This window comes from Ochlerotatus camptorhynchus, unplaced genomic scaffold, assembly GCF_037179485.1.
Source record: "Ochlerotatus camptorhynchus isolate MF236.1 unplaced genomic scaffold, CSIRO-AGI_Acam_v1.1 ptg000151l, whole genome shotgun sequence".
In the NCBI taxonomy this organism is placed as follows: Eukaryota; Metazoa; Arthropoda; class Insecta; order Diptera; family Culicidae; genus Ochlerotatus; species Ochlerotatus camptorhynchus.
Window position 1 is genome coordinate 653,666 of NW_027040641.1, and position 119,807 is coordinate 773,472.

The 119,807-nt window shown below is 40.7% G+C and overlaps 1 protein-coding gene and 11 non-coding genes across 12 annotated transcripts; 7 read left to right on the forward strand and 5 right to left on the reverse strand.

Annotated features, from left to right (window-relative positions):
- The first annotated feature begins 21,877 nt into the window (after nucleotides 1–21,877).
- On the forward strand, nucleotides 21,878–21,960 carry TRNAL-CAG (transfer RNA leucine (anticodon CAG)). Its single transcript has one exon. It is a non-coding gene; the product is annotated as a tRNA-Leu (tRNA).
- A 215-nt stretch (nucleotides 21,961–22,175) lies between these two features.
- TRNAR-ACG (transfer RNA arginine (anticodon ACG)) lies at nucleotides 22,176–22,248 on the reverse strand. Its single transcript has one exon. It is a non-coding gene; the product is annotated as a tRNA-Arg (tRNA).
- A 443-nt stretch (nucleotides 22,249–22,691) lies between these two features.
- Nucleotides 22,692–22,762, forward strand: TRNAG-GCC (transfer RNA glycine (anticodon GCC)). The gene has a single exon. It is a non-coding gene; the product is annotated as a tRNA-Gly (tRNA).
- A 1,657-nt stretch (nucleotides 22,763–24,419) lies between these two features.
- Nucleotides 24,420–24,502, forward strand: TRNAL-CAG (transfer RNA leucine (anticodon CAG)). The gene has a single exon. It is a non-coding gene; the product is annotated as a tRNA-Leu (tRNA).
- A 104-nt stretch (nucleotides 24,503–24,606) lies between these two features.
- On the reverse strand, nucleotides 24,607–24,679 carry TRNAR-ACG (transfer RNA arginine (anticodon ACG)). Its single transcript has one exon. It is a non-coding gene; the product is annotated as a tRNA-Arg (tRNA).
- A 3,412-nt stretch (nucleotides 24,680–28,091) lies between these two features.
- On the forward strand, nucleotides 28,092–28,162 carry TRNAG-GCC (transfer RNA glycine (anticodon GCC)). The gene has a single exon. It is a non-coding gene; the product is annotated as a tRNA-Gly (tRNA).
- A 16,663-nt stretch (nucleotides 28,163–44,825) lies between these two features.
- Nucleotides 44,826–44,898, forward strand: TRNAR-ACG (transfer RNA arginine (anticodon ACG)). The gene has a single exon. It is a non-coding gene; the product is annotated as a tRNA-Arg (tRNA).
- Nucleotides 44,899–45,001: 103 nt separating this feature from the next.
- TRNAL-CAG (transfer RNA leucine (anticodon CAG)) lies at nucleotides 45,002–45,084 on the reverse strand. Its single transcript has one exon. It is a non-coding gene; the product is annotated as a tRNA-Leu (tRNA).
- Nucleotides 45,085–46,871: 1,787 nt separating this feature from the next.
- TRNAR-ACG (transfer RNA arginine (anticodon ACG)) lies at nucleotides 46,872–46,944 on the reverse strand. Its single transcript has one exon. It is a non-coding gene; the product is annotated as a tRNA-Arg (tRNA).
- A 6,557-nt stretch (nucleotides 46,945–53,501) lies between these two features.
- LOC135701220 (uncharacterized) lies at nucleotides 53,502–55,654 on the forward strand. Its single transcript, XM_065221997.1, has 4 exons — nucleotides 53,502–53,796; nucleotides 53,848–54,267; nucleotides 54,730–55,043; nucleotides 55,127–55,654. The coding sequence occupies exons 1-4, from the start codon at nucleotides 53,517–53,519 to the stop codon at nucleotides 55,652–55,654; spliced, it is 1,542 nt and encodes a 513-aa protein (XP_065078069.1). The 5' UTR covers nucleotides 53,502–53,516.
- A 22,476-nt stretch (nucleotides 55,655–78,130) lies between these two features.
- Nucleotides 78,131–78,202, forward strand: TRNAP-CGG (transfer RNA proline (anticodon CGG)). The gene has a single exon. It is a non-coding gene; the product is annotated as a tRNA-Pro (tRNA).
- A 24,106-nt stretch (nucleotides 78,203–102,308) lies between these two features.
- Nucleotides 102,309–102,391, reverse strand: TRNAL-CAG (transfer RNA leucine (anticodon CAG)). Its single transcript has one exon. It is a non-coding gene; the product is annotated as a tRNA-Leu (tRNA).
- Nucleotides 102,392–119,807: the final 17,416 nt, after the last annotated feature.

The following is a 119,807-nucleotide window of genomic DNA, read 5'->3' on the forward strand; positions in this document are numbered from 1 at the left end:
CAGAGACCGCTTAAGTTTTTCTCCCTGCTGTTTATACCTCGGGCAGTCAGTCAGGGTATGCAGGCTTTCCTTGGAGTACACGCATTTTGGAGGAGCACCGCAAGGGCCCTCTTGATGTTGCTCGCCACACTGATCGCAGCGTGGTTTGTTCGAGCAGTAGTCCGATGTATGACCAAGTTGTTTACATTTCGAGCAATTCATTACCCGAGGTACAAACAGACGTACAGGCAGCCGAACCTTGCCAATAGCGACGTAGTGAGGTAACGCTGAACCCGAAAAGGTCACACGAAACGAGTTTGACAAGGAATAAGTTTTTTTGGAGCCTACTACGGATACTGACTGCATTTGAAGGCAGTCCAATATCTTCACCTTCGGCAGAGCACGGTTTTTAAAGATTCCGAAGGAATCGGGACCCAAGAAATCATCACTAGTCAAACTCCTTCAATTTCTACCTCACTACTGGGTATGTAGACTCGGTATTCCAATGAAAAAAGCTCGCACGCAACAATTTGGTTAGCCTGCTTCCGGTCATCAACGGTAACGCGCAGTTTTATTGGTGTTACCTTGAAAATATCGGTAACGGCCGAAAAATGTGTTGTTAGATCCTTAGAGATCCTCGGAATGTTCAAAGGTTTTTGTTAGGGCCGGAAAAAAACAACCCATGGGCCTTTCGAGGCTTCTGGGTAAGCCTTTAGGCGGGGGAGCGCAGAGGTTTTTGGAGGCAATGGTGTGGGGGGTGCAGGTGGACGAGGAGGAGATGGTGGGGGAGAGGGTTGTGGGCGATACCTTTTCTTGGGATATGCTCCAGTATTTTTGCTGGAGAGCGAGTCAACTGGAACGTCAAGGGTTTCCATTTCCACAACTTCCTCGAGACTTTCGTGTGAGGTGGAATTACGAGTTTCGTCGTCTGCGATGGAAAGCGACCATCCCCCGCCTTTATCATTTTCATCCATTGCGGTTAAATATCGCCGCAATGGTGTTTTTGGTAAATATTTTACAAATAATTACAGTAATTTCAAATAATATCAAAAATAGAAAAAAAACAAAATGCAAAAAAAAATAAAAGAAAATTGGTATAGTTTTACTCTACTAAAGAGTAATACGAAAGAAAGAAGAAGAAAAAAACCAAGAAAAAAAAAATAAGAAAAAATATATATATATATACTGAAAAAAAAATTGGATCACCCTAACTATACTCTACATAAAAATAGTACAAGAAAAAAGTTGGAAGGGTTGTATACTAGATACGACCGCAGGGTTGGCGTTGGATAACGTCTGTTATGTGTTGTACTTAATTGTGTATATTATATTTTAGGAATATTCCTTAATAACTCTTTTGCGAAAGTTTGGTGGCCCTGAAAAGGGCCGTTTTGTTGGGCTGATGTTGTTGACAATGATGGAACGGGCGACCTTGTTGGACGCTTATATAGTAGAACAGAAAATATCAGAGGTGTCAGATACTCGCATACGTACGTTAAACTCTTTCTTGATAATGTTGTGGCCCTGAAAAGGGCCATTTTTCCAACGCGCTTCGGAGCAGACGGTGAATACGACCGACTGAGAACTGCAGCAGCTGGGCATTCCATGACGGCGGCCCAGTATACCGGAGCACTGGCACCAACGCACTCGGCGTAGTTGCCCTTTCGCCTCCAGGCTCTGCTGCCGCTGCTCTGCTGCCGCTGCTCTGGTACTGCTGCTCTGCTGCTCTGCTGCTGGGTCGACGATCGGATAGACAATGATGGAACGAGTGACCTTGTTGGACGCTTATATAGTAGAACAGAAAATATCAGAGGTGTCAGATACTCGCATCTGATGTCTCGGTTGGAGAAAGTATAAGAATATAAATAAAATCAATCGATTTTCACCATCTTTAGATAATGGTTTACTTTTAACCATTTTTCAATAGTTTACAGAATGAAATCAATAGTTTTGAAACATTCAGCAAATTGCTAGAAATATTTCCAATCGATTGATGCCATTATCTCGTAAATCTATCGAGAGACGGTTGAGTTATTATCGTTCAAAATCTTTTGATTTTTCGTAACGCATCCAAAATGACTGTTTTCAATTTTGTAACCCCATATGTTGCCGAAAGACGTTATCTAACGTCAAAAAAATCAAGAAAAAAAATTATTGATATATACTATTTACAAGATTTTGGATCACCCTAATTTTGACCCAACCTAATCTAATACTGGACCATGCGGGGAGATGCGATACTGGTGAAAACAAAGCGACACGGTATACCTATTGCACTGAGGCGGCAGATGACTGGTGCGATGCTATTGTTTGCCCCAACGGCTGTTGGGTCGATAACCTTGCAGTTGGTATGCCTCGGTCGCCTCGGTAGGCAATTTAACGTGCTTTCGTTGTTGCTATCAATGGGCCGATAGTGGTGATGATTTTACAGATGTTGATGTTAAAGCTGCACCGTAATCAAAGCGCTCGGCGTATGATTAACGGCTTCCTCACTCGCGCACTAGTTGTCTTAACACTATGCCAACTAACTTTGGCGAGAAAAAACCCTCGCGTGGGGAAAAACTCAAAAACTCAAATACTAGTGTCGTACAACGAGACCGATGCGACTTGACAGGCGTCTGATTGAAAAACTGTATGCTGCAAAGTTTAAGGAAATGGATTGGGCTTTTCGTTAAAAATATTTTCAAGGTTAAACACTCACGAACAACATCTCAAAAGGGTGAAAATTTCTCAAATTATGCGATAAGTGAATTTTAACCTACGAGTATCTCGAAAATAACAACTTTGGGCAATTTAAGCATTAAGAGCTTTTTTGTTGTAAATTAAATGTGTTTTAATAATAACACAATTTAAAAGATATTCTATAAATGGAGGTAGTATTTTGGAAAATGGTACTTTTTTCAATAATTCATAACTTTTTTGTTTATGAGTTGCCCAGCAAACGCACATTGTCAATAAGTAGCACTTTATCTAAACTGCTATATGTATGTATGTAAGGTAGCCACCATCCCTTCAAGACTTGTCTTGTATGCAGCTCCACTTAATAGCAAGATCAATTTGAGCTACCGATCTGAATTCACAATATCGCTGTATGAAGGGCCAAAAACGGAAGGGCGGACCTGTAAGCAGAGACACTTACGCGAAATCCACGGGAATTTAAGAATCTCCTTCCAACGATACGCTCCAACAAATCGAATAACACAATTCGCAATACTTACTAAGCTTTCTACTGGATAGTTTGTTAAGAAGGGCGCTTCAATCGCCCTGAAACTGTTGGAGTAGAATTCACACCACCCTAATCGAATCGGTAGGATAAACAAAATGATAGTGTTTATTCCCTCCTAGACTCCGGCTGTCAATCATACCATCGTCCAGTTTCAGTTTGAATGATACCCTGATGCTCTCTTCCAACCCAGTATTTATTTGTATAATGAAAATATATGCAATGAAGAAATGAAATGTATCAGAACATTAAAATATGACATAATGAAATACATTTACATATAATGGATAATATAGTTGCTACTGCAAGAAGAAGTATTTTACATAAAATAAGATGCAGCTCTATACCTCCTCAGCTCACAAGGGCAGGTGGTAAATGCATTGTTATCAAGAAACATTTAGATAAATCAAACATGACAGGTTGTAAAACAATATAACGAAGTATGTAGTAATATTCACGATCCATATATAAGGCGACTCATGAATCTGTATGTTCATGTGCAGGATTCACCTTAAGTTGGCGATGCAACCAAAAGTATGTATTGTTTATTTGTTGTTTATTTAATCTCTCGATAGCCGACTATCGAAAGAACATATTCATTTTGTTTAGTGATAATGAATTTTAAGAGTCATGACGGAGAGCTTGGGATTAAACCCATGATTTTCTGCTCAGTAAGCAAAAACGATCCCTCCAGGGTCATCGAGCATCTCATAATCATAATCAAAGAATGCTGAAAAAAGTTGAAAAAAGGCTGAAAAACACATATAAAGATCAGTGTTTGGAAAAACTCGAAACCTCAAATCTCGTGCGTGAGTTTCCCTAATAAAATGTGTATGGTTATTTTGCTTAACGACGTGTTCAGGGTATCATCCAAACCATTTGTAGAATAGTTCTACCATTTGGGTTAAAGTTCGAGTATGGTATTTTTTTATCAGGGTTATTCGCCTATGAATTTTGCCTCGCAAAATTCAGCTGCGCAAAAATCACCCTGATGAGTTTTCTGGTTCAAAAATTCATTGCTTTTTTATTTTTTGCATCAGCGCATGGAAAACTAACACTACATGCAATCAATTGACGTTTGAGAGGAGCAATACAATAGTTGGGTAAAGATGAATTGCATTATAACACACCATCGACTGGAATGCTTTTGGCAACGCGGGGCTGCAGGTAGTGATGAAACGTCGCTAGAACTATTCCACAGCCGCAGACAGTATATGAGCTTTTTTTCCTGTAGATTTGAAGAAATACTATTCAAATCGACGCACCCGTCCCTCTAAATAATCACCTCAATCGACGATTAAATCTTAAATCTCCCCTACTAGCTGATGCCGCCAGCTCCCGTAAGTGAGCCAGTAGTTGCCACAATTCGTCGATTGAAGCGACCGTCCACAAGATCAGACACGTCGACTGAAACAGTCACGATGGAGTGATGGAAAAATTCCGGAAAATTCACTATGACTCGCGAACTTTTCCCTTGGTGAACTTCGTGAAATATCGCGAACCCAACGCGTCAAAACACAACACGAACAGCTCTGTCGCTTTGCTGAACGCTTTACACCTCTTCGGATCGCTTTCACTATGGCTGGTTTGGGCGATTCCCATAGAACGCTCATAGAGGGTGCTTTCACGCAAGCGCTCCGCTTATTGCCAACGAATCGAATCGCTTCGAATCGCTTCTATGTACTATGTTGTCGGCCTAAGTCCTCTTCTTATTTCACTTGAGTGATTTATCGTTTCGAAGGCATTCTATTGGAATTTGTTCTCGAGTTAAATTACCAACCAACACACTGACAGCACTTCCAACGCTTTTATTTTTCCACAACACAACATTAGCCTCAAAGTAGCCATGATCGCGACCGCACACTACCGTATTGCTGTACTACCCAACGGAACTAGAGCATTTTCTGTACGATATCTCCCCTCTTCGCTTCTAAAGCCACACACTTACACACTTCCACGCCAGCTCGCATATACACAGAAACGGTCCGCATATACACAGATACATAGAACAACTGAAGCCCATACACACAACCAGAGGCAGCAAACGCCACATTCTGCATGTCGCCATTTTCATATAAATCGACACGATTCGAATTTCACGAAATTCCGGGGAAAGAAACACTGATGACTTTCTCAAAGTATAAATATGGCTCTAGATTCCTTCTGTAGCCATTTGTATTAACTGTGATGATAATATTCGCAACGGATTATTGCACACAATGGAAACAAGACTGGGAGCTAAATCAGCGCACTTCTATACACGACGGAATATAAAGCCGAACTGATGCCTTTATCTAAACTGCTATATATTTATAAAAAAAAAAATGAAAAAAAAATGCAATTTGAGTAGTTTTATTTTTTTTTTAATTTTTATTTTTTTTCGTAAATAATAAAATAATTTTTTACAGTGTATATTTTTTCTTGAGAGGCACAATACTTGTCCGCAATATCAAACGAAATTCCAAAATTACTGGTCACACTAGTAAATTGGACTCCTTTACGTCATTCTCCTTCGTTCCACCTCGCGCACTTGACTTCAGAAAATTGTGTGTGAAAACAGCAACATGTTTGTGAAAATAAGTTAAATGACTGGAAGTCAACGCAGGAGTGCAGAATCATCCACGAAATCCGGCAGTTTCTGCACTCCTACATCGACTTCCAGATGTTCCATTGCATTGCGGTCAAGAATTTCATTTGTGTGTAGCAGTGCTCCAGACTTAGGCACGCAATCTGGCACTCCAAGAAAGCAGGCTGAACCACGAGGAAATATTGAGCGCTTAAGCTGGACTATAGCTCAAGATAAGTTTAAACAGCATCATTGCTATTAAGCCTCTAAACAAAATAAACCTGAGTCCGCTAATAAAAATCTTAAAAAATCCGAAATAATTTATTTACTATTCATTGATATGTATTCATCAAAATACTGAAAAACTCAGCAAAAATAATGTAAATAATAAATAAATTACTGAAAAAGTCAGCAATTCTTTAACTGACTAAAACGGTAAATTTTACCATTCAGGGATTTTTCCATTTACCGAGTTTTCAGTTAAACTAAAAACTACTGAATTTGATTGCTGAAAACTCAGCTGTTTAAAAACCCAGTAAAATTTTATCGGCTTCGGAAATCTAAACTCTGTGTGTGTATATGGGATATATAGGACCATAAAGGGTGTCCACGATGAAATTGCCACACAATGAAATTGCTCTAACTTTTTAACCGTTGGGTAGAATTTAATGAAAATTTGGGTGGATTTAGTTCATAGTGCATTATTTACATCCTGCAAGTTTTAAAGTCCTGTGATCAAAACTCGCGGAAATGGAGTCGAAAGAACAGCTCGTGCGTGATAAAATCTTGCGCATTCATCACGAGAACAAGGATCTCTCGCATCGTTCCATCGCTAAAACGTTGGGAATCGCGAATTCCACGGTGTTGCGAGTGATTAAGCGGTTCGAGAAACGGTTGACCACCGATCGGAAGCCCAGAAGTGAAGGAAAAAGTATTCCGTACAACACCAAAAATCACAACCGTGTAGTTGGGGCCTTCAACCGAAATCCGAACGCCTCCGTTAGGGATGTGGCTAAGAAGCTGCACCTAAGCCGAAGTTTTGTCCAGAAGGCCAAAACTAAGGCTGGGCTTCGAACGTTCAAGGTACAAAAGGCCCCTAATCGCGACGAGAAGCAGAACAAGTCCGCCAAAACCCGTGCCAGGAAGTTGTACCTCAACATGCTGACGAAAGTTGAATGCTGCATCATGGACGACGAAACATATGTGAAGGCCGACTTCAAACAGATCCCCGGCAACCTGTTTTTCACGGCCAAGGATAAGTTCAGCGTTCCGGAGCATGTCCGCACTCAGAAGATGTCCAAATTTGCGAAGAAATTCCTGGTTTGGCAAGCCATCTGCACGTGCGGGAAGCGGAGTGCACCTTTCGTGACCCAGGACACGATGAACGGACAGGTGTACATAAAAGAGTGCCTCCAGAAGCGGCTGCTTCCTCTCCTGAAGGCCCACAACGTCCCAACAATCTTCTGGCCGGATTTGGCCTCATGCCACTACTCCAAGGACGTGCTGAAGTGGTATGCGGACAATAAGGTCAATTTCGTGCCGAAAATGTTCAACCCTCCCAACACTCCGGAGCTCCGCCCCATCGAGAAGTACTGGGCGATTATGAAGCAGCACCTTCTTAAACGACCTAAGGTAGTGAAGACAGTCGAGGAACTGAAGAAAGTATGGGTTTACATGCAAAAAACGGTTGATTCACAGGTTGTGCAGAATCTTATGGCCGGGGTTAAGGCCAAGGTGCGGGCATTTGCGTATGGACTGTAAATAAAATACGAGTAAAATGGTAAAATGAAGTTTAATAGTTATTTCTCAATCCCTGAAAATTTGATGGCAATCGGATGAAAACTCGAATTTTGCGAATCAATTTTGTGTGTGGCAATTTCATCGTGGACACCCTTTAGTAAAATTTTCAAATTCTTGGCTACTGCGAAAACGATTTTGTATGGGATTCTTATACTACAACTCGATATTTCTATAACTTGATGGTAAGAGGCGAATTTTCAGGTGCTGAAAGTCTCTATATGGTATGGTATGATGTTTGTCGTTAGGGATGTTTGTTATGTAGGTAGTGAGGAGTACATTACAGGTACGAGTGTTTGTATTGAGGTACGTAATTTGTCGTATGAGCTGGATTTTTTTACGTCGATCTTGTTTTCCGTTCTGAGCAGCAATGCTACCGACCAGCTCCCACACCTGGACCACCTATCGACCCATCAACTCATGAACCGGGGACCAACGGCTTTACTTCCGTGATCAGAGATGTTATGACAATGGATGCAGATGATGCAATGGAATAAGAACGTCGACACTTATTAACTCCATACATGCACATACGGCATTACCTCTGGACAAAGAGCTTTTGGCTGCTGCACGTATACAATTTTCTCGTCCACCAAGCACAGACAATGGACTAAAATTCATTAACTTCGAAAAAGGGGAAACTATTCACCCTTATCGCGCCGAAAGGCCAACCGGGCATGAACACCCTCTAATCCTGGACCCAATGCGTCCGCCTATAGTCAGACTCACGGAACAGTCTGCAATTGGCGACCGACGCTTTTTGAAGGCACGGCTGCGGGACCCCAAAATTATGGACATTGTGCGGACTTATCTTTCATACTTGCACGACCAGCCACCTTCAGTATGCATTCGCGGAATCACTAAAACTAGTGCAACTTTAATGCTGGCAGCAGAAGGACTACCAACGGAAACAGCCCTTTTACGCGAAATTTTCCTGGACGTTCACGAAGAACTCGGAATTCCACGCACCGACGCTTTGGCAGACCTACTTAGTGAACGCACACAACCTACTTAGTGAACGCACACAACCTACTTAGTGAACGCACACAACGACTGCAGCAAACTAGGGAGGCCGCTCGCAAATTTTACAGTCCTCCAAATTTTCAACGGCACTGACGCACTCTACTAAAGGAAGTAACGACGACTATTCCCATGCAAGGGAATTATTATTATCGAATGACGACACTCTACCTGAGGTAGACCCTGCTAATGTAAGTAATACTGACCCTCCAAAAATCTCTTCACTTCCTCAACAGAATGCGACTGAAATTTTGGTGTATTGCCAAAATTTCAATCGCATGAAAAGCCCAGCTAAAATGAAAGAAATCCACCAGAACATTCTATCTTCTTCTTTTCAAATAATTCTTGGAACTGAAACAAGCTGGGACGAAAGCGTCAGAAGCGAAGAAATTTTTGGAAACAATTTTAATGTATTCCGGCACGACAGGAATTTTCAACTCTGTAATAAAAAGTCTGGTGGTGGAGTGCTCATTGCCATCAATGCTGACTTTACTTCTGAAGAAATCATAACAAATAAGCACAAGGAATTCGAAAATGTCTGGGTCAAAGCACTTATTGCCGGTGAAATACACATTTTTTCTTCTGTGTATTTTCCACCTAAACATGCCCACAAGCAGTCTTTTGAACTATTTTTTCAAATTGTTGAAACTATAATGTCAAATATGGAACCAGAAGTAAAACTGCATATTTATGGCGACTTCAATCAACGAAACGCAGACTTTATTACAGACATTGAAAATGAATCATTTTTACTCCCGGTCGTAGGTGAAGACGAAACATTACAATTATTATTCGACAAAATATCTTATTTTGTTCTTAATCAAATAAACCATGTAAAAAATCAACAAAACTCATATTTAGACCTTTTATTTACAAATTGTACTGAAGACTTCTGTGTGGATACATCATTAGCACCTTTATGGAAAAATGAAGTGTTTCACACAGCAATTAAATACTCAATCTTCGTACAAAATTCTTCTTCCTCCAGCGACTGGGAATACGAGGAAGTGCCGGAATACCATAAAGTAAATTACAAAGAAGCCAAACGTAGACTATGTACAATAAATTGGCAAAATTTAATAAGTATTGAAGGAAATGTCGATACTGAAGTAGAAAAATTTCACTCAATTCTTCAAAGCCTAATTTTAGAAACTGTACCATCAAAAAAAAAGAAGACGAACACAAAACAATAAACTACCCGCATGGTTCAATCCACAACTGAAAAATTTAAAGAATAAAAAACAGAAAGCTCATAAACTATACAAAAAAGAAAAAACTGAAACCAATTTGCGAAACTATCACAACTTATGCAACCAATTAAATACAGCCATCAACTCTGCATATGAGGACTATAACCGCAAAGTCGAAAATGAAGTCAAATCATGTCCTAAGAACTTTTTTAATTATGTAAACACGAAATTAAAAAGCAGCAATTTTCCTTCGCGAATGAATTTGGATGCAAATGTAGGTGAGAATTCTTCTGAAATTTGCAATCTCTTTGCAAATTTCTTCCAAGAAGTATACACCACATTTTCCGAAGAAGATCGTGACCGCGATTTCTTTGCATTCATTCCTGAAATTTCTAAAAACATCTCTGTCAACCAACTTTCTCAACATGAAGTCCTCAATGCACTAAAAAACTTAAACGCGTCGAAAGGGTCTGGACCTGACAGCCTCGCACCCATATTTTTGAAAAAAGCAGGTGAAAAATCTAATTACAAGTAAACAGCACGGCTTTTTTAAAGGTCGCTCAACTACCTCTAATCTTCTAGAATATGTATCTTTCATTATTAAAGCGTTGGACAGTGGCAAGCACGTTGAAGCGCTATATTTACACCGACTTCAGTAAAGCATTTGACCGCATCGACATACCATTATTAATCCTCAAATTGCAGAAAATAGGAATGGAGCCTGGACTTTTGAATTGGCTTCAATCATACCTAACACATCTTAAACAAATAGTTCGCTTTCAAAATAAACTTTCAGAACCAATTTCAGTCACCTCTGGGGTACCCCAGGGTTCTCATTTAGGCCCACTTCTTTTTATTTTGTACATAAACGACATTTCCTACATACTTAAAAAAATAAAATTGCTTGTATATGCAGACGACATGATGCTCTTTATGGAAATAAGTAATTCTAGCGATGCAGAAGAATTCCAGAATGAAATCAATATATTCCACACCTGGTCTAGTAAAAGTCTACTTCAACTGAACGTAAAAAAATGTACTGCAATAGCATTTAGCAGAAAAATTGAAACACCGCATATTGAAATATCATTAGGCAACCAAATAGTAGAAAAAAGCAAAATTGTAAGAGATCTAGGTGTAATCCTAGACTCCAAACTAACTTTTATAGAACATTATAATACTATCATTAGTAAAGCAAACAGAATGCTAGGCTTCATCAAAAGGTTCAGTCATAATTTCGAAGACCCATACACTATTAAGCTATTATATACCACATATGTAAGGCCAATTCTGGAATACTGCCACCTAGTATGGAATCCATTCATTTCCATACACGAAGAACGCATAGAATCTGTCCAAAAACATTTCCTTTTATATGCTTTACGTTAATTGAATTGGACTGCATTTCCATTACCATCTTATGAAGCGCGCTGCATGCTCATCAATATACAAACACTTAAGGAGCGCCGCCAATTTGCAATGCTTTTCTTCATCAACGAAATTATTTCAATGCGGATAGATTCGGCAGAAATTCTCGCACAATTAAATTTTTACACACCTTGTCGATATCTTAGAACACGGAATTTATTTTCAGAAACATCGTACAGAACAAACTATGCAAAAAATAGCCCAATCAATCGAATGATGCGCCTATATAATTTGCATTGCGGAACTATTGACATCACTATGTCCAAGCAGCAAATAAAAACTAAGCTAAAACAGAATAGAATTAATGCATAGTATGTAAGTAAACATTGTAATAATCATTGTATGTAGTCTACACTGGCTTGACGAAATGGAAATAAAATTCTATTCCAACTCTGAACATCCCGGCGGCGCCGACTGGAATCAAACCCAGGCTTGCTGGGGTGAGAGGTAATCACGCTTACCACTATACCACCGGCGCCACTATATGAGCTGGTTGTCTCCGTGTTGCAGGTAATATTTCACATAATTCAGAAGCTCTGTCTGAATTATGAAGTTATAGGAGTCGAGTTTCGAACGCCTTTGTATACGGTTGTGTTTTAAGTTTGTTCTCTGTTTTGTGCGTGCATTCGCTTTCATAGTTTTAGGCTGCATTTGCCGGATTAGCGCTGGCACTCTGCCTCCCGGACGGTTATACGTGTGTGTAGTGGTTTTCTCGCTTTGCGAGAAGTCTTAGAATCGAGAAAGAAAACATGGTTCATCATGTTTGCAAGCAACAGAAGATTTGACGCTATCTGCGTTCCCGGTCCAGAAATTTGTAACATCGCGAGTGATAATTTTAATTTTAGTTTATTTACGCGGTGATGATGTTCGTTAACTCGCAACTATTTTTGAAAAAAAAAAAAAATTAAGTGTTTTCGAACGAAAGTGTACCAAAAGTGCTTATGAACGTGTTTCGCAGTTGGGTGTGGTGAAATTCGTGCATTCCCTTCCCGGTTGATTTTGGAAATCCGTATCACAAAATTGCCCACCGATTTCTATTTTTTTGCCGTTCGACGACGACGGGTGTGCTTTCGCGAGAGTGACGTTTATTTTATCCGTTTCTTTGCACGGGTGTGTTTTTTTTTTTGTAACTAGCGTAAGTGTGCCTGCGATTTGCATTGAGTGTCGGAGATTGTAATCTGAAGGATGCCTCGCTGGATACGCCCAAGACTGGACGGGCAGTAGCTGGTGGCCGTGAACGGTTCCTGGGGAAAGCACTAGATGCGACCCTCCTCCCAGATGACCATAGCAATACAGGAAGTATTGGTATTGGAAGGTAATTGCTATTAGATATTTTGCAAACAGTGACAGATAGCGGACATGAAGAACCAGTGGGCAATGGTGTTTATCCTAGACAAATGGTAAGTTACAAATACGCTGTTATCGTTGTCGTAGGCGCCCTCGTAGTCGCTGTCGTAGTCGTAGGCAGTACCGTTGGTATATTTAAAATTACCCATCAACCGCTGAAAATATGAATTATCGCGTATTTCTGTTGTTCATTACATGCCAAGTGAAATTCGAGAACGTAATTTCATTTGAATAGCTTCTTTAACCAGGTCTTAAACAATCGTCACGTCGGTCATAGCTAGTTATGATTGCCTGAACCATGCGTAAAGAGAAAATCGAAACATTGAACGTCGCGTGAAAGTGCCCAACAAACATTGCAGGCAGAATAAGAGCTTATTCAGGGCAGATTATGCTTCTTCAGCTAAAAACTAGCTTATTCAGACTTTAACCAGCACAAATTGTTTGTTGGGTGGATCTTAATGAAGGCCTAGGTACTCTTTCGTAGCTTTAAGTTTTAGGATTTCAAAGATCGTCGGTTGCAGTGGCTTGCTTACTGAGCAGAAAAACGCGGTCCCAGGTTTTTTCATATTAAAAATGTATGGTAAGATCGCTTGTTTATCGTGTATAAGTAAAAAAATTCGTTGTCGTCGGTGCCGGGTTTGAATAGTTATAAAAACTTGAGTAACGCTATAATGTGATATGAGGGGCTCGGTGGCCTTAGAGCAACCGTTTTTGCTTACTGAGCAGAACATCATGAGTCTAATCTCAAGCCCATCCACATTCAAGATTCGTCAATGATTAAAAAGGAGCTCGTCAGCCTAGTGGCAAATGTTTTTGTTTACTGAGCAGAAGACCGTGGATTCAATCCCAAGCTCCTTCGTGTTATATGATGGTTAGAACATCAATTCAGCTTATCGTTTACCAAAACGAACCCTGCTGCAATCCCAACCCTATTACCCAATATCCCAGTGATTCCTCGTGGAAGTGCAGAGGTGTTCTCGGCTTCCATCAAAGCGAGTGTCACGTCAACACATTCCTACTCCTTCCTTTCTTGACCTGTGTTCGGGCGCGGCCGGCGCTGGTATTGCCTAGTTTGAGATCACCAGTTTTTACACATTGAGGATGATTGCTAGTCCCAGCTAGTTGGTTCTCTGTGTAATTACAGCTGGTCTGGCAATAACAGAGTAGCAACCGTGGGCGGTCAATCATGCTCATGCTCATGCTCATGCTCAAAGGCACAACACTTGTCCGCAACTTCGCGCAAGACACCATCTCGATCAAACAAATCGTTCGCAAGATATATGTTTTTCTATTGATGCGTATCATTTTTGCATAAGCCCTTTTCAAGTGTTAGTCGTGTACAAAACTAGGGAACCAAATATGTAACAATGACATTTTGGACAGTAATAAACAATTGTGTAAAATAACAAGGAATTCTATAAACATCGATCCGAAACGATTTGCGAATCTGTGTGGAACTACTCTGTTGTAAAAAATATCAAAGCTGCCAACACTTGCTGCGGAGCTAAATGTGCCTGATTTGTGTTTGACTTTATCGTTGTCTACGCTTATGTTTGCTTAAGTTGTTTAAATTCTCAGTGAACTGATGGTGAACTACTTTTGTCAAAATCGATTGGCTCAAGACGGCTGCTTCCGCGAATCTCTATAGGATTACAAGTTACTTCCACCTTCACTCAAGTACATCGTTTGGATTCTGGCAAAGTTTCCAATCTTTTTGATATGATGTCTTCGGTCTTAGACCAATTGTGATTTTTTTGGTATGTCGGAGATAAAACTTAAGCTTCGAGCTTACTTGCACACTGAAAAGTGAGTTTGCTACAAGAAATTCGAATTTCCGACAACAATTCCCCTGCCTGAGGGTGTTATTGGTTTGCATATGTGGGAGCTTTTATTCGCGGTAAATCAACGGTTAAAACTATTGTGTATAAGCTTTTTAAATCAGCTGAACAGTTTTGGAAACTATAGCATAAATCCTGATCGATTGGCTGCTTCCACTTATTTCCACTCAGTTTTTCCATGAACTGCTAACGATCTTTTTGTGTCGGTTTCCTAAGCGCTGTATCCGCACCATTCGTGTTCTCGCCGTCGCCACAAGTCAGAAAGCGTTCAAGTGTGGGGATCGATTTGCATAAAATGAAACATCGTTCCTCCCCTGGATCGACCCTCCAACCGCAAATGCTGTGCTGCCCCAGACATTCATTTCATTCTTCCTTAGCTTGGAGCTGGTGGTTGTTACACGATACGAGTCCAAAACCCTCCCGATGAAGCAGAACAAATCCTAACCTCACTCGCTTGCTGGTTGCCTGTTGCCACATTCTTACTTAAACCTAGCAAGCGCGTCCTTCAGCTGCTTTATGGGGAGTTCAAATCGTGAGAGAACGTCGGTCGGTCGGTCGTCGTCGTCAATATGGGGCTTGTTCCGTCTGTTTGCTGCCACGCTCGCTCGCCCCCCGAGTCGATGGTTTATCTCCTTTGCTTGTTGGAATTAAAATTTAAAATTGAATTGAAATTGAATATTTTAGAGAGCTTTGCGGGGTTCGCTCCGAATTTTATCTGATTTCTTACGCGGCGGGCGCGAAGCAGGATTTCACCGGCAAGGGCTAGAGAAGCTCATAAATCTCCCGATGGCAAATAGAACCAGACCAGAGGAGGTGAGCATGGCCAACGGAGGCTTCTCGAGGGGGTGATGGAACCGGTTAGTCGTCGATTCTAAGACAGGCGACGGCGGTGACGGTGTGGATTAAAGGTAGCTCCCTGAGGGTGTAACTTGAGTTGAGTTTTTTTTCTTCTCCATCTCTATCTCTGGTGGTGATCCCCACGCGACTTGGGGAATGGATATTTATGGCTTATTGAAAAGGTTGTGTAACAGTGAATGAATTTAATTTGTGATGAGTACAGTCGGATATATGCTGGATGAATCATTTGATTAAACAATTTGCAATCTCAGTTGAAGTTCTGGATAAGCTAGTAGATATGGGAGTTGCAAAGCCCAAAACTTCTATAAAAAGTGATTAATTCTCCAGGACTATTCAACGAATCTGACCAGTTCCAGGTCAACTAGTATAAAAACACATACATTTTGACTCGACTTTCTCCGATTTGCATGAAACTTTGCATAATTGTGTGTTATGGGCAATCATTCACATTTTTGCAAAAGTTCGTCCATTTTCGATCTTGTTTTTTTTTTTTTCAAAATGGCGTCATTGACATTTTTTTAATAAATTGTAGCACGAAAAAGTAGTTTTTGATCGAAATAACGTCTGAGACAAAGTTGTATAGAAATTAAACGTCTTTCTGGGAAAATAACGCGGTAGTTACTTATAGAAATTTTGATAAAAATTCCAATAAAAGTGATGAAATCTGAAATATCTCTAAAATAATATATAATATTTATAATTTATGTTTTAAATAAATCTCATAAAAATGCTAACTTTTTGAATATGTGAGCGACGGGGTACCCGGGTGCCCATTGTGTTGTTGAATTTGAAATAAAATCTCTGACATTTTGTAAATGTAGCTTACAGTTAGGTGATGCTATACTGCCGCTATTCGCATGTCCGTCCCATAGCAAAAATCAGCAAGCCAAGAAAATCGCGATTCAAGTTTGCTTCGTACCATTTCTTCTCAGAACACAGTTGTTGAGTTCATCCAGTATTATGAAAATATGGGTAATTAGCTACCATTTGCATTGAAAAAAACTCAGTTTTGACAAAAACGACTGTGGGATCGACATACGAAGAGCGGCAGTGTAGCATTTCCTTCTTTAAGTCTTAACGTAGTGCTCAAACCTTGCAGGAAGAGGAACCGCTCGCCCTGAAGAAGTGGTTGCCACAGGAATTCGACTTCCTGGCGCTGCTCGAAGTGTTGACTCTTGACTCGACCCTGGAATGGATGTTCGTTGTCCTGGATGCCCATTCGGTTGACCTTCAGGTGGCTGATCTTCGATCTTAGTTGCCGAAGTAATCATCCTGACTGGGGTGTATCCGACTGAATCCTCCAAAACAGCAAGAAAATCTTCCTCCATTAGAACCGAAGCAATGACAAAGTCTTCTTCCGGTTTCACCGCCGAATTGATGAGCCTTGAGAGAACATCAGGATATCCAAACGTTGTGGTGCTGACAATTATTCGACTTTGAAATAATAACACATGGTCAATGGAACAGGTTCCGGAAGCCCTGGTCAAGTTACCAATCTTTGATTTGAAAATGATCATGATTGACCGCCCACGGTTGCTACTCTGTTATTGCCAGATCAGCTATAAATAGACAGAGAACCAATAGACGATACTTGGGACCAGCAATCATCCTCAATGTGCGAACATTAGTGATCTCAAACTAGACAATACCAGCGCCGGCCGCGCCCGTACACAGCAGGGTTCGTTTTGGTAAACGATAAACTGAATTGATGTCCTAACGATCATATAATGCGAAGGAGCTGGGGGTTAAACTCACGGTCTTCTGCTCAGTAAGCAAAAAAGTTTGCCCTAGGCCAACGAGCTCCGTTTTAATAATCGAGTTGCTATTATTTACCATGTAGTCATATTAACAAATAAAACTATTGACAAATCTTGAATGCTAGCGGCGCCGGTGGTGTAGTGATAAGCGTGATTAGCTCTCACCCCAGCTGGCCTGAGATCAATCCCAGTCGGCGCCGCCGGGATGTTCTGAGGCATAACATCTCTGATCGCGCCTTCCTTGGAAAGGAAGTAAAGCCGTTGGTTTCCGGTTCATGAGTTGATAGGTAGGGTTCAAGTGTAGGAGCTGCCTCCCTGGCGTCGGTAGCATTGGTACTCAGCACGGAAAACAAGATCGACGGAAAACAAATCGAGGAAAAAAAATCTTGAATGTGCATGGGTCTGAGATTAGACTCACGATGTTCTGCTCAGTAAACAAAAACGGTCACTCTAAGGTCACCGAGCCCTTTATATCACATCATATCGCTATTCGAGTTGTTATAATCATTCAAACCCGACACCAACGACGACGACAAGTTTTGTAAAATGCACGATAAACAATCGATTTGACCATAAATCACTTTAACATTACTGTTCCTGGGACCACGTGCAAGCCACTGCAAGTGACGATCTTTCAAATCCGAAAAAGCACTTAGGCCTCCATGAAGTTCCAAGGAGGTCAAATGGCCAATCTCTGATTTCAACATAAACTGGTCATGCGGCGTATCCAAATTTTCAGAAATTTGTGTGCATGTCATTCCATGCGAATTCAACAAAGTGACAATGGCCACTCAATGACTCTGCAACAGGTTGCAGAAGCCCCGGAGGAAGCGACCAATCTCTGATTTCTACAAAAGCTAACAATGCAACATTTTCAGAAATTTGTAGACAATTTATTGGACACCCTACCAAACAAGTAGAGTGACAATGGCAAAGCTATGTCCCTGGAATCGGTTCCGGAAGCCCAGGAGGAAGTGGCCAATCTTCGATTCATACAAAAGCTGATCATGCGGCTTATCAAAATTTTCAAGGGACATGTCATAAATTAGCTTACATGTCGATTGAACAGAATGACAATGATTACCCAATGACTTTGGAACAGGATTTGGATACCCCAAAGGTAGTGGCCAATCTCCGACTTCTAACATGCGACACATTAAAATTTTAAGAAAGTTGTTGACAATTTATTAGACTACCAAATAAGCAGAGCAACAATAGCCACTCAATGTCTCTGGAATAGGTTTCGGTCATCAGAGACCATGCTAATTGTTCCTGAAATATGTTCCGGAAATCCCAAAAGTGGTGTCCAATCTCGGAGACTTCAACAAAATTACACACTTAGAAAAAATCATATAAATTTAGGTCCTCTGAGACTGACGAGCGTCAATTTTGACATATAATTGAGTCATAATAGACGTGAAATTCAGCTCAATCAAACGTATTTTTCGTCGAGTAACAAACTTTTCAGTCTCGGAGCACTTAATCTTACATGACATGTTTGTTTACGTCTCATCCTTTGTGTCAAAGATGGATTCCGCGACGTATAAAATTAGGTTTTTCTAAGTGTGTATTCATTGAACGTATCAAAATTTTCAGAAATTTGTAGATAACTCATTAGTCACCGACAGATAATACACACTAATCCAGGCCTCCATCGTTCGGTAAATTTTGATTTACAGAACTGTTCGGTAAAAGTTTAAAAATCAGTGAAAAATCCAATTATTAGAAAATTAATTCTGAACTTGTACAGAATTTCTTCGGTTTACCCCATTTATTGATGTAAAATAAAATTTGTAAATTTTCTTGATTTCTCACGTGTAACGGTCATTTGAAAATTTTACCGACTTGTTCTGCTGTTCAAAAACCCGGTAAATTCCTACCGACTTCGGTGATCTGAATTAAGTGTGTACATTGAGCCGCGAGACAATGGCCACCCTACGTCCCTGGAATAGGTTCCGGATGCCCTGGAGGAAATAACCAATCTATTGTTTTAACAAAAAACTTGTCATTAGAATTGTATGAACATGTCTTTAGTGACCATACCAATCGAGCAGAGGTACAATGGCTACTAAACTGATGTGAAATTTGAGCTCTCCGCTATAGAACTTTTCATCGGAGCAATATAGAAAAGGCTTACCAATTGAGTTTAAATTTTGGAAGATTAGCCTTCCCAATTTGGAACCGTTTGAGTAAATTTAAAATTTTGTATCGATCCAATGGCCACCCTATGTACCTAGAAGCTCCGGCGGAGGTGGCTAATGTCTGACTTCAACAAAAACTTGTCATGCAGCATACCAACAGTTTCAGAAAGTTGTACACCATTCGGACTTCTGAACCTTGTTCCAGCGATATTAGGTGGAAATTTACGCTCTGTTCGATTGGTAGGGTGTCTGATGAATTGTCTACAAATTTCTATGGCTAGTGTTTGTAGAAATCAGAGATTGGCCACTTACTGCAGGGGTGGTCATTATTGTTATTCTCATGTAGCATGGTGACACTAATAACATGTTCATACATTTCTATAAAAATTGATATGTAACATGACTAATTTTTGTTGAATTTAAAGATTGGCCACATCCTCTGGGACTTCCGGAACCAGTTTCAGGGACATTGGGTGGCCATTGTCACTCTTATCAATTGGCATGGTCACTAAATACATGTTCATACAATTCTGAAAGTTTTGCTATAATGCATGTCTAGTTTTTGATTAACTTTTAGATTGACCACTTCCTCCGGGGCCTACGGAATCTTTTCCAACGACATTGGTTGGCAATTGTCACTATTTTTATCTGGTAGGGTGTCAAATGAATTGTTTATGCATATCTTATCATTTTTATATGCCACATGACTAGTTTTTGTTGAATTTATAGATTGGCCACTTCCACCGGGTTTGTGATCCTGGGACAATGGATGGTCGATTCTGAATTTTTGTATACGCCATATTTCAGTTCTTTCCTAAACCTACAACTTTGCTGAACATTGTTTGGTTCTATCTTATTGTTTGAGATTCGTAATAAGCATAGTTACTAGGGTACCCCGTCACGCCCCTAGCAGCACACATGTCACTGAACAATTGATTGATTGATTTATCTTTATTAGGGAGGCTTTCAGCCTGGGGCTGGTTCGCCTCCATCACTGAACAATTGTGGTTACTTGTGTGCCACTTATTCCAGTCACAATCAAGTTGCAGCAGCTTATTTCGATCGAAGTGAGCTGCTTGGGCCTTTTACGATGGACACAATCATCTCGCACGGCGTTAAACCACAGACAAACAGACATAACTCTAAAAAGAAAATTCTTCAAAAAATATCGTCAAGCGTATTTTGCATGCGCACTAGCACCATCTATCATGTACATTCCCAAGCATTGATGTGCAACCAGAGCATCCCTCGTTCATGCCATTTTTTCACCAGTTGCTTTTCCCTCGTTCTGTCAACGCGTCAGCTGTGTTGAATAAAAACAAAACAGATGGAAGTCACACGGCGAATGAGAACGACCCAAATTTGAGTTTAGTTCACTCATAATCGCCAAAAGTGCCGGAACTCATATATGAGTAAAATTTGTCTCACGTTTTCCCAGGTTTTTCCAGGATTTTTCAGGGAAAAATTCCCGAATTTGAGAAAAGTAAAGATTGGATTCACTCAGTCTATTGGTACTACTCCGAGACTGATTAAAATTTTCGTCAATTTCCTCATTTTCCGGCAGATTTTTTAGGTTTTCCACAGAAAACCATGAGACAAATTTACTCATCGCTGAGATCCTGCACTTTTAGCGATTATGAGTGAACTAAACTCAAATTTGGGTCATTCTCATTCGCCGTGCAGTGATGTTGGTTCTACGAAATTTTCCGTAGATCTATAGACTTGATTGAATTCTTCAGAAATACTGATCCGTAGGCTAAGACTTTTTTAGGGATTTGTTTTGTTTGTTTAGTGTGCTTTTTCTTTTGCTGGAAACCAGTTTTTAAACGAGGTAATGCATCACTAATTAGTGCCCCTTCAACCACCGCTCATCAGTTTAATGTGTGTACAGCAAAAACATATAGTATGTATCAATCAACGAAATTCATGGTGATGTATTGAACATCAATAACTGGTAAAAGGGGTAAAAAGTGATAGAATATTACTGTCATCAACATGATTTGTTCTCGAATTCTGTGTTAATCGTACAGCGTAATACCAAAGAGGTAACTCTAAGACTAGAAGGTTCCGAAATAACGTGCTCAACTTTTTGGCTCAGCTCTGGTACTATCTTCGGTCCCAAGCTAATCGATTCACCCCTCGAAACATAGGAAAATCCACTAGCCCCTCATTTTATCTGTCAAACTTTCATAACGAATCAAAACAAACATTGTGTAGTACTAGAATTTTGACTAGAAAGGGACACGTTAATCGTTTGCTTGGGACCAATAGGCTAGTCAAGTAGTGAGCCAATTTAAAAACGTTAGTTTCGTATTGATTGTTGGTAATACTAGGAACGGAATGACTAATGTGCAGCATTTTTGATGTGATATTCAACAACATTTTTTTGTAATCGTCAGATGTGGTATGTGTCTCCAGTGGGATGCCTTGACCACTAATCATTTTCAAGAGCTGACATCTACTAACTACACGTGAAAAAAAAAAACTGGCATCACTGATAAGTTCGAAATGTGGTGGCTTGCTCAATGCTTCAGTGGTACCACCATGACAAATGCAAGCACATTCCCAACTAAAACATTAATTGCGATGAATGTGATTGTGAGTGTTATGTCTGTTTGGCTGTTGAACCATGGATACTTCAAAATTTACAAAAATCGAAGGCCATCGACATTTGGTCATATTTTCAAACTTCTTGCTTACACAAGGTTCATAAACAAACTGTGTTCTTCGACTGTCAGGATGGCCGAGCGGTCTAAGGCGCTACGTTCAGGTCGTAGTCTTCTCTGAAGGCGTGGGTTCGAATCCCACTTCTGACACATAAGAGTCTTTTTGATTGATAGCGTAAAGTTAGCGACCTCAAATTACCCAACAAACAATTTTAGCTGTAGCTTAGCTTATACAGGCAAAAATTAGCTGCATAAGGCAAATTTTAGCTGTATAAGCTAATCTGCAGCTAAAATTGTTTGTTGGGTAGGTATCGGTATTAGGGTTAGGGGGTTCATTTGCCGTTAAAAAGTTCTTAAAAATAATTCGATCCTGCCAGGAGTCGAACCTGGAATCTTCTGATCCGTAGTCAGACGCGTTATCCATTGCGCCACAGGACCTTAATGCATCGGTTAAGAAGTTGGAAATAGTTTGTTGGTTCCCATCTGATTTATCCATGCAGCACTAATATCGATAAAGAAGTTTGTTCTGGTTGGTTTTAAGTGGACGTTCGTCATAAACTTCCGATGTTACTTAATCATTGTTTGAAAAAAAAATCGTTTCATTATCGACTTTTTTTCGGAAAATCACCACGAACGAAATATTTACCCTCCGGAACGTGATTGACCGGCTCCAATATAATTAGTGTAGTCATTTTTGATATCTACATTTTAACTATGGAAATTCCGTTCACGATTTCATTAATCACCAACCCCTGCCATAACAAACATTTTCAAAAACAACAATCATTGCAAGGTACAAGGTTCCATTAATCTTGATTGGGCACGAAAACATATTCGGTATAAAAAAATCCAGCATGGTTTAATTCACTCGATTGTCATAAGCATCGGTGGTTCAGTGGTAGAATGCTCGCCTGCCACGCGGGCGGCCCGGGTTCGATTCCCGGCCGATGCAAAGATCTGTTTTGATCCATTGTGGTTGGTAAGGAAGGTTTTTCAAGAAAATGGAAAATACTCGCATAACATTTGAAAAGGGCCTATCAACGTTTGAAAAACAAATGTATACCAAGAGATCATTATCGAGAAAGGGAGATTTCTCCTACCCGATGGTGTGTTGTTGGTTTGAGTGGGTGTACTTTGGTTCACACGAAAAGGGCCTGATAATTTTTGATTACAAATGTTGATAAGTCCTTTTCAAATAATCCTCACGTTATTTTATTATAATGACTGAACATGATTTTAAATTTGTGCCATGCAGTTTTCAATCATTTTGAAAACCCGATGTGACATGATCGACGATTTTCACTTTAGTCGCGTAGTTGCATGGGTTATACTCAGTGGATGAGTAAAAATATTCCACGATTTTTCATAAAAATTGACTCGAATATCAGGAGCAATGACGATTTTCTTGATATGCATCAGTCTTCATGGATTTTCCTGGATTTTTATGGAAAGTCGAAGAAATTTTTTCGCATCCACTGAGTATCCCCAATTTTTGCAGTTTTGAGTGGAATTCGACTCAATTTTGAGTTACTGTTATCGGCCATGTAAAGTGCCTTGCTCACTGATGTGCTGGAAGTTTGGCCTGACATCTACCTAATGAATTTCTGTCTGTCTATCTGTCTGTCTGACCCTTATAGACTCGGAAACTACTGAACCGATCGGCGTGAAAATTTGTATGCAGGGGTTTTTGGGGCAGGGAAAGGTTCTTACGATGGTTCGAGACCCCTCCCTCTGTAAAGGGGGGCTCCCATACAAATGAAACAGAAATTTCTGCCTAACTCGTGAACTATGGAGGTCATAGGGGGTAGCCCCTTAGATAAGATGGAGGGGGGCTACGTACAAAAGAGCATGCTTTTTTTTTATTAATTGACGCATAAGCTTAAGCTAATATTGAATCCCGCAAGGCGGGGCACACTCAGCTAGTGATAATATAAATAAAGTAATTTCCATTTAATTCCACTACCTTAATTGTTTATCTTAAGACCTTAAGAGGAGACAATAGGGGGACTTTTATGAACCAATTTTCTGTCAAACGAAAACCAGCGCCTGATTGGTCGGGCGAACGTATAGAAACGTTGGAATTATTGCAACAGGGAATCTATTTTCTTATATTTTGATAGTCGACTGCGTCGCCCATAATGAAATAGTTTTTGCACGGTCGTTTCCGCGAGAGAACAAGAACTCGTGACAGACCAAAAGAAAGCCAATTGTCTCCACTTACTCTTAGATTTCATCTAATATGTTTAGACTTCTACAGTGCCTACCTTCTTAGCGAAAATGTATACTCTATTTATTTCAATTCTACTCAGTGACTCAGTGACACAATTTAATTTTAAAACAGTCACCAAGTTCCTCTTTCTCATGGAAGCATTGGGACTTGTTACATTCAGAGATCGATATTCTCGAACATCTGCAAGATAAGCGACGCACCAAGTTGCTTTTCGCAGAGATGAGAATCGACAGTATTTTCATCTCTCATTCTGCAACGAACATTGACTGTAACATTGATCAATTTAAAATTTATTTTTCAAGAAACAATCCTTTTCTCTTTTATAAATTTCAGATCATACAATGGAACCAACGATATTGAAAGTCTACTATCTTTAACTGTCAGGATGGCCGAGCGGTCTAAGGCGCTACGTTCAGGTCGTAGTCTTCTCTGAAGGCGTGGGTTCGAATCCCACTTCTGACAAAATGAGTCTTTTTATGGTGACACTGTTTTAACGTAACTCTTAATTGCATAGTGCTTTGGTATGGCATCGTGAAATTAGCCAACAAAAAGTTCTTAAAATAGATCGATCCTGCCAGGAGTCGAACCTGGAATCTTCTGATCCGTAGTCAGACGCGTTATCCATTGCGCCACAGGACCTGTCGGAGGGTCGGCTAAGAAGTTGGAAATAATTCGTTGTTTACCATCTGGCTCAAATTGATAAATAAACCTTTTCAAACAAGGTGGTTCCTTGTAGCGTTCCTTTTCGTACTACGCCTCGCCATTTCACATGTTAACATATTGATGATGATGATGATGATGGTCTCACCGCTTAACAATGGTTTGAGCTGGACGATTTATCTTTAAGATAACCAACAATCAATACGAAACTATCGATTTAAAATTGGTTCACTACTTGACTAGCCTATTGGTCCCAAGCAAACGATTAACGTATCCCATTCTTGTCGGAATTCTAGTACTACACTATGTTTGTTATAATTCTCTACACGGTAACCCCAAAATACCCAATAATGACTACAAGTTAAACATTAACGAGGGAAACTGGGACTACCCATTAAATGAGTAAAATTTTGCTCATTTATGAGTAATTACAACTACAAAAACGAGTAGTAATTATTAATTTTCGAGCAACAAATACTCATAAATGGGTAAAATTTGTAAATGGGTAGTCCCAGTCTCCCTCGAAAATGCTTACTTTGTAGTCAATATCGAGTATTTTATAGTCATAATTGGGTATTTTGCGGCTACCGTGTATGAAAGTTTGACAGATAAAATGAGGGGTTCGTGGATTTTCCCATGTTTCGAGGGGTGCATCGATTAGCTTGGGATCGATGATAGTACCAGAGCTGAGCCAAAAGCTTGAGCACGTTTCTTCGGGACCTACTAGTCTTAGAGTTACCTCTATGGTTACACTGCCGTTAATAATTTAACCGAATATTAAAAGTAATCAAAAGAAAAACAAATCAGAATCTTTTATATTGCACTAGATAATAATCAAATATGTGTTATAGGTTGTAACCTGCCACCCTTTAAGCGAGAAAAGGTTGCTCCGGCCTCGGTTCCGGCTGTTCGAATTTCAAACCTCGTCACCGTCTTCCATTGCCAAACCATCCTGATATTTGATGGAATTCCACTGGTTCCACGGCTACCCTGTAAAATTAGTTGAAACGCAGTACTAGACATTCACTCGCCAGTCTCCACTAATCGAAGCTAACGGCAAACTCCTGAACTTTCATTCCGCTAACCTGAACTGGGACTGAGAACGGAACACATCCCACTTCTAGCTTGACTTCTAGCTCTTACCTCGTGAAAATCACCTCGGTTTGCTGTTTTTCGTCATGCTGCTGCAATAATGAGACTTCTGTCCGGCGCACTATTTTCACCGGCCAGATGGAATCTGGTAGCACTATCAAACTTCCGTTCGAGTTTCCTTGGCGTATCCTCGTGAACAGTGATTTTTTCGACATGTCTCCAAAATGCAAAATAATAATAATTTGTTTACCCATTTATATTGCAAGAAGACATTTTTTAAAGTGAATAAAAAGTAACCATTCTTCATTTTTTGAAAATACCCACTTTTTGAAAACTTAGTGTGGATTCGAAAAAAGAGTTAAAGATACTCATTAAATGAGTACTTTCTTGTTAGCGTGTAGTGTTGGGAATCGAAAATCTTTGACAGTGGTTTGTTTACACTTCCAAAGAGAACGACAGGTGCAAGTTTGATCAAAGTAGTCGATCGCGTTCAGAAAATCCGAAGTGGTCCGGTTCCAAGCTGGCTAAAGTGGTGAAGATGTCGAAAACAACAGTGTGTTGAGTGCTCAAAACCTACAAAGAAACCCTTGCCAGGGAAGGATACAAGTCGTACAAATCAAGTAAACATCCGAACCAGCACATGAAGCAGAATTCCGTGGCCAAAAAGCATGCAAGGCTCTTGTACGACCGTGTTTTGACGAAACACAAGGGCTGTACTTTGAAGGATGACGAAACATACGTCAAACTCGATTTTTAGCAGCTTCCCGGTCAAAAGTTTGACATCGCGGCTGGACGTGGGGATGTGCCGGGAAGATTCAAGTTCGTGTTTGCCAACAAGTTGGCGAAGAAGGCCATGATGTGGCAAGCGATTTGCAGTTGTCGATGATGACATCCCAAGTTTACATCGAAGAATGCCTGAAAAAGCGTGTATTGCCGTTCATCCGCAAGCATAGGGGCAAAGTAATCTTTTGGACCGATTTGGCCAGCTGCCACTACTCCAAGGTGGTTCTGGAGTGCTATGCTGCCAGCATGATTGATTTTGTCCCCAAGCTAATGAATCCTCCAAATGGCCAGGAATTTCGACCAATCGAAAAATACTGAGCAATTTCAAAGCAGCGACTTCGACTAAGCGGCGGGGTAGTCAAGGACATCCATGATTCCGTGTCCGTTTCCACTGTGCGGGCGCTGATGGGCTCCACCAAGAGGAAGGTTCGAGATTTCGTTCGAACTCGAGAGATGTAACCATCGAATGCTATAACTTTGAAGTTTTAATAAAAGTACTATAAAGCAACCATTAATGGACTTTTTAAACTCATTGAATCACGAATTGCAGGTCTTTTTGTGTATACCAATTTACTTTTAGTCAGCCGTTATTGGACGGAATTACCATGAACGGCACTATAAACCTCGTAAATCTTGAGATTTGTACTCTTGAAGTTGCAAAGTCTGAAGAGAAAAAGGAAAAAGTTCCATAAACTAATACAATAACCATATGTTTTAAAGAAAATAAGTATTCAAAGTTCCTTAAGGGGGGAAATACTCGACGATTTTCGGATTTTTTTTGTGAGCAAATGAAACAACGCAAACGTTTGAAGTTTTTTGCATTAAATTGCTTAAATCCTCCTCTACATTTGAGATTTTTTTCATTGGTGTGTGACCTCTGTGGCTCCTTGGGCTAATTGGCGGGCGTTCTAGAGACCTGAAAAATGGACAAAACTTACTTTTATCAATTGGACCTTATTCAGAAAAGGTTTTTGTTCTATGTAAACCTCTAAAACCCAAAAAAAAAACGATTTAAAAATTTAGAAAAAAATATCTAAAAAAAATAATTTGATTTTTCACTGTTTTTTTCCACTTTAGGCAGACCTGGTTCACATAGAGTAAAAATCTATTTCCTTTAAGATGCGCCAGGTTTCAACTCATTTGGATGAGAACTTTTTGAGTTATCTTTCCCGCCAATTTGGAAAACACCGTTTCGAGAAAAACGGTTCCCCCCTTAAGTAGACGAAATCTATACACTTACAAAGTTTCATTGACATCTGAGAGGGTGCTGCCAACCATTTGTCGAGTTAGCGTGAAATTCGTCCATACCATTACAAAATCGTTTAAAATTCACCCACTAGTCGTATACTCAATGATTACAGAAACATAAAAATTGTTCATTACGAAAAATAAAAAAAATGCTTTATCAGACGTATGGCTGATCTACTCACCCTGGTTTTTATTTATTTGATTGATTGATTAAAATATAAAATAGCATGTTATAAATGTTATAAACTAGCTCCTCAGTTTTATGCAAGCATCGGTGGTTCAGTGGTAGAATGCTCGCCTGCCACGCGGGCGGCCCGGGTTCGATTCCCAGCCGATGCAATGATCTCTTTTGTGTCCTGTGTCAAGAAGATAAAGAGAGGTATTTTAAGCTACGCCAAAATAAGCTGAAGAATTTCAAGGCAAGCGGGATCCGGAAGAAACATATGAATTTCATAAGCGTTATGAATGATTTTCGTCTAACATGTGGGAGCTCTTATACGCCTTCAACCATTTCATTATATCAAGCGTTGAAAGACGAGTGGTCATCACCCGGCCCCCGTTGAGTCCAAGGTTCGGTTTCAGTCTGCTCCATTTTATTAGCAAAATGTCAACATTATTTTTCATAAGGCAAATCAATGAATTTCATACCGATTTCTTGTGGCTAAAATTCATAAGTGGTTCTTAGGGAATTCTTACGTTCTTTTGCCTCAGTGTATATATAATAATTAATAAAATGCTCCAACACCGTTAGTATTAGTGAGCAGTTTCACTAACACAAGCGTTGTACTGGTTGAAAATAAAAAACAAACCGCTGTCAAGTCGAACACTTTGACAGCTTATTTCGTGGTTGAAAATAAAAAAAAAACAAATCGATTTTACACGGCTACACTAGCAACGTTGTATTGATGAATCTACGTTACGGTCGGCCAGCAGATGGAAATGATGTGAAAATGATAATGACGATTTGTTAGCTGTCAAATCGTATTGAATATTTTTTAGTACATCATCACTTTTGTGGTTTTGGATTTCAAACCTAGGTGTCGCATGCACTGGTGCAGTTTCGCGTAGATTCATCAATTAATTATATGATTTGAGTAGTAGCTATATTGAAGATCCGAGAGATGTCACCCCTTAAGGGCATCTTTAGCGGCTGTCCAATTGGCTGATTTGGTTTAAAATTTTGGAACAGATCTAGACCGAGCCCTTGCACCGGTGGTCTACATTTTGTTTTAGACTAGTTCTAAAATGTAGATTTTTTAAACCAGTAAGATCTTAGTAAGTAAGAGTAAGAGTTGATCTATTTTGAACTGAATTTGGATCAAGGCAAGCACTGTGCCAAACCAGTTTGACAGCTGTTCTACTCGAGGTTATGTTTTGTTTTCTTTTGGTACTGGGATTTTTTCTGCAAAACAAACCGATGTTTTCCTAGATTTTCTCCGAAACAAAAGCGGTTCCATCAAAGTGGTCATATCTAGCGATAAACAATTGACTGCTGTTGACACTGGCGGAGTTCCAGCTCTATCGCACTACCGATGCTGCTGTTGCTATCGGCACCGTCATCGTCACAAATGCAACAGCATCGCAAGGGAAGGATCAGGTAGGGAACATCCGGATTTTCTGATGGAAATTTCAACGGACACTTCTGTTCTGCAGGATTTGTTCTGTTGTTTTACCCTTCTTCTTGTGGCCCCATTTGACGCTATTTAATTCTTTTTAATGACAATTCAAAAAACTAAGATCAATGGTAGTGAAATAAAGTACCCCGGATCACCTTGGTTACTTCAGGGCATGTTCTGGGAGCCCCTAGGGAAGTGGTAAGTTTTTGAATTAGTCTAAAACCCTTCGAGCGACACCTCAAATCACATGAGAATTCAAAAACAAGATCAATGGTTATCAAATAAAGTACCCAGGACCACCTTGGCCACTTCAGGGCATATTCCGGGAACCTCCAGGGAAGTGGCCAGTTTCTGACATAGTCCACAACCCATCACGCGACACATCAAATCACATATGAATTCAAAAAAAAAAAATCAATGATAGTCAAAAATAGTGCCCAGGACCATGTTGGCCCCTTCCGGGTATGTTCCGGTTCCTCCAGGGGAATGGCCAGTTTCTGATTTGATCCAAAACCCATCATGCGACACAGCAAATCACACTTGATTTCAAAAACAAGATCAATGGAAGTCAAATATAGTGCCAAGGACCACTTCATCCACTTTCGGGTATTTTCCAGGTGCCCCCAGGGAAGTGGCCAGTTTCTGACTTGGGCCAAAACGCAACATACGGCATCCTGCGAGAAAAATTTCACATTTTTTTTTTATATATATATATTTGTAAGAAAGGTCAGATCTCACCATAGGTGGATAAATACAGGTTTTTATTATTATTTTACCGGGAAGCACTTTTAAAAATGACAAGCAGTTGAAGGCTTTTTGTTAAAGCTACATATCTTACCCGGAAACGGCCATCAGAGGTCAATTTCGCGGTAAAAATGGTTGACTACGAAATCAGGGAGTGAGTTAGTTTTTACTCTGGTTTTGACGTTTGAAATAGAACGGCCAAAACTAGACCAACCGGTGCGTACGCACGCAGTTTGATCTATTTTAGCTTGATATATTTCATTTTAGCTGTTTCAAATGTGACATAAATTTGGATCTAGATCAGACCACCGCTAAAGATGCCCTCAGTGGTAGGAAAATCATTTTTGCAGTATGGAGAATATCAGAAAATCCACGATTTGTGACTAAACATGCTTTCACAGAAGAAAACAAATAAACCTTATCACCATAGTAATGTACTCGTGCAATTTTTGTGCATCTAAAACTGCCCATAAAGACGATAATGAATAAAAACTGAAAATTTTCATGCACTTCCAAATGGTTTCCTACCATTCCCATACATTCAAAGTGACTGGCTCTCTGGATGTGGATGATGTCAAAAACAACAAAACATGATTAATTGGGTTCTTTAATTTTGAAAAATGTATCGATTTTTATACATCATCTGAAAGAGCTTCGTTTTCGGAGCACAGCGATATTTTTTTTGAACCCACACACTTTCATCTCGATTTTTAAATCAAGATTTAAAGCAAAATAATAACTTCACTGTTTGACACTAAACTAACAAACTGACAGCTCGCTCCCACAAAGTGACACCGAGGGGCGCTAATAAGGTGATTTTTGCAAATGTAATCGTACTTATTTAAAATAGTTCCAGTGTACCAAAATTGATGAAATTTTGGGTTTGGGTTCCATTTATAATGCAGATTACGAATATGCATTTACCTCAATACCCTTAAAGAACCCAATTGGTGAAATCTTGCGGCAAGAAGTCAACATGAGAGATCGAAATTTTCGCCTACTTGAGAAGAGAAACGTCATTTTTCACCTGCTGGGAGAAAAAGATGAGAATGTGAGAAGCGAGAGAATATTATACGCTCACAGCAGTTTTCGTGAGAAAAGCAGCAGCGATTTATTTTTTTCGGAGAGCATGAGCGGCAGATACCTACATCGTTTCTTTTTCAGTAAATTCTTGATGCTGATAATGATTTTTCACTTCTTTCATACACCTGAAACTTCACTTTCCGCACGCAAACGATGATCCGAAATTAAGAACCAAAACAACAGTTAGGGCACATCCATAAGTTACGTAGAATCTGAGGAGTAATGGCGAGGGGGTTTCAACATTTGTAACGGACCATGTATAAGGTATGGAAAAACGCCACGAAGGGGGAGGGGAAGGTCTAAAATTGGTAAGAAAATTGCATCGTCATTTATGGATGAACCTTATGATTTGACAGAAGGTATAAAAAGAAAAAAGTTGGAAGGGTTGTATACTAGATACGACCGCAGGGTTGGCGTTGGATAACGTCTGTTATGTGTTGTACTTAATTGTGTATATTATATTTTAGGAATATTCCTTAATAACTCTTTTGCGAAAGTTTGGTGGCCCTGAAAAGGGCCGTTTTGTTGGGCTGATGTTGTTGACAATGATGGAACGGGCGACCTTGTTGGACGCTTATATAGTAGAACAGAAAATATCAGAGGTGTCAGATACTCGCATACGTTCGTTAAACTCTTTCTTGATAATGTTGTGGCCCTGAAAAGGGCCATTTTTCCAACGCGCTTCGGAGCAGACGGTGAATACGACCGACTGAGAACTGCAGCAGCTGGGCATTCCATGACGGCGGCCCAGTATACCGGAGCACTGGCACCAACGCACTCGGCGTAGTTGCCCTTTCGCCCCCAGGCTCTGCTGCCGCTGCTCTGCTGCCGCTGCTCTGCTGCCGCTGCTCTGCTGCCGCTGCTCTGCTGCCGCTGCTCTGCTGCCGCTGCTCTGCTGCCGCTGCTCTGCTGCCGCTGCTCTGCTGCCGCTGCTCTGCTGCCGCTGCTCTGCTGCCGCTGCTCTGCTGCCGCTGCTCTGCTGCCGCTGCTCTGCTGCCGCTGCTCTGCTGCCGCTGCTCTGCTGCCGCTGCTCTGCTGCCGCTGCTCTGCTGCCGCTGCTCTGCTGCCGCTGCTCTGCTGCCGTTGCTCTGCTGCCGTTGCTCTGCTTCCGCTGCTCTGGTACTGCTGCTCTGCTGCTCTGCTGCTGGGTCGTCTATCGGATAGACAATGATGGAACGGGCGACCTTGTTGGACGCTTATATAGTAGAACAGAAAATATCAGAGGTGTCAGATACTCGCATCTGATGTCTCGGTTGGAGAAAGTATAAGAATATAAAAAAATCAATCGATTTTCACCATCTTTAGACAATGGTTTACTTTTAACCATTTTTCAATAGTTTACAGAATGAAATAAATAGTTTTGAAACATTCAGCTACAAAAAATATTTCCAATCGATTGATGCCATTATCTCGTAAATCTATCGAGAGACGGTTGAGTTATTATCGTTCAAAATCTTTTCATTTTTCGTAACGCATCCAAAATGATTGTTTTCAATTTTGTACCCCCGTATGTTGCCGAAAGACGTTATCCAACGTCAAAAAACCGGTACTGGTTGAAACCAACGAAATGCAAACAGATGAGGCCATGTGAAATCGTTGTCCCTTTCGTTCTGCCGCTGTTTAAATGGATAACACAGTATGACGTCACACTCCGTCAACCATTTAATCAACGGAAGAACAAAAGAGACGGCGAATTCCCAAGCCTCAACTGTTTACATCACATTGGGTTGGAACCGAACAATTTGGGGTGGTATTTTTTTCGTTCTTGGTAGTTTTCAGAGCCAAATGAGTGATGAAAAAATATTTTTGTTGGTTTTTGAAGAGAGATATTTTCGGATTATGTATGAGAGAGGATAATGAATTATCGGTGAAAAAGGAGAGATGAAAATGTGAACGGTTCACAACTCACCGAAAAGTAGCTTAAGTGAGGAATTGCTTATCGTGCAGCTGAGGGAGAATTTCTATCTCTGATTAATATTTAACACAAACTTTGAAAAGGGCCGCATCATCAATTGTAAACAACACTGGGAAGGCCGCGTCAACCGAAGTACGCCCACGCAAACCATATAGCATCTGCTTGGGGAAATTCTTCGTGGTTTACGTGGACGTATTTCATTCTCTGCTCGGGTAACGCTTCGTGTTGATATTAGTTTAGCATTTCCAACGAACTCTGTAAATCATTGATTGTTTATTTTGATTGAACAGATTGAAAAATAAACACTCTCAGACATTGCAATAGTTTAAACCATTGAAACAGAGCTTAGATTCATTAGAACAATTAAACGGAATACGGAAGCTTCCGAAATTGTAATCCCAGAACCATCATGACCAGTTAACAACTTAAAAATGCACCCAATTTGTTGCAAATTCAAGTGACACCGTCTTCAACCGCAGATTTTGCAGGTTGAACGCTTAACACACTAAAACTAAAATATCACAAGATTTAAAATAATTGTCTCTTGTTCGAAACTATCATTCTGGCATGAATGACATTTCAATTGACTTCGAGAAGTTTTTTTTTTAAATTTTCGTCACTAGACTTTTCATGATCAAATTAAATATGTTAAATAATTTATTATTGAGAATTGAGGCTGAATCGTGCGTTCTGTTTTGAAATAAATTTGTGCTTAAATCCGCCTAAAAATTCAAATACAGTGAACTCGCTACAACTCGATATTGAATGGACTATCGAGTTCTAGAATTTTCGAGTTATAGAATATCAATCTCATACAAAATCGCTATCACAGTAGCCATGAAATTCATTTTTACTATGGTTATCACGCTCCTTCCAGATTCTCAACTCGTCATTTTGTTGCCAAAATTTAGTTTCATTGGAGAATTTAAATTGTGAGTTCTTTTTTGAATAGTGGAAATGACATAAATTTGAGCTTAAAGTGTTACGGTCCAGCAGTCCGGGCGCTGATGCCACTTCGCATTTTCTAGGGGATAACTAGCAGCTACCGGTAAACATCCAACAACAAAACTGCTTTCCCATGTTTGCTGCGACGCTGTCAAAGTAATGTAATGCAAAGAATACAAAATTTTATCTTTTTTGGCTTTGAGGACTATTGGAATGAATTACAGTACAGACCCGATTTTTTCAGCCCCTCCATGCACCAGCCTTTTCTTTTATCTTTCAATAATTTCATATACCGTTATTTCAAATATTTATCATACTTCTCCAAGATTGATGTTTAAGGAATTGGGTAGAGAACTACTTCGGCCTCAGCGCCCATTTTGGGCCTATCAAGCAGAACACATCACATAAATCCATGATTTCCATGATTTCTATGAACAGGTAAATTATGCGTTTGATACGAATGCTACCGAATGAAGTTAATAAGAATATGAATATGATATGAATGTTTTCACCCAATATTCTCAAATACAAATGAAGCGCTCCAACCGAATCAATCTTCATCTTCATCCGATAGGCCAAAGTGAATTCATTTGCGTTTCAATGGCGATTCATATAGATAAGCGGAGGCAAAGTATAATGTAGCCAAACGAACTGTCAGTTAGTGTAGCCAAACGAGCATGACGTCATCATGGTGTTGTTTGAGGGTGAAGTATTGTAATATTATGAGCACAAAACGCTTTCCACACTTCACATTCCGATTTATTTCGCGGACAACGGAAGAAGGAGAGATAAAGCAAACTATTCCTCGATTCATTGTTGCAAAGATTTGCTTAGCACTTCATTTTGAACTTTTACGCACGAAACAACACAAAACTGCACAACGAAGTGCTCTATGATGGCATGAACTTTTTTCACGGATGCCAGTAAGATCATTTATTTTTCATGGTTGCCAAAACAACTTGTTGTGCCTCCGCTTATCTATGGAATCTATAGTATCTATAGTTTCAATGCGTTAGGTCGAGTTCAGAATCCCTAGGCCGAGTTTGGCATCAAGAAGCAGTGTTAGACTTTTAACAATATATCAAAAATTTGTTTCTACTTATCAAATCTGACAGTACATACGGAAAGGTAAATAAATTTGGAAGTCATTAGTAATAATAACATTCCGTTTGGTGCTAAACCACGCTAGATTAAGACAGAATAAGTGCGGGTTGTGCTTAATAGGCCGGAAATGGGGTAGTTAACCCTACTTTGTTGCATTAAGGTTGCTGAAAAAGCGTATAGGCTTAGTAGAACATTAGAATAAATTTACAAAAAGCGGGCTGACAAATAGTTGCTGTATTTCAATTTCAAACTGATAACAAAATTTGGATAATAGAGTTCAAAGATAATGTACTACACTGAAAGAAGTTTTCACCTATTTTCTGTTGGGAACGCACATAATATTTTTCCAATAACAATTTTTATTTATCTTTATCAGAATATCACATTGCTGGTCGAAAGATCATATATGATTACCTTTGTATGGGTCCCCTCACATAGCTCAGTTCTAGGCAATGAGAAGGCAGATCAAAAAGGAAGGCACACAACAAGGCGAGATTTATGATCGAAGAATCTCACATGATGAGCTTTTCCCATTAGTACGTCAGAGTTCTCTTCTAAGTTGGCAAAACAATTGGACAAGTAATTCTCTTGGGTGGTGGTTACATTCCATAACTCCAAATGTTTCTTCGGGGGCGTTGTTTAAAGGTCTGTATGTAAGTCGGGGATTAATTCGCGTAATGTCAAGACTTATGTCCAACCACTTGGTCAACTGTTCGAGAGTAGTATCTGAAGGAGGCTTCAAGAAATCCGTTTTCCACCTAGCTCCTTTCAATCGAAATTGTTACCCATTAACCTCGAGCTCGCCACGAGTAATTGGTACCCAATACTAACGTTCATTTACTGCTGATTAAATTGATAATTAAAAAATTACGGATTTTTGGCTCCGCAAAGTGTCACACACGACTGAGCCTAGTAAATAAACGAACTAGTTATAAGATCACATAACATTAAACATTATATGTGAGTAATCATATTAATATCATTGAACACATAAGGTAAATGTGGGTTTGTGATGCAATTCCTTCAATCTAATCGATCCCTCTTTATTCTTTATTCTTTATTGGGAGCAGGGAAAAGCCCATTTGAGTGGAGCTTATAAAAGCTTTTTTTCTTCAAATGGACATAAAACCTCCTCATCTTTTCGCATCCACAGAACAGTACATTCCAAATGATGCATTATTAACTTAAGACTAAACAAAATACGACCTTATTCCATTTCTTACTACTACCTCTAATTTACTAACTGAGCACTTAACGGATCCTATTTTTATTAATGGAACGTGACAGATGAAAGTCGAAGACATGGTAACAACGGTTGAACACACGACACATACTACTTAAAAGCTCATTATAGCCATAATTAGTACGGAATGTCGATATACGCATAAATTGATGAGAACGGAGAGTACGACGAGTATGCACCTTAGACTTAGTATGCACCTTTAGAATTGATATAACGATCCATAAAATATAGAAAAATGTTCCATTAAAAACATCCAAATGAACCATAATACATCGGAGAAAATGCCTAAAAAAGTGTGGATGATCCATAAAAAATATCTATATTATCAATATTTTATGTGAAATTTAGCAACACAATTGTAAAAATGTACCGCTAAATTGTTAAAGAACGAGCATTGAAATTGTACGAATTACCCATAAGCATATTGCAGCTGATCCATAAAACATTCAGCAATGAACCTTAAATTAAAGAAAATGATCCATAAAAAATCAGTTTGCACACTTAAAAATATAGGCATGATTCATAAATTAGACGTATATTATTCATGTTTAGGACGCTAACCCTGTACCGCCAAACCCAGTGACAACCCTGTGGGAGATTCGGAGAGCTACGGTAACGTTCGGTGTCAGAAATGACAGACGTCAGGTTTGGTTCAACGGAACTGTGAGTTTATCCAAGAAGACGTTTTAAAGTTAATTGCCTAAATTTGTTACTATACCTATCGTTTAATTAAATTTTTGTGATTTGTAGTGAACTAGCTACTGAAGTAGGTTAGTTGAAGGAGGAGTTCGTGAAAATATTGAATTTAATAACTCTATATTTGCTTAATCTAGATACTTCAATTTGATCCTAAAATTTGGTAACCTACAATTTGTTCCTAAAGCTATATACTTGTTTAACCCTAAGTAACTAGTAAGTAGCTCATTCTACATCGTTTGCGTGCTTAACTAAATTAATAATTGAATCCCTAAATCCTTAATCTAGTCAAATCTTTGTTGAAAGAGTGACGGAAGATAACTCTCGGTTTGAAAACTCTCCCGCTCAGCATCCTATCGCTTTTCATGGAGGAATTTCTCTTCCTCCAGCGTTTTCTCCTTTGCGCTTTTCTCCTGCTGCAACTGGTCTAGAGATTCCTCCATGCTGACCTCATTGGTACTTCCTTTTCCAGATTCGGATTCGGCATCACTCCTCGCACTATTCTTTCTGCTAGGTGGTTTCTTTGGGACAGACTTCTTGGTTCGGTTTCGGCACCTTCAGCATATGTGTGCACTTCGAGCACGTCTACGGAACTTCCTTTACAGCTGTTGTCTTACCAGCACAACTATAATGGGTCCAGAAATCGCAGACATCACACTGGACCATATCATCTACGTGGTCATGGCCTTCACAAAGCGTACAGTTTCGATCGCCCAAGTAACCAAAAGTTCCGCATTCAACACTTCCAAGTTCCATAAAGTTCAAATAAAGTTTCGACAGAACTTTCAAGTTCCATAAAGTTCAAATAAAGTTCCGACAGAACTTTCAAGCCACATGAAGCAATCCGCACAAATCTTTTTTTGTAACAAAATTTAATGTATGAAAATATGAAATAATCAGTGGCCCGAATAAATCAAAATTCTTATATTTATGCAACATTCTATCAAAAAAAAAAAGTAATTTACTGGATTCGAACCCGTGTATTCGGCATGTGATATACGATTGCTAATCACTGCGCCACAAATGTGATAGAATACCATGTGGGCAAACACCAATTTAAATTCATCAAGGTGTTGTGTTTCGTACTCAAGTCAGTCAGCAGGCTCAGAAAACTCCAACAATAGGCGGGACAACAGCTCACTTTAACATATTTCAGATGACGTAGTGGTTCGTGCTGAGACTCTCACGCAGAGAAGGACTGGGTTTAATTCTTCAAACAGCTCCATTACTAATACTAATGCTGAAATCAATACACATTAATACCTGCCTTTAGAAATAACTTTCATAAAAGTGCGAACTAAATATAGAATTCATGTAGAGGACAAAAACCTTTTTTAATTTATTTTCTAAAAGTTCCGTTCAAGTTCCGCCAGTTCAGTTGAAGAATGCTCTTCAATTATGGTACTGGAACTTTCAAGTTCTTATAACGACTTAAAAATGAGGCTGCTTAGAATTCTATAGACCACCTTCAACCAAGGTTCTTAAGCCATAAATAGACTTTTATCAGAACTTTTGGTTACTTGGGCGCTGTTCTGTTCTTCACTCAACGGTGGTGTTGATTCCTCTGACATTTTGAGGTTATATCCGATGTGGTTCTTCAAGAATGTTCGGATTAATGAAAGCAACTTCCTCAGAGCAGTCTCGTTTTGGACAGATTGCAGTTGAAATAGGTTTTATCATAAGCATTAAGAATGGTTTAGATTTGAGAAGTAGGCTGTAGGCTGATCAAACCTGACATTTGTTTTTTTCCGTGGAGTTTTTTTTTTATCTATAATCGGTTGCTGATCTGGCCAAAACCAGGCCCAGGAGACAATTTCTAGTTCCTCAATCCCTATTATTTGCCGCTGAGAAGCTGTTCCGAAGCCAAGTACAACCTCCACGAGGCGTCCCATCATTAGTTCCATCATTCGTTGAGTCGCAGCGTTGATCCTGACTATTGGCCACGAAAAGGCTTGCCTATTATTTGCCGCTGAGAAGCTGGTCCAAAGCCAAGTAGAACCTCCATGAGGTGTCCCTCGCAGCGTTGAACCTGACTATTGGCCACGAACAAAAATCAACGACATAGGGTTACGGTATGTAATGTGGGTCTAGTCCTTTCATTCGGCCTATCACGCAAATAAATAATTAATTAAGGAATATTACACAAAAAATAAGGAAAATATTGATCACTGATGATTGATAAATGTGTACCACACACAAATCAATTTATATCACAACATTTCAATACATTTTCAGCTCTCGTAAGTAATAAAACTGGTTGAGAATATCACTCTGTTCGGAGTTTTTAGCCGCCATGACTTCTAAGGTTAAGATGGGAAGGTTGCACTGACGATCATCAAATGGCCTGATTATGGCATTTATTGAATGGAATTACCTGATAATACACACTAGACGTAAAACTCACAGTTACTGTTTGAATATTTTATGTTTATTTTAATTGTTTAACAACGTTTTCACAAGTAAATCATGGACCCAACTTTAGGGACACATTTCTTTTCTATGTTCCTAACTTTGGCCCATGAAATTCATTTGACAGCATATAGCAATAAGAGTAACGTCAACAATGTGGTTTGCATTTGGATGATAAGGAACGAACAGGAAGGGAGATTTTTTCTGCCAAATCTGTATAATGAACATCACAATGTTTTGATTTAGATATTCTGCGGTCGAAAGACGATAAGCGAAATTTTTAATTTTTAATTTTTAACTTGAGTGATTTAATGTAGTTTTCGTAAAATTTTCTCTAAGAAATGTTTTGAGGAATGAAGAGTATTAAGTTAACAGTGATAGTGATAAAAAAAAATACATAAGAAAACGTTACCAAGAGCGTTTTTTTTGAGAATCAAACAGGATAGGACGAAGTTGCATCCATAAATAGACCCAATTTGGGGACAATAGACCGATATTACATACATTTCCCTGGTGAGTTTTTGTCTTAAAAAAAGTAAGTTTTTCAACTTTTTGCGGTTCCTGATAGCAAACGACATGATAAGCATATCTAAGCATACCATTTAGCAGTAGAATATCGTTTGCAGGTAAATTAATTGATGAGTTATGATTAAAAACGTAATCTATGGCTGCATATTAGACCGAGGTTAGGGACGTATACCCTACATCATTTGTTTATCTCAAATCGACGGAAGACATTCCGCGCAACTACCATAAATCGGACGAATTCATGTTGATCTTCGTCAAGCTTCGTCTACAATTTGGACTTCGACATCAACACATGTCAGGCAGCAGTTCAGGTTCAAATGGCTAAACTTAGTGAGTTCGTTCCATTTTGTAAATTTTTATCTTTTCAAACCAGTAATATAAGATCTACCATCGAACCCTAGTCGTGACAACTTCAAACTAGGGAATCAGGATTTTCCAGTTACTCAAAGGATTACATTTGAGTGCTTGTTACTTTTTATGACTTGATAATAGTGACAAGACTCGGGTAGTGACCACCACCGTTATGCATTTCTATATTGTATATTTCAAATCAAAAATATTGTTTATGTTCATAGAGTTTACATAATCCTTTTCCCTTTGTCCCCTTTGTCCTTCTCCTTTTCCTTTCCCTCTTCTCTTTTCAGAAAGCGAGTAATGGCGCTATAGCCATAAGTCATAAAGGGCTAGGACAAGAGTTAGTGCTCAAGTCCCAACCGTCAGAAGAAAATGGAGCATCACTTAACCTTTCAAGCTTTGATGCTTCCAACAACCAATATAATTATCAAAATCGGAACGTACTCGGAAAAAAATCCGTTCCCGAAAACGGAAACGGACCGTGAACTAAAAATCACGGCCAGCTATCCAGAACAAAATTTTCTCAAATATACACCGTGAACTATGGTTCACGGCTGTGGTTCACGAATATGGGAACTCTTTTTTTCCCGTGTACGGTACAAGATGTCCACGTTTCATCCATTTATTGGATTCTGAAGTATCGTGTTTAAATCTTCGATTTAAACAGGCCCGATGTTTTGTGAATCATCTTGCCCCTTAAATGCTGCACAGTAGGCCTGTCCGTTTTGATATGTGTGACGCATCTTTGATGTGAAACATATATCAAATAGACAAAAAAAAAATATGGAGGTATATCCATCATTTTCCAGGATGCTTTCAAGAACTGACTGGTGTTAGATTAGATTAGATTAGATTAGATTAGATTAGATTAGATTAGAAGCATTAAAAATGGTTTAGATTTTATATTAGTTTAATGAAACCTATTTCAGCTTCAAGCCGTCCCAAACGAGCCTGCTCTGAGGAAGTTGCTTTCAATAAACCGAACATGGCTATATTTTTAAGTGCGCAAACTTGATTTTCTATGGATCACTTTCTTTAGTTTAAGGTTCACTGTTGAATGTGTTATGGATCAATTGCAATATGTTTATGGGTAATTTGTAAAATTCAAATGCTCATTTTTTAGAAATTAAGCGGTACATTTTTACAATTGTGTTGCTAAATTTCACATAAAACATTGATAATATTGATATTTTTTATGGATCATCCACACTGTTTTTAGGGATTTTCTCCGATGTTTTATGGATCATTTGGATGTTTTTTATGGATCATTTTCCAATATTTTATGGATCATTTATTGGTTTTTATATTCAAAAGTATGTTTGCCGTACGACTATGAATATCAAAATTTAACTCACGTAACACACACTATTTTGGGGGTGAACTGATCTATGGCGTAAGCTACGACGAAAGTGAAAACTTCAACTTTTGTTTCGACGCTCAAATCATGCAACATGTTCTCCCAACCGATAGAGGATAAAAATAGATTTATTTTCGAGAAGTCAGTTTTTTCTGAATGTATAACGAGTGGCTTCGGTGACAGAAATGAATTCATAAGGTACACTTTCTTTTATGAACAATTGAAATTCCTTACGCACATCTTCGTCTTGTCCCAGTCATATCACTACAAAGAACCATTTTCAGTGGGTCGTTATCCGACAATATTACGATGTCCCCAGCCCACCGTAGTAACTAGATTTTTGCATTCGATCTGCATTTCCTAACTTACAAACCTTCTGCAATGTTACTCAATGATTCACTTCTTTTCTACAGTGATTCAACAATTTCCGAGCTAAATCCAATGTTTTCAAAATTGGTTTAAAATTTTTAGAAGTGAGACCAAATCAGAAACGATTCAGGAAATTCCTAGCTGAGGTGACACTTTTCAAAGCAGATTCAAAACTGAGTCTGAACTTTTTTGAAGGGAGTTCAAACTTTCGAATAAGTCATCTATATTTTTCTAACTAAGTCTAAACTTTTCTGTTGTTTTATTCAATTCTTTTTTAAGTTGTCAAAACTTTCCTGAAGTGGTTCAACATATTCCAAATCCAATCTTTAAAGAATTGGTTTCGCATTTTCTGAAGTGAGGCAACATTAGCTGATTAATTCTTTTCCTAAATGAATCCAAGGTTTCCTGCATTGATTCAACTTTTTCCGAACTGAAACCAAACTAGTGAGAACGGGTTTGATATTTTTCTAAGTGAGTTACAGATTTTTGTTAACTGCTTTGGAAGTGAACCGACAATTTTTTGAGCTTAAATTTTCCAAATGGTGCCCAACCTTTGCTGAAGTGATTCAAAACCTTCCTTAGGGAGTCCAAAATTTTCTGTTGAGTGATTGAATTATATTGAATGTTAGTCTGAGCTTTCCTGAAGTGATTTACCTAACTTTTAAAGTAGATTCCGCTCCCTTAGATCCCTTCATCGTTCTTGTGAGATTCACATCCTTTGAAAATTAGGCTGAGATTTTAAAGAATCGACCCTCGTGTGTTCATACCTGATGGTAGATTTATTTTAAAGCAAGCACAATTGTTGAGAAAACTGGATTTACATCCACAAAAGTACGTATTTTTTATAGAAATTTGGGTTTCTCGATCAGCCAAGTTGGATTTTGGATGTTATGGAATAGACCTTTGTGAGTTCATACGTGATGGTAGATTTTTTTGAAGCCAGGTTGGATTTCGGTTCAATCTTTTGAAATTTGTGCTTGGATATTATAGAAAACTTGCCGGTATTCAGCAAGGACGAACCTGGTTAATATTCACAAAAGAAGGTATTTTCATAAAAATCAATTTTTCTGTTTTCCGAACTGAATTTTGGCTTCTTACTTTGAAAAATAGGCTTGTATTTCAATAGAAGTTGCTGAATCCATACGTGAGGGTTGAATTTCTTCAATTTTTGAGAATACCGAGTTCAAATTCACAAAAGTTCGTATTTTCATAAGTTGAATTTCGGCTCCGATCTTTGAAAATAGACTTGAATTTTACAGAATGGACTTTGCTGAATCCATACGTGATGGTAAATTCTTTGAAGCATGCACAATTTTTTAGAAAACTGGGCTTGAATTCTCAAAAGCACGTATTTTTATAGAAATTTGGGTTTCTTGTTCAGCCAAGTTGAATTTCGGCTCCTTCCTTTGAAAAATAGGAGTGGATTTTACCGAATTTCTGAAGCCATCTGTATTTTCATAGAAATTTGGTTTTTCGGTTCTGCCAAATTGCATTATGGCTCATATCTTTGAAAAATAGGCTTGTAATTTTTAGAATGGACCTTGCTGAATCCATACGTGAAGGTTTGTTATTCGAAAAGGTTTTTTTTTTTGGTTTTCCTTTTCTGCTAAGTTGGATTTTGATACTGTCCTTTGAAAGTTATGCTTAGATTTTATAAAAATGACCTAGCTGAATTCATATGTGATGATTATTTTTTTTAAGCACACACAAAGCCAGGTTTAAATTGACAATACTACGTATTTTTGTTTAAATTTGGTTTTTATGTTCAGCCAAGATGGATTTTGGCTCCTTTCTCTGAATATTACGATTGGATTTTGTTGAATAGACCTTCCTGAATCCATAAGTCTAGTTCGATTTTTTGAAGCACGAACAATTGTTGAGAAAACTGAGTTATATTTGGATAGGGAGGAAGTATTGAAAACAGAACGTTTTTTTTTTCGATAAGAACTGTTACGTTTGTTGTATTCCGCTTGATGGTTTATCCGGATTTTATCAATACCCAAAAATCAATTGCTTTGATCCTATTCATCTACATTATTACCAATGTTCTTCCTTAAAAGGATACAAAAACTAATTGTTGAAAAACTTGAAAAACTTTTGATTTGTTCCAGCCTTATAAGATCACATGAAAGTTTTGTGAAATTCTGTTGGATATTTTCCACTTCTTTTATGAGTCTCAACAATAAAAGTTCGACAATATGTATCAAATAAATAGGAAACTATGTATGTTGCTTTGAACAATTCATGTAGCGTGCGTGAATAGCGTTTTTAGTAGTTGACAGAATTTTCGTTTATTGATTTTTATCTTCCTTGTGGACATCCCCCAGTTTGAAAATAGGCTGATCAACGAGGGGGGCGACACATCTAAATCTCAATTCTAGATGCTCAAAAAATCTCACACTAGCGAATAAATCTTCGAAAAATCTTCTTACATTTCTCGCATTACTTGCATCGCGCATCATCTTTTTGCAGGAAATCTTCAAAATCGTGATAAATCTTCTTTCTATCTACTCAGCGTACGCGCAGCTAGCCACAGCAAACCACAATATTTCCTGCATCGTAGATAGAGTCGTCCCCCTCGCTGATCAAGGCGTAATTTACCCTACTATCCAACATTTCCATTTTTCCTAACACACACAGGTCCTGTGGCGCAATGGATAACGCGTCTGACTACGGATCAGAAGATTCCAGGTTCGACTCCTGGCAGGATCGATTAACGTTAATATTTTTTTTTATAATTCCATTAGCAGAAGTGAGATTAATTTAGCTATCAGTCGGTTTCCGTTACCCCTCGTTCATAACAAAAAGCGTAATTTGTCAGAAGTGGGATTCGAACCCACGCCTTCAGAGAAGACTACGACCTGAACGTAGCGCCTTAGACCGCTCGGCCATCCTGACTGATAACGGCAATATTCAGCAATTCGAACGCTAATCCAAAATGGAAAACACTTGTTGATTGATGTGACAATTTACCTTACGCCTCCTCCTCACAGAGTGCGCCCAAAACGCGTGTTCTTCAGTGTTGGCAATCATCCAACGTAGGAACGACCACATACCTGCAACGAGAGACAATAAATTACGATTGTCAGATATCGGGGAGAAAATAGAATTTCTTTCGCATGAATGAACAAACTGAAAATGCCGTCGGTATTTCAATCTTCAGCGTGCGAAGCTGATGGCGGCGCTAGGTGTTTTCAATTTCAGCCCATGCTAGGCGGCAGGCGAGCTATATTATGCGGCAGTAGAAGTGACCGCAGTCCACTTGAACGCAAAGTGAACACATTTAATCCAAGGTGTTTATTCATTCGTATAGGTCTACGTTTATTCGGACATTGTGTTTACGATTGTGGCGCTGCTGACACACCGCACTCCACGTGGAGTTTCGCCGACTGCGACCGGCCGTTCATCATCCACCAAAACATCACACCGCACCGACCCGACCGACCGTCGTATGTACTTGGCGTCGTCCGTCGGCGACGATTTCTTTCAGTTCTACCGCTGCTCTATTTCCGACTTACTACGATTCATATACAATGCTCTGTATCTCTTTTCATTCTTCTTATCTCAAGCTGTTCATCGGATCCCCCTCCCTTGGGCTTTCCACATTCCTCCACCTGTTTCTTCCCTGGTGGAGCCGGGAGAGGTACAACCTTCCTAGAAGAGGCGCTCACCTATCTCTCTTTTGCTCCCGCTCTGTACCAGAGGAGCATGAAGGGCAACTAAGTCCATCATATATGATTTTTACGCCATTCAATCAACCACGGGGGAGCTGCATGACGAAATGAGTGCCGGATTCCATAGGGTTACCGGAAATCAGAATAACAATCCCAGACTGTATCCTCACATTACCTGGTAACTCTAAGTGCGTTGTACGCTCCATGAAATTCGAATCTCTTCGTTCGGTCCCCATTTGACACGATGATGAGAATTTTGTTGTCTACTCACTTCGGAATCAATTTCGGTTCCTCTGTCAGTTTTGCACTTCACCGAGTTATGGAGCATAAATGCTCTGTACACTCCACCACAATTTCACCAGAGCGAAACCATTTACCAGCTTTCGGCTGTCAAATTTACTGCGAACGATAAACTGACAGATGATGCAGTCGAGAATTGGTAGCAACGGCAATCGAAGGGGTGCTGTCAAGAATATTACTTCGATCGGTAACACTCCTTGGGACTAGATGAAATTTTACGCGAGTTTTACGTCCCCGTTGAGTTAGAAAAAAAAAAAACATCCCCAAGTAATCGAAAATCGATTGTTCTTCCGTCTTGTCGTTTTTGCGCCAACCAACAACGAGGCCGATAAACGTTGTAGCAGTGTCAACCCCCTGAGCTCCAATATTTTTTCCTCCCCGCAGTGTAAATGTCATCGATTGTATCAACACGTTTTACCGAGCGTGCCGTGATTGGGAGTAAAAAGGGTTACAAAAACATAAACAAAGGTCCCGCGCGCCAGATTGAGATCACTCTCACTGCTATAGTTGTGTAGCGATACCCGATGAGACCGACCGACACGGTCAGTCGGTGTCGCTGCTAGTCGGCGGTGAATGCGAAAATGCTTCCAATATGCACTCGGCAAAAAAATGAAAGCAGCTCTCTCTCTGTTTGTCATTTATCGTTTGTTTATGTTTTTGATTTACTATCATCGTGGTTTCCCGATTGCAGTTTCAGTAAGGGGGAAAAATCGATCCTGCCAGGAGTCGAACCTGGAATCTTCTGATCCGTAGTCAGACGCGTTATCCATTGCGCCACAGGACCTGTTGCAGGGTCGGTTAAGAAGAGTGAACATATTTTGGGCAGAACGTTTGGAAATGTATATAGGTAGTCTCGTTGGTCTCGTCTTTTTTGCAGTTACCGTGGAGACGTCATTTGTAATTATCCGGTCCTTTTCAAATTGTCTCATTATTTGTGAACGGCCCTTGTATTCTTTTTCTTTCCCATTAGTGGCACAGACCTTATATTTCACATTGACGGTGGATGTCAAAATGACGTTTCAAATTTATCAAGCGGTGTCCGATTTTTATTTGAATAATCGATTAATCGATTAACGAACTGAAAAATCAATTATTTTTGATCAGTTATATCATGCCGAGTTAGCAATAATTTCTCCATAGGATCATCACCCATCGTTTCAAATGACCAAATGACAGCACAGCGATCAAAAAATAATCGTTTAGTTATTAATCGAGTAGGGGAAATGACGGCTTCGGCATGACAGACTATTTTCGGCAACCCCAATTGAAACACTTACGAAAACACTTCGCTGAATGCATGCAAACGATTCTTTATGCTTTCAGCTTCAATTTGACTATATTTTTACCACTGAGAAAAAGCAATCTAGCAAGGTTTTCTTGAAATGCAACACACGCACTACAAATTGTAGCTGATTTCGAGTTGCCGATAATAGAACAGCAGATTTACATGCAGTTCAAATGGAACGGCTGCCGAAGAAAAATTGGTTGCCGACAATACTCGCTCTCACTAGAGAAGATTGGAGCTTTGTAAAAGCGTTTCAAAACAGTTTTTGGCAATTCTTTCGACTGAAATTGTTAGAGCAGCTGGCAGCAAAAGATTGTAAACAAACCAATACTGCATATGTGTGCGTTCCTTAGAGAAAAAGGCTATAGAAAGAAGGTCGCTGCTTAGGTTGCCGAGAATACGTAAATTCCCCTAGTTAAAAAATGAGACATCTCTGATTCTTGGTGATTATTTCGATAAAAAACTGCATACACTGGAGTCGCTTTTTGCGCGATTTTTACGAGGATTTCTAAATTTACGCGGATTTCTAAATTTACGTGTTTTTTTACGCGAATTTCGGAATTTAAGCGGGTTTTTTTACGCGGTTTTTTTTCACGTGGTTTGCGGAATTTACGCGGTTTTTTTTACTAGTTCATCTCTTGTACTCAAGTCGGGCTAATCTTCTGCTGACACGCGCGTGCATATTCACACAGATATTTTCCGGTACACTGGAAACACCATTTACGATTCAAACCGGGGGTTAGTAAATCGAATTATTGGGTAAGAAAAAAAAAACTCGTTATTTGGGATTTACTTCGTAAAAACAGGTTTTTGAAAATATTGTCAAATAAAGTCTGGAACGCGCAAAAATTGGTCAACTTCAAAAAAACATGAAATGCTGCATTTGGAAGTTGAGCGTATATACAATGGTTGCTATGATAAGTTTTCACCGTTTGCTATCCAGTTTTCAAAATGACGTCCAAGCAAGAGGAGCAGCGTGTCAAAATTTTGCTCGCGCAGCAAGAGAATCCGACGTTCTCACACGCCAAGTTGGCAAAATTGCTGGATGTGGCCAAATCGACCGTGACAAACGTTTTAAAAGTGTTCGGGAAGCGTCTGTCGACCGGCAGGAAGCCTGGAAGCGGTTGTAATCGTAATCCGGACGTGGTAGGGACGATGAAGAAAGTGGTGGTGAATTATAAGCGGAATCCTAACCTCTCCATCCGGGACGTCTCTGGCAAGCTCAATGTCTCCCATACTACTGTGCAGCGGGCCAAGAAACGAGCCGGGTTGTCGACGTTTAAGAAGGTGAAGGTGGCGAACCGAGATTACAAACAAAACACGTCGGCAGAGCAGCGGTCCCGAAAGCTGTATACGAATCTGCTCACAAAGTTCGACGGATTTCAAGCAGCTTCCGGGACAGGAGTTTTATACCGGAAAAGGGTTTATATCAGGAAAAGGGAAGGTGGCTGAAATTTTCAAACCATCAAACTATCGAAGTTCCCGAAAATATACCTCGTCTGGCAGGCCATATGTACGTGTGGTCTAAAAAGCTGCATTTTCATTACTACGGGAACCATCAATTAAGAGATCTACGTCCAGGAGTGCCTGGAAAAGCGGCTGCTACCATTCCTAAAGCAACATAATAGACCCGTGCTGTTCTGGCTGGACTTGGCGAGTTGCCACTATGTAAAAAATGCAATAAAGTGGTACGATGCGAACAACGTAGTTGTGGTACCCAAAGACCCCAACCCTCCCAACAGCCCAGAACTCCACCCTATCGAACGGTATTGGGCCTTGGTCAAACGGAATCTCAAAAAACTAATAAATCCGTGGAAAACGAGCAGCAGTTAAATCTAACTGGCGTTCGGCGGCGAATAAGGTCGATGAGACCACTGTGCAAAATTTAGTGGAAGGGGTTTAGCGGAAGGACGGCAGTTCGGATCCGGCAAACCAAAAGAATAAATGAACATTTTTCCTTTAAATATATGAATTGAACTAAAAAAAAAAAAAAAAAAAAAGATTTTTTTGGTATGAGTTTTGACTGAAAGAAACGATTTTTTTTGTCGACCAATTTTTGCGCGTTCCAGTCTTTACCCCACAATATTAGTTTTTTTTTTTACGTAGACTACGTCTTACGGGAAGGTACTGGAGGCAAATCGAAAATCTAAAATTGCGACCGTCACGAAAAGGTGTATGGTTTTGAACGCTTATAACTTTGTCATTTATAGATGAAATTAAAATCCAAATACACCAATCGATAGGAAATAACTCCCATAAGGTGTCACGATAAACGATTTTCCAATTTTTCACAAAAAACTGTTTAAAAATGTACAATTAAAAACATGATAATTTTATTACTGTTTTCATGAAATAAAGGTACCCAGTCGTGATAATCGAGTACCATTTGGTTGCACATCGTACTGCTTGAATCTGAAAAGTTATAAAACAGCACTGCTAATGTGCCTCAACTCATTTTTGCTTCGGACGGCGGTTAAGCAGGTAGCACCAGCAGCAGCAGTCCCAAGCGGCACACTTCCATCGAAATAAGTTGCAGCAACTTGATTGTGACTGGAATAAGTTTCACACAAGTAACCACAATTGTTCAGTAACAAGTGTGCTGCTAAGGTAGGAAGGCGGTTCCTGTCAAGCGCGCAGCGTTCGAGTTTTGCACCTCGAACTTTGCGCGTCGTACTCGTCGAGATCACAGGCTGCTGGTAGCGGCATCGCCTCGATCGGTTATCGTCGGTTTGGCATATTCAAATATTCAATATTCAAATGATGTTATATGAAAATGCCTGCAGTTGCCTGTTGAACTGTGGTCGTTATTTTATCCAGCAAGGTCTACACTAATCACTGTAAAAAAATTGGCTGCTACTTTTTGCTATATTTTGAGTAATTGACATTTTTATATATCACTTTTTTGAGACATTTGTGTTAATAACTTTATAATAAGGCATGATATATAAAGTAATGGGTATTTATTGGATGATTCAAACCATTTTGATAATTATCAGAGTATAAAACTTATACATTTGACGTATATAGGTGAAAAAAAGGAAAAAACGCAATTTTAGAGGTTAGTTTTCCTAATTGCCCGATATCTCGCTTAATATGAGTCATAGAGTTTCGATGCCTTGGACAAGATTTCTCAACACCTCAAATTGCACAACTTTGCGGCAAAAACTATTCGGCTAGGATGCTCCGTTCAAAAGATAGACTCGAGCGCCACCTATGTGGCGTAAAAATGAACTAATATGAAACATTCAAAAGATGGCGCTTTTAGTATTGAGCAACTTTGTAGAACATTGTATTGCTGTAGAAAGCAAACCAACGGCGCTAGAGGTTTTGGCCACACGAATGGCTTCGCTGCCCCACTGTGCGCACGTACGAGCGCGTACGAAAGGATTGCCAGTGGTGTAAGAACCAGTAAGCAGCACCCAGCCCACCGTACATGGCCGATCTTCCGCTAGCCCACCTCGCTGTTTTCTCGCGGCCATTCACGCATGTAGGAGTTGACTACTTTGGGCCGATTGAGGTTGTCCGTACGAGCAATCCACATAGAAGTTGTACATTCACTTTGCACAAGCTCCTGCATTATGGCGATCCGCAACTTCATTGCACGACGTGGAACTCCCCAGAAGATTTACAGCGACCGCGGCACGAACTTCGTCGGTGCAAATCGGGAACTCCAGCAAGCCAACGAAGCAGTCAATCAACACGAACTGATGAAAGAATTCACGAGCTCTGGAATCGAATGGGTGTTCAACCCACCTCTGTCGCCACACATGGGCGGTAGCTGGGAGTGACTGATTCGCACCGTCAAGAAAAACTTGATGGTTGTTTGTTCGTCGAAGAGGCCATCCGACGAAGTAGGTACTCCGCAATCTGCTAACCGAAGTGGAGAACACCGTCAACTCGGTTCGTCCAACGGTTCGAAACCGATCACGAGCCTCGATGATAGCCGAGCGGCCGTAAAGCAGAATTGGTGTACCTCACAGATTTTAGCAAACCAATATTGGAAGCGTTGGGTGTCGGACTACCTTCCAGAAATCACTCGCCGCACCAAATGGTTTCGTTACACAAAACCGATCGCCGTGGGCGATATTGTAGTTATCGCCGATTCCAACATGCCCCGCAACTGTTGGCCGAAGGGGAAAGTTATCAGCACCAAAGTCAGCCAAGATGACCAGGTTCGGCAACGAAGCTGGCTGTATTAGACGTCCGGTGCGACGGAGAGTAAGCCAACCAGGGGTTTTGTCGTAGCCTAAGGGGGAGTGTTGGCCACACTGGCCTGAGCACACCTACCGTTTGAACCTACTTGTGTCGAAACACCCCTGCAGTGGGTTCGGCAGCGAAGTAACAGCGGAGTGGCAGATATCGATCTGTCACACCGGGTGAGTATAGAAGAGAAAAACAACCGAGAACAAAGCAACCAGGTGAAAAAGTAAATTCATCGCTCTCGTTATTCTTAAAATTATCTAGTAATCTAGTGAACTTAATAATAGTTGAACTTAAAGCTAATGTGATTAGTCACTACTAGGTTTATCTGATATCTACACACTGAATTAGGTAACCTAAACCTATCATTGAACACCATACATTCTACTCCGTGAAACCCGTAGGCACTGGTATCGGGCTTACAACTAAACACTTCGACGGCATCACGCTAGACAACACCCGAAATTGTACTAAAAGGAAACTAAACGAAATTATATGATGTTGAAATTCAGTTTCAACTGGAAGTTGATTCTCGCTATCACCGGATTATACGTTTTTTATTCGCTTCCGGTCGGGACCCAGCAAACAATTTTGTTAACATTACTCAGTTGCAATTCAGTTAGCTGTAGCCTTATACAATATAAAAGCATCGTACAAGATGCATGAATTCCTTATATGCGTACAAAAGTGGAGGCCATATACGTACAAATAGTATTTAGCGCAAACATCATATAAAAGATGTCTTATGATTTCATTAGAATGATTACGCAATCTGTTATTTTTCGTCTTGTATTACATAACGTGCATAATGCAATTATATATCAAAGCTTATATAACTTTTCAAGTTACTGTGCACATTATATAATATGTTAAAAAACATATCCGCAGATGTATATGTGTATGTATATATGTATGTATATATATAATCATGGTTAAACCGCAATGCATTGATAGTTCATTTGCATCCATACTTTTACGAAAAAAAAAATCCTGCGGGTATAAATCAAATGATATGGATTTTTTTTTATATTACATATTACTGAAAATTCGAGATTTTTTTAATGATCTACAAGATAATTGGTTTGAACACATACTTTTTAAATAACTCAACGCATACCTGGTTACATTAGCCTCGATCCTGGTGTCTTCATATCTGCATGGCAGCTACTTATCCATTAGTCCATATACATATTGGTCAATCAACGAATTTTTGTCTATCTTACAAAATCATTAGATTCTAGATTAAGTTCAACATCTTATAAGACTGTTGTTGAGTTTATTATAATTTTATATGCCAGTAACGCTATACGACATTGTTTTGATCGAAATACGATGCATTCCCAATTACATCATAACATATGTGATTATTAGGACACTGCTACGATCATTAAATGGACCGCTAAATGATTAAGGAACAGCAGCAAAATGCTTTTTAATCAATGTTCCCAAACCAGTGGATACTAGCAATAGTACAAATTCGTCACACCAATTATTACTCCATTTTCATAGATTATTATGTGATAAGAAATTTCAGTTTCAATAAAAAACAGTTTTGGTTGATTATTGCAATTCACTTCACTCTTATGTAAAGGGAAATGTGTTACATTATAAACTTTAAGAATGATATCAAAATAACAAAACTGGCTACTCTGGCACTTCATCAGTAGTGATCGGAAAATGTAAATAAACATTCGTTTTCCACTACACTGTCCTCATCGCATCGAACAGCTACTTCTTCTCGACGATTAATCACAGTAAGTTGAATTAAAACTTTATCCTCTTAAATAAACTAAAAACAAAAACAAAACTTTCAGATGTACGGAGTTGCGCAGTTCATAGAAAACGGTCGATTTCAGGTTCTGGCAGTACCCATGAGCTGGATACAAAAGGAGTTCCTAATGTGGCCAAAGTCATTGAACAACGAGAAGATCGATAAGATGCGGAAGGAAGGGACGATTTTTAAAGGCGCAACCAAATCCGTACCAGTTATCGTAACACGAAAATTCCGCAGCTTCCAAGCGGCGGAAGCTTCTGTGGAAGAACTGTCAAAAAAAGACGTGTCGGATTTTGAAGCAAAAAAAAAGCAACTGAAATCTGCAAAAAAAAAGAAACCAGCGGAAAAACGGAACGATTACAACTCACTTTGTAAAGGTATGTTTTCATTTAAATGGTTCAATTATAAATTAACGTGACTATTTTCAGCAATCGTTGGCAAAGAGAAACAAGCTTGCAGTTCCCGAAGCTCGTTTCAGAAAGTTAAAGCACTATCGGTTGAGCCACCGGAAAAACTGGTCCGTCCACCACAGCCATTGGAACCAGTCATCAATATTCGCCCTGATACGCCACCGGAAAATCTAATCCGTCCTCCACAGCCAATGGAACCGGTGATCAATATTCGGCCGGATGTGACAGCTCCAAGGGATGATTTCCAATCATTTCTTCAACCATCTGCCACAACCACAACGATTGCCCAGACATCTGCGGAAATAGCGAGAGCAGTTCAAATTGTGCAGCAGTCATCAACATCAAACGTTGTCCAGGAACCAATACTACGTATGCCGGAGGATTTCATGCTTCAACAGATCCAGTTGAAGTCGCTGGAAACTACTAGTTCCCTTCCAGGTAAAAACTTCAATGATAATTTTGACACTGAAAAAAAAAATTGTGGTTGCTTTGTTGAAGTTAACAAATTTAAATGACATTATTGGTGTTTTGGATTCATGTGTTCCATTTGGTGAGTTTGCATATTTTTGACAGACAAAAAAATAATTTTGACAGACACCTTCTCGAAAATCGACCGATCAATAACTGATTAATTTATTTTTAATGTGTCAAATTTAAGTGAAAATTTTTAAAATGGAACACAGCCTTAGTACCGAATTAAATTTATTGATTGCATGCATTTTGCAGATTATCGATCATTTGCGCCAAATGTTCCTGAAGAGAACATTCACTTTGAGGCTTATACCAAGAATATGGATGTGGAAGGTATTTGAGTTTTTATATTAATTTAATATTGATTATCAGCTTTATTATAATCATTGTCAATAAAAATACAATACAAATAATGAAATATCCTTTTAGGTGAGGATACCGATCAAGTTGAAACTGCAACGGACCTAGATGCACTTATTAAACAAAATATTTTCGATGCAGTCAATGCAATGCGGAGCTATCTTGACATACACATCGAAAACATAGTAGAACGTGCGGTAACTGCAGCTGTCGATAGAAGTTTTGCGACTAATTTTGCTCGTCTAGCAGCCATGACGGAGGTATTAAATAAAACGGCATCCAAAGACGACACAGTTATCGAGTTACGATCACCTGTTGATACTGAGAAGCATGTTACCGATTGGAATGCTGAGTTGACAAATGACGCTCTTCAAATGAAATATGTGAGTACTCCAATAAACCGTTACATAAATTATTCAAGAATTCAAATGTATCATAATTTAAAATATTATATCTTTTTTTCCAGATGGAATTTTTCTCCCGAATTATTGTTCCTAATTCGTACGTGGAAAAAGGAGATAACGCGTTTTACGTCATTGCAGATTGTCTATTCACTAGACAATTTTGGAATCGATTTACTTGGACAGGTGTGAACAGAGGACATAAATCCAAACGAGGCTTCCGTGAATTTGGAAACGTCACGGAACTGCTTTTAAAACTTATTCAGATTGGTGACCCCACATATACAAAACAGCAGTTGGAGAAGTTTTGTAAAACGCGCTTATTTAGACATGCTAAGACACGATCTGCTAACAAAATGCTGCGAAAGTCATCTTGTCGTACTAAGCGAGGTGTTAAAAGGTCAAAGCCTCATCATGAAGATGCTATGAGTGTTACAGATGACATCGAACTTGATGACAATGGCTCTGATGGTGAGGATATGGAAGACTTTGAGAACACAGAGTCAATTCATCAACCGAACGACACTGATACATCTGAAGGCAATGATGGAGACTTCCAAGCTACAGGCAACAGTGATGGTTCTTCTGAATGATTGATCACGGAATGAAGGATTAAAGTTACGGTCGTGACTATCAATGATTTTTTTACATTTCTTTTTATTTTTTAAATGAAAAATTGTTGAATTGGATTCTTAAACAAATAAACTGCTTTCTTAGTTTTATTACTTGATATAATGCTCACATTAGGTATTATCTGTTATTTTATAACCATTTTCAGATGAAATTTGCCATTGTATGCATAAGTGGTATGAATACAGTTTTATCTTTACGGTTGATAGGAACCATTTTACATAAAATCAAATCAGGTCTGTAGAAATAAGCATTTGAAAAATTTTCTTTCACAAGTTTTGAGCTGAATACATGAAGAAAAGAAGAATCCATTGGTTTTGGGAAGAAATTTTCCATTTCCAACAAATGTTGTCCTTTGATTAATACTTCATCTTCATCTTCATGAACATCTGTCATTCCAACTAATTCTAATGTATTTGTGAGAAACCATTTGTTGGTAAACTTGTTTGTCAAAATAAATTCTGGAAAGGTAATTTTACATACTTTTTCGTTTTTTATGACATTGATTAAAGTAAGTTTGGAGAAATGCTGTAATTTTGATGATTTTTCACTACATTCAGCTTCTGTTATTCGGTTGGCTATTTGAGCTAACGGATTAGGACCGGGTTTCACCAGCTTTTTCAATGAATGTAGGCAATTTTCGAAAGGATATGCGGAAAGAGATATTAATGTTCCAAATTTTTCCACTTCGTCTACAATATGGCAAAGATTATGTACATTACTTGTGATAAACTCCGTACCATACAGTATCTTGTAATCATTTATAAATTCAATTAAGAGCATTCTCGCGATTGGTAAAAATGATTTGTATCTTTCCACAGAACAAATACGGACTGCGCAAAACAATAATAAAAAATGTTCATAATACTTAGGTGGTAGATGATCTTTTAGAAGCACAACTCCTACATAGTTCAAAAAAATTCGATATTCCAACCCTTTCCAAAGTGAAATATGTTCCAACGAACGCATACGTCGGTGAATCTCTACAGGGAACCTTAAATCAACCAAATATTCAGAGATAACCTGTTTTCCGTAAGCGCTCCATTTCGCTCGTTTCGTCATGCATCCAGTACGCCAAGAATTAATCAGCTTCCGCATAATGCCTAACTCTAATAAATGTAACGCATCTCCTACAATGACATCATCTATCATGTCTATCGGCAGTTCCGTAAGTAGAGACACGGCACGTTGGTGCTCTGGGTATTTATTCTCTCGAAACATTTGATTAGTCCGTAGCTCTGCATTCACTTCTGGGAAGATCATGGTTCTTGTCTCATGGGAATATTTTCCTTTCGTCGTACACTTCAGGCATCCAAACTTGCCGTTATAGTTTGTTACACACTTAATAAAGGCCCGAGCGGGAGAATCACATATAAACGCTCGAATTTTTACGGAAACTTTGTGAGTATTAATTATCACACCTGAATTAAGAACTGATGTAAGCTCATTGATGAAAGGAGATAAAAATTCATTGGCATCTTTTGGTTTGCTTGCTCCATAGTAAATACCAACGATGATTGGAGAAATGTGTGATAACTCATGGATATTCACAAGAATTGGCCAAAAATGATTGGCACTGCTCTTATATATGGGAAGACCATCAATGTTGATGTTAAGGGATACATTCATATCCACAGCAACATGCTCCAAGCGCTTTTGTAGGCCACGTTCCAAGCCATGGTGCCAGTATTTACCATAGTTTTTCATGGTTATGATTTCCAAAGTTCTAGGGGTTCTCATAAAAGTGCGGGGATCTTTTGGTAGATCCACCTGCAAGTGAGTATTGAGCACACCAATCAACGATTTCAAAGCTGCTTGCGATATTTGATATTGCGAAGCCCATTTCCGGATTTCAGATTGAAGTGATCCTAAGAATGAAAGAACAGTTTTTTTTTAAATCGTTAAATTACTTTTAGTAAAATTTGGTTTTACCTTGGTATCGTTCATTTTCAACTATATCTTCTAAAATTTCTTTCGAATCATCCATACTGTGAGTATTCATTTCATTATCCAAAGCTTCAGTGGCCTCATTAAATTCTTCAGAGGTGACAGAAGCAGAAGAAGAAATCGATGAACTAGAATAATGCTGTTGGTCCACATCGTTATTTTTATCCGAATTATTTTGAGAAATCTGAGGGATGATCCTTTTTTTATGCTTTTGAAGCAAGCGACTGTACGTTCCACTTTTGCGGATTCGCGTCAACTTATTTTTTAATACAAATGTATTCATACTCCGCCTGATTTTCCTGATTTTCCGAATATTTGTTTTTAATCGTAGATTGAACAATGATTCCACAATCAAATAAATAAAAACAGACAGATATGCAATATAAAATAACTTCATGTGTATCTATATGTAATGTTCATCAACTTTCTCGCAATATGATTTCGTGTGAACAAATACGGTGATTTATGCAACTAGGGAAAAAAGTTTTATTTCAATCATAAAAAATCGTTATATGTAATCTTTTTACAACTTGATGCAATATTGGCTGCCGTTATATGCAATTCTAATTTAATATGCGTGTATATACGACTTGATTTGAACATTCTTTTACGACTTATGGTTTGCTGGGGAATCATAGTATCGGAAACTTCCCGTTGAAACTGAATTTCAACAATCGTATTAATAAGCTTATAAATTGCTCTTTTGATTGTCGATTTCTCCATATTTAGGTGGTGGAAAGCTGAATCTCTCACTAAGATGTGCTCGTTCCCCCGCTGCTGGCGTGCATAGCTACGACTCAAATTTAAGTTTAAATTACTCAAACTCTAGCAAACGTAGTTTACTTGTAAACTGAGTAAAATTTTCCGAGCTTCATAAATCTTTTCCAATATGACAAAAATCGACGAAAATTTACTCATTCTAGAAGTATATACTCAAAAAATAAATCACATATCCAATGGAAAATAGTCATTTGAATTTCACTTAACTAACATGTGATATTATGATTGGGAATTGCACCACAAAATCACATGAGCCTTATGTGTCAAATGATTTATCATATAGAACTCATGTGATCACATGAATGCTATGTGAAATTCAAATATATATCATTGGTTCTGTTAAAATACATGAAAACCTGTTTCCGTGTACTAATTTCATATGTACATCGAAATTTTGCTCATATTAGAAAACAAATTCCTGTAAAAGCTCGGAAAGTAATACTCAGTCTATGAGTTAACTACGTTTCCAAGAATATGAGTGAACTAATCGCAACTTTGAGTCAACCTAATTTGCCGTGTAATCGTAATTTATTTTCAGTCTATTTTTATGTTTTTTTTTTCTCTGCAATCATTTGTCATTTTCTGCTGTTTCGATGCGTCTAAAAATCATCAAATGGTCAAGACTGCCTTACTTCGAATCAACATCTGATTATAACCGTTACTAACGTTAGTATCAACAATTTATAAAATCGTACCTCAAAAATATCTTCATCATTTTTCGTAAAAACATCACGCATCTACCATCTTAAAAGCCATTCAGCCCCTAACGCTGTTATTCGTCGTTTGGAACAGAAGAGTCTCTATCTCTATCTTTCGCAAACCCATCAATTTACGGATCAATCAAAGATCCCACTCGGAGCGTTTTGAATTTGTTTTTATACCTAGTCCTATTGAACCGATTCACCCCGGGAAGCAAAATTGGAAATGCGAAAGATTCGTTCGAAAAAAAAAAAATTACCATACTCACACATCACGCATCTTCCACTGATCCACTGACAATGCGCTCTTATTCAAAGGAAAACCAAATCCATAAAAAGAGATAACCAACCGATCAAAAAATTAGACTTCGCATTATCTTGGAACATGAGAAGAAGAAGGTAGCCCTACTGGGTGCACACGTTGGTGGCGTGCGTTTCGTTTCACATATACCTACATACATAGGCGTATCCAGGGGGGGGGGGGGGGGTGTGCAACTGACACCCCCCTAAACCCAGCAACACAAAGGCTTTCGATGAAATGGCGTTCGGTGAAATGGCATTCAGCAAAATTTTCAATACAATTTTTTTTCGAAACCTGGCTATGCGCTTGCCTATATAGGTGAAATGAACGGCGAGTATGGAGAGCAGGGTTGCGGCCATTCGTTTGGTATTATTTTTTTTATTCCTTATTGTGAAATCAAAAGATGTTATGATGATACAAGAAGAGATGGTAAAGCATGTGTTTGACACATGAAATCTGACAATTTCGTTTTGAGACAGTGAATGAAGATTCACTCTTCATGAACAGTGAATATTCACCGATCATAACATTTCTGATTGTGACTCTCTAAATGCGAAGTTGGCTGGTTTTATGTGTCAAACACATGCATTACAACCTCTTCGTCATCATCATAACATCTAATGATTCCATAATTCGGGAAACATTTTTTTTATAGCAAACGAATGGCCGCAACCCTGAATTGGAAAGGTTCAGTAGGCCGTGTGTGATGAGTTAATGATGGACAATTCTCGAGAACTGCCAGCCTGCTGATGCTGCTGCGGCTGCTGCTAGTGCCAGTCCAGTTGATTGGAAATGTAAATCAGCTCTCACCGCATGGGAGGAAACATGAACGGAGCGCATTTCCAGGAGCCGTTGAAACCGAATCGAACACCACCGCGTGATGAGCTGAGCTGGATTTAGTCAATTAAATAATGAAGAAAGGGGGATTTTGACACAGAAATTGGATTTAATTTCTTCGAAATAAGTCAATCGGAATCGACTGGGAAGAAATTTTCAGTGTTCAGACTTGGATCAGCGCAAAATCTGCCGACGGGCGGCATGAGGCTTTGCACGTAATGGGGCATAACATGATGAATGGCACCGCTTAGTTTTCTCCGTCGCGTTCCGGGGCCATTCTTTTATATCAAACCCTAACCTGAACAACACTCATGTGGCTTCCACATTTGAAAAGAACGCAACTTGACTTTTGAGCAGAGGTTCTATGCTTCGCCTTTCGAGCCGTGGAACGTTTCAACCAATCCGTGAGTGAGTTCTTTGAAACGGAATCCATTCAAAGCGAAATTGCATAATTCAGGCGGAACAGGCAACTCTCCTCAAGTATCGAGGGAATAAGGTAGTTCTTGTATGTTTTTCAAGAGTTGGCATGCAAATTGTGAAAATGGCGACCCTACGTGCACGGCAGGCCCTTTTCAGACAGGAAAGTATTTGCAAAACAAAAGGCCATGTAGAGCAGAGCTTTAATGAATGGTTTCTCTAACTGATTGGTGCAAATGAATTGCTCAGAGATGGAAATCTCGATCATTATAATGGACCTTCAGATGTGATGGCAGCACAGTAGATCCACCATTCTTGAAGGGAAAATGTTCTATACGCAAAACAAATTTCTCTTACATCCAATGTAAGCTTGGAGTTATTACAACCTCTCACTGGCTCAGCGAGTGTTATGTCAAAGCAGAATATGGGGGAATTGTACGAAGATAATACAAAGGGCAGCAAAAATTTCGTTATCAAAATAAATTATCTTCCTGGTTATTGTTGAATGTACGAAAGCATTTCGTACGATTGCACTTTTATTTTTCAGTGCAATAAATGATTTAAACTAATAATTTTAGCCATCGGCATCGTTGATGAGGAAAAAAGCATTATAATGCCAACGAGTCCTGAGGAGTAAATTCACTTAGGAGGCAACCGGCCTCCATTCCCTTCCGCCAAGACCAGTCTTGTAAGCGGTCACCGTAGTCGACACATTTTCTATGATAATCGACTGCCTTTGCTTCTGACACTTGCAAAACTAATTATCAAATTACAGTACCAAACTAAAATGTCATTTGACAGGCTCTGTCATACAACACTGTCGCCAATGACCGTCACGAATGTATGTATTTTAGTTGTTCTCATAATAAGAGCTGCTGATGTTGTGCTTGTATGAATTCTAAAAATAGCAGGCAACGATGTCCTAGTAATAAAATTTCTCATCAGAAATGCTTTAATATTCATCAAATTGAGGATTTAGAAAGAAATAACACATGTCATGTGATAGTTATTTGATAATTTTATTTTTGCTCGAATGTTGTTCTACCGTTTGTGTTGTGTAAGAGAGACGATGGTAGAGCATGAGAGTACGAATACAAACAGAATGTCGCACACGACAACGAAAGAAAACGTCAACAGTTTCAATCCCTGGTCAAGACTGATTTCCTCAAACCAGTTTAAAGTCCATCCCTTATTGTAATCTCATCTGCAACATCAAATTGGTGATATTACCTTCATGGCCACCAGCATCACTCACAGCAAAACAAAATATGAGCAGGAACAACTTTTCAATACACAAAACTCAGGACATGACCGCCATCAGTAACAGGAGCTACAAAATATGAACAGGCACCTTAGAAAAGAAGAAGAGCATCAGTTTGCTGGTCCGTACGAAATTCAGTTCACGAATAAGGCGTCATGTTAGTATTTTGCCGATGACAAGCAATACGAATGTGTCGTACAATTTACGAAAAATGTGTTTTATGTACGAAGCCCATTTTTACCAAACGAGCAAGTCAAACTGTTAAAAGAAGCTGTGTCGAGACGCTGATGCCAACCCCTGGGGCTGCGCATACCGAGTCGTGATGGCTAACTATGCCCGCTGAAATGTGCCCAAAAAAGCTGAAAGTCACCGTGCAAGACTTTTCCCGAAGCACAAACCAATGAGCTGGCCACCTACAAGGTACGGAGAGGGAGATGGAGATAACGCCGAAGTCATGTACGAGGAATTCGTAGTAGTGGCGAAAGGATTGAAGGTGAAGAAAGCCCCCGGTTCGGATGGAATCCCCAACGGCGACGTTGAAAACGGCAATCGTCATAAAGCCTCCACAAACAACCAGCCCAGTCGCAGGAAGGTGGCAGACAATAACCGGCTGAGCTTTCCACGGCTCCCGATCTCGGTGCTACCACCGCTGCTACTCAACAATCGTCTACACAACAAACGACTGCTACACCACGTCCGGAATCCTCCCGGACCAAGCTTAACTGACGTCGCGATCAGGAATCGCAACCACAATCCAACGACAACACTAACGCTCCATACTCACCGGAGCAGCTGATCTCCCTATTCATCAAGCTGTCTAACTCTCTGCGCAGCTGCAAACCCCAATTCGACCAGATTCAAACTCTGGGCCTATTCGTCATTGGCCTGTGAAACTAGCAGCATCGCATATTGGAACGCTTGCTCGCTCAAGAGCAAAACTTTTGAGATCAACGAACGAGATAAATGTCTTCCTTCCTGACTTCCGGCTCGAGCGGCTTGATAGAACCAGCTCCGGGGGAGGGGGAGTGGCCGTCGCTAAAGACCGTTCCGATAATTATAAATACACTAACGATGAACCGTCATTTCAAACTGCGTGAAATATTTCACAAAATTCTGGCTGCATCCTGATGTTTACATCCTACTCTAAAAAACGTGTTTGTCGTGACCGGACCGAGGTTTTCAGCCTCGGCCACGGTAGGGATTACAATGGTATCCTAAAGGAGGACATGTCCTCCTTTTTCAATATTTTTTCTACATCCTCCTTTTGCCCGAAAATGTCCTCCTTTTTAATCCTTGCATTTTTTCAAGTATACATATTCATAAAATTGTTTTCAAAGGGCGTTGATCGCAGAGCTTATTTGTTTAATTACGTCACAACCTCATCTTATCTAGCAAATATCATTCAATGGTGGGACTAATAGCGAATTCGTTTATTATCGGGGTTAACACCAGTTCCAACCCAGTGCGAAACCGAACTTTTTGTCAGTGTGAACCTCAACCTGAGCTAGGTTTTAAAAACAAACGAGCAAACTGACGTTTGTCAGAAAACAAGCAGACCCAATCTTGATACCCGATCCAGGTTGGAACTGAATAATAAACGAATTCGCTATAAGAGTATACTGCAGCTGTCAACCCGACACATTTAGATTGAATCCAACATGTTTTCGATTTTGACTTTCTGGTTCTATGGAATTCTACACGCTAAGATCAGTTTACCCAGACGGTACAAAGAGATTACTGAGATTGGCCGTAAATTGCACAAACTCATATATGGGTAAATTTTTTTAACCCAAATATGGGTTCTTATGAACCATAAATGATTTATTTTAATGCAAATTTGACTTAAATTTACCCATAATTGGGTTAAAAAATTTACCCATATCTGAGTTTGTGCAGTTTACGCCTGATTTGGGTAAAGTAAACCTACATTTGGGTTATCTGATCTTAGCGTGTAGGTATTTCAAGCATAACTATTAAAATCGACGTTTCTTCTTCTTCTTCTTTCTGTTTGAGCTGTCGTCTGACAGCTCAGTGTTGGGCAGTATCTAGACTATATGCCCAATCGACGTATCTGATTTTGTAAACAATCACTTCAATCGACGATTTGTGACAACTGCAAGCTCACTCACAGAAACTAACAACATCAGCTAGTAGGCGAAAGTTTCCCCTACCTGATGATGGTGTTTGTTTGCGTGAGTGAGTTAGCAGTTAAGACAAATCGTCGATTGAAGAGATTGTTTACGAAAACAGATACGTCGGTTTGAATAGTTACGCTTGATTTGTTTAGGCTGCTGCCATACTGACAGCGAAGACGAACGCGAAGCATGAAATCGAGTGTAAGGAATAATATCAATTATAGGAATTCTTTTGTATAGAACGCTTAGCGCGCTTCTTCGCTCCCACTAAATATGGCAGCGGCCTTAGAGTCCTATGCTGAATTAATGATAAAATTAACAGGTTGCTTAGATGTTCCATGTTAGTTTCAATCAGCGATGACATGTATCCTGATTTTTTTTACATGAGTTGGGATGGTTTTAAGGCTGTAAGCTGTAGTTTTCATGCAAATCAGCTAGACTAGATCATTTCTAAGTATCAACAATGAATAATGCTAGTCTTGATGGGTTTTTTTTTCAGAAGTATAATGAGAAGATGAACTGAATTGGTAACGACTACAAGTTATGAACCATCTCAATTGAACCTTTGCAAATCATGAATTTTGTGATAGCGCACCCCAACAAACATTGAGCGCTGAATAAGAGCTTATTCGGGCAAAAATATGCTTCTTCAGCTAATTAATAGCTTATTCAGCTTTTAATCAGCTCAAATTGTTTGTTGGGATATTATTAAATCGTTTGATAAAAACTCATTGTCCTCCTTTAATGTTAAGAACAGGAATCATTGTTCTCCTTAATCTCCAAACCTCAAATGAAATGTCCTCCTTTTCAAGCTTTTGATATGGTAACCCTAGGCTACGGCTACACGAAGTAATGGTGCTGCTCCCACGGCTGCGGCTGCTGCTGCAGTTCCTTCTCCTTCAAAATTCGTTACAAGAATGCCGTCAACGAGTGAACTTTAAATGAGCTTTATTTCTTGGATTTGTGTGGTTAACATGTATGAGTTATCAAGTGACACAGATGCGATAGTTCTTTTGAAATTTCAATTATTTTGAAATTACAGTTCCTAGTCCTATTAGGCCTGTCAGTGTACACAACACATGCAATTGACCTTTCCGATTTGTACCAAATTTGGAGGGAATGTTTATTTATTGTTATTGTTTATTTAAGTTCAAATTCAAAAAATCCAAAGTTGTATGCTAATCGGAGCACCCATCGATCAAGGGGCTTGTTAGCACAGGGAAATTGACTGATTGAACGGTTGAATTGGCAACCCGGCCGTCTGAACATCACGACACGAGCGGCGAGTCTACGCGCAACAAACTCTCTGTGTCGAAACGTCAGTCTGCAGGAACGAAAGAATTGAACCAGATACACGCGGGTGAAAAATTACTAAAGAATGTTAAATTTGTTAATCCTACGTACATCTAGCTTAAATCTAAATAGTTACTACGGGTAGTGAAGGTGAATTTGATGGACTTAGTGAAGCTTAAAAACGTAAACAAGAATTACATCTACTTAGGATTATACAGCAAGCGGTTGAATGCAGACCAGAAAGGCCATTCGAGCGAAAATCGCCACTGAACTGTAAGTTCTATTCTAACCTAAAAACAACTTGTAAAACTAAACCAAAATCAAATTACAGATTTGAAGCGCACACACAAAACTAAATATATAAGCTGTTCGGATATCAGTGCAGGCCTTTCACTTCTCAGCGATTCAACAGGGCTCATTTTCTATTTTTAGTTATTTTTTAGAAAGCACTATTTTCTTTTGTTCATATCTCCGGAACGAATGAAGCTACAAATTGTATTATGCATTGTTTTAATAAGAAAATTAGACAAGACATCTAAATCTGTAACGCTTGTTGCCAGATATTTTATAACTACGTTTGAAAACTTTAAATGCAGTTTTCTCATAATACATGTCGTTTAATTTTCAATTTGAGGACACCATCGTGTTGTTCGTCCTTTTTTACATAAGAAACACTCAATGACCAAAAGTAATTTGCGTAGTTCCTGAGATATTGCTTTTTCAATGAACGAAAGTCATAAATTTAAGGTAATTTTTTTTTACAATTTCCTTTTAATAAGGATATTCATTCCCATGACTTATTGTGTGAAGTAATATTTGAAGAAAAATGGATGCCATTACCAAGAATATTGTTGCCAAACTTAAATATTATTTAGCGGCTACAAACTTTAGACGAGATTTTTGAATTTGAAAATAATTTGAATTTAAATGAACATTCCCTCTAAATTTGGTCCAAATCGGAAGAGGGCAATTTCACTTTTGCAATTGTTTGTGACCACTTGGCGCGGAATGACCCATATACAAATTGCTTATTAAAGCATGTTTTGATGTATTGCATTTCTGCACAAACCTAGTCTTAAGTCTGCATTTTTGAAATCTAATTTAGGAACGTTCGCCTCTAGATGGAGATCGAAAATTCTTGTATCGAAGGCACGATTAAGTACCATTCTCAGCACTGTTTCTGTGAGTCTGTGTACATGATTCCCACACCGGAGCTGCGTAGAGGATCGCAGGTGCTACGATTTGTTTGTGGACAGCCAGTTTTGAGCGCTACAGCTACATGCGAATGGAAGAGGAGCTTTTCATCGATCAACATCCCGAGATAGTTTACTTCGGCAGGCCACTGTCTAAGGTGGAGGGTGTGAGCATTGGAGCAGTTCAAACCGCATTACGGAAGTATGAAGAACAACAAATGTCATGCGGGCCAAGAAAATATTGGGACTGGAAAACCATCGGAAGCAGAAGCAACCAAAACGAAGCAAAAAGCAGGCTGCATTTGTGAAGACGAGAGCTCGGAAGCTGCACGGAGAAAATCTGGTTGAATAACCAATGAGCAGTGTCAATGGAAAAGTTAGAAAACTCGGTTACTCTCAATAAAATCCTGCAAATTGAATTTATGTGTGAAAGAAAACATGATAATAAACAACATTTGAGAATAAAATGGCCTAAAACTTTACACTAGTTTGATTTCATTCACTATCAAAGTGTATTTATAATTGTCGGTACTGTCTATATAATGAGGAACATATGCTACCGACTAATGCCAAGTTTCCAGCTGAAAGTCATCGAAGCCATAGGGGTGGAAGTCTCCCCCTCTGTTGGTTCCATTTCTATAATTACGAAACGGAACCATCCTAAACAACGATCTGCAAGAAGCTCGTTACAACATCTTTAGCCCGGACACTCCCACCTGGTTGGTGTTCACGCTACCATCGATTTCTTTATCAACAACATGGACCATCGCTGTCGACTACGATGCCCAACCGTAATCGTCCGAAGACATTGACCAGTGTCTGCGTTCCATCGTAGAGGCGATATCTCGGGCCAGGGATCAACACGTACCAGTATCCACACAGGTGAGCAACACAACTTTGAAATATATACCAAAGACTTTATAAGACTCCGCAGCAGTCGTTCCGACGATTCAGTGGTTCATCTGATAACCCCTGTGGAGAAGGCTGCAGTGATAGGTCAACCTCCATCAGATTCCCAACATCTTTCTTGAGGAATCCAAGATCACAGCTGACGAACAGCTGGCCTATATCAAATCGTCTAAAAATATTAAGGACCCAGGTTTCGGCAACATCCTCAATCTGGAACTCAAACACTTGAGTTCCAGATTCTTCAGTCAACTGGCACTGATATTTAATCAGTGCCTTAGACTTGGCTACTTCCCCTCGGGCTAGAAGTCAGCTAAAGTCATCCCCATCCGGAAGCCTGGGACAGATCCATTCTCTCCTTCAAGTTACCAACCCTTCTCTCGGGGTTATCTAACCTGTTTGAAAAGGCAGTCTACCACCGGCTCTTGGCATCTACCGATGAAAATAACTTGTTGCTCGTAAGTAAGCTCGTTGTAAGCGTCCGATAAAGTCTGACACGATGGACTGGTCTACAAATTGCAGCGATACGGTCATCCAATCTTGCTTGTAAAGATCATAAAAAACTATCTCTCGGACAGGGCATACCCAGCATCTCTGAATGGCACCACATCGGATGTCTTCAACATCGATGCGGGTGTTCCACAAGGAAGCATCTTTGGCCCTATCTTGTTCAACCTGTTCACCTCCGATATGCCAGCTCTCCCTGATGGTGGACCGTTGTCCCTTGTCGTAGATGACACATCCATCATCTATAAGGGGCCATTGGAGCTCTGATCGCCAGACTTTGTAACCGTTGGTTCCTTAATGTTACTTGTTGGCTCCTCCACAAGACATTCCAAGTCAATTAACCCGCCTGCCAGCACATAACATATGTGGAACTCGATCATCAAAAATCGACCCCATTTCAGTGATTTAAAGTGGTATAGAAGGACATCGATCTGTCAAATTGATTATACCAGCTGTAAAATGAGAAAGGGGATCACGGGGCTGGTCAATTCTTTTAAATAGTTCTATCGTTGTTTAAAATTCTATGTGTTCCGAGCACTCCTGAACTCAAGTCTTACTATTTCCTTAACCATTTATGTGCTTTATTTATAATTATATAGCTAAGGTTAACAAATTCATCACCTTGATTCACACAGCAAAACTGTGGTAAACTTAGAAGAAATATCTATGTAACATTTCCTTCTTTGGACATTTTCTAATTTTTTGGAACCAATTGCATCAAACTTTGATTTCATTAGGTTTCGTAGGAGGAAAAATACGACCACGTAAATTTGGCATTAAGTGAGTGGCAGTTTTGAAGTCCAGAGAGAAGCAGCAAAATTTGGAACAAGAGTCAGAAGTCCCATTTGAAAAATATGCAGTGTTTTGAGCTGACTTTGCATCGTTCCATTCGCAAGTATTTTGCAAGCAGGACGATAAATGATATCGAGCGCTTATCAATACCTGCAAAATTCAAGATTTCAGCACTCCCTATGTTTCTCAATTGCCGTCAATTGAAAATTTCTTCTAAAAAACGTGGTAAGGTTGATCCTTGTTGATCGAAAAGGCAAAGGAGGAGCTACACACAATCATAACAATTTTTTTTCGACCACTTTGGCTAAGGTCCCAGCTACCTGTACACGCTCGTTTATTTTTACTCTAAAGTGAGTAACTTCTACTCAGTTTGGTATTTTTATTCAAAATGTCAAAAACTGAGTAGCATTGATTTAGCAAACTGAGTAACATTAACTCTGTTTATCTTAAATCAATGATTAAATCAAAGAGTTACAAAATGTTCGTAGTCCCCGTTTTTTATTCAAACATGAAATTCCTATAGATATAATAATTTAAAATTGTAGAATCAACATCGACGAGCATTGCTGCATCTTCAGAAACCAACTATTTCTAAACCAAACAGGAACCATTGCAGAACAAAGAGGATGTGTGGATTTTGCAGCAATTTTTGGAATTTTGGACCTGGCGAAAGAGGAACATTAGGCAAGATGCCAATCAACTATTGTGTTGGGTCGGGAGACGATCGAATGATCTCAATGTCTGGAGCAATTCAATCACCAGCATTACATTGCACTTCATACTCGACTTCATATCAACAAGCAAGAAGGTAGATTTCTTTAGACTGATTTTGTGATCGATGATATGTAGAAAGTTCGAATTAACTTTCATTTCAGGAGTACGAAAAATTCCCTGTCGGCAAGAGGACTGATGTACCAATGTTTTCCATATGATAAGTCTTCAAAATTAATGGTATCTTTGCAATGTAACGAGATGTAACCTTAATGTTATTATTTTATCTTTTAATAAATATGTTGTTTACTTTTCTCATTCTCTAAATGTCAATTCAAATTACTCATTTTATATACCGAATCATTTTACAAGATTTATTTTTGTTATTAGATTTTGGGTTTACTCTCTTTAGAGTAGTTCCACTTTTACCGAAAGTGAGTGGATTTCTACTCACTTTAGAGTAAAAATGAATGAGCGTGTATGAAATTTAAGCACTATTTACTAACGAAAATTATCGTTAATATGCATCAACTGGATATTTCGTGATGTTATCATAAGTTGACACAGTAAAAGCACAGTTAACAATATTTCAACATACCACAGACAAAATGATAGTTTACACCTATTCAACGTAATCCTCAAATCTTCGAATTGATGCAATAAATTACATGCAATTAACATAATTTCCGTAATGAATCCAATGTAAACCAAAAATGACAGGTGGGCAGGAACTCACGGTCTCCCAGTGTTGGTGAGTTCTTTGCCGTTAATGTTCACGAAAAGTTCACTATTTTGCCATACAGAAATTCAAAACAAAATTTTTTATCTGCGGATTTGGACAGTTTTTGACCTGTTTCATACGACTGGAAGGTGTATGCTGGTCACAAATGCCGTGCCAAACTGATTTTCTACGCAATTAATCAATCTTTGATGTGAATTTTGCTAATAAACACGAGGAGCATTTCTTATAGCAAAACTTGCCATAACAAAATGGGCGGTTCATTTTAGTAAACAAACTAACACTTCTTCCGACTGTATCACCTCTCTTACTCGCCTAGCCCCCTGTCGAGCTAGTCGAAAAAAGAATGCCCACACGTCAAACTCAGTCAAGCACTTAAACAGCGCAAGAACAAAAGAGACGACAAATTATCTGGGCCTCACCTGTTTACATCTCATTACGCATTACCGTGACTATTGACAATTCGCCTCTTCGTTTACTCTGTAACTCTTCACTCCTTTGGTAAATCCCATAAGCAAACATAAGTCTGTGCGTGAAACTTGGTGAACATTTCCTTACCCTTTCACTCCTATGAAAATCCCATATGATTCTGTTAATCTTTGCGTGAAGAAACGGCGGCTTGCTGGAGGAATCAAGAGATAAGACAAAGTCCGCTAGATTTCATGCACAGATTGTCAGATGCTTATGGGATTTTACCAGGAGTAAAGAGTTGCAGAGTCACCGTCAACGTCAATGCTTACTTTAGTAAAGGCCAATGCTGCAAACTTAAATACGTGAACTTCTCGAAAATGAAAACTCACTCAAGAAAACCAACACCATGCTTGTGTAGAGAAAGAGTCCCCTATCCTATAAAATTAGTGGCTTACATGGATTGACTTTGACGATCCATTCTGTTGACTATTGTTGCGACGGCTGCACTTCAGTTCGGTGTTAGCTCGCTCTCGCGAGTTGTTTGAAAAGTTCGTGGCGATAGTGTTCGCGCTCTCTCTTTCGCGGTTTGTCGTGCGTGTGTGTGTGCCCCGTAATGGGGAAGCATCGGTCGCGAAGCCCGGCGAAGGTCCAGAACCCCGGTGAAGGAAGCTCCGGAGTGCCTACCTCGAACAATCTGCTCACAGACACCTGAGAAGGAACTCAGGGTGTGGGGATGGGAGATTTTCACTAACGACCCACTAAACCTTACCCTGTGCGCTTGGCCCTTGACCTCCCCGGAACCGCCCGAAGGCATTACTTCGTGGGAGGGGCCGCTGTAGCGCTATGGCGCCTCTCTAGCAATACTCTATCGATCTAGTCAGGCAGTAGGCAACTGCTGCTCGGCACGCCCAAGCATGGGAAAAATCGTTCAATTTTGCATTCTCAACTCACTCACACGCATACAACATCAGAAACGAACAGCAGCTTGTGCGAGCCGCACTGATTTCGTTCGTATTCGCATTGCTTCTATTTTCTTCGATGAATGCAGAATTGAGCAAAACAGACAGCTGAGCGTAACATGAATGATTCTGAGTGTAGTAGTGTGGATGATTCCTCTCTTATTATTTTTTCCATGCTGAGCCTTTTACGATTGCATTCTGCTGAGTGAGCTGAATGAGAATTTTGCAGAAAGAATCACTTTTTATTTTCTAGCTTTAAACATACATTGACACATTTAAATCGCTATTAATATCGAGAAAACTGTTATACTGTAACACATAAACATAAGCGTCACGCAAATAACTTAAAACTGCTGTGGTCAATTCAACTGATTTAAATCAGTGAGCCAAAAACTATCTGACTCGGCTATTTAAATCGTAAGCATTCGGATTTTACGCATTCAATCTGGTTCTCCCTCGCTAGAGGAAATTGTTCGGCTGCCTTTCAGTTTATCCTTATTTCCTTCTACTGCTGTCAGTTCTGAGTCGAGCTGCAGAGTCACTTGGTAGGAAGAATTTACACTCGTTCGGCAATCTGTTTATAGGCGAGGATGGCTATTTTGATTCTGTGGTGCTCGCGCGAGTGAATGAATTTTCCCATGCTTGGGCACGCCACTGTCGTTGTAATTCCGAAACTATGTGGGTGACCGCAGTCACCACCGCGTTCCAGTTCTCGGTGATACCACACATCCTAGGAACGATGTTATCCGGACTGGTATCCGCTCCGCATATCGCTAGCTTAGCGGTCGATACAGGCTCGAAGCGTGCACAGGCGAACACAACGTGTTCGGCGGTCTCCTCGACGCCAGTACATGGGGCAGATGGGAGTACTTGCATGTCCGAACCTATGCAGGTAGCTCCTAAAGCAGCCATGGCCTGACAGGAACTGTGTCAGGTGGAAGTTGCTTCCCCATGGCGCCTGTTGATCCAGCTTGATACGGAAGGTATCAAGCGGTAAGTTCACCTCCCCTTTGTGGAGTTTTCCCACTCCGATTGCCATCTCGCGGTCGACACAACTCGCGCGTTGTTGCGCACCCCTCGAACGGTCCTCGCGTCATAGCACACCACATCCTCCTTAATGATAAGGCTGATTGGCATCATCCCTGCTATGACACAGACGGCCTCTCTCGAGATAGTGCGGTATGCACTGGTCACCCTCAAGCACATTAGCCAGTGTGTGCTCTCTAATTTCCGCCTGTGGCAGTCAATATCCAGTACCGCAACCCACGCAGGGCCGCCGTATCTGAGGATAGATACTACGACCCCAGCGAGGAGCCTGCGCTTACTGGCATTCACTCCCGAGCTGTTTGACTCAAGAGTTTCAGAGAGCGCACAGACCTAATTGTGCTTCCGCCGACTGTCAACGTCGCACGCTGTACTGACATGCGATTGTTGACTACGACCACTTCCGTCTTGTGATGGGCAAGCTCCAGTTTCCTGGATCTCATCCATTCCTCCACAAGCTTGACGCAGTGAGCCGCTGTCAGCTCTACCTCCTCGAGGGATTCCCCGTAGACTACCAGCGTGACATCGTCGGCAAAACCTATAATTTTCACGCCTACCGGGAATTTTATCCTCAACAGTCCATCGTACATGACGTTCCATAACACCGGGCCCAGGATGGAGCCTTGTTGCACTCCTGCGGTGACTCTAACGCATTTTTCGCCATCTTCTGTGTCGTACGTCAACACACGATTCTGGAAGTAGCTTTCCAGAATTTTATACAGCCCTCCGGAAATTTGGAGCTGGTGTAGCGAGCGGGCTATCGCCCCCCAGCACGCGCTGTTGAACGCGTTCTTCACATCTAAGGTTACCACCGCGCAGTAACGAATACCCCTTCGTTTCCGGTGGACCACCTCTGCCGTCTGGATGACGTCGCGGATGGCATCCACCGTGGATCTGCCCTTACGGAACCCGTACTGGCTGCTTGACAGGCCGTCTACACCTTCAGTGTAGGCCGACAACCTGTTGAGGATGACCCTCTCAAGCAGTTTCCCAGTGGTGTCCAGCAAATAAATGGACCTGTATGCTGCCGGGTCCCCAAGGGGTTTTCCTGGCTTCGGGAGCAGCACCAGCCTCTGCCAATTCCACGCATCTGGGAAGATGCCTACGTCCAGACAGGTCTGAAAAACAGAACGGAACATGTTTGGATTTTTCGCAACGGCCGCCCTCAGAGCCACAACCGGGATCCCATCTGGGCCCGGGGCCTTGCCCACCACCAGCGACTTGGCATTACAGGGTTACTTCCACTCACTTGCTATAAAAAAATGTTTTTCGGAATTATGAAATCATGATATAGTATAATGCTAATTAGTACTTGTAAGTTACAAGAAGACTTCATGAAGTATATGTATGACACATAAAATCTGTCGATATTGCTTGCAGTGCGTCACAATCAGCGATTTTTCGACTCGTGAGTGCTCACTCTGAGTGATCGCTCACGAATCATAAGATCGCTAATTGTGACGCTCTCAAAGCGAAATTGACAGGTTTTGTGAGTCAAACAGATACCTTACTCCCTCTTCTTCTTACTTACAAGTACAACATAGCATTATTGCATCTAATGATTGCATAATTCCGAATAATATTTTTTATAGCAAGTGAGTGGAAGTAACCCTGCTTGGCAATACCGCTAAGTTCACTGTTCGTCACTCTAGACACTTCTCCCTGATACGCGCCTGGGATCCACGGCCAGGAGTCTACGTCCCTACGCGGGAACAGGAACCCAACGATCGGAGCCAGTACCGCTGGTGATCTCTCCGGGGGTGCCGTCATGCCGCGGGTCTTTGCCATGACCACTTTGTAGGCACCCTCCCATGGGTTCGTGTTGGCGCTTTGGCATAAGCTGTCAAAGCACGCACGCTTGCGTCTGGCGATCTCTTTATTGAGGGCTGCCTTAGCCGCTCGAAGAGCGACACGGCGTTCCTCCCGAGATTCACCCTCCTTCTCGCCTGGAGGCAAGACGGCCTGAGGATAGCAATCAACTCGCTCCACCACTACACCGGTCTATGGCCATGCCTGGGATAGGCTCTCCTAGGCATGGTTGTATCGCACGCTCTTGTCAGCGCTGCTACCCCCTGACCCCCTGATCAACTTTGCCCAAGAAATCATCCGTCTAAATAGTCAGGATCTTGAGATACAGCAGCGCAAACATATTCACTTTGAATGCTTACTAGCGCCCCCTAGCGGAGGAGTTATGAACGGTTCTGGCCATCATCCAACAGTCCTTAACCTCCTGATCAACTTTGGCGAAGAAATCATCCGTCTAAATAGTCAGGATCTTGAGATACAGCAGCGCAAACATATTCACTTCGAATGCTCACTAGCGCCACCTAGCGGAAGAATTCCGAATTGTTCTGTCCATCATCCAACAGTCCTTGACCTCCTGATCAACATTGCCGAAGAAATCATCCGCCTAAATAGTCAGGATCTTGAGATACAGCAGCACAAATATATTCACCTTCAATAATCACTAGCGCCACCTAGTGGAGGAATTCCGAATTGTTCTGTCCATCATCCAACAGTCCTTGACCTCCTGATCAACATTGCCGAAGAAATCATCCGTTTAAATAGTCAGGATCTTGAGATACAGCAGCACTAATATATTCACCTTCAATAATCACTAGTGCCACCTAGCGGAGGAATTCCGCATCGTTTTGGCCATCATCCAACAGTCCTTGACCTCTTGATCAACTTTGCCGAAGAAATCATCCGTCTAAATAGTCAGGATCTTGAGATACAGCAGTGCAAACATATTCACTTTGAATGCTCACTAGCGCCACCTAGCGGAGGAATTCCGAATTGTTATATCCATCATACAACAGTCCTTGACCTCTTGATTAACTTTGCCCAAGAAATCATCCGTCTAAATAGTCAGGATCTTGAGATACAGCAGCACAAACATATTCACTTCGAATGCTCACTAGCGCCACCTAGCGGAAGAATTCCGAATTGTTCTGTCCATCATCCAACAGTCCTTGACCTCCTGATCAACATTGCCGAAGAAATCATCCGCCTAAATAGTCAGGATCTTGAGATACAGCAGCGCAAACATATTCACTTCGAATGCTCACTAGCGCCACCTAGCGGAAGAATTCCGAATTGTTCTGTCCATCATCCAACAGTCCTTGACCTCCTGATCAACATTGCCGAAGAAATCATCCGCCTAAATAGTCAGGATCTTGAGATACAGCAGCACAAATATATTCACCTTCAATAATCACTAGCGCCACCTAGTGGAGGAATTCCGAATTGTTCTGTCCATCATCCAACAGTCCTTGACCTCTTGATCAACTTTGCCGAAGAAATCATCCGTCTAAATAGTCAGGATCTTGAGATACAGCAGTGCAAACATATTCACTTTGAATGCTCACTAGCGCCACCTAGCGGAGGAATTCCGAATTGTTATATCCATCATACAACAGTCCTTGACCTCTTGATTAACTTTGCCCAAGAAATCATCCGTCTAAATAGTCAGGATCTTGAGATACAGCAGCACAAACATATTCACTTCGAATGCTCACTAGCTCCACCTAGTGGAGGAATTTTGAATTGTTCTGTCCATCATCCAACAATCCCTGACCTCCTGGTCAACTTTGCCCAAGAAATCATCCGTCTATATAATCGGTACCTTGAGATACAGCATTCAAATCATGCAAAATAGGAGATTTTAGGGAAAAACTGTGAAAAACCCCATTTTACCCTATCGTGCCCAAGATGAAACCCACTCCAATCGATTTCTGAGACTTTTTTCTATAAGAATGACTATTTTTTAGTCTCTTGTTCCAGTGAGCACCGAAGCTATTGAATTTTAACACATTGTTTCGATTTTGTCCCCAGTGTGCGTCGGTAGTATTTGGTACTCAGTACGAAGATATTGGTTAAGATATTGGAATTTCGATGACAAATCGGGAAAATAAACATCGTCCTCTCTTCGAAAAAAAAAATGGATTTCAAGACCCTTGGACTGGACTAGATTTTCAGGATACAGTAGCTTTGAAGAACTAGGGGAAATGGATGTAATGTCAGCCTAAATGCCCTAATTTGGGCCCATACATAAATTCAGCAATTGACTAAATTTTCAATAGCGACCAAAAATATTCATTAGTACCGTCACAATGACGCGTTAATCTAGATAAAATTGATAAATAGCAGATTTATAGCGATGGGCCCAATCTTAGATCCATAGGCCAACATTAGAGCTATTTCCCTTATTACGGGAATTTAAAAAAAAAAACCTAAGCAAATTTGAACAGATTTTAGAATTAATTCTAGTGATAACTGTTTATTCCAGTTGGTATCTAAATTTAAAGCAACATTAATCACCATTCAATAGGTTGCGATGAAACCACCCAAGCAACAGTTGTGATGTTATGAGTGTTCTGTAGATAAATAACTACACACTTATAAATTATTATTTTTACACGAGTCGTAATTCAGGTTTGACGTAAATCGTAGAACGTAAATAAACATGTCATGTAAAATTAAATCTCCTGATACTGCAACATATGCAACCCGACGAAAAGTTATGTCAAAAGGGCGCTTGTATGTGCCGCTCTCAGGGCACTGAATTTACATGACTTTTTTGTAGAGTGTATTTAGACTCGTAGCATGCTTTAAACTCCTTATAAAACTTACAATATAACTTGGGCAGTGTTGCACTTATTTTTCCAAATGTTATAGACTGACTTAAATCCAAAGAGTTCCATCTGCACAGGTAAAAGTCAATTTCGTCAGCAAACTATCGAAAAACACGAAGATCTTCACTCAGATTTCAGTTCATTAATCTGAATACAAGCAAACCATCGCAGGCCCAAACAAACCCAGTACCGTGCACTGCTGACTGGCTCTCAAGTTCCCCTATATACTCTCTGTGCTCTAACAAGATTTGCGATAAACCACTCCTTCGGCATTCTTCTCGGAAAGACCACCTTGAAGGTTGAAATGAGCTCTTACTACTTCCAAGATTTGCTGTTTTTTTTTTCCAACTCCACGACGACGCTCTTCTTGTGTTTCATACATTATTATTCCTGCGGCCACATAAGCGCAAACCAAGCCCTGCCGAACACCTCGCGCGCGCGATTGTTGCCCACCGATAAGTGTGTGTAGCAAACATGCTCGTGTAATTTGATTCGGCGGACTTGTCTAGGCTGTATAAATACAACGGCGAATATAGCCAGAGCAACAGAGAACCACGTTTTTCTTCTTCTGCGCTCTAGTGTATTGAGAACTTGTTTACGTTGCGAATTTTTAACATATACACATCAGTGTCCGGGCAAGTGCGATCGACCTGACCGAGTAGGGCTTTACAGTAGGTATTCATGTGCTGTGTAATACACACCATGCAGTTAGTTGAGCGCCCTAGATTGATTTGAGATTCTTACAAAAACCAAGCAACAAATCGCATCGTATGTACAAAGCCTCAAAATGACGAGTTGTTTATCGTTTTGAACGGACAGCTGTTAAAGTCGACAAAACAAATTCGTTTGCTGACGACCGCGTTTCATCACCGGCGGCTCGTTGGTCTAGGGGTATGATTTTCGCTTCGGGTGCGAGAGGTCCCGGGTTCAATTCCCGGACGAGCCCACGTGGAATTCTTTTTGTTGCGATTTCCTATCCGCTCGTAAACGAAATTATATGTGCTGCAATTTATTTTATTACACTGCGCTTGCCGGTACCTACCTACTCTTTACTCTTCGAACGTGACGGGATCGTAACAACAAGTGAAGTTCCTTATCAAAAATTTCCGTTCCACCTCGGTTCAAGCTTTTAAGGAGAAGGTACCGAAATGGGTCGTAAATGTCGTAACATTTATTAGTCCCAGCTATACGGTTCACCGACGAACGCCCGCTGGATTTCGTTTCATGTTCATTTGTCGAGGTGAAATATTCTTTGATATAAATATGCTTATATCGTGCCGAAATGTAATGGTTTAAAGATGCAAAAAAATGAAGATCTTCCCCCACGCGAAAGTATGTATTGCTATTAAAATTCAACCTCCAAAATTGAACTAAGTTGTAGCCGCCGTAGAAGGATGGTACCCAGAGCCCGTTTGGAGAGGAAATTAAATGGGATATGAAATTTTGCAATAAAAAAAGTATAATACAGGCGATAATAAAATATTTACGATGCACATCATTCTGCATCGGCAGCTCGTATATTGTGGTGGCACAGCTCAGGCCATGGCGGTGCGGTGTCATTCTGGTTGACCTAGTTTCAAGTGCACTGTGGCTGCTACGGATGGCAGTCGGTATAGTTGTATAATGGGTTGGCCTCGGGTGATCTAATATCCACATCACAGTTCAGTTGCATCCTACGAGTGAATGGATGATGATTTTATGAATTAATGAGAGGGTGCTGAAATTGAAGGGCCAGCTTTATGTGATGATCGATTGAGAGCTCATAGTTTTGCCTTAATTTGTATTTAAATGCTTCCAATGAGTGTTATTGGATAAAATTGAATAAAACGACACCCAACCGGGAAATGTGAGATTCCATTACAGATTTGCATGAAAAGTATGCAGAAATTGCAATGTTTCGCGACATGAACACATTCAGTAATGTGGTAGTCGGAAGGATTTCAAAATAATTTTGTTATTTTTATGTTAGCTTATTTTTGGAACAAATTAAGTAAATCCGCGTTTTTCGGATCTTAATAAAGTTTTGAAGTACTGAAGTGGTTTAGAAAAGTGCATTAAGTGACAACTATTAGATATCTTCATTTCCGTGTGTATCAGGTATCGTTTGTTTCAAATAACGCGTTGCAACACTCAGCTAAGTTCATTTGCTTTTTCGTTCCTCTATAGCTTTTAAACATCATCAATTGAGACAATCATTTTAAAACTTACTAAATACGCGTCAATCACTACTGCACTACAGCTTGATTGAAAGTTTTTAGCACTTTATTGTATATAATAACATCGATAATATATTGGAGCGGGGCTTATCGTGTGTGAAAATAGCATCGGAATGCTTGCGTTCTTGAAATGGGTTATTGGAGGCACAGTAGGGTTGTCACCTTCCAACTCCCGGGGTCAAGTTTCTTGCATTCATAAGCAATGATTACAGTCAGATTTTATCCATAATGCCACTCCCAGTTATAGTTAGACTGTAAACACATACACATTGTGAAAATAATTCAACGGGTTTTGTGAGAGAACTTCAGGTAAATTCTTGGGATTAACACTTAAGAGAAAAATTACATGGTTATTATGAGGAGAATTCCTTTGGGATGGAAGCCAAAAGCATTCCAATGGAAGTTACAACATACCAAGGAGGGGATTAATTAAGGAATACTGAGAACTCCTAAGTACTAGGTGGGGTGAAAAGTAACCTCAGTGACCGCCAGAATGCGCTACTGTAGCAACCGATGGAAACTAACGATTTTAAATTGGCTCACTACTTAACTAGCCTATTGGTCCCAAGCAAATCGTTCAACGTACCCCATTCTAGTCAAAATTCTAGTACTACACTATGTTTGTTTTGATTTGCTACGAAAGTTTGACAGATAAAATGAGGGGTTCGTGGATTTTTGGATGGTTTAATGTATGAATGTGGGCAAGGGACTGAAATCCGTAAACTAATGCGAGGCGAGAGAGTATAATGTGATACTCCATGAGGAATGATCATAAAATTACACAGCATGTTGTGTTGCCAACTCACCGGAAATGTGTTGTTTGCTAATGAAACTGTTTTCATATTTTTTCTAAATGAATTTTAATGAATATTTTCTCAGTATTTATTTTAAAGACAGGTTAAATTAACCCTCGTTCCCCTTTTCGTGACGTTTGTATTTTTACCCCATTAGAGCATGACAGAATATATTCATCGGTCCATGCATCCACAAAGTCAAGGTTAATTTAAACATTTTTATCTGTATATTGTTTGCATTTCTTAGATATCATTTCGCATTATTTAAAATTATTGTAAATATGCCTTTCCTTATTTTTCCGCTTTATAGAAAATATTACAACTTTATTATTTCATAAACGGGGTATCTTTGATAATGCGGTTAACTTTGATAGTAGAATACAATGATTAAATTTACTTTCTGCGCCTTTTCCGGATTGGAAACATTGGTTCCATATTGTAGTTTAGGGCATTTCCGTTGGTATATAGTTTTTATATAGTATGTGTTACATATTTTACAAACCGACGAACACTTGATGAAATATTATTATTTAAAAATTTATTTTCAGCTCTTCAATGATGAAACATCTTTTGAGTTCGTTGATGACGGAGCATCTTTGGATTTATTACGTAATTATTAGTTTTTCTCAGCCTTCACTCAAGTTAGATCCATTGTTTTAAGTAAGATAAGTTTATTTTCAGATCGTTGAATATTTGAATATATGACATCATTAGATTTACATAATAATAATACACTTTTTTCAGTTTTCATTCATGGGGGATGTATGGATTTTAATAATTTAAGCTTGCTTTCAACTCTTCGATGATGAAACATCTCTAGGATTATATTATAATATTTCATTTATATTATTGAATTTTACATTTATATTATAAATATTCACTTTTTCAGCTCAGAGATGAACTAGCCTACAGAAGTTAAGGTTAAGGTTCAATTTACTTTGATGCATTTTTCAAAAATTCAAAAGCAGTTTTTTTCAACGCATTATTTTAGATTGCAAAAAAGCTCACGTCATTTTGTGTAAAATATCAAATGGAATCGAATAGTGCGAGCTTTTTGCAATCTAAAATAATGCGTCGGAAAAAACTGCTTTTGAAATTTTCCAAAAAGCATCAAAGTAAATTGAACCTTAAGTTAATGTAAAGTTAAAGTGTGTGTGTGTGTGTGTGTGTGTGTGTGTATTCCCTCTAACCCCCACTGGCCGGCAGTGGTTTTATGGAAGAACTCTCTCTACAATGTCGCATTTATGGTCATTGTGAACAGCTTTAGTCCGGGAGTTAGAAGGTGATAGCTCTATTGCAGATCCAGCAACCCATTTCAGAATGTCTGGAGAGTCACGCCCATTCCGAGGTTACTTTCACTTACAATAAGCCCCGCGTGTAGTATTACCTCTATCAATTGGATATTAGTATTACATACACACTTCCATTTTCAAAATGTTCTTTTGAATCCTGGCACGTATTTAGTTTATTTATTTATTTTATTGTGAAAAGTATTTGGACTGATCTCACCATGTTAATTTGATCCTCTAATCCATGGGTTCCATAGTTTTATTTTTCTCTACGCTTTGCATTTCATTTCGTGATTCACCTACGGAACTTGCAGAAACTCAAACGCCATCAGCGCCGCAACAGAAACACAAAAGGAAAATTAAATCCTTCCTCTAGTTGTTGCGGTCCTTCACTTTCACTCGCACAGGACGATGGAAAATTGGAACTTTTTTTTCTTCTCTTCTCTGCAGTTGTGGCTTTGCTCTGAGATTCCAAGAGTCAAGTTATTAGTGTTGTGCTCGGGCAATCCTACTCCGGAAAATGAATGGCTGAATCAGTGGTAGTTTCACCAGAAAAAAAAAATAGCACCACACTCGCGCCCGCGACACAACACACTTTTCGATTACGACTTTCTCTTTCTCTCTGGTTCCAGCAAAACACCAACACACTACAGCTTAATTATTGCATGCAGTTTTTTTTAATGAATCGCGAACACCGCGCGATCTCGCAACACTCGTCTAACTTCTTCGCATCGAGACCGATAATTGCACACGTACACTAGTAATCCGCGACGCAGAACAACGCGATCCGAAATTAGGCGAGGTGCGACTGCCACCGACGTCGTGCTGGATCTTCTGGATGCCACCGTTGTTGTTGTTGCTGCTTATGCGATGCAAACTACTGCCAACGCACACAATCACCTCTATCTTTTCTTGGTGATGAATCGCATCCAGGTGGGAGAGCGAATACAAAATCGATTCCACCAAACTCACACCAACACCACTGCGCTTCTCTCAAAAAGTGCAAACGCAAGCGGGAGAAAGAGAGAGCTATCACTTCAGCGCGAGAGGGAGAGGTTGAACGAAAAAAAAAAAAACAAACAAATGTTAGCAAGAACTCCTTCACTGTTAATGGAGGCTGAGAACCCAGTTAATATTCAACTTTTCACCACTTTACCGAACTTGTCAGCGATGGAAAATATCACTTCCGCAACGTACGCGATCCCGGCTAGCCCGGGGAACACTTTTCCGACGATTTCAAGTGCGTTTTCACCCGCACAGTACTGACTTTTCCGCGAGCACAGAGTCGATGTGTCCGTCTCAGCAGCCTCCCAAACACTCCAAGTTAATGTTAAGTTAAAGTAAAGTTAAAGTTAAATTAAAGTTAAGTTAAAGTTAAGTTCAAGTTAAGTTAAAGTTAAGTTAAAGTTAAGTTATGTTAAAGTTAAGTTAAAGTTAAGTTATGTTAAAGTTAAGTTAAAGTTAAGTTATATTAAAGTTAAGTTAAAGTTAAGTTGAAGCTAAGTTAAAGTTAAGTTAAAGTTAAGTTAAAGTTAAGTTAAAGCTAAGTAAAAAGTTAAGTTAAAGTTAAGTGAAGTTAGGTTAAAGTTAAGTTAAAGTTGAGTTAAAGATAAGTTAAAGTTAAGTTAAAGTTAGGTTAAAGTTAAGTTAAAGTTAAGTTAAAGTTAAGTTGAAGTTAAGTTAAAGTAAAGTTAAAGTTAAGTTAAAGTAAGTTAAAGTAAAGTTAAAGTAAAGTTAAAGTAATGTTAAAGTAAAGTTAAAGTTAAGTTAAAGTTAAGTTAAAGTTAAGTTAAAGTTAAGTTAAAGTTAAGTTAAAGTTAAGTTAAAGTATAGTTAAAGTAAAGTTAAAGTTAAGTTAAAGTTAAGTTAAAGTTAAGTTAAAGTTAAGTTAAAGTTAAGTTAAAGTTAAGTTAAAGTTAAGTTAAAGTTAAGTTAAAGTTAAGTTAAAGTTAAGTTAAAGTTAAGTTAAAGTTAAGTTAAAGTTAAGTTAAAGTTAAGTTAAAGTTAAGTTAAAGTTAAGTTAAAGTTAAGTTAAAGTTAAGTTAAAGTTAAGTTAAAGTTAAGTTAAAGTTAAGTTAAAGTTAAGTTAAAGTTAAGTTAAAGTTAAGTTAAAGTTAAGTTAAAGTTAAGTTAAAGTTAAGTTAAAGTTAAGTTAAAGTTAAGTTAAAGTTAAGTTAAAGTTAAGTTAAAGTTAAGTTAAAGTTAGGTTAAAGTTAAGTTAAAGTTAAGTTAAAGTTAAGTTAAAGTTAAGTTAAAGTTAAGTTAAAGTTTAGTTAAAGTAAAGTTAAAGTTAAGTTAAAGTTAAGTTAAAGCTAAGTTAAAGGTAAGTTAAAGTTAAGTTAAAGTTAAGTTAAAGTTAAGTTAAAGCTAAGTTAAAGGTAAGTTAAAGTTAAGTTAAAGTTAAGTTAAAGTTAAGTTAAAGTTAGGTTAAAGTTAAGTTAAAGTTAAGTTGAAGTTAAGTTAAAGTTAAGTTAAAGTTAAGTTAAAGTAAAGTTAAAGTAAAGTTAAAGTATAGTTAAAGTTAAGTTAAAGTAAAGTAAAAGTAAAGTTAAAGTAAAGTTAAAGTAAAGTTAAAGTTAAGTTAAAGTTAAGTTAAAGTTAAGTTAAAGTTAAGTTAAAGTTAAGTTAAAGTTAAGTTAAAGTTAAGTTAAAGTTAAGTTAAAGTTAAGTTAAAGTTAAGTTAAAGTTAAGTTAAAGTTAAGTTAAAGTTAAGTTAAAGCTAAGTTAAAGGTAAGTTAAAGTTAAGTTAAAGTTAAGTTAAAGTTAAGTTAAAGTTAAGTTAAAGTTAAAGTTAAGTTAAAGTTAAGTTAAAGTTAAGTTTAAGTTAAGTTAAAGTTAAGTTAAAGTTAAGTTAAAGTTAAGTTAAAGTTAAGTTGAAGTTGAGTTAAAGTTAAGATAAAGTTAAGTTAAAGTTAAGTTGAAGTTATGTTAAAGTTAAGTTAAAGTTAAGTTAAATTTTAGTTGAAGTTATGTTAAAGTTAAGTTAAAATAAAGTTAAAGTTCAATTAAGTATCATTTTATATTCTGTTTATACTCACGAGTGCGTGTGTGTGCGTGTGTATGCGTGCGTTTTTGTGTTTGTGTACCTATTAAAAATCACTACAATCAGCATTAGTTTACCAAAAACGATCCCGGCTGCTGCAAACCTTTCCCCACATCCAACATCCCAGTGATTTCTCGTGGAAGCGCAGAGGATTTCTCGGTTTCCTTCACAGCGAGTATCACGTCAACACATTCCTTCCCATTCCCTATTGGACCTGCATTCGGACACTGCCGGTGCTGGTATTGCTAAATATTAGATCTTCAGTTTTTACACATTGAGGATGAATGTTAGTCCCAAACATCATCTGTTGGTTCTCTGTGTAATTGCAGCTGATCTGGTAATAACAGAGTAGCAACCGTGGGCGGTCAATAATGCTAATGCTAATGCTACACACTTAGAAAAATTCATGTAAATTTAGGTGCCCTGAGACTGACATATACGAGCGTCAATTTTGACATAAAATTGAGTCATACTAGACGCACAATTCAGCTCAATCAAATGTACCCTTCTTCGAGTACCGAACTTGTCAGTCTCGGAGCACTTAATTTTTACATGACCTGTTTGTTTACGTTTCATCCTTTATGTCAAAGATAGATTCCGTCACGTGTAAATTTAGGTATTTCTAAGTGTGTAATGATAATTACATACAATCATGAGCATAGATGAAATATGCTTTCACCATATCGATTCTGTCATCGATGGGTCTCTGGATATCCAGAATATCCGAGAAAATGGTCAATTCGTGAAAGTAAACCTAGAGATCCGCGATTTTTTCTAAATTACATACAATCATGAGTAAAGAGAAAATATACCATAACCATATCGATTCTGCTAATGCATAGCTAGAAGGTGGTCCTGCGGATATCCGGATTTACCGGAAAAATGGTTAATTCCTGAAAGTTTTTTAGGAAATGTGAAGAACCATTAGTTGAGAAGATATATCTCAGTGGCGTATTGATTTGGTCCCCCGGTGGTTATTGAACACTTTTTTGGATATCCGGATTCCTCGGGAAAGTTACCTATTCTCAATAGTAGTCCTAGAGATTCGCGATTTTTTCTAAATTGTATACACTCTTGAGTATAGAGGACATATATCACCACCATAGCGATTCTGCACTGGGTCGCTAGAAAACGATTCTCAAGATATCTGAAATCACCGGAAAAGTAGTCGATTTTCTGGAAGTGGATCTAGAGCTCTGCGATTTTTTTAGAAAATGTATAAAGCCCTTAGTTGAACAAATATATATCAGCACCATATTGATTCGATCCCCCGGTAGCCATAAAGTGCGCTTCTGGATATCCAGTTTCACCGGCGAAATGGTAAATTCCTTAAAGTTATCCTAGTGATCCGCAATTTTTCTAAATTGCATGCAATCTTGAGCATAGAGGAAATATGCCATCCCAAGTCGACCATGATTTAGACTTGTAGAATGCTATAAAACCGCGATAAAACATGCAATGTTACTTGGGATCACTATATTGATTACACTAGCTTACAGCATATTTGAACTTTGTACGCTAATGGTCATTTCCTATGTAAAATCATGCGCTGAATCCAAAAATGTTGTCCAAACACATCTCAGTAGGATAGTTTTTGAGATATAACTAAACAACTTTAAAAAAAATGTGTTTACTAAAATACAAACATCTCCAATTGTAATGAAGTTATATTAATTATTTTAACGTCAAACTAGAGGTGATGAAATTTTCTTTTGATTATTGCAACACCATTTTTCAGATTAACTAATAAACACTACTAATATTTTTATTTACACTGCTTAAAAACTTAGCAGAAATTAATTTTTTTTTCTGGGAAAAACGCAAAAAAAAACAATCTATTAATTTACAACAATAACACTAATCTCACTGACATTCCTAGTTGAGCATTCAGTCGGTTAACAACGTCCCGGTTTCAGTTGCGCGGCATCTAGTTTTTTTCGGTGTTTTTTCCGCCCGAGCGGTTTTTTTCACCCCCCATTGGGTGCCCCAAGTGACCAGTGTCCAACAGAGGAAGTGGAATTCTATCGGCCGAGCCCCTTGGAGTTACCATCCAGCTTTAATTCATCCCGGTAATCCATCACCGGAGTTAACGGCGTCGTCAAGTCCATCATTTTTTCACGCCGTCGCGAGGGTGTGCAAGTGATAGTGAAGCGTGTCGTATCACCAGCTTGCTGACCCACCAACACCAACCATCACCACCGGATAGCAGCGTGGACCAACACCAACGCACCACGTGATAACAGCGTTTCCACACACACGCTTTGTGCCGGTGTAGTTAAGTAGCGAATAAGTTTTATTTATTGCCCCTTTGTTTTAGTTTCCCCTTTCTCCCATCCCACGCAAATATTTTCTTCTTCTTCTTCTTTTTTCTCTTGTCCCTGTGTGTTCCCTGTGTGTAGTTGTTTTGTATCTATTGCGGTGGAAGTTGCCCCGCAATGGATGGTAATAGTGATGGCGGGGGGAATACCCTTCCTGCCCTTCCCACTGAAGACGAACTATCCGACGTGGAAACGTCAGCCACGGTGAAGAAGTACACCGGAACCATCCCGAAGCGGCCCAGGCGAAAACGAGCACCGGAGCCCGTACCGCCTACCCCATCTCCTCCTACCCCGCCTAATCCATCGCCACCAACACCACCAGCACCGTCACCCCCCGCACCACCAAACCCGTTTCCCCCTACCCCACCTAATCCCTCTCCCCCCACACCGCCAAAACCGTCTCCCCCTACTCCGCCTAACCCCGCCAAGAAAACAAAAACTGCCCCCCGCCATAAGTCATACCCAGACGCCTCGACAGGCCCATGGGTTGTTTTTTTCCGACCCAAACAAAAACCGCTTAACGTTAACCAGATCGAAAAAGATCTATTCAAGCGTTTCTCGTCAGTGACCGACATTTTGAAGGTGAGGCCAGACAAACTGCGCGTCACTGTTGGTAACCGCAAGCAGGCGAATGAGATTGTTGCCTGCGAGCTTTTTACGTTAGAGTACCGCGTTTACATTCCCAGTCGTGACGTGGAAATCGAAGGAGTGGTCACCGAAGCGAGTTTGACCTGCGATGACTTCTTGAAGAGGGGGGTTGGTGTCTTCAAGAACCCCGTTCTTCCAGAAGTCAAGATTCTTGACTGCACCCAAATGCAGTCAGCATCCCTCGACGGGACAAAAAAAATCTATTCGCTGACTGACTCGTTTCGAGTGACTTTCTCCGGATCGACTCTGCCAGATTACGTCCGAATTGGGAGGGTTCGACTTCCTGTGCGGTTGTTTATACCAAGGGTGATGAACTGCACCAAGTGCAAACAATTAGGCCACACCGCCGCCTTCTGCGGCAATAAGCCACGATGCGATCAGTGCGGCGAGAAGCATGCGGAGGGTGCTTGTGGTGCTCCTCCTAAATGTGTTTATTGTTTGGCACCTCCGCATCCTCTCGCAGATTGCCCTAAGTATAAACAGCAAGGAAAAAAACTTGAACGGTCTCTGAAGGCGCGCTCTCAGCGTTCCTTTGCGGAGATCTTGAAGACTTTCAATCCTCCTCCCAAAATCACTCCGGAAAAAGAAAACAATAATCCGTTCAATCTTCTCCCAGTTGACGAGGACGACACTGACTCAGAGGGCAATGACGGAAGTCCTTTTGTTTTCAAAGGTCCTTCAAGGAAGCGATCCAAGAATGACTCGCAGAAAACTAAAAAAACTGACTCCCAAGCCCACTTGGATAAATCAAGAGGTCACGGAAATAAACCGAAACCCAATCCACCGGGTTTTAAGCCTGTCGATTATGACAAAGAATTTCCGGGGCTTCCGGGAACATCTAAAACCCCAGATGTCCCAGTTTTGCAACCAGAACAGCAGAACGCCATGTTCACGCTTTCTGGAATTGTGGACAGCATTCTCGATCTGTTCAACATCACTGACCCTCTTCGGAGCATCATTAACATGATGCTTCCAATCGTGAAACCTTTTCTGAAGCAATTTGCTTCCAAGTGGCCCCTCCTTGCTTCATTCGTATCCTTCGATGGATAATTTTCCAAAAAATGATACGGTATCTCTCCTTCAATGGAATTGTAGAAGCATTTTACCAAAACTAGACATATTCAAATTTTTACTGCATAACATACACTGTGATGCGTTTGCTCTCTGCGAAACATGGCTCTCTCCAGATGTTAACCTTTCTCTTCACGACTACAACATTATCCGTCTCGATCGTGCAGATTCGTACGGTGGGGTGCTCCTAGGGGTCAACAAACAACACTCATTCTACAGAATCGACCTTCCTCCAGTGTCAGGTATTGAAATTGTCGCATGTCAGGTGAATATTAGAGGTAAAACCTTCAGTATTACCTCGTTATACATCCCTCCGAGAACGGCTGTTTCTCGGCGAGCGCTATCTGACATCTGCTCAGTGCTACCTGAGCCGCGGTTGATCTTAGGGGATTTTAATTCCCACGGTACAGGCTGGGGAGAGCTGTACGATGACAACCGCTCAACCATCATCTATGACCTATGCGACGATTTCAATATGACCATTCTAAACACCGGTGAAGTAACTCGAATAGCCAAACCTCCAGCAAGAGAGAGCAGACTAGACTTGTCACTCTGTTCGAACTCACTATCATTGGATTGCATGTGGGAGGTAATCCAAGACCCCTATGGTAGTGATCATTTGCCCATCAAAATTTCGATTTCCAACGGTTCATCTTCACAGTGTCCAATCAACATCGCGTACGATCTCACGAGAAACATCAATTGGGAAGAATACGCGAACGCGGTCCGTGACGGTTCAGAATCGGTCGACGTTCTCTCTCCGTTGGATGAGTACTCCTTCCTATCGCGGCTCATAGTGGATTGCGCGCTTCAAGCACAAACGAAGCCTGTTCCTGGCACTACCATTCGCAAACGTCCTCCCACTGTGTGGTGGGACCAGGAATGCACCGACGTGAATAAAGAGAAGTCTACCGCGTTTAAACAGTTTCGTAAATACGGTTCCCGCGAATACTTTGAGCGGTATACGGAGCTAGAGGAAAAGTTTAAGAGCTTGGTCAGGGCCAAAAAACGCGGTTACTGGCGTCGGTTCGTCGAAGGGCTATCGCGAGAGACTTCCATGCAAACGCTCTGGAATGTCGGCAGGAGAATGCGTAACGCGGCATCGTCGGTCAACGAGGGCAAGGAGTACTCTAACAAGTGGATTTTCGACTTCGCGCGTAAGGTTTGTCCCGATTCGGTTCCGGTCCGATGCAACACTCGCGATCCGCCGCTGGAAAACGATGACATGGACTCCCCGTTTTCGATGGTAGAATTCTCAATTGCTCTTCTTTCATGCAATAACTCAGCTCCGGGAATTGATCGAATCAAGTCCAACCTGCTCAAGAACCTCCCAGAAGTCACAAAGAGGCGATTGTTGAACTTGTTCAATCGATTCCTTGAGCTCAACGTTGTTCCGGATGATTGGAGACAAGTGAGAGTTATCGCCATCCAGAAGCCCGGTAAACCCGCTTCGGATCATAATTCGTACCGTCCCATCGCGATGCTGTCGTGTATTCGGAAGCTGTTAGAAAAAATGATTCTTCTTCGTCTGGACAAGTGGGTCGAGGTGAATGGCTTACTCTCAGATACGCAATTTGGATTCCGTAGGGGCAAAGGGACGAACGACTGCCTTGCGTTGCTTTCAACTGAAATCCAATTAGCCTATGCTGAAAAACAGCAGATGGGTTCAGTTTTCTTGGACATTAAAGGGGCGTTTGATTCTGTTTGCATCGACATCCTTTCGGACAAACTCCATGCGAGTGGGCTTTCTCCGATTATCAACAATTTCCTGTTTAATTTGTTGTCCGAGAAACGAATGAGCTTCTATCATGGCAACACGGAAATTGCACGAATCAGCTACATGGGTCTTCCACAAGGCTCATGTTTAAGTCCCCTCCTGTACAACTTCTATGTCAAAGACATTGATGAATGTCTGGCCGAAAATTGCACGCTAAGGCAGCTTGCAGATGACGGCGTGGTTTCCATGGTTGGACCAACAGCACCGGACCTGCAAGGACCATTGCAAGATACCTTGGATAATTTGTCTACTTGGGCAATGAATCTGGGTATCGAATTCTCTCCGGAGAAAACAGAGATGGTTGTTTTTTCTAGGAAGCTTTATCCAGCACAGTTTCAGCTTCAACTTATGGGTAGAACAATCACTCACAGCATGTCGTTTAAGTATTTAGGTGTCTGGTTCGATTCCAAGTGCACTTGGGGAAAACACATAGCGTATCTGAGGCAGAGATGCCAACAGCGAATCAATTTCCTTCGTTCCATTACCGGCACTTCATGGGGAGCCCATCCGGAAGATCTGATAAGACTCTACAAGACCACCATTCTCTCGATTTTGGAGTACGGTAGCTTTTGCTTTCAATCGGCGGCGGGGACGCACATATTGAAGCTCCAAAGGATTCAATATCGTTGCATTCGAATCGCGCTAGGTTGTATGCAATCGACGCATACCATGAGTCTTGAAGTTCTTGCGGGCGTCCTCCCCTTAACAAATCGTTTTGCGGATTTATCGTTCCGGTTCCTCATCCGCTGTGAAGTCATGAACCCGCTGGTGATCGAAAACTTTGAGAAGCTGCTAGAGCGGAATCCTCAAACACGATTCATGAGCTTGTACTACGAGTACATGACTCTGGACATCGGCCCCTCCTCGTTCAACCCCAATCGCGCTGTCTCCCATCATTTCAGTGGTTCTTCCGTGAGATTCGATCTCACAATGAGGCAGGAGATTCAAGGAATTCCAGAGCCTCACCGTGCCCTGATTGTCCCAACTATTTTTGCGAACAAATACCGCCACGTCCCCACCGAGAAGAGATTTTTCACAGATGGGTCGGTGATAAATGCGTCCACTGGTTTTGGAGTATTCCACGATCTTCATAGCGCCTCATACAAGCTTCAAAAGCCGTGTTCGGTATACGTTGCTGAACTAGCAGCTATATCGTACACGTTAGAGCGTATTGCCTCACTTCCACCTGACCAATATTTCATTTTTACGGATAGCCTAAGCTCCCTGGAGGCTATGCGTTCAATGAGGCCGATGAAGCACTCGGCGTATTTCCTCCAGGAAATACGATCGTCATTGAGTGCTTTATCAAACAGCTCACATGTCATCACCTTGGTATGGGTCCCTTCTCATTGCTCTATCCCGGGCAATGAGAAAGCGGACTCGCTGGCCAAGGTGGGCGCTATGGAAGGCGATATTTACGAGCGACAAATCGCCTACCACGAATTTTTCACGATTTCTCGTCAGCAAGTCCTCGCCAACTGGCAACAAAAGTGGAATGATGGTGATCTGGGAAGATGGCTACATTCTATTGTCCCACAGGTGTCGATCAAACCCTGGTTCAAAGGGTTGGATATGAGTCGTGATTTTATTCGTGTAATGTCCAGGCTCATGTCCAATCACTGTTCGTTAAACGCCCACCTCTTCCGTATTACGCTTGCCGACAGCAACTTGTGCACCTGTGGAAACGGTTATCACGACATCGAGCATGTTGTTTGGTCCTGCTCCTTGCATCATGAGGCGAGATCCGTTCTGTGTGATTCCCTTAGGGTCCGAGGAAAACAACCCTTTAAGCCAATTAGAGACGTCTTGGCTTGCCGTGATATCGACTTTATGAAGCTTATTTACGACTTTCTTAAAGCTGTTGATTTATGTGTTTAGTGTTTTGTGTTTTAGTCATCCTTTACGTTTAAGTTTTAAATTAGTTCAAAATGCTTTCCCTTGTCCTCCCTCCAAATGATAAATAAATGTAATCCCTAATCTCGAGTAAACCGCGAGTAATCGGCCCCCGTTCTACTAACATTAGTTGTAAGAAAATGATATTCACACACAATTATGTAAAAATATTCGGCTCCGCAAAGCTAACGCATTTGAGCCTTGACAAATAAATGGATTATAAAAAAAAAAAAAAAAAAAAAAAATCTCACTGACAATTAAAGTACAGTTGATTGAAAGAAAATGTTCTTTTCTTAAATTTGGCGTTAAAATAATTGATATTGTCTCATCACAACCGGAGATATTTGTTTTTAGTAAACAAACTTTTTTAACGTAAATTCTCATTTTTTAGCTGAAACTCGAAAACTATCCTACTGAGATTTTTTTGACTACATTTTTGTATTCAGCGCACGATTGGTCAAAGATTCAAGTTATTTTTTTTACTTATATTTGTAAACTAGTGTTATGCTACCGAGTGGCCAGAAAAGAGGATATCCGGAATGACCGTAAAAGTGGTCATAGTACCCTGAGATTGTTTTAAAAATTGCACAGTGCCTTGTGTAAAGTGGAGAAATCTCAGCACCATGTTAATTAAAACACCTGGTAGCCATAGAACACCCTCTCTAATATCCAGATTCTTCGTAAAAGTCGTGTGCCTGGAGCTATAATTTTTATTTTCTATGCAAAATGTTCAGAATCCTGAACATAATTAATATGGTAGACATTCGGATTCCTCTGAAATGTGGTAATTTTCTAAATGTGGTTCTGAGTTACCTGCTGTTCTAATTTTTTGTTCATTACGCTATATTAAAATATTCCACGAAAATAACACAAAGTCGTTATAGGGTAACACAGAAGAGCTTTGCATCTTTTTAGTCCAAAATGCATGGTATCATAAATAAGGCTGAAATATCTTACCAGCAAATAGATTCACTTACCGGGTAACCATAAAATGGCAGGATTAACCTGAATTAACCTGAAAAGTGGTCGGTTTGCTACCGAAGGGCCATAAATATCACTTCAGATATCATCAGTCTGTCAAAGAAATTCTAGTATTGTTTCGGATAATAGTTAATAAATTCTTTTGAACAACAAACGAACGAAAATAATCAGTAAAATTTATAATCTCTTATTTCAACACATTGAAAACTTTTCAGTGCCATCATTCACAGCATTCCTTACATCTATATTCAATATAGCAGAATCGATGTGCAGAGCAAATGGTGTTTCCGCAAGTGTTACGTTTTACTCGTTTTTTTGTGATGAATTTTCCGTACAGAAATAGCATAAGTAATCTGACTTGACGGTTCTTCGTCTTAAGTTTTTTTCCTTCACAATTGATGCAAACAAAATACGGTTTTTGCAAGCTGTGACGCTGAAACACCTGAAAATTGAGATAATTACACTCTCTTAAATGGTTTGACCGAGTGCACCCCTTACATGCGGAAGATTTTGATTTGCTTTGATTGATTGCCCTTTTGCAGGAATAATTCAAAGTCTCTTTGTAATTCAGTATACGCTCCTCCGTTTTCCGATTTTTGCTGTCGCGATGTATCCAGATATCCTGAGATATCCATTTTCTAAAAAAGCACGGATCTCCAGGTCTACTTTTAAGAATTGACACAAAATCGATATGGTGATGGTATATTTCCTCTATGCTCATGATTGTATGCAATTTAGAAAAAAAATCGCGGATGTTAGGTCTATTTTCCGGATTGGACAAATTGTCCACCGGTGAATCCGAATTTCCACAGAACCACATTCAACGGGTTTTATCATTCCGATCGGCCACCCATAACTCCAATCGGTTCCTTGTCTGTTCCGTTTGAAAGTGGATAGTCATAACTTTCAAGTAGTGGCTCAATCTTAAGATGTGGTAACCAAATTGCCGAGAACCAGTCATGTCAACATGAATCTTCACGCATTTTGCTCGGGACTTTTCCGGGTTTTTCCGTTCCGGCTGGCCAACTACAGGTCCAATTGGATTTAAATCTATTTAAAATAAAATTAGATAGCCATATCTTTCGATTGGTGGCTGAATCATAACGATGGGTCATCGCATTGCTGAGAACCAGCCGTGTCAACTATGAATCGACACGCATTTTGCAGCCTTGGTACTTTGAGGAAGTTTCGATGGATTGGGATTATGTCATGTAACTGTTGGAGTGGGATATGTCTTTATCTGGGAAAGAGTAATTATTTCCTACTTACTATCTTTCCAGTAATAGATATCCGTCTTGCTCTTAATAGTTTTGAATTCGTACCACCTCCGACATTGTACAACTTGTTCGATGCTAATGCTAACTTCTGCGATGGAAGCGCTCTGCCCCCTTTGGCGATACTGCTATACAATTAAACCACTGGAAGCGGCTCCCGTTCTGGTGGAGGAGGCTTATTGGATAGCGGAAGATAAAGTGTTTATTGTGTTGTACCTTTTGACTACAGTTTTAAGATGTATTGTATAATGACCAAGAATCCTCGGCTCTGTAAAGTTAATTCGATTGAGCCTTATCAAATAAATTAATAAACAACTAAAGTCGATTGGTTGTACCGTTACGACACAATCAATCGAGATCAGCTATGGCAGATTATGCACGAGTACGGATTTCCGGATAAAGTGACGCGATTGGTCAAGGCGACGGTGGATCGAGTGATGTGCGTTGTTCGAGTATCGGGGACACTCCCGAGTCCCTTTGAATCTCGAGGAGGGTTACGGCAAGGTGATGGACTTTTATGTCTGCTATTCAACATCGCGTTAGCAGGTGTGATCAGAAGAGCTGGGATGACATTGACATCATGGCACGGAACTTTGAGACGATGGCGGAAACGTACATCAGACTGAAGGCTGAAGCTAGGCGGATTGGACTTGCCATCAACGCATTAAAGACAAAATACATGAAAGGAAAAGGTTCTAGGGAAGACAATGTTAGCCTCCCACCCCGAGTTCAGATTGACGGTGATGAGTTCGTGTATTTGGGCTCACTGGTGACCGCCGAAAATGATACCAGCAGATATGGCAGGGAATCGTGCCTACTTTGGACTCCGGAGGACGCTCAGGTCGAATATAATTCGCCGCCGCACGAAGTTGACTGTCTACAAGACGCTGATTAGACCGGTGGTCCTCTACGGCCCTCTTTGTGTTTTCGAACGGAAGGTGTTGCGTACCATCTACGGTGGAGTGCAGATGGATGACGGAACGTGGAGGAGACGAATGAACCACGAAATGCACCAGCTGCTGGGAGAACCATCCATCGTCCACATTGCAAAAATTGGGTGACTACGGTGGGCTGGGCACGTCGTAAGTATGCCGCACGACGACCCAGTGAAAATGGTTCTAGAAAGCGACCAAACAGGAACAAGAAGAAGTACGATACCTCTCACCCCAGCAGGCCTGGGTTCAATCCCAGTCGGCGCCGCCGGGATGTTCTGAGGCATAACATCTCTGATCACGCCTTCCTTCGGATGGGAAGTAAAGCCGTTGGTCCCCTGTTCATGAGTTGATGGGTCGATAGGTAGGGTCCAGGTGTGGAAGCTGCCTTGCGGTAGCATTGGTGCTCAGCACGGAAAACAAGATCGACGGAAAAAACAAACCAAAGGAAAAAAGAAGAAGAAGAAGTACTATTCGTTATAGATAATCGCTAATTGTGATACTCTGGAAGCGAAATTGACAGATTTTATGTGTCATACAAAAAAAACTTTACGTCCGCTACTTGCATCTTACATATGGGTCATTCCATCTCAAGTGACCGCCAAAAACTGAAGAATTGCATCGACCCTCTCCGATTTGAACCAAACTTGGTGGAACGACTTATTTTAGGCCAACAATCAAAAATCCAACGTTTTGTACCCATCGACTCACCCCCCGGTTCTGGAGACTGCCCCTACTTTTTTCCGATCTTCAAGAAACACCATTTTTCTTTTGAACATATCTCTGGACCAAATTATGCTACAGACAGGATTGGGCACTCATTTTAAAGAATTTTTAACGTACAATCAAATGGCGTGCTCAGAATTTTCATGCAGTGTTGACAACCCTGTAAGTTATATGAGGATCTAATCCTTCTTTCATTTTATACAATCAAATGCTCAGATAATATTAAACCAGATTTGTTTCGACAGTGTTGCCAGCGTTGCAAACTTAAATTTAAATTGATAATTTTTCTTATTTCCAACACTTATGTTCGGAAATGTATTTCGTATTGCATGGTATTTTAGGCAGATCCATTCGTTTTGTGTTTCTTTATGTACTGATTATTTAAAATAAGCTTTTGAAATATTCAAAAACTTATTTGATTATAAATTAAAGCAGCCGTGTTTCTATCCTACTTATTGCTATCATTTATTGAACAAACATCATCTAATACATTGAGTAGCACGACTAATTACTTCTTCCGTTTTGCCTTAGATTTGGGTAGTGAATTTGAACGCTTTTTTGAAATTACTTTGAAACATGAACCCGTTTCTGAACAAAAAATCGTTTTCATAATAACAGTATCTGTGCCGGTAGGGGTGGTTCAATGCATTCCGCGAATTCCAGGAATGGGTCGTGCTAGTGCGAATCGGGCTTCTAAATCCTGCTTATTCGTATTGCATTGCTTCGATGTCACAAATTGTACATTCAAATTGCAATTTGACAGTGCCCATTCGTATAACTCTTTTGGCGTTTGTATCGTTGTAACCTGTAGACTGGCTCTCGTTGCCAATCTTTTCAAGGTACCTCCTAAACCGTCACTGGGGCCTTTGCCGTGTGCCGTGGCAAAGTAATGCCACTCAGCCGGAACTCCGAAGTCTTCTCGATGGTAGAGCAAGTTGGTGACGTTCAATCGGTTTTTATATTGCGAGCCAGCACCATCAGAAAAGTATATAATTTTAGTCAAATGTGAGAGCCGAGATTTGAGGAATGCCATAAACTGCCTCTGGAAACTGTGGAAGATAGCTGTGGAATGCTCAAGAACGTCGGAGATAATGATACAGTTTAATGGCGGCGAATGGATGAACGGTGGCTTGCAGGTTATTATAGTGAACCCCTTGTACGCTGTCTTGGAACACAAACGAATAATTTTCGGAAAAGTCCGCAACAACAAGAACTTTTCCTTCCTGCAGATTGTCCCGAGTATTTTTATAGAAGTCTACCTGTTTTGCAGCAATATAATCGTATTTTCGGACCTCTGGGATAGCTTCAAGAAATGTATCAATGAAAGCTTCTGCATCACTGACTTTCGTTTCCAAACTGCACCGATCTTTCTGAGTCCATTGCTTGCACGTTATTTCCTCGATCGTCCAAATATGACCAAATCGTTTTTCTAATCGAATCCAAATCGCCTGGCACACTTATTCAAAAAGCATGGCTCCGATGGTGGATCACAGAGGTTCTGCTTCAGTACGTCTCTGTACGAAGATAATGCTTTCGTACCTTCTACTTGCCCTTGAATTTTGTTGAACTTAGCACTCAAAAATTTGAGTTTAAAATTTTCGTGAACCACGCATACGCAAACTGTGTGTGTTCCTGCAGCTCCAGCCAGCACACACTCAGGTGGTCGTAGCTCAGCAAATTTTGAAAACACAATGGCGATTTTGGGAAACTTCTCTTTAAAGAAAGAGAAAGTTTCCCTGAGATTTGCCAGCACCAAACGCTTTTGCTTCAGAACACGAGAGTTTCCTTCTCGAACACTCTTGAATTCCTTCTTTCCGGCTAACTCTTTGCTTACATCAGCTTCACGGTAAAATGATAAAACCGTATGCACGACGTCTTCTGAAATAGGGTGTTGGATTAGGTGAACAGAGAACACCTTTCTGTTCAACGCACTTCTTCATATTTCGAAGTAATCTTTTGGAACACTCGAACACGCCTGTAGATCACCAAATGCAATCAATTAATTCTAAACTCTGTTCTAAATTAATTAAGCTTACTCTGAATTTTGCGCACAGTCCAGGATTTGGGCAAAACTGACAAGACTTGGATTTTATCGCTATCTTTCGTACAAATCCGAAACTTTTCTTTCAGCTGCTTGATTATCTCCTCTCCATCTGCCTCATATTGTCCAGTCTGTGATTTTTTCTTCTTCTATAAAGCAATCTTCGCCGAGAGCTGCGGCAAATGCAGTTTCCAACGCTTTTGAAGCATTGGAGTACTTTTGCAAACTTACCATTTTCAGCATGAGGTCCCTTATACGATTCCTCTTGCAAAGCCTTTTCCCTTACAGCCTAATCGCAGCATTGAACGCAGATTTTTCGACCCTCAATCACATCCTTTACGTGTTGATTAAAATCGTCGTGAAATTGTTTGGAGATTGTTTTCAAATTTCTTCGGCGAATATTTGAATGCACTTTTAACGGGTTACAGCATTGCTTCTGCTTAACTGCATAAAACCATCCGAACTGATTCGCGTGGCTTTCACACACAGTTTTCAAACTGAGAACACCGGATCGAAGTTTGAAAAGATTCCATTCCCGAGATGAGAACTGACGGGAGGACCAATGCTGTTTTGCCATAGTACATTTTCTTTTTAAGTACAATCCAATCGAACACGCCATTTTCAACCAGATAGTAACGACTGCAATTGAACCACAATTCCAACTGACACTTCTCAGACACTATCCGTAAACTGGGACGGGACACGACAATCGAGAATATTGTTGTTATTGATATTTGTTATGCATACCTCATTGCAAACTTTCATGAAGATTGACGGTGTCGTTTCGTGTTGCCAAGATTGCAGAAAGTTATTTAAATTTTTATGAAGATTTATGTTTTGGATCAACAAATTAATATATGCAGCCGAAACCAGTTCTTATTTGATTGTAACAATTCCACTAAATTTTAAAACACAAAATGCAATGTTAACTAATAAATTTTTAAATATTAAAACCAGATAACAACTTTACAGCAACCAATATCCGGGATCAACACAAATACATTTGACTCTTCGTTGATTTCGGCATCACTGGTAATCATATTGGTGTGTTCCCTTTTATTCACTGGCTGCTACGGCTGCTACTGCCTAATCGACCAATCAGCAACTGGCTCCAGTTTGACAGCAAATTGGCTCCAAATCGCCACCCGATTGTCGGGTCCCGTCCCAGTCCGTAAATACAGTTTCTTTTTAGGCTGTGAACCATTTGCCGAGTTAAATTTAACTCGTGGTTAAAAGTGACATTTCGAAAGTTATTTTCTATGTTCGAAAATCTCTGTGCTGTCGATCGACCGATTTTCGAGAAGAACTCAGCCACGGTTGTCAACATTTAACTTCTTGTCTGTCAGAAATAACCACGCTCGGATAGCAGGGTTAATCGATAACTTTCCATCTGTCAAATTTTAACCAAAAGATAAAATAATCCACCAAATGGTTCAGAGCCTTAGTATCAAGTAGGCCTTGACAAACTTGTTGATATTTGAAAATTGAAGCGGCACTTTTCTGCCAGATGCGTATAAATCTGTGCAGCCGCTCATGCACATTTGAAAAAAGTGATACTATACTGTGCTATTTTCTAGATGGCAACACTGTCGAAACAAATCTGGTTTAATATTATCTGAACATTTGATTGTATAAAATGAAAGAAGGATTAGATCCTCATCTAACTTACAGGTTTCATCGTTTCTATCAACTTTCAGGATTGTCCAACGTTTCATATTGAAGGGTTGTACAGTGATGGAACTTTTTTAAAACATTAAATCTTTAGTTGAAGATGCTAATTTCAAATAACAGACTGTAGTGGTAATTTTTATACGATAGATGGAGTAGATGAAAGCATAGAGTTGATAGTTCCGTTAGAGTACGGCAGTGTGAAGATTGTATATAGATATTAGACAAGCGAGCTAGGCCAACTTTTAAGGAAGGTACAAATCGGTTTTTTCATCTCTCTTTACCAAACTCTCCCTTTGGAGAGGGATGGTGAGGGGTGTCCCCCCCCCCCGCCACCACTGGCAAAAAGAGATGAAGACCGACCCGCTCATGTACCAACTGTGTGTTTGAAACAGTTCTACCGATTTTTTACCACATCCATAAAAATCCATATCTCCCAAAAGAAAAAAGTGGTTTTTGGTGGTTAGGTGATTCTTAACTCCTTTAAAATGAGTGTTCAATCCTGTCTGTAGCATAATTTGGTCCAGAGATATGTTCAAAAGAAAAATGGTGTTTCTAGAAGATCGGAAAAAAGTAGAAGGGTCTGTGCCTAGGGGCACGAACGGAAGCTTGACGTAGGACCGCTAGTGGACGGAACAAATGTGAACATATAGTTCTTTTAATTGATCAATCATCAATTATCTTAATTCATTCCGTTTTTTATTTGTAAGCATATCAAATTTGTAGTATTTATTTCAAAGAGAAAGTTGATGAAGAGAATCCAAGGGACTGTCAACTTGAGTATTTTCGATTCATCTAACCGGGTTTAAAAGGTGTATTTTAAATTTTTTGTTATTTATGAATTTTTAAGTTTTTTGCATTTTGGTATTAAAGTGTATTCAATTCACCCCTCACATGATTTCCTTCCGAATTATATGAATGGGGCTGGGCGGAAAGTATCGTTTGTGCAGAATATGTAAAAAAAGGAGTGCTAATTTTCTCACAAATTTGAATATACACCCAAAGCGAATTATTCCCACTTCTCTCAAATTCTATATGGATTTTTAACACTTCCTACCAGCGTGTTCTGGAAAATGGTCATACTATGATTAATCTCACCAATACATTCGGGCCTACAATTCCACACGTTATATATAGACCCGGTTGAGCCTTGATAGCTAGCTGCTTGCGGGAACTGATGACCTTGACCAATGTCCAAATAATACTCTTTAACAAATTTTTGGTGGCCCTGTAAAGGGCCGTTTTGTAGTGATGGTTGAGTAATTCTGTGCTGGGTGTTCAACACGGATGAAGCTGTCGAGCTGTATGTCGTTTGGAGCGAGGGTGACACGCTTGGCATAGATGACCGACCCGCAGCGACTCACGAAGAGCTACTGATTCCGATCCATAGCATAGCGGTGCAGCTTCTTCCTCCTTTGATGGTTGCTTATGTGGGCTCTGCAGCTCGGTGCTTGCAGGCAGCCTTTCGTTGTTACTGGAGAACAATTTTCAACGCCACACGCCGAAAGCACTGCTACTGCTGCTACTAATTTCGACGACAGTGGTGTGGTCGTTGGGAGCGTGTGGTTCTGAGTATGGCGATGAGTGTGCAAAATATTACGCAATTCCATCCTTCCTATTCGCACGCGCCCGAGGATCGGAGGCAAATGCCACTTCGACTTGTTTCGTCTACTTACTACTCTCTGACGACTGTGCTGAGGAAGCAGCATATGCATGTAGGTAATTGGTGGATTTGTTAGTTAATTTGACGCTTTTGGACAATGCTGGACATTTACCAGTTTTTCAATAGTTTCTTGTTGAAAATCAAAATTCGGAAGCATTGTTATCGATGCGTAGCCATATTTCCAATCGATTGGTGATAAAATTATTGAAATTGGACCAGGGGCAGCTGAGTTATTAACGTTTAAAATCTTTCTTAATTTGTTACATGTTCCATTTTCGGTTTTCACAAAGTATACCCCCATATAGAAATCAAAGACGTAGTCCTACGTCAAAAGTGGGGGCAGTCTCCAGAACCAGGGGTGAGTCGATGGGTAAAAACGTTGGATTTTTTATTGTTGGCTAAAATAAGTCGTTCCACCAAGTTTGGTTCAAATCGGAGAGGGTCGATGCAACTGACTCGGTCACTTGAGATGGAATGACCCATATACAAATTATTATTATAACACCTCATAGTTTCATAATTTCGAAAAGCAGTATTTTAGCTGTAATGAGTATGTTCAGGCCTGGTCGGGGTCGGGGGCTTAGGATTTGAAATGGTCGGACACTCTTATGGAAAAAATCAGGTAATCAGCTCTTAATTTATCCCATTACAGGGGCACTGGGGGTATTGTACATTCTTTACCCTTGGAATAGTTGATGATGGTTCAAAATAGTACATTTGTCAGAAGTGGGATTCGAACCCACGCCTTCAGAGAAGACTACGACCTGAACGTAGCGCCTTAGACCGCTCGGCCATCCTGACTGTTGTGGCTGACTTGAGATAATTAAAACTGTCGCACCCGCTCATGTTCCTAATTCCTCAATTTTCTCGAGCAATTTTAGCTTAAAATTAAGTGCTCCCGATATCCACAAGCAAGCTTCTCCCAAGTTTAAGGTTACGCTGTGTGACAACGACACGCCACCAGCAACATTAATATGTATTCTTCACCATCGGTGGGCGGAGTAACAGCAAAACGCAAGTATTTATAAATTATAGACCGAGCAAAAGTTTATTTAAAATAAATTGTTCGCTTTCGTGATAGTAGACTATTACGGACGAGGTTTGCTGAAACGATTCTCCTCGCTCCGTCGTCATCGTCGTCGTCCGAGTGGCATGTTTCGGTCAGTCGACAACTGCATAAACAACATAGGAGTGCTGCCAGAGGAGGGTACGGTTCGAAATTAACTTCATTCAAACAATTTATGGAAAAGCGTTTTTTGTGAATCCAATCTCGCATGATCGCTCGTGGTAACTCCCCGAATGCATAGGCATGCATGCATGCAGAGGTGGAATCAGAAGCCTAACTCCTGTGGAACGGTATTTCGTGTGACTCCTTGCGAGCGATTATTGGCACGAAATAGCGTCGTGGCTGCGCTATTGTCCATGGGGAATTGGAAAGGTTGACTTGAGAGTGCCGAAGCAATCACCAAACAATCAAGCTGTCGGCAGTGACATTTCGAATTGGTAGCTCAAATTGCCAGCAAGTATCGAATTTCAATTTTAAATTTTCGTGCGCTTTGAACCTTCTTCTTCGGAGCGTATTAGAAAGACGCAACAAAATTGGCAAAATTGTAACCTCAAATGCCACGCCCACTTATTTGCCAGCTCTCGGATATGCATGCATCACTCACATGCACAGAGGGCACATTATTATGCTTTCGCATGTTGAGCAGGTCTGTTGTCGTTGCTCGTGGTCCGGGCTGGGTTGCACCTCTGGATGGCCGGAAGGCAGCCAGCAGCGAGCGAAATTATGGGTTTGATGACGTCCTATCGATACCCACGGGCTACTAGTGAAAAATAAAAGCACCGGACCAACCGACCCACCGACCGACCGACCGGGGACCCCATTGATCTGATACCTATACTAAAATGTATTCCCGTTATGCTGCACCATGTGAGTGACTTTGTTTGTGGCTGGTGATGGCAGGGTGGGCACGAGCGAGAAGGAGGGGGATATGAAATTTGTTTTTTAATTTCATTCATTTGCTCTCGATCCATATATTTTTTTTGCCTCGCGTTCGTTAGAGGCACTGCTGTGTTTATTTTTTTTTTATTTTGATCATCAGTTGGGCATATAAAAAAGTAATTTACCGCTATCAAGGTGCAGTCAGCGTTATATTTTTTATACATATTAATAAAAGTGATAAGGCAAAACCGTTCGGAATGCAGGGATCGTAAAATTTATCAATGAAACTGTCAGAGATGAAAAAGTGGCGCACTAGGGCTTATGCTAAGTCCGTTCAATGCGGCAACAAGTGGGACATTTTTTTTATGTCGGAATGAGACAGGTTCAGTGCAGGTGGATTGCAGCTCCGGTTAACTTCAGGGACAGGTCTGGGGGCCTTTGTAAGTGGAAGCAGTGCTTTTCGCGAATAATTGTGCGTTATTTTCAGAATTCAAATGCCCCCTTAGAATTTCAGTTTTCTTAAAAGAGCGTGTGATCAGAGGACTTTGAAGACGGACTCCGCTCGAGAAAATATTGTCAAAAGTTAGATCTTTCAATTTCAAGAGGCATTCGCGAAGACACCACAATCTAAAAATCAAGTTTTCCCACATTAATCTTTTCTGAATTTTGGATTTAAAAGCACTGCACTATCCGCTCTAACCATTTGGTCCATGGAGTGACCCTAGATGAACTCTGAATTGATATTAAATTCCAATATGAATCAACAATATCGATTTTAAAGGTGTGGCGCCTATCAAAATATTACCGAGCCATTTGCAAATGGCGGTGGCGTGGACCGGGATTTTTTACCAATAAAAAAGTAGAAGGATCTGTGCCTAGGGGCACGAACGGAGGCTTGACGTAGGACCGCTAGTGGACGGAATAAATATGTTGATCATTTAATTCTCAACTCTTTCCGTTTTTGATTTGGTGGCCCTGAAAGGGGCTGGTTGTTTTTCAAATGATGGCCACAAGTCGATGCCGACCGGATGACGGGGGCCTAGTCATGCTGCCTATTGCGGGAAGCCTTTCCTCCGGTCGATGTGGGTGCTTTCGTTATCGTCTCAGTGATGTCACATATACAGATTTATCTGTAATGATACAGATTTTTCTTAAAAAATTTATATAACTAGATATCTATATTTACAGATTACAGTTTTTTTAAATATACATATTTTTTTTCAGATTTTTCAAATAAGTGGAAGATATGTTTAACTCTGGATTGTATTAATTAATATCAATAAATAATATTTTCTTCCTTTTGAGTAGGTTCGAGCACCTAACCAAATCCCAATTGTTCACCTTTTATTTTATTATCGTCGTTAATTTTGAACGGACTTCTGTTGCTCAGATGTTCTGATTTCTGATTGCTCGTATGAGGGATGTTAGTTTTTCATTCGTACTGTTTAATTAACCATATCACAAGGTGACAGGTACTATGATTATTATTTTTTTTAATTTGTCGAATCGGTAAACAAGTCCTTTAAGCAACCCACAAACTGATTGATTAAAGTTTGTGAGTCGGATATTTTGACATTTGACTAGCGTAATATCATAAATAAAGAATATTCTATGCAATTCTACTAAACATCCAAATAGAAGTTATGTGTTGTGACAAAATACAATAAAGTAAGCAGACCATTCTCAATGTGTGTCACGCGATCGTCTGTTTACTCGGCAGCAACCATTGTGTGCTGCTCCTCATTGTTCTTCGTCAGCAGTTCTTTCAGTCGATGCGTCGTCGACTATGGAAAGCAACCATTTCGTGATGAGTGTGTGAGTGCTGACCACGTTTTGCGTCCATTGCTGCAATGGAAGCGCTCTGCCCCCTTCGGCAATACTGCCATACAATTAAACCACTGGAAGCGGCTCCCGTTCTGATGGAGGAGGCTTATTGGATAGCGGAAGATAAAGTGTTTATTGTGTTGTAACTTTTGACTAAAGTTTTAAGAAGTTTTGCATACTGAACAAGAATCCTCGGCTCTGTAAAGTAAATTCGGTTAAACCTTATCAAATAAATTAATGAAAAAAATACAATAAAGTTGATAAAACATATCCCAGACAACCAGAAGTCGTACAACAATGTACAGACAGTATCGTAAATTGCTACAGTTTAAGTCCAACTCGCATTTCAGAATGGCATACTTCGCATTATGTTTAAGTTAAATCGTATAGAATGCATATTTCCGACTTATATGCGATGACATATTTTTCCGTCGTACTGTATCACAAATTAAATCAGATTACATCGTAAGACTTTTCAAAATGAATCTGTTATTACATATTAAATCGTATATGATGTTAAATCAACTCGTTTAAAATTAAATTAAAATATGGACGTATATGGCCTCCACTTTTGTACGTATAAGCAATTTCTTTGCATTCTATACGAATTGTTTGTTTGTATATATGTTTGTATATCACGAAAACAACTTTGAATATAGGTGCATTCTGGTTGTCTGGGATGAACACGATTGCAAATAGAGAAATACAGATGAAACCGTTCCAAAGTTTTTCACAAAAAATACTGACTACACTTTGGTATATAGGTTCGAGCAACAGCTAGTGAATTCAACATCCCTTAATCTGCCAAATTATTAGATAAAGTTGAAATTTGTTTTGATTAGAAGAATTTGAGAAAATAAACATCGAGCATAACATTTTCCAACTAATATTTCATAAAATTTTAATGCTTATTTTTCATTTTCTAAAACTGTTGAGTAAAAACAAAACAAGTGACCTGACAAGGATTTTCGTAATCTCGGATATAAAAAATTCAAGTTTTACGAAAATGTGATTGTTTATTCATTACATTTTTTTCTCAGGCTTGTCTCTCATTACTGGGACTTGATTTTTTTTTGTATATTTAGACTTTTTAAAAAGATACAAATCACTCAAAAAAAAAATCAAGATTCAGGATTTCGAGATCTTTTAAATAGATTAATTCTTCAGAAAGCAAACTTAAGTAATTCTTCACGATTCTAAACTATGAAAAAACTATTTCTGAACTTCAAATGAAATGAAAGTATATTTACAACGATCCGCAATAAGATCACTGTACACACACATCACATATTATTTTACAGATTTTTTTTCAGCCAGAAACAAATTAAAAAGATTTTTTACGGTGAGATTACAGATTGAAAATAGAAATAATGTGGCAACAATGCGTCGTCTTCGTATTGGTGCGATGTGTGCTGTTCCACTCATACGTCGTGTCCGACGGTTATCCGTCCGTTGCTCGAAAACAAATGACGAAGAAAACGTAGTAGTAGTAAAATTCTTCTTTATTTTTGATTTGTTATGTGGTTTACAATTGCTAATACAGGGCAAGAGGTTAGCCAGAAGGGCTCTTCATCTTTGGTGAACTTTTTGATTTTGTGTTGTACATGTTGTGTTTTACTGTGTAATGTTTTTCAATTTTCTTCTTGTGAAGTATGTTGTTTGAATGTTTTAATTTGTTATTCTACCTACTTAACCTAATTTAACCTAACGTGCCAGATCCCTGACGATCTGTTGGTCGGATCGCCTACAGCAATCTCTGAACCTTTCCAAGAAGACCGTTCCTTGCTCTTCCAGAGACTGATGACCAGCCAGGCGGTGGACCTCAGAGTTTCTAGTCCGCGGTGGACTGTTGAGGATCATTCTCAGGATCTTGTTCTGGATCCTTTGAAGTTTAAGATGGTGGCTTTTTGCGCAACTCTCCCAGATTGGCATCCCGTATTCTATTACGGGAAGGATGATTTGTTTGTAGACAGCAAGCTTATTTTTCAGGGGCAGGGTAGACCTCCTGTTGATGAGTGGATACAACGATCTTATCAAGATGTTGCACTTGGTTTTGGTTTTGTCAACGTGCTCCCTGCAAAGAAGCTTGCTGTCTAATGTTAGCCCGAGGTACACGACCTCTTTGGACCATTCCACTGAGCCGTTACCTACATGCATATGCTGCTTGCGAATAGGGAGGATGGAATTGCGTAATATTTTGCACACTCATCGCCATATTCAGAACCAAACGCAAATTCTTCGAGATAACCACCATCCATCGTCTGGCTCGCCGTGGCGGTGTCTGACGTATCTCCGGTCTGATCTACGAGGTGTGCTGAAGGTGTTCCTGAAACATGAGATCCGTGATGCGGCGCTGACTGCTGCTGGGGTGAGAGGTAATCACGCTAACCACCGGCGCCGATATCTTTCAAGGTGATATCACGGCGAATGAGAACGACCCAAATTTGAGTTTATTTATCTCAGAAATAAGAAATAAAGTGCAGGAACTCAGCGATGAGTAAATTAGCCTCATGTTTTCCCAGGATTTTCCAGGGAAAAATTCCCGAATTTGAAAGAAGTAAAGATTGGATTCACCCAGTCTATTGTCTATAAGTCTATAAAATTTTCGTCAATTTCCTCATTTTCCAGCAGATTTTTAAGGTTTTCCACAGGAAACCACGAGACAAATTTACTCATCGCTGAGTTCCTGTACTTTTGGCGATTATGAGTGAACTAAAGTCAAATTTGGGTCGTTCTCATTCGCCGTGTACGCAAAAGGAAAAGAGCCAGTGTCGCTACTTGATAACAAACTACTCATAATGGGAGGAGTCTTTGTAGCTTTTATACCACTTGGTTGCACATCATTCTGCTTTAACCTGAAAAGATATAAAAGAGCGCTGCTGAATGGCATTAGCTCTCATGAGACAATCACATTCGCTGCCAGACTGTTGAGCAGTTCAGTCGATTTGAATTCTCTCTAGTTTCGTTCGTTCGTTCGCAAGTCGAATTAGCTCCGCGTTGTGTAGTGACGCTCTCGCTGACCCAGCCATGGGTAAGAAATCGCGCGGTAACGCGAGTGCCGGTTTACCGGGAAAACAGACTCTCCCAGGAGATGGCGCGACCACCGAGCCAGCCCAGAAGAAGCAGAAGAAAACCCCATTGCCCATCCCGACAGGCATTGCGGACCCGCAGCCGGGGCCTCCCGGAACTAAACGACCCAGACCTGAAGACAGCAGCGCCACCGCATCAGCAGCAAAAAAGCTGCTGAGCAACAATCCGTTCTCCGCCCTGCAGAACGGAGCCCAGCCGCAGTCGGACCCTGAGACGGTGCCGAAAAAAGTTAAGTTGCCACCCTTCTATGTGAAGGGCTTCCCTCCCGGGCTATGGGAGCAGCTGGATTTCTACATTAAGCAGGGCCTTCGCTGCACCATTCAACGGTGCACGGAAGGCTACAAACTGATGGTCTCGGCCGAAAATCACTACAACGCAGTCCAGGCCCTCTTGGACAGGATGAAGCTGGAGTACTTCTCCCACGACGTCGAGGCCACCAAGCCGCTGAAAGTGGTGCTGCGCGGGCTCCACGACATGGACACCACCACCTTAATGGACGAGATTAAGGCGAACGGCCTCAAGCCGGTCGAAATCCACAAGATGACCCGCAGCAAGGCCATCAAGTATCGTGACCAGCTCTACTTGGTCCATCTGCAGAAGAACTCCACAACCGTGAAGGATCTCCATACGACACGCACACTGTTCCACATCGTAGTGAAGTGGGAGTGGTATAAGCCAACCCACCGTGGCGTCACTCAGTGCTCGAACTGCCTATTGTTCGGGCACGGCACCAGGAACTGCCGCATGGCCAGCCGCTGCATCAAATGCGGCAAAAACCACAAGATCGACGACTGCGACAGCATCGAGGAAGCCGCTCCCACATGCGCCAACTGCGGTGCTGCCCACAAGGCCACGAGTAAGGCCTGTCCGAAGCGGGCCGAATACGCCGAGATCCGGAAGAAGGCCTCGTCCAACAACCAGCCCGGTCGCAAGAAGGTTCCGGAAAACAACGCGCAGAACTTTCCTCCGTTATCACCGGTCCAACCACGGCCAATTCCAGTGTTGGCGCCGCTCCCGCTCAACCAACAGTTGGCTGCTGCCCAGTCGGCTGCCGCTGCAGTACCCAGTCAAGCCTCCGGCCCATCGACGGATCCCCCTGCTCCGGGATTGGCCGGTACAACCGGTGAAGCTACAGACGATTCTCCGCTGTCAACGGATGAGATCGTCACACTGTTGGCCCAGGCCATCATCATCAAGCGCACCTGCGCAACAAGAACACAACAGCTCCAAGCTATCATCTCCTTCGTCGCTAATTATGGACCGTGAACTCATAAAGATCGCCAACTGGAACGCTCGCTCCGTAGGGGCGAAAAACATTGAGCTTGCAGACTTCCTCCGCAAGCACGACATCGACGTGGGCCTTCTCACCGAGACCCACCTCAAGACCGGTGACAGCTTCTGGCTGCCCGACCACAGCATTGTCCGGCTTGATCGCACCAGCTCCAGGGGGGGCGATGTCGCGGTCATCATCAAGAAAGGCATCAAGTACTGCACCCTACCCCACTACCGCACTTCCATCATCGAGGCCGTCGGCGTTGAGGTGGAAACATCGACCGGAAACGTCCGGTTCATCGTTGTCTACTGCCCCCGGCAATGTACCGTTAGCAATGGTACAGCACAGCAGTTCAAGAACGACCTTGCCATCATAACCCGCACCAATGCCCGCTTCGTAATCGGAGGGGACCTGAACGCCCGGCACGAGGCCTGGCGGAACTACCAGCAGAACCAAAACGGCCGCCTGCTATTCGACCATTCCCAGCATGGTCTCTATTCCGTCTGGTTTCCGGACGAACCAACCTTCACATCACCGGCGGGCAACCCATCGACGCTGGACCTGTTCTTGGCAAACACCAGATTAGCCAAGCCGGTTGCCGTCAACGACCTGAGTTCGGACCACCAACCGGTGCTGACCGAGCTGGGCTACAACGTGGCCCCTGCACCGCGCCAGCGGAAGGACTACCATCGAGTCAACTGGGTCCAGTTTCGACGCGTGGTCGACCGCCACATCGACGACAACCCACCACTCGACACAGTGGAGGACATCGACCGGGCTCTGGAGGGTCTCCATCAAGCCATATCCGTGGCTGACGAAGAGTGCGTTCGACGAGTTCCTGTGAGGGGTAAGTTTCAAGCAATTGATTCCCACACCAAACTCTTGATTCGGCTCAGAAATGTTCGTAGACGCCAGTTTCAGCGGACTGGGGATCTGCAGCGTAAATACGAAATGGTCGATCTGAATCGGCAGATCGCTTCCAGAATGGTCTCAATCCGGAACGAGAGTTTCGGGCGGCTCGTTCAGAACCTGGACGACCGTTCCAGACCATTCTGGAAGGTTGCCAAGGTGCTGAAGTCTCACCCCAAGCCCATTCCACCACTTAGAGTCAATGACGAACGGCTTATCACCAACGAAGAGAAGGCCAATGCAATTGGGGAGCACATTGCCCAATCGCATTTGCTTGGCTCTACAATCCCAAGTCCACTCGAGAACCAGGTTGTGCAGTGCGTCCAGACGTTAGATACCTCCCCTTGTGCCGTCCCTCCAGAAGAACGGATTACAGAGGAACAAATTTGCTCAGCGCTGAAATATAGCAAAAACATGAAGGCTCCCGGGTTTGACGGAATATTCAACCTAGCGTTGAAAAATCTCAGCCCGAGGGTCCACTCGCTGCTGGCTGCCATCCTCAACAGATGCTTGGAGCTGCACTACTTTCCAAGCATCTGGAAGGTGGCAAAAATCATCCCGATCCGCAAACCTGGGAAAGACCCTTCACTACCGTCAAGCTACAGACCGATTAGCCTGCTCTCAGCGCTGAGCAAGCTGTTCGAAAAATTGATCCTCAGCCGACTAAACAAGTTTGTGGAGGAACATGACATTCTTCTTCCGGAACAGTTCGGGTTCCGCAAGGGGCATTCCACCAATCATCAGCTAGTGCGGGTGATGAATAACATCCGAAGTAACAAAGCTGTATCCAAGTCCACAGCCATGGCCTTGTTAGACGTCGAAAAGGCGTTTGACAATGTCTGGCACGACGGACTTATATACAAGCTTTGTAACTCCAACTTTCCACCATACCTTGTGAAAATCACCCGTAACTATCTCCAGCAAAGGTCGTTCAGGGTGTCGTTGAATAGTTCCCTTTCGGGACAATTTCCGATCCCAGCAGGTGTTCCGCAAGGGAGTCTGCTGGGACCACTGCTTTACAGCATCTACACGTCGGACATCCCTCCTCTAGGAGACGGTTGCGTGTTCTTCCTGTTCGCAGATGACACCGCGATAGCCGTCAAGGGTAGGATGCCTCGTGAAATTACGAACAAGCTCCAACGATGCCTTGACACCTTTACTGATTATGCCACCACGTGGAAAATCAAAATCAACGCCTCGAAAACCCAAGCGATCATGTTCCTTCACAGACAATCACCAAAACTTAAACCGTCTCCCTCCTGTACCGTAATAATGGATGGTACAAGGGTCGAGTGGTCCACTGATGTTACTTATCTCGGGATGTTGTTCGATGAGAAGCTCCTGTTCCGCTCGCACATAGAGAAAACCCTAGTTAAGTGCTCCGCCTTGGTTAGGTGTTTGTATCCGCTCATTTGCCGCAGATCCCGCCTCTCAAGGCAAAACAAACTGGCTGTTTACAAACAGATCATAGCCCCCGCGATCTTCTATGCCGCCCCGGTGTGGGAATCGTGCGCTCAGACCCACAGGAACAAAATCCAGGTTGCACAGAATAGAGTGTTGAGGATGATCCTAGATCGTCCATTCGACACAAGAATAGCAGACCTCCATCAAGAGGCAGAAATTCCCAAAGTAGATTCCAAAATTGATGATATGACAACCAAATTTATCGAAAAATGCAATCTTTCTGAACATGCTTTAATAAGCAATTTGTACATAGTAGGTTAAGTGTATATAGTAGAGTAGGTTAGTTTTAAGCTGTAAATAGTAGTATTAAGTAGTTTCTCTTCAAATTCTAAAAACAAAACAAACCAATCCCACCAAGGTGGTCGACCGTGTACTAAGTCTAGGACTAATCCTGTAAAACAAATTTTAAATTTTGCCCATACCTAAAGATGAAGAAAGCAATTAAATCACTTAGTAAAAATTTATATGGTAATCGTCCAAGTTAAACTAAAATAAAGATCATTTAAACACAAAAAAAAATGGCATTAGCTCCACTCTTTGCTCGACTGTTGAGCTGTCCAGTTCGTTTTCTTTTTCGCTCGAGTTCTCGCTTCGATTCGGTTTGTGCTGTCGCGTTGCGCCGTGGAAGCGTCGCCACCTTCGCGCGTTCTGGCAAGTTTACTGCAACTTGCCAACTCGAAACAAATGGTGCTTAAACGTACCAATGATTCAGCAGCGGGCCCTTCAAAGAAGGTGGTAATCCAGCACAGCGCGTCGCAGGATGACGCCGGAAAACGGGTACTGCAAGCCAACCAGTTTGCGGTGCTCCCCGAAGAAAATGGCGATGGTGACGTCGTTCCCATCGCTGCAAGAGAGCGGATTCCCCCGCTTTTCACGCCGGAGAAGGATGTTGCCAAGCTGCGTGCCGAGCTGGCAAAGCACAAGCTGCTGCCTCGCTTCAAGCTTTGCAGTATCGGCACCAAAATCATGTGCTCCAGCCTGGAGGAGTACAATCAAACAGGATGTTTCCTAAAGGAAAACAACGTTGACTTCTTCACGCACGATCTGCCATCGAGCAAGCCACTGAAACTGGTATTGCGTGGATTACCGTCGTTCGAGGCGGCTGTGGTTAAATCCGAGCTGGAGCGGCTTGGGCTCAAACCTGAGGCGGTGTTCCCAATAAACCGGCGTTCCAACCACAACACCAGCTTCCGTGACCAGTTGTTCCTGGTGCACTTCACTAAGGGATCCACCAGTCTAGCGGCTCTGAGATCCAAAATCCGGGACCTGTTTCAGGTCATCATCAGTTGGGAACATTACAAATCCCAACATCGTGATGTTACGCAGTGTATGAACTGCCTCTCCTACGGCCATGGCACCAAAAACTGCCATATGAAGACTATCTGCGGCAAGTGTGCTGGAACTCACTCGACTGCGTCCTGTGAGCAAGATGATGACATCGAGCCAACGTGTGTCAACTGCGGTGGTAACCACCAAGCCTCCAATCGCGGATGTCCCAAGCGAGTGGAGTTCATCAATATCCGTCGGAAGGCTACGATCAATAATCAGCCCGGTCGCCTCCGTAATCATCGTTCGCCTCCTGCACGCACGGAAGTCCAGTACCCAGCTCTCCAGCCCCGTCGACATGTTCCGAACTTAGAACCATTTCCGCTCAACAACCAACAAGTCAAGCATGTGAGTATTCCTAACAATCGAACAGTCCAGCATCGTCTCGCTGCTGCTGCTGCCCAGCCAATGCCAGGTCCCTCCACCGCCCCTGGTTTATCATACGCTGGTGTTGTCTCAGGTGAGCCTGTCGACGATTCTCCGTTCACCTCGGAGGAACTTGTGACGCTCGTGGCCGAGGTCATCATCATCTTGCGCACCTGCAAGACTCGATCTGAACAGCTTCATGCTGCCCTGTCCCTTGTCACTAAGTATGGACCGTGAAGCCATCAAGATCGTAAATTGGAACGCTTGCTCCTTGAAGAGCAAAAACATCGAGTTTGTTGAGTTTCTCAATGAACGAAACATCGACATTGCCATCATAACTGAAACCCACCTGAAGCCTGAAACAAACGTCTACCTTCCCGATTTCCGGCTCGTGAGGCTAGATCGAACCAACTCTGGAGGAGGAGGAGTGGCTATTGCAATAAGGAGAAACATCTGCTGTCGACTGATGCCCAGCTTTCAGCTGAAGATCATCGAAGCCGTAGGGGTGGAAGTTTCTACTCCTATCGGCCCCATCACCATCGTCGCGGCTTACTGGCCCAAACAAGTCAACATCAGGGACGGATCGGCAGCAGATCTGCGACGAGATATTATCAAGCTAACACGACGACGGGAAAACTTTATCATCGCTGGCGACCTGAACGCCAAACATCAAGCTTGGGGCAACAATCGGCGCAATCAAAACGGCACCATCCTGAACAACGACCTGCAGGAAGCGCAGTACAACATCTTGAGTCCGGAAACTCCCACCCGGTTGAGTCGGTCCGGTGTTCACGCTACCATCGATATCTTCATCAGCAACATGGGCAACAACATCGCTCAACCTATCACCTATCAGGAACTCAGCTCGGACCACTACCCGGTGGTGACTGAGGTGGGATCCTCCGTAAATCGATTTGAAGCTTTCCGGCGCAACTATCATCGTGTTGACTGGGGTCAGTTCCAACATTGCGTCGACACCGCTGTAGACTACGATGTCCAACCGGAATCGTCCGAAGATGTTGACCGGTGTCTGCGCTCCATCGATCAAGCAATTTCCCGGGCCAGGGAGCTACATGTGCCAGTATCCAGACAGGTGAGTAATACTCTGAACCTTGACAGGCCTACTAAAGACCTCATTAGACTCCGCAACACGATTCGTAGGCAGTACCAGCGTACTGGGCTGCCTAACCTGAAGACCAATTGCAACCGTTTGAACAAAATCATCCAAGCCAGGATGCTGGATCTCAGAAATATCGATTTCGCAAACAAGATTCGCTCTCTCCCAGATTGTGCTAAGCCATTCTGGAAAATGGCAAAGATTTTGAAAAATAAGCCGAGGCCCATTCCTCCCCTTTCCTCTCCTAACCAAAATTCGGACCCATCTTTACTAATAACCCCATTTGAAAAGGCCAATGCTCTTGGACAACACTTTGTAAATTCACATAACCTTGGCCACGCCATGGTGAGTCCCCACGAGCCTGCAGTATCACAGGCAATGGCTAGTGTCGCTGCCACCCCTGTAGTTGTCCCTGACGAAAGTAGAATATCGGCTGATGAGGTGATAGCAGCGATTAAATCAACAAAGAACATGAAGGCCACTGGTGTCGATGGAGTGGTCAACCTCGAGCTGAAAAACTTGAGTGTTGACTTCTTCAAGCACCTTGCAGTGGTCTTCAACAAGTGTTTAATGCTTGGATACTTCCCTGCATGCTGGAAGTTAGCCAAAGTTATTCCAATTCACAAACCTGGCAAAGACCCTACCAGTGCCAAAAGCTATCGCCCCATCAGCCTCTTGTCCTCCATCTCGAAGCTATTTGAAAAATTGATACTCAGCCGTCTGCTGGTGTTTTCAAATGATAATAACATCTTTCTCAAAGAGCAATTCGGGTTTAGGAAAGGCCACTCTACCATCCACCAACTCGCACGGGTTACTAACATCATCAAGCGGAACAAGTCCGTTTCCAATACATCTGCCATGGCATTGTTGGACGTCGAGAAGGCGTTCGACAATGTCTGGCATGATGGTCTAGTGTACAAGCTGCATCGATACAACTTTCCGAACTACCTCGTGAAGATCATCAAAAACTACTTGTCGGGCAGATCATTCCAGGTCTACTTGAACAATGTCTCCTCTGATACGTTCAACGTTGATGCAGGGGTCCCTCAAGGTAGCCTGCTTGGGCCTATCCTATTCAACATTTTCACGTCAGACGTTCCTCCCCTGCCAGGTGGTGGTATCCTGTCAATGTTCGCAGATGACACCTCCATCATCTATAAGGGTCGAGTGATCCGTGCTCTGGCGAGTAAACTACAATCAGGCCTGGATGTTTTGTCCGACTATTTTAAGAGCTGGAAGATTTGTATCAATGCAGCTAAAACACAAACCATTCTGTTTCCACATTCGTATTCACCTCGGCTTGTTCCGCCTGCTAACGTCAAGATCCACCTTGATAGCACTCCCATTGAATGGTCGAGTGAAGTAGTCTACCTTGGTCTCACCCTCGATAGCAAATTGCTATTCCGATCCCATGTGGACAAGACATCCACCAAGTGTAACATCTTGATCATGTCGCTCTACCCTCTGATAAACAGGAAGTCCACCCTGTCCCTCAAAAACAAGCTTGCTGTCCACAAGCAAATCATTCTGCCGGCTATTGAGTATGGTATGCCAATCTGGGAGAGTTGTGCAAAGTGCCACCACTTAAAGCTTCAGAGGATCCAAAACAAGATCCTCAGAATGATCCTTAACAGTCCACCGCGAACTCGTAATTCTGAGATTCACCACCTGGCCGGTCTTCAAACACTCGAGGAGCGAAAGACTTCCACGCTGGAAAGGTTCAGAGTCGCCTGTCTGCGATCAAACCACCAGATCATTCGTGATTTGGCAACCTAGTTTAAGTAGTTAGGTGCTCAAGTAGGTAGGTTATCAAATTTTTAAATTCAAACCAAAACAATCCCACAAAGGGTATCCTGTAAATTAGCGCTAAACGCAATCATCACATTAGAATAACCAATTAACTAGAACAAAGATGAAGAGCCAAAGGCTAACCAATTGAAATGTAAAATCAAATGTTGAAACATAAAACCCAGAAAATAAACGTAAATTTTACTACTATGGCATTAGCTCATTTTCACTTTGGACGGCGTGGTGAACAGCAATAGCAGCAGTAGGAAGCTGGTGGTTAGTCCACTCCTTCACACCTAACAAGCAACAATTGACTGTTTGTGGCAAAGGAGGAAAAGGTCTGGTAAAGGAGGCGCCAAGCGTCATCGCAAAGTTCTGCGAGATAACCGCCATCGGTCGTCTGGCTTGCCGTGGTGTCAAACGTATCTCCGGTCTGATCTACGAGGTGTGCTTAAGGTATTCCTGAAAAATGAGATCCGTGATGCTATCACCTACACTAAATACGCCAAGCGTAAGTGGCCATGGATGTCCTCTTCAATAAAACGGCCCTTTTCAGGGCCATCAAGCTTAAATCAGTAAAGAGTTGAAATAGAATTTATCTGTGCTTGTTTGTCCATATTCAGAACCACAAGCCCCCAATGACCACACAAAATGCTCTCCAGAGTTGTAATCTTGTAACCAAACTTGGAAGCACTTGTGCAAGTGATTTTGTTTGATTCTCTGAATCAACTTTCTCTTTGAAAAAAATACTACAAATTTGGTACGCCTACAATTCAAAAACGGAAAGAGTTGAGATAATAGATAATTGATCAATTAAAAGAACTAAATGCTCTTCATATTTATTCCATCCACTAGCGGTCCTACGTCAAGCTTCCGTTCGTGCCCCTAGGCACAGACCCTTCTACTTTTTATCACTTGTTTCTTTCTGAATCAAATCATAAGAGAAGGCATTTTCAGTTATAAATTTGCTATATTTTTGTCAGGAACTTTTTCACTTTTCTGAGCAACGAACAACACTGCACAACACTTCATCAGCGATGCAGTATTTCGCTCAGTGAAAATTCCCACACAATACCTGAACGTCATCCATAAGTCTTCTGCCACAAGATTAGGATAAAATTGAAATAAATAGCAATTTGATGAACCTCCGTTTCCCCCACCACACTTCAACCACGAATCTTTGGACCGAGTGCCACATCCCGTGAAAATACTGATTCTAAGCCCCGATCGCTCCCTCCGCACACAAGGCTTCCGCGAACCATAAGCTTCCGTGAGCTTCGCTGTGCGAACTCAAAATCCATTAATCACGCGTTTATCTAAATTCGATGATAAAAAACAAGCTCCATTTGTTTGGTCTCAATTTTTCCGCTCCGCAGTCGGTTCGGTTTTCGTTGATTTTTTATCCGCAGCTCCACTACCGTGAAATCGCTTCCCACTCTTCCGGGCGCAGAGAGGGAACACGCTGCATTCGGAATCGGAATCGTCGTCACACCGAACAGCACTCTCACCAAATTGTTCTCGTTCGCAGTCCTCCTCTCCTGGTCGGATTCGGGTTCCGGGGCGAGTCCGGTCTCTGATATTGTGCTCTTGTCGCCCCCGTTACGTTGACTCGATGATGCCCTCTGCTACCAGTCAGTCGGTCGTAGGTGGGAAAGTGCGATAATCAAGTGTGACCGAATGTTTACATTCACATTTATGATTTCATTGTGTCTACTGTGCGGCGAGCGCGTTTTGTCTGTGTACGTATGCTTTGGTTACCTACATTGCAGAACATCCACTCGGATTCGATTTGGCTCACTCGTGCATTGCATTTGTTTACCTTTGCTTGCAGCCGTCTAGCACTCCCTTCAATAATGGTCCTCTGTTCGAGTCTAGTTTTTGTCACTAAAATTTTTTTCTTTCGATTTTTACACTTATTTGCTTACCACTCACCGCGAGCGTTCTTTTCGATGTTTTGTTGCCAAGTGTCATTTTTCGCGCCAAAGAACGTGCGACGCATTCGTTTTCGTTGCGGCCCAGCCTGATTGTCAGGTGTGAGTGAGTGCCATTTCGTGTCATTCGGCACCGACCGACCGACGGTTCAGGAAGTGTGACTGCTTTGATCAAACGAAAAATTTATCACACCGGCCACGCCGGCCAAGCAATTTTCCGAAGGTGTTCCTCGAGTACTTTTTCAAATGGACGGAAGTCGCAATATGTAAACAAACCGGTTTTTTATTGTTTTTGATTTCAAAATCTGCAAAAAGCCCACTAATTTTATAAAATTATTTATAAAATTAGTGATAATCGATGATTGAAGTGTTTTGACTAATTTTTATAGACCGATGAAACATTTATATTTAATATCACAATGTCAGAGGGATTTAATTTGCTAGAAAATCTTCCCAACGTCTCAAGAATTTCTTGTATGCGATATGGCCATATACCGGATCTACTACTAGTTTGGAATGAATCTTTATTAAAAACGATTCTGATATATTTATTTCCACTTTCCAGGCTATTGTGATTACTCGTCACTTGCTATGTTTTCACCTCCAGTACTCTTCGACGAAAGAATCATGCCCGCATCCCGGAACCGTGTTTGCTTTATACGTTGAAGAGGCTTCGTCATCATATCTGCAATCATTAAATTTTCGTTTGTTGGAAGGTATCGTGGACTGATGATTCCCTGCTGTTTCAGTTGACGCGCATAGTTACCTCTATGCTAGAAATGTTACACTGGTGCCTTTGAAAAGTTGCGCGAGATTTGCAGATTATTTGCACGGTGCCGAGACGATGGCCCCGCGTGCGGAACGTGAACAACGGTGACAGTTCCAGTCAAAAGTGGCATGCGGCAGAAAAATTGACGTTCATTTGTATTCATTCGTGATGTTCTCAGAGCTCATCGAGTGGCTGCCGACTATCGTCATCATACCATCATCATAGGTTCCCTCAGAACGCTCCGAACCAACGGCGATGACGCATGCGGAGGCCAAACTGAGCGAGAGTCCTACTTTTACAATCATGATTGATTGCATTTGATTTCATCTATCATCGTAAACATCATATTCCAATATTCGTTCTACGTGTCAACCGGCAGTCTATTTTCAGAGTGCAGTGTGGCGTGCAATAATTG

Bases quoted from the DNA above. Each gene is read 5' to 3' on its own strand.
- LOC135701220 (XM_065221997.1), top strand. From the start codon at position 53,517: ATGAGCTGGATACAAAAGGAGTTCCTAATGTGGCCAAAGTCATTGAAC. The intron at 53,797-53,847 runs GTATGTTTTCAT...GACTATTTTCAG, and splicing joins TTACAACTCACTTTGTAAAG to CAATCGTTGGCAAAGAGAAA. The intron at 54,268-54,729 runs GTAAAAACTTCA...ATATCCTTTTAG, and splicing joins AACTACTAGTTCCCTTCCAG to GTGAGGATACCGATCAAGTT.